The sequence below is a fragment of the Staurois parvus genome, unplaced genomic scaffold (genome assembly GCF_062004578.1).
Source record: "Staurois parvus isolate SC_StPar_1 unplaced genomic scaffold, SC_StPar_1.0 ptg000466l, whole genome shotgun sequence".
Taxonomy (NCBI): Eukaryota; Metazoa; Chordata; class Amphibia; order Anura; family Ranidae; genus Staurois; species Staurois parvus.
The window spans coordinates 503,755-618,069 of NW_028318262.1; the positions used below are offsets into that span (position 1 = coordinate 503,755).

At 41.3% G+C, this 114,315-nt stretch overlaps 1 protein-coding gene across 1 annotated transcript; it reads left to right on the forward strand.

Moving 5' to 3' along the window:
* The first annotated feature begins 2,479 nt into the window (after positions 1 to 2,479).
* Positions 2,480 to 105,769, forward strand: MCCC2 (methylcrotonyl-CoA carboxylase subunit 2). The gene is made up of 17 exons (XM_089689015.1): positions 2,480 to 2,698; positions 12,865 to 12,931; positions 18,668 to 18,752; positions 21,290 to 21,391; positions 26,928 to 27,055; positions 31,912 to 32,024; positions 37,144 to 37,257; positions 49,467 to 49,531; positions 57,211 to 57,310; positions 59,020 to 59,115; positions 64,283 to 64,355; positions 64,452 to 64,528; positions 81,999 to 82,065; positions 87,866 to 88,022; positions 90,913 to 91,027; positions 95,145 to 95,230; positions 105,565 to 105,769. Exons 1-17 carry the CDS (start codon positions 2,561 to 2,563, stop codon positions 105,680 to 105,682), a joined length of 1,701 nt encoding a protein of 566 aa, XP_089545141.1. The 5' UTR covers positions 2,480 to 2,560; the 3' UTR covers positions 105,683 to 105,769.
* Positions 105,770 to 114,315: the final 8,546 nt, after the last annotated feature.

A 114,315-nucleotide genomic window follows, 5' to 3' on the forward strand; every position in this document is an offset into this window, starting at 1 on the left:
CCAAATTTATTAGGTCCCAACTACAGTTTTACATTATATTAATAGCCTCCAATACATACAGGTGGTACTCTAGTAACTGGCAGATTAATATTCAGAATTATATTTCAAACCCAGAGATACCAAACACAGCATACCTTTGTCACACAGGAGAGAAGAAACTGCTTTCTTCCCTTTCCTATGTGCTAATATAGTCATGTATGACCTTGATTTGTTCGGTATGATATCCCCTATTCAAATACTGTATATAACTAATATTAATGTGCCCTGTTCCTGTTGAATTCTATGAATTGTATGTGGAATTGTTACCTGTGGAATAGATGTTTTATGGCATGCTCAGCATTCCTAGAGCTCTAATGGCCTTACAGGTCATGTGTGACTGCTTTAACAAGTTATTATTGTTTTATGATAGGGCAGAGGAAAGTGTTTTCCAAGGTTCCTGGAAAACAGACATCCTGCAAAGGCTAATTAGCCATTTACAGCCCTGGATGCTGGTGTCTGTTTGTGTTTTAAATATGATAAGAGGCTCTTTTGAAGTTCGTTGCAACTTACAGCTACAAATTACAGTTTTCAGGAGGAGGGAAGGAAGATTATTGTTCATGAAAAACAAAAATGGCTCAGACCTTAACAAGATGGCTGTCGCGTACAGACATCCTGCAACGTACAGCTTCCATGTCTCTATTGCGCCCAGTTGTTACAAGCATGTCTGTTTTGTTTCATTAACAGTAGTATTTTAGATGAAAATTTAATTTTCTGAGATTCATATGTATATGAATCTCTGAATATACATAGTAACAAAGGCCAATAAATTGGGAAAAAAGTTATAATGAAATTACCAAATGTATTTGTTTCATTCGGATAACATCACACGATCTGACTGTAGTTTGGACCCATGGGGAAATTAATTCAATTTTTGAATTTGTTCAATAATTCAGATAACAAATTGATCCAAATTTCATTCCATTTGTTAATGTGGATGCACATGACGCCAGCCAATATTGTCCAATCGGGTCATGCCACTTACCCTGGAGAGTTGGACAAGAGTCCTAAAATATTGAATCCTTCTGATTTGAATCCGTCCTATTTGATAATCTATTGAACATATAGCAATCCGGAAAAACTCCACAATTTTTCAAATCCACCCAGACCAAAAAATATATAAAACCAATGCCGAAAATACGAAATGAATTCCGAAAACAAATCGGGTCAACATAACGAATATGACAAAACAAAATTCTTCAATGAATGAATGCTTCCAAAACAAAAATGAAATGAAAATTTCCGGCATGCACGTCTAATGTATTGTGTGTTCTTTGCCTTCCACTGGCTAAAAATAATTTCAAAGATAAACATTTATGCCGCAGGTGCCTGCAAAACACTTTTTCTGCATTTATATTATAGTGTTTTGTGAGCATATGCAAAATTGCACTACGTCCATGATTATTCTGTGTGTGTGCGCACTAGGGTTGCACCAATATGGGATTTTTTTTACCAACGAATACAAGTACTGATACTTTCAGTGCCCACTGATACCGAGTACTGGTACCCTTGCGGTGCAATTTGAGCAGATACAAAATGAATGGGCTCAAATTAAACTGCAAAGAATTGTGTGCGATTTGAACAGAAATGCGGTGCAATTTCTTTCTGAATTGTATGCAGATTCCTGTACAGCTCCCGTGTTAACAGGTCTCACAGATTTAAAATCCCCACAGCTTTCTCGCAGTACTGACAGTGCGGGCTAGATGGCTTCTGATTGGTCAGCGCTGTCCATGTGATGGTGCTGACCAATTAGAATCCCTATAGTCTGTACTGTCAGTGCTGCAAGGAGAGAAGAGCAAGCATTTGCAGTAGTACAAGTACTCAGTATGAACCCTGACAAGGATTCTGGTATCGGTACAACCCTAGTATGCGTACATGAAGCGACCCATTCACTTCAATGGGCTGCCCTATACGGGGCCACGTAGCTCATACACCTTTCTGATCTTGCCTCATGCATTGCCACGTTTGGGGAGCCATTACCGATGAAGAGCACTGCAAGAACAACGTGCAAAATGACGCTTAGGCCATTTGGTGTGAGCTCATGAAATGCCTTTGTATTAGATTGTAAGCTCCCAGGGGCAGGGCCCTCCGTCCTAACCATCGTGTATTAGTGGATTGTACTGCGCTATACAAATCCTGTGTAATAATGAGTGCAGCCTGAAGCAGTTTCCAATTTTCCACATCTCAACTCAAACAGCTTATAATGTCCCAGGATCTGCTTCTGCAGGGGGAATGCTGAATGATGTGCTATATACACCGCCGATCATGGCTCGCCCGGACTCTGTACAATGCACACCTCTCACCCTAACACCCTCCACACGCCGCTCTATACAGCCAGGGTGGGCGACAGTAGGGGGCGGGGATCCCGGAACGAGCAACGTGATTGGTGCGGACAGTAGGTGTGCTGTAGCCTCTCCGACCAGTCACATGCCTAGGTGGGCGTGCCTCCAGTGTGTGTATTGTCCTGTACCCGGTAGCAGGTAGCTCGGTGCGGCCTCCGGCTCGGTCCGCTGTGTCCTCCCCAATGCTGATCACCATGTGGCCCCGGTGGGCTCTCCTGAGAGGCCGCTGCTCCTCCATAGGCTCTCTCCGGCGACTCTACCATGGAGACAAAGTGGCCACCATTGGATCCAGAGCCGACACCAACTCCCCGGTATACCAGGTAGGCCTGACTCTGACAGGGTCACACTGACTGCAATGCCGCCTGCCTGGCCTCCCTTCAGGGAACGAGCTGATTGGATGGTGGGATCAACCCTGCTGTCCCTGGAAAAGGGGGTTGGCCGTTATGATCACACACATGATTTATTACTATAAATATCACCATTGACCCAGGTCACCTCTGATCATCACTACACCTCCCACAATTATCACCCTGGAGTCCTACATCTGTATTACAGGATACATGTTCATCTATTACGGATAACAAAGTGTATCCAATATATTATTATCATCCAAAATATTATTGTCATCCAATAAACTGTTATCATTCAGTATAATATTATTACCCAACATTATTATCATCCAAAATATTATCGGCATCCAATAGAATAATATTAGCCAATCTATTATCATCATCCAATATAATATCATTACCCAACATTATTATTATCCATTATATTATTATTAAATATATTATCATCCAATATAATATTATCCAATAAATTATCATTCAATATAATATTATTACCCAACATTATTCTTATGATTATCCATTATATTATTATTAAATATATTATTCAATATAATATTATCCAATATATTATCATTATCCAATAAATTATTAAATATAATATTATTACCCAACATTATTATTATTATCCATTATATTATTATTAAATATATTATCCAATATAATATCCAATATATTATCATTATTCAATAAATTATCATTCAATATCATATTATTACCCAACATTATTATTATCCATTATATTAACCATATTCTCATCCAATATAATAATATTATCCAATATAATATCCAATATAATATTATTATCCAATATATTATCATCATCCAATAAATTATCATTCAATATAATATTATTACCCAACATTATTATTATCCATTATATTATTATTAAATATATTATCCAATATAATATCCAATATATTATTATCCAATATATTATCATTATCCAATAAATTATGATACAATATAATATTAATACCCAACATTATTATTATCCATTATATTATTATTAAATATATTATCCAATATAATATCCAATATATTATTATCCAATATATTATCATTATCCAATAAATTATGATACAATATAATATTAATACCCAACATTATTATTATCCATTATATTATTAACTATATTATCATCCAATATAATAATATTATCCAATATATTATTCAATATAATATCCAATATAATATTATTATCCAATATATTATCATCCAATAAATTATCATTCAATATAATATTATTACCCAACATTATTATTATCCATTGTATTATTATTAAATATATTATCCAATATAATACCCAATATATTATCATTATCCAATAAATTATCATTCAATATAATATTATTACCCAACATTATTATTATCCATTATATTATTATTAACTATATTATCATCCAATATAATAATATTATCCAATATATTATCATTCAATATAATATCCAATATAATATTATTATCCAATATATTATCATTATCCAATATATTATCATCCAATAAATTATCATTCAATATAATATTATTATCCAACATTATTATTATTATCTATTCTATTATTATTAAGTATATTATTGTCATTCAATATTATATTGTTTTCCAATATATTATCGTCATCCAATATAATATTATCATTCAATATAATATTATTACTCAACATTATTATCATCCAATATATTATAAATAAATATATTATCATCCAATGTAATCTAATATAATAATATTGTCCAATATATTATCCAATGTATTATTATTATTCAATATAATATTTTTGTTCAATATATTATCGTCATCCAATGTATTATTATTATTCAATATAATATTATTGTTCAATAAATTTTCGTCATCTAATATTGTAATAATGTAAAATATTGCAGCTTACCAATCATCATTTGTGGTGGCTACATCAGTTTTCTTGTTTTTTAGGCCTTTCCTTCTGTCTTCACCATGTGATCTATCACACGTCCTGTATTAGTGTCCCCAGTCTGGATGAAGAAGCATCTTTGGACAGTAGCATTGTTAATCAGGGGGGAGGGTAGTGTTATATGGACTAGCAGATTTATATACACTAACAAACTGAAGTCAAACTCCAGCTCACACTCTATAAGCAGTTACAGCAACAGTTTTTTTTCCCTTTTGGGATAAAGGTTTCACATAAATAAAAGCTGATAATTTTAAGCACACCTGTCAGTGTTAAATGGTTTGTCTCATCTCTGTAACGGATACATTCTTCTGGAGAGCTTGTTCTTTTGAAAACTGGCAGACTTTCTGGCAGGATCACCAGGAAAAACAAATGAAAGTCTATAAAACTGATGTAGCTATCACATCTAAGAACTGGAAGTTGGCAAATATAATAATTGTTTTCTCTTTGGTTTAATACCACTTTTGAGTTCTACTTTAACTCCTTGGCCCCGATTGTATGCAAATATGCGGCCTCTCGGTGGCTGTGCCTTGAGGCCAAGGAGTTAATTAACAAATTTTCATAGATGTGTATTCTGTTTTTTTTTTAGTGTAGTACATTTTCTGCAAGTACAGGAACATAATTGTCAACGCTTGTTTGCACTTGTCCCCCTGAAAAGTGATCTACTGTGGACTGCTTTTCCAAAGGTTTACAGGTATTTGGGAGGGTGGATATGTCACCTCCCTACTGCCTGTTCTAACTCTGCATCACTGCGTCACAACTGCTTGCTTTGCATGTGGATGTGACGTGGCCCTGTTTACTTGCATGGGTCACATTTGGCGGCAGTACTGTCTGCTGAACATGATGGGGTTTATCACTTTGCCACAGCATGTGTGCAATCCTCTATAGCCACTGTGTAAAGTTAGGGGGGGGGCGGTAAAATGGTGATTCTACCACCTATTGTTACCACTGCCGCGAGAGGTTTTCACAGCTGCCATTTTTGCATGTAGCTACATTTAAAGGAGACCGTTTGGAGGGCAATTTACTAAAACTAGGGCAGACAGAATCTGGAGCAGCTATGCATGGTAACCAATCAGCTTTTATCTTCAGCGAGTTTGGTTAAGCTTTGAGAATGAAAGCTAGAAGCTGATTGGATGCCACGAACAGATGCTCTAGTCTTAGTAATTTCCCTTCAAAGTTTCCTGCCCATGAAAGATTTTCTGTCCAACAATTCCACTGAAGTGTATGTATAGCCCGAACTTTTCCTGGTTTGTAATGGCGGTCGGAGGGGTAAGGCCTCTTGCACACTACAGCTTAAAAAAACTCAGTACAGTTTTTTTGTTTTTTTTTAATGAGGTAAAATGCAGCCCATTATTTATAATGTGCCTTTGAACACAGGCATGTAAATAAGCATTGCATATTCCTCAATGAAAAAAATAGATAGGAGAATCTGCATTTTTGGTTAGTAATTTATGCCACATACACGTGCATATGAGAACAATAATGCATTTTCCCTGAGAATATATAGTGTGCGCAAATACGCACATAAATACACTCAAAACAAGCGCCTGAAATTATGTTTTAAAAAAAGCAGATGCTCAAACATCAGTAGTGTGTGCAAGAGGCCTAAGAACCCCTGTCCGGTTTCCTGATATCCTGGCCTCCTTTAGGCCTCATTCATGGACACTTAGCAGCTCCTGTGTGCTGAGGCATGAAATCCCCGAAGGCATTTACCAACATAGTGCATATGACGCTTCTCCCCAAGCATTACACGTTCTCAAAACGTCTTCCAGGACAGCTCCCTTGAGACGTAGAGCTGCTCCCTCCGGGACAGGAAACACGAAAGCACAGCCCTTTAAAAGGCGGACCTCCAGGCCTCCGCCTTCAGTTTTCAGTGTTTCCTGCTGGAAGGATAGGTACACTTTCGAAGGAACCTGTATGGAAGCTCTGGCTCAATGGGCAGCCCGGAGTTGGTGCTGGTGGCTCCCGTTTTTTTTACACTACCTCCTCTTCTCCAGCACGATACCTCCATGGCAGAGCGGAGTGGGGCTGCGCTCCGGATGTCCTTTGGTCCTCAGAGGAGGAGACAGCCGGCAATTGTTGCCCTGATTAGCGACTCCTGTGGGAGCTTCGGGCTTTTGCATCCCTCCTCCCTTTCCCGGTGTGGGCGGGAACACAGTGTGTGCAGAGAGACCTTATGCCACAATTGTGTGGATAGCCTGGTTAAGGATGTCTTTTACAGCCTGCCATAGGGTTCTCACCTCCATTAATGATGACATGACAGCTACATTCCAATCCTTTAGATCCCTGCTGGATAAAATGCTGACACCTCTGGGGCCTTGGACCCAGTTGGTTGGTATGGCACTATCTGGAAGGGAGTAGGACCCGGAAGAGGACTTTAGGTCCCTTGCTTCCAGGCAAGTTCGAGCTCAGAGGAAGACGACGGTGAAGCTTGCTCCTCCAGAGGTTCCAGGTACAAATTGGCCCTTGATGATGTGGACGACCTCCTTAAGGCTATCTATGAAACCTTAGAGATTTAGGAGGAGGACGTATGTCTGTCTTAAGCATGACCTCATGTATCAGGGTCTACATGCAAAAAACGACTAGGGTTTTTCCGGTCCATATTTCTCTGGTTGCTACCATTAAGCTGGAATGGGAAAACACTGAAAGGAAGCCCTTTTTTTTTTTCAAAGTTGGACGCCCCCTTATCCAAAGTTTCTAAGAGGATGGGCTTGGCATTTGAAGATATGGGGGGCCTAAAGGATTCTATGGATAAAAGAGGGGAAATCTTGCTCTGCAGGGCCTGATAGTCCACCTCTATTAGCTTTAAGCCGGCTTTATTGGCCACCTGTGTTGCCAGAAATTTGGAATGCTGGTTTACCCAGTTACAGATGCACCTCGTGGCAGGGACCTCCAGAGAGCAAATTCTAAAATCCTTTCCTTTTCTGTTTAAAGTGGTAGATTTCCTAGCGGATGCCTAAGCTGAATCAGTTAAGCTAGCCGCAAGGCCCTGGTGAATTCAGCCAAGCAGGCATTATGGCTAAAAACCAGGGCAGGGGACTCCTTTGTGCCTTGCCCTTTACAGGCGATAACCTATTCGGTCCAGGTCTTGAGGAGGTTCTAGAACATACGGCCGATAAAAAGAGGGCATTTCCAGAGAATAAGAAGAAATCTTACTCCAGGAGGGTTTTTCGTCAAAAAACGCACGTCCAGCAGGTCAAAGATGTTCAGCCCAAGAAGCATTGGACGGGGCACAAGAACAGGAGTAAGGGGGGATTGTATTCAATCCTCCTCAGGGCCCAGCCAAGTCTCAATGACTCAAGCGTCCCAGTGGGAGGAAGACTGGGGACCTTTCTCCCTCAGTGGGTTTCAATCTCCTTGAACCCATACATTCTGGACTTGATAGAGGGTACGAGTTAGAGTTCGACTCCTGTCCCCCCGCCAGGTATATGGTAACCAACCTTCCCAAGGATCGGGACAAGGCACAGGCTTTGTGTGGCCTAATCGGAGACCTAGTGGATCAGCAGGTCCTTATTTGACCAACGGAACGAGCAGGGGAGGGGATGTTATTCCCATTTTTTTTTTTGTAGTAAGGCAGCCCTCAAGCAAGTTTTGCCTTATCTTAAACCTGCGCCCTCTCAATCAGTGTTTAAAGTACAAACACTTCAGCATGGAATCAATTTTCTCTGTAAAGAACATCCTTTACCCAGTTTGTTTCATGGCTATGCTGGATCTGAGGGATGCCTGTCTCCACATTCCCATTCAACGGGCATGTCAGAAATACCTAAGAATAGCAGTAAGGATGGGTTCAGAGATCCACCACTGGCAGTGTTGGGCTCTACTGTTTGGTCTGGCCTCATCACCAAGAATTTGTTATGAAGGTGCTTGTGGAGGCCTTAGTTCCCCTAAGAATGAGGTCTACTATGGTCGTTCTCTTTCTGGATGATCTCCTGTTCGTGGCCAGGTCTCGCCAACAGTTGACAGAAGATCTGCAGGTTGCTGAGGACTTCCTTCAGAGTCTGGGGTGGCTCATAAACAGGGACAAGTCATCCTTGACTCTCTCCCAGAGAGTTACCTATCTGGGGTACAAGATTTCCTCGGTAGACAGATCTTCCTCCCACGAGAAGTTTCTCAGGATAGATCAGGTGCTGGCAGGGTTGCAGAGCAATTTGACATGTCATGAGGGCAGTGGGTCTCATGACCTCCTTGTTTCTCAGCTGTCCCCTGGGCAAGATTCCACCAGCGGCCACTGCAGGCTTTTCTTCTGGGGGTTTGGAACGGGGACAGATCTACTTTGGATCTGGCAGTTCGAATCCCGACCAGGGTCCAGAGATCCCTTTTTTTTGGTGGCGCAAACAAGTCAATCTAGCCAAAGGTCTGGAATGGAACATGCCTTGTCCGGTTATAATTAGGACCGATGCCAGCAACTCTGGTTGGTGAACCCATCTAGGCGGCAGAGTGGCGCAGGGGTTGTGGTCCATGGTGGAAGCTCAGAAATCCTCAAATCAGAGAGAGCTTCTAGTAGTCCAGCGAGCATTGGACGCTTTCCTGGCAGATCTGTTAGGTTGTCACCTGCAGATCCGTTCGGACAGTATGGCTACAGTGGCATACATCAACAAGCAGGGGTGTACACGAAGCCCTCCTCTTCAAGCAATCGCGGATGACTTTCTATCTTGGGCCAAGCAAAACTTGCTTTCAATATCTGTTATCCATCTGAAGGGAGTGCAGAATTCCCTAGCAGACTTCCTAAGTCGACATCCAATCAAACACGACGAATGGTCTCTCAACCAAAAGTGTTTGCAACCATCCCTCTCAGGTGGGGCATGCCGGAGATCGATCTCTTTGCCTCCCAGAAAAACAGGAAAGTTAGCCGCTTCTTCTCCCTAAATCTGTGGGATTAGGCACTGGGTGTGGATGCTTTTGCGAGCACGTGGAAGTTCAATCTCTGTTATGTGTTTCCTCCAGTGAGGTTGATCCCAGCAGTCCTGCAGAAGTTTCTGTTAGAAAGGACAAACCTCATTCTGGTGGTGCCGTTTTGGCTGAAGAGGGCATGGTTTTCTCTGCTATGGAGCCTGGTCTCAGTTCCCCCTTCCAGAGAGGGAGGATCTCGTATCCCAGGGTCTTGTGCTACACTGTTAAGTCAGAACCTTGAGGTTGGCAGCGTGGCTACTGAAGAACAACTCCTGAAAGCTCAGGGGTTTTGTGACAGAGTAATAAGGACTTCACTGAACTGCCGCAAACCGGTTACCAGAGCTATTTATACTAAGGTCTGGAAGAGATTCAATTCCTGGATGCTAGAGAAGGATCAGAGCCCTCCGAACATCCCGGCGGTGTTGGATTTCTTCCAGGATGGGGCAGATCAGGGCCTTTCGGTTAACACTTTATAGATGCAGGCCTCGGCCCTCAGTGTTTTCCTTCAGGTCCCCCTCCCACAGGATCCCTTTATAACAGATTTTTTCAGGGCTCTTTCCAAATCCAGGCCGGCGGCGGTCAGGTCTTGCCCAGTTTGGGATCTGTCTCTGGTTCTAAGAACTTTGGTCCTTTGTCCCTTTGAACCTCTGGATAAATCTTCAATTAAGTTTTTAACTCTAATGGCTGTTTTTTTGGTAGCAATCACATCGGCTCGTAGGGTGAGTGAATTGCAGGTGCTTTCTATTAAGGAGCCCTTTTTGACAGTCTTCGAGGATAGATTTGTGCTCAAAACAGATCCTGGATTTGTTCCCAAGGTTTCCCACTCCTTTCATAGGTCTCAGGATACAATTTTGCCAACCTTCGGTCCTGCTTATGCAAGCAAGTAAGAAAAAAGATTACGTTTATTGGATGTTAAAAGAAGCCTTTTGGTTTATCTTAGGAGATCCAGAGAATTCAGAAATTCAGATTCTCTTTTTGTGGGACCACAGAAGGATTCCAAGGCTTCCAAGTCTACCATAGCTAGATGGATTAAGATGGCTATCACGGAAGCATATAATTTATTAAAAATTCCGCCCCCGTTTGTTAATGGGCACTCTACCAGATCCTTGTCAGTGTCCTGGGCAGAGAGAAACGGTGCCTCGCCAGAACAGATCTGTAAGGCGGCCACCTGGTCCAGCTTTTCTACCTTTGTGAAGCATTATCGCCTGGAACTTCTTTCTAGGATCAGGCATTTGGGCGTAAAGTCCTCTAGGCAGTAGTCCCGCCCTAATGGGTAGGTTCTTGATGATCGTCTCAAGGGGGCTGTCCTGGAAGACTTTTTGAGAAAACCAGAGTTAGACTTACTAGTAACTCCTTTTCTATGAGTCTTTCAGGACTGCTGGGATTTCCCACCCTAAGACTATACGGTAATGTATGTTTATGCATAAATGGTTATGTCTTCCAGGGTCTTCTGGTGGTTCTTGAGTAAATCTGAAAGGGTAAGCCTGGAGGTCCGCCTTTTTAAAGGGCTGTGCTTTCGTGTTTTCTGTCTCAGAGGGAAGAGCTCTACGTCTCAAGGGGGCTGTCCTGGAAGACTAGGGAGAAGTGTAATTTTCAGGTGATCACCAATGCACCAGAAAGCACCAGGGATTTGATGTTTCAGCACACGGGCTGCTAAGTGTCATGTACATGAGACCTTAGAGTACCCTTCACTTCTGTTCTGGTGATACAGTTTTTACCAGACAGGGAGTGAGGTGAAAAACAGACAATAAAAAGCTGACAGGGGTTTTAACCTTCCCCTACTTTCAGAAAGGGATTTTACTTCTGTTTGTGTTGCTTTTTGGAGGGTTTCCCCAACTTCCAGTTTGTTGAAATGTCACCAGAACAGGAAGTGAAGGAATCGCTGTAAAGGCGTTAAGGAGAGCAGTAGACCTGGCAGGGGTTCTAGTACTAAACTAGAAAACAATGGCTATAGATACTTAAAGGGATAGTTCACCTGTACCAAAAAACTACCCATGCAAAGGGCACCTGTAGATAAAGAAACTATGCAGCTTTGACTAAAGTTGGATAATGTCCTTGATAGAGGTGTAGGCCATGTACACTTGCCGGTCTCTTTATTAGGTACACCTGTTCAATTGCTTGGTAACGCAAATTGCTAATCAGCCAAGCACATGGCAGAGATCTAGATACGGTGAAGATTACTTTTTGAAGTTTAAACTGAGCATCAGAATGGGAAAGAAATGGGATTTAATGCTGGTGTTGTAGCATTGTTTCTTTTGTACCCAATGTGCCATTGACAGTACCTGTGTGGGCATGCCTTTTGCTTCAGTTCTTTCTTGTTTACAATGTTTAAAATTACTAAAAATCATTGAAATACAAAAATCCCACAACCACAAACCTAAATTAAATAAATATAAAACACCTGAAAAAAAACCTGCTGATCTACTGGGATTTTCACAATGATCCCAGTTTTACAGAGAATGGTCCTAAAAAGAGAAAATATCCAGTGAGCAATGCCTTGTTGAGGTCAGAGGAGAATGGGCAGACTGGTTCGAGATGATAGGCAACAGCAACTCAAATAACCACTCGTTACAACCAAGCTATGCAGAATACCATCTCTGAACGCACAACACATCGAACCTTGAAGCAGATGGGCTACAGCAATAGAAGACCACACTGGGTACCACTCTTGCCAGCTAAGAACAGGAAAACGGAGGCCACAATTCGTACAAGCTCACCAAAATTGGACAATAGAAGACTGGAAAAAAATTTCCTGGCCGGATGAGTTTCGTTCCTGCATTAAAAATGGCTGTGTATAAGTGGGTTCTGCAGCGACCGTTGGCTGGAACCGAACAGAATCAGTAAGGGAGAATGTCACCAGCACACAGAGGATCACCAATATGGGTCCAAACGTTTTAATGAATGATCACATAGTTACAGCAAGGCAACGTTTCGGAGTCTCAGAGAACCCCTTCATCAGTCATGTGACGGGGTCCTGCAAGACTCCGAAACGTTGCCTTGCTGTAACTATGTGATCGTTCATTAAAACGTTTGGACCCATATTGGTGATCCTCTGTGTGCTGGTAACATTCTCCCTGGGAGGGAAGAGATGTCCTAAACAGTCTGTGTTCTCCCCCAGAGTCCAATCAGGTTCTCCCTTTGCAGTACAGGACTATGAAATTGACTGTTTGCTGAGGGGCATCACCGACTCCTGGAGACACTTTTCTTAGTAGATATATCAGTCAGTGGACGTGTCTGTGTCCTGAGAAGGTAGTGCCTATATGCAGTACTGTATAAAGAGGATGGTCATGAATAAATCCTATGCTTTGTGTTTGATATCCACTAGGAGAGCTACGAGAGAATGAAAGCATTAGTAACTGAACTCAAGGACCGAGCAGAAAAGATACGTCTTGGTAAGTAGAAATTATGGGTCCACTATACATTGGGGTGACTTGTAAGGACATTACATCAGTATTTCAAGGGCCTATTCACACTATAAAGTGCTGTAATTATGCGTTACCATTGTTTGCACCCCAACACACATCTCTGTGCTGCAATATAGCACCCCACAATGCAGGGATGCCTTATGCTTGTTGCGTTGTGCAGTCACAGGGGATCTGTTCCATTGTGCATTGAGGTACATTGACAGCCCATTAAAATGAATGCAGTGGAATAGGCCTCAACACACTTAGTCTGATTTACTAGAGGAGAGGGGAATTTTCACTCTGAATATTCACTTCAGTTATCTAATGATGTGAAAAGCACCTGCACACAATTGGGCCTCATTCACACACACATAAGGGCATGAAGGTTACCTTTGGCAGAAAACGCACCTATTTGGACATGTTAGGACAAGGTTAGAGACGTTTATATATCCATAGCATTTAATGCCTTTTCACCCATCACAATTCCATGCATTTGCATATGTAAATGCAGTAAAAACACAGAATGTGTGGGGCCATGGAAGCACATGTCTGTACGCAGTGTTTTTCACATCCCATGTGAGTGAAGCTTTAAAATAGTAAGGACTTTGTTTTTCACATGATTTGAGAATTGAACTGAATAGTCCAATATTTTGTGAGTGAAGATTATTCACACATTTAGTAAATCAACCTCACCAGGTTATGGCTTTAATGAGCCCTTGTCTCTAGCATTTAAAAAAAGGCTTGTCACTGCACTGGGAAGCTGCACCTTAAAGTGGTTGTAAACCTCAGACATGAAATATGAACAAAGCATATCCCTCTATAGTGTGTACTTGTCTCTATCCACAGCGCTATGTGGTTGATTTTTCTAAAACTGGTGAGTACGACATCTGGTGCAGCTCTGGATAGAAATCGATCAGCTTCCAGGTTTTATTGTCAAAGCTTAATTCAACGAACTGAAATTAAAAGTTGATTGAGTGCCATGCACAACTGCACTAGATTTTGCACTCTCCAGTTTTTGTAAATCACCCCCTAAGTGTAATTTCTGTCTGCTGCATCCATTCTCTATCTGCATGAGTCAATCTTGACAAGTTTTCTTGACACCAAGAGAAAAAAAGGTGACACGGGAGGGATCCCCAGCACACAGTCTGTGATTGACAGCCTCAGCTCTGTTCCTGTGTGCTGCATAAAGGGGGAGGGGGTGTCCCTGCCCTCCAGTCAACTCTTACTGAGCTCAGACAAGCTGTATAAATTCTAGATTGTGAACAGCTGTAGTGAAGAGAAGGCTGCAGATAACAGGTACAACTTATGTAGGATTTCACCTCTGTATCACCTGTCACTTCACTGGGTATATGTAGGGACTGACAACCACTTTAAAGAGGATGTTTTATGAATGAAACTATGAGTTGCTATGTACATTAGTGTAGGGTGTAATTACAAGTGGTACATGAGATGTGGCCCATGAGGTCATCATACCTAATACCTTTTGTTAACTAGCATTATATTCACATTACATTCTGTACAGAATACTACTTCTTCAAGTCATGTTTTCTGCTGTTTCAACCTTTAATTGGTGCTCTGCATGAAATATAGCAGATTTTTATTGTTTGAATGGGAACGTTGTTTGGATGAGATATAACAGGGCCCTGAATAAGATTCTACACCAGGGCCTTGTGGATCTTAGTTACATCTTTGTTATCTAAAGAGGTAAAAACAAACCTATCACAGGGGGCTTGCTTACAAGTGTTTTATTATATATTTTCCAGTGTGATAAAATGTGTTGTTGATCATAATGTAGTGTCTGTTCTCATCTTAGCAGTGCAGTCTATTTTTTGAAAATACATGTCTGTCTTTTTTTCTGCATTTTGGCGCATTGGGAGACCCATAGAAATCAATAACAGTGCATTAAAACGCATAATATCAACAGGTGTTAACAAGTTTTGGTGAATGGCTGTTAATCTTATGCACTCCAAATTACAAATTTAAAAAGGCATGGCAATGCACATAAAAGGATGTTGATACATGATCATGCACAACAATACACACGCATAGAACAAAATGGGTTCTTATGTCCTTATTGTTTTAGTTGAAGTACTGTTTTACAGACTGGCAGGAATGGAGCTCTGTTGTATAGTAGGAAACACACACGTATGGAAGTCAATGCATGTTTATATATAATTTCATTTAGTAAGTTTAAAGATATTAGAGGGCTATTGCACACAGTCAAGATCCTACTGCCTTCTGTTCATTGTGTCTGCTGTTGGTCCACAACAATGCTTGGCTGAGAGTATACATTTAGACCTGGTTCACATATGTGTGGTCCGCGTTTTGCGTGGGAAAGAGAGCCCATTCATTTGAATGGACTCCCGCGCCTCGGGACACGCAGGGAAGAAGTCCCTGCACTTCTTCTGAAATCGCAGCCCACATGGGAACCTCGGTTCCCAGTTCGGGCGGCATGCCATTAGTATTAATGGCACCCGCCCGCGGTTCCGCATTCTTCTGTGCAGGTGGAGCAGCTGCACGGATTTTTGTGCGGATCCGCAGCAGCACCACCCGCACATAGGTGAACCTAGCCTTAGAGCTTTATATAATGATTAACCCATGCCTAGGACAACCAAATCATCAGCATACACCCAATACTGAATGCAATCGTGATAAACCTAATAATGTGCTGCTGCTTCTATTCAAGTGAAAAATTGCTACATTCAGACCACACACAAAGCGCTGCCCAGAAGTATAGAAGCATGGTGCAATTCAGCAAAAATACAACTCCATGAAAATAAAAAAAAAATAATATATATATATATTTATTTATTTCAGGTACTTATATAGCGCCATCAATTTACGCATCGCTTTACATATATATATTGTACATTCACATCAGTCCCTGACCCTCAAGGGGTGTACAATCTAAGGTCCCTAACTCACATTCATACATACACATACTAGAGCCAATTTAGACAGGATCCAATTCACCTACCAGCATGTCTTTGGAGTGTGGGAGGAAACCGGAGTACCCGGAAGAAACCCACGCAGGCACAGGGAGAACATGCAAACTCCAGGCAGGTGGTGCCGTGGTTGGGATTTGAACCGATGACCCTAGTACTGCCAGGCGGAAGTGCTAACCATTTAGCCACTGTGCTGCCCATATATATATTCACCAAGAAATGCAACTCAACAAAAATGCTAGACTAAGTGCTGATGTAAAGTGCAGATACTAGTGTTCACAATTTACACCCAGTGATGCGAAGATGAATAAACCTATTATTAGGCTGCTGCTTCCTTGCAGGTAAGACCTGCTACATAGAAACCAAATACAATAAAAGCGCTGCCTAAATTTGATACATCTACGCAAATACAACTCAGCAAAAAATTAAGAATAGAACTGCAAAGTGGAAAATAATGTCCTTAGTGGCGCTAATCAGTGCAGGTGCTTCTGTTCCAAAACCATGTGATTCATGCTCTGTGCTCCCCTTCTGTGTACCCACCGACTCACCAGATATATTGGACTCTTATGATGAAATAAGAGTCATGCATGCTTTGGTGGGGAATGTGGAGTTCCTGCTGGGTCTTGTAGTCCTCCTGATTAAATGAAGTTTATGGTCCTCAATCATTCCATCATGAAGTGGGATATATGCATGCAAGGAATGGGAAAGGCATCCGAATAGGGCGATTTCGTTTATTAAGTAAAATTGACATACACTGGTAATACATTCACATGTCTCCAAAATAAAACAAGCATGAACGCTGATAAGAAGGCGAAGCAGCCCCTTGTGCTCTACAAACACCTGTAGGGCGTGACCACGGTTCGCACTAATGCGTTTCGCCCCTCTCACTGGGCATCCTGGGATGCCTCTGAGGACGCCCAGTGGGAGTGGCGAAACGCGTTAGTTACGGACCAGTGTATGTCCGTTTTACTTAATAATAAATGGAATCGCCCTGTTCGGATGCCTTTTCCATTCCTTGAATGCATATATCCCGCTTCATGATGGAATGATTGAGGACCATAAACTTCATTTAATCAGGAGGACTACAAGACCCAGCAGGAACTCCACATTCCCCACCAAAGCGTACATGATTCTTATTTCATCATAAGAGTCCAATATATCTGGTGAGTTGTTGGGCACACAGAAGGGGAGCACAGAGCACGAATCACATATTGTTTGGAGCAGAAGCACCTGCACTGATTAGCGGTACTAAGGACATTATTTTTCACTTTGCAGTTCTATTCTTAATTTTTTGCTGAATTGTATTTGAGTATATGTATCACATTTAGGGCTTGTTTACATTTGCAGTGCCCTCTGATGAGCGATCTGCAGTAGATCAATCTTCAAAGGGCATTTGATAGGCGAGGAAGAGGCAATTTATTGCTTGCTCACCACCTGTCAAACAGCCTCTGAAAAGGGATCCACCACGGATCGCTTTACATTACCACAATGTGATGGTGTGGGATTTTTTGGTTAAAACAGGTGGAGAGGTAGCAACATATTGCCTCCTCACCATCTGTCAAAAGGACCCCGAAGAGGATCCAATGCAGATCATGTTGCATTACCGCAGTGTGATGATGCAGGGTTTTGGGGCAAAAATAGGAAGTGAGGAGGCAACATATCACCTCTTCAATACCTGTTTTAACCCCCAAAAACCTGCATTATGTCACAGGGCGTCAGCTTATCAAAGGGATCCCCTTATGGTCTGTCATCCGAATATATCTAATGCTATCCATAAATGTACATTAAGACGAGAGCCATTCATGTCTTGATTTTCCCTAGACTGACCTGTCCAACTCTCACAGTAACGTTTATAACACATCTTGTACTATATGAAATGAGTACTATAGATTTCCTATGCTTACTCCAGGATTGGAATGTAATAAGATACATTCAGACCAGGGACGGACTGACCATTCGAGCACTTGGGCACTGCCTGAGGGCCTGGGGTCAGTAGGGGGCCCCATGAGATGCCCCGGTACCTTTCTTCGGCTTTTTCATAGGCTTTTTTGAGTGTGGGCAAGGACACAGGGGCCCCATGATCCCCTATTGCCCGAGGGCCCCATGAGTTGTCAGTCCGCCCCTGATTCAGACCGTATCTATATACATTTAGATGTCTCCTCCACCTCCAGATATTTAGATGGTTAATTCTCTTTGTAAATTTTATAAAAATTCAAATAAAAGAAATTATTGAAACAAAGTTATTTAGACCACCTAAATTTCAAAGGTATTGTGTTTTGCTTAATTCTAAAATATTATTACAGGGTAATGTTATAGCTGACAGCTTGAGACTTTTTCTTTAGACTCCATTCACATTAGTGTGTCTCCAAAGTCGCACAATTTCCAGTGCGACTTTGGAGCAATTTTTTGTTGTGACTTCGATCTGACTTTACATTCTCGAGACCAAAGTCACATCAAAAGTCACACGAAGGTAGTGCAGGCACCCTTTCAAAATGATGCGACTTTAAGTCACACCAGTTTGAATGGGTGTCATTGAAAAGAATGGGCTGCGATTTGTCATGTGACTTTGATGTTCATAGTTGCATGACAAGTTGCACAAGTGTGAATGGAGCCTTACTTGCATAGTCCCTGTCCGAAGTGTCACTAACAGAATTTATTGCTGCCAATGATCATCATATTTCAGATTCATAGCTGCTCTCTAAATTGACATTATTTTTTATTAACTTCACGTTCTTCTACACAAACATAGATTGTTGTTAAACATATGACCTTGTTACAGGAGGAGGAGAGAAGGCCCGTTCACTCCATACCTCAAGAGGTAAACTGCTTCCGAGGGAGAGGATCGACAGGCTTATAGATCCTGGGTATGGACGATCTCTATATTCCATATTTTGTATTCATTCACTACAGGGTCTGATGCTTTTCATAGCCTTTTTTTTTTAACCTGCTTGTAAGTCAGCCTTAATGTAAGTAAAAGTAGTCTGCTAGGTTTATGTAGGCCCCCAACTTGTAGTCAGGTGAAAAAAAGAAATTTTTACATCTCTGCTATGGATCTGTTAATTCCGCAATAACAACATTATTACTAAAGGTAATAAGGTAATACATATATTGTTTTTTTTTAAGAACACACAAGGCTTTCTTTTCATGACATTGTCTTGCAACAATGATTATCTTTTTTGCAATCCTCAGACAATAAAATGCAACAAAAGTAAGCAAATGCACTTTTTTTTTCTTTTGACCAGTGTTAGTTTAAAAAGAAAAATGATGCTATAATTATGATTCTGGTCCAAAGCATTGCAGAGTTATTTACAAATGAAATAATGGGGGTGGGGTGTTTTTTTGTTTTTTTAATTTTGCACTTTTTTAAATGAGAAATGTGTCACTATATGTCAAATGTGTAAAAAAATTAACAAAAGAAAAGTTTCAATATTAATTGTTAAAAACAACCAAAAAAATCAACACTAAATAGTTGAGAGAAGGAGACTAAGGAACTAATTAAGGCTGAGTAGGGGTTAATAAAGGTTTAAACAGAGGAACATTTTATTGAAAAAAAACGTTTTTACTTGTCAGGGTGTTTTAACTGACATCATCTGCAGACATAAGTTCATCCTTTTGATCTCTAATGAATGAAAAGAGAGATACAAATTTAACAACATGTTACATTGTGTCTTTGTTTAATCTAGGTCTGAGGAAGTGCTGTTTATTGACACTGATAAAGCTAGAGCTGCCAACTTTTTTCTGAGTATGTTGTGTTAGTAGCATTAACGTGGCCCTTTACTTTACTTGCATTATGTCACAGGGCGTCAGCTTATCAAAGGGATCCCCTTATGGTCTGTCATCCGAATATATCTAATGCTATCCATAAATGTACATTAAGACGAGAGCCATTCATGTCTTGATTTTCCCTAGACTGACCTGTCCAACTCTCACAGTAACGTTTATAACACATCTTGTACTATATGAAATGAGTACTATAGATTTCCTAAGCTTACTCCAGGATTGGAATGTAATAAGATACATTCAGACCAGGGACAGACTGACCATTCGAGCACTTGGGCACTGCCTGAGGGCCTGGGGTCAGTAGGGGGCCCCATGAGATGCCCCGGTACCTTTCTTTCTTTTAACTGACATCATCTGCAGACATAAGTTCATCCTTTTGATCTCTAATGAATGAAAAGAGAGATACAAATTTAACAACATGTTACATTGTGTCTTTGTTTAATCTAGGTCTGAGGAAGTGCTGTTTATTGACACTGATAAAGCTAGAGCTGCCAACTTTTTTCTGAGTATGTTGTGTTAGTAGCATTAACGTGGCCCTTTACTTTGCCCATGTAGGGCAAAATACTAGGGTCACTTAATTTTCCATTTTCCCCTGCAGAACTTACAGTCATGGGAATTTTTTATGTTTCCAATGGAAACATTAGATTTTTATTCAAACCGTGCATACAGATAAAAACAATTTACTCGAATAAAAACACAAAGAAAATTTTCCTTTTCAATCATTTATTCAACAAAAATATCAACAGCTGGTAATGTTGTGCTGTGGAACATATAAGTACAGCTTTAGTAGTTAAGTCCCCCTGTTGCAAAAATGACTTTTTGTAGGTATTTTGTATAAATGCCCATCAGCCTGTGACATATTGAGCACTTCATGTGAAATTCCTTCAGTTGCAAGATGTTTGTGAGTTTCCTTGCATGAACTGTCCATTTCAAAATCAGGTCTTTGACTATGGCATTCCATTACCCTCTATATTTTCTTCTTTGGTTTTGGTGGATTTGCTAGTGTGCTTCAGATTAATATTGTGTTGACAGGTTTATTTTATTTAACTTTTGAACAAATGGCCTCACATTCTCATTAAACAAACCTTGTTTGATACAGAATGTATGGCTGACTTGATGACTGTGAGCTACCTAGAAAAGCAAAGCAGTTGGTACAAGGTTCTTCTCAAATATCGTCTTCAGTTGCTGTAAATATGTCTATTGTTACTGTGACAAAACAGCCCTATGTTTGACCAGTCTTCAGCACATTATTTCAGAAGACCTAACCTTCCATATACGTTCAATAGAAAACTCTATTCTTGCCCTAATGTTTTTTAGACAACAAAGGCTTTTTCTTTATGTTCCATGCCTTTTGTGTTTGCTGTACGAGATGTCTTAGATTAAGATCAGATCACATACAGGTAGCACTGATGCAGAAATCCAGATAAGTTGCCTTAGGGCTCACAAGCATTTTCTCACCATTATATTTCTTCGTATCATGCTTCCTTGAAGAACCAAGCCTTTTTATTTCAGGGTAGTAGAAAAGAACCATTTGATATAATTTTTTTTTTCGTTCTTCTCCCAGTGAAGTATTTTGCTTGAAACTGAAACTAAAACAATGTTTTTTGTTTTTTTTTTCCAGGTCCGCTTTTCTGGAATTCTCACAATTTGCTGGTTACGAGTTATATGGTAATGAGGAGGTTCCAGCTGGAGGTGTGATCACTGGAATCGGTCGCGTATCTGGGTAAGATGGTCTCGAGTCTGCATGACACATTGGGGTTGATTTAAATATTATTGATTAATAAAGGCAATCAGACAGTGTGCTTTGCAGTTGCACTAATTTGCCCTAGAGCTCAGTGAATGTGGTGGTGCTTTGCTGATTTCCATCAACTGATCATGTGCAAGCAAAAATGCTGTTTGGTTTTTTTTTCCCTTGCACCTGATTGGGTTTTCTGTCCACTGTGAAGCTTTCCCCCATTTACTTTCTCTGAGTGCATCTGCACTTGCAAAGCACACAGTCTATATTTGCCTTTAGTAAATCAACTCCCTTGTCATCTAATAAGAGTGGATGCTTTTTAGAGCATTTGCTGTTTTTGAACATGTTCTGTGATGGTTGGTTCATACTGGCATTATTTTAGGTGTCTTCACTATTTATTGTCCTTTTATGCCATGCAGATAGTGTTTTGTATTTTCCATTATCAAAAATGTTTCACCAGAAAAAGTACCCGATAGAACTCATCAAGAATGGTCTGATCAGATTATTGAATGTTGCTCAGAGTGCACAGTTCTAGGTAAATATATGTATTATTGGGCACACATGAGACCTATGTTTACTATGTGGCCACCTGGCCATCATGCCTATATGAGCTTGTAGGATGTCCCATTCTAAAACCATAGGCATTAATGTAGAATGGGTCCCCCTTTGTAGCTATAACAGCCTGCACTCTTCCATAAGTTAGATTTGTGCGTCTAGGGGGATTGTGTGCCCATTCAGCCAGAAGTGCATTGGGGAGTAGAAATTTAAACGGGAAGGCCTGGCCCCTAAAGGGTGTTTGTTTATCTCAAACAATGTTGGGTTGAGGTGCATACACTCAGGCTTCTATATATCAAACTCGTCAAACCACATCTTTATGGACTAGGATTTGTGCACAGGGGCCTAGTCATGCTAGAATAAACTAGCCCCCCCCCCCCCTCCAAGGTTGAAAGCACACAATTGTCTAAAATGTCTTTGTATGATGTAGCAAGAACAGTAACCTTTTACTTGAAATGCCTGAACTTCTTCATTTGATGGATGTGGATATACTTCTGAAAATACTGAGTGGTAAAAGCTTGACACACACAAGCAAATATTCTCTTTTTTTTTTTTTTTTTAAAGGCTAAGTTCACCTTTTTATAAAAAAAAACAAAAAAAACAATAATAATAAATGCACATCTTTTTTGTAGGTGAAAAAAATGCATTTTATTTTTTTTTACTCTGCACCCTGTAAGGCATACCCATGATCAGCAGATTGCTGGTGCAATGCCAGGCTCCTGCAGACTATTGGTTAGCTGTCTTGCCTGCACCTTCATGAATTGCAGGAAGAATCAATGAACTACAAGGGCATTCACCAGCGCCCTCATAGTTCATTGAGAACTACAAGCCGTCATTTGCAGTGGCTGACAGTAGTTGTAGTAAATTCATTCAAAGGACTCTGAATAAATGACACAGCCATGTAGGTGGAGCCTCACATGGCCATGCGGTTGTTGTTGATTTTAAATTCTGACAGTGGGTGTGGGGAGAGGATCCCCTGCTCACAGTCATTGGGGGGGGGGGGGGTGATTGGGTGGAGCAGAGGCAGGAGCTGGAACATGTTACTTGTTCAACCCTAAATACGAGTGGAACATGTACCATGTTCCAAAGGTGAACTTACCCTTTAAGCTTGTATCAGTATGTTGTATATGTGTGTATGTATATGTGTGTGTGTGTGTGTGTGTGTGTATGTGTGTGTATATATATATATATATATATATATATATATATAACATACATAGACACACTGCTCCAAAACATTGAAGGACTTTGAAAACACATCAGATCTCAATGGGGAAAAATATGATGCTGGATATCTATACTGATATGGACTGGGTAATTTTTTTTAGAAATGTAAGAATGACACATTGCTTGATGGAAATGAAAATTATCAACCTACAGAGGACTGAAATCAAAGTGAAAACATTATGCAGCAGGCTAGTCCATTTTGCTCACATTTCATTGCAGTAACTCAAAATAGTAGTTTGCATGGCCCCCACGTGCTTGTATGCATGCCTGACAATGTCGGGGCATGCTCCTGAGGAGATGATGGATGGTGTCCTGGGGTATTTCCTCCCAGATCTGGACCAGGCTATCACTGAGCTCCTGAACAGTCTGAGGTGCAACCTGGTGGCGTCAGATGGACCGAAACATGATATTCCAGAGGTGTTCTATTGGATTTATGTCAGACGAGCATGGGGCCCATTCAATGGTATCAATTCCTTCATCCTCCAGGAACTGCCTGCATACTCTAGCCACATGAGGCCATGCATTGTCATGCACCAGGAGGAACCCAGGACCCACTGCACCAGCGTAGGGTCTAACAATGGGTCCAAGGATTTCATTCTGATACCTAATGGCAGTCAGGGTACCTGTGTGTCTCTTCATGGATATGCCTCCCCAGACCATCACTGGCCCACCACCAAAACGATCATGCTGGACGATGTTACAGGTAGCATAATGTTCTCCACGGCTTCTCCAGACCCTTTCACGTCTGTCACATGTGCTCAGGGTGAACCTGCTCTCATCTGTGAAAAGCACAGGGTACCAGTGGCGGATCTGCCAATTCTGGTGTTCAATGGCAAATGCCAATCGAGCTCTATGGTGCAGGGCGGTGAGCACGTTGGGCCCTCAGGCCACCCTTATGAAGTCTGTTTCTGATTGTTTGGTCAGAGACATTCACATCAGTGGCCTGCTGGAGGTCATTTTGTAGGGTTCTGGCAGTGCTCATCCTGTTCGTCCTTGCACAAAGGAGCAGATACTGGTCCTGCTGATGGGTTAAGGACCTTCTATGGCCCTGTCCAGCTTTCCTAGAGTAACTGCCTGTCTCCTGGAATCTCCTCCATGCTCTTGAGACTGTACTGGGAGACACAGCAAACCTTCTAGCAATGGCACATATTAATGTGCCATCCTGGAGGAGTTGGACTGCCTGTGAAACCTCTGTAAAGTCCAGGTATCACCTTATGCTACCAGTAGTGACACTGATCCTAGCCAAATGCAACACTAATGAAAAACAGAAAAGATGAGTGAGGAAAAAAATGTCAGTGGTCTCCACCTGTAAAACCATTCCTGTTTTGGATATCGTCTCATTGTTGCCCATCTAGTGCACCTGTTAAATTCATTACCACCAAAGCAGCTGAAACTGATTAACAACCCCCTCTGCTACTTAACTGACCAGATCAATATCCCGGGAGTGTCATTGACTTGATGCTATACTCTGATTAAAAAGTGTTCCGTTAATTTTATGAGCAGTGTGTATATGTATATTTCTATGTGTTTTTATTACAGTCGTATAAGTATATATAGTCCTCTGTCTGCAGTTACTTAATTTTGGACAGCTCCTAGTTTATATCTGGTTGCACTTTGTAGTTGTGTGCTTGAATTATGTCTCCAAAGAGGAGAGTAGGACCTCTTCATGTTGAGAGGTGAGAACCAGAAGAGATATCTTTCGTTCAAGCTTGAGATTCCCTGAAACTAATCGGAAAATGCCAGTTTTGATGAAAAAAATTATACAGCAAAAATAATCACTACACAAACTTTTTTTTTTTTTTAAATTAGAATTCGTATATCTGCCATGAAATTCAAATAATACTTTTCTCCTTCTATAGGTTCACAGAGGATCCTCTGCAAACAGGGGTTTATTTACTAAAGCTGGAGAGTGCAAAATCAGGCTCACTTCTGCATAGAAACCAATCGGCTTCCAGGTTTTTTTTGCCAAAGCTCAATTGAACAAGCTGAGGATTGAAGCTGATTGGTTTCTCTGTAGAAGTGAGCCTGATATTGCACTCTCCAGCTTTAGTATATAAACCCCAGTATGTTTATAAGTTACCCCTTAAAAATCACCTTTCCTGATTATTTGATTGGCTCACTGCTTCCCAAGTAATAGAGTTTGCTTTTTTGGTTAAATATTTTTTAAGATTCTTGCAGATGTAAATGGATACAGATTCTGATTTGGGTCATGAGGTTTTTTATTTATGTAAAAGAGAAGTGTTGGTTTATTGTGAAGGTCAGTCTTCCAACAGAACAGTTTGATAACATTACTCTGAAGACCTTTATCAATAGTTACAAAACAAAAGCAGGCAAGAATCTGCAGTAAAGTTTACCTGGAGGTGGTGGTGTGTTTTTTTTTTTTTTTTTTTTTTTTTAATATCGCTGTACAGCAGGGACACCTGTGGGGCTGCCATGTCAAAAAATGTTTGCAATTGATAAAAGCCTCAACTGCATCCTTCTCATAATGACATGCTTTGGACAATGCCTAGACCTATGCCTATGACACTCAAGATCTTTACTACCTAAAACTGTCATCACTTGCCATGCACAGATTTTACGAATTATTCATTAGAGCTGATGATTGAGGCTACATGGTGTAGGACAACACAACCCTGGTTTTAGAGTCCAGAGGTGAAAAACTTTTGGTGTTAAATGACGTTTGTTGTAAATCTGAAAAAGATTCACAAGCTACATTCCAGGTCAGTCCCCTAACTGCTGTGTGACAGATGCAGGTTTTTGTGGATTCAGTATAAAGTTTTTTGTTTTTTTTGTGTGTGTGTGTGTGTGGGTGTTTTTATTTAATTTTTTTATTCCATAAAAGTTTATTTAGAAGTGACAACATGTTACAGGAAAATATAAAGAAATGCACATGCAGCATCAATCAGGTCATAGACACAGCTTAAACCAAAATACAGGAAGGAACAACATGGTAGAGTGCGACACTGTGGATAACATAAGCATGGCAAATTACGGCAGAGATATGCCTGTAGTACTCAAGGTTCAAAAATGTACAATATAGAAGGTAATAACAGCGTACTTCCACCAAGTGAGTATTGGCGTACTGGCCTAAGCATGGAGGAAATGAACCTTCAGAGCCTAAACCAAAAGCAGTACGCTATCATGAGGCTAAGTGAGCATCGCAGTATAAGAGAAGATGTCGTGAGTACCGTTGACTATCCTAGAGGAGATAAGCTAACCATATACCAAGTAATCCTGGATAAAATGAAGACTAAGCCTGATCGAAGACTAAGAGGTTGTCGAGAAAGAAAAGAAAAAAGGGGAATAGAAAGAAAGAAAAGGATAAGAAAAGGAAAAGAATGGGAGTCATAGTAGAGAGAGAGAAGAGAAAGAGGGGGAGAAAAAAAAAAAAAAAAGGGGGGGGGGGGAAGAGTAAGGGGAGAGGGAGAAGGGGGGATAAGAGGCAGAAAAAAAAAAAAAAAAAAGGGAAGCAAGGGAAGCGAAAGGTCCGGGCTGCGAAGTTTGTGTCAACAGTGTTATTGGAGATCATAAATGAGAGTGTCAAGAATTTAAACACTCACCAAAGCTAAGCAGGCAAATATAAATTACCAGAAAAGAGGTCATAACCACACAGATTATGAGAGAACCAAGGGCATAACCAGAGGTAGGGCTGAGCTCAGTCAGGTATGTTTTTATTTAATTAATTAAAAAAAAAAGAAAAAAAAAAAAGTTCACTTACTGAGCATCTTCCTTATCTCTGCAGGATAGAGTGCCTGATTGTAGCTAATGATGCTACTGTGAAAGGTGGAACCTACTACCCCATCACAGTAAAGAAGCACCTCCGAGCACAAGAGATTGCAATGCAGAATCATCTCCCATGTGTATACCTAGGTAAGCTCTATATTTATATATACAGTGAGGAACAGAAGTATTTGAACACCCTGCAATTTTGCACATTCTCCCACTTAGAAATCATATAGGGGTCTGAAATTCACATTGTAGGTGCATTTAGGTGCATTCCCACTCTGAGAGACAGAATTAAAAAAAAAAAAATTCAGGAAATCACATTGTATGATTTTTAAAGAATTTATTTGTCTTGCACTGCTGAACATAAGTATTTGAATTCTGGCTCTCAAAGACCTGTTACTGTGCCTTTTAAAAGTCCACCTCTACTCCGCTCATTAATCTAACTTAGTAGCACCTGTCTGAACTCTTTAAAGACACCTGTCCACCCCACAGTCAGTCAGACGCCAACTACTACCATGGGCAAGACCAAAGAGCTGTCAAAAGACACCAGAGACAAAATTGTGGACCTCCACAAGGCTGGAAAGGGCTACGGGGCAATTGCCAAGCAGCTTGGTGAAAATAGATCAACTGTTGGAGCAATTGTTAGAAAATGGAAGAGGCTAAAGACAACTGTCAGTCTCCCTTGGACTGGGGCTCCATGCAAGATCTCACCTCGTGGGGTATCACTGATGATAAGAAAGGTGAGGAATCAGCCCAGAACTACAAGGGAGGAGCTGGTCAATGACATAAAGAGAGCTGGGACCACAGTTTCAAAGGTCACTGTCGGTAGAACACTACGCCGTCATGATTTCAAATCGTGCATTGCACGGAAGGTTCCCCTGCTCAAGTCATCACATGTCCAGGCCCGTCTGAAGTTTGCCAATGACCATCTGGATGATCCAGAGGAGGCATGGGAGAAAGTCATGTGGTCAGATGAGACCAAAGTAGAACTTTTTGGTCTAAACTTCACTCGTCGTGTTTGGAGGAAAAAGGATGAGTTGCATCCCAAGAACACCATCCCTACTGTGAAGCATGAGGGTGATAACATCATGCTTTGGGGGTGCTTTTCTGCCAAGGGGACAGGGTGATTGCACTGTATTAAGGAGAGGATGAATGGGGCCATTTATTGTGCGCTTTTGAGCAACAACCTCCTTCCCTCAGTCAGAGCATTGAAGGTGGGTCGTGGTTGGGTCTTCCAACATGACAACGACCTGAAGCACACAGCCAGGATAACCAAGGAGTGGCTTCATAAGAACCATATCAAGGTTCTGGAGTGGCCTAGCCAGTCTCCAGACCTAAATCCAATAGAACATCTTTGGAGGGAGCTGAAACTCCGTGTTGCTCAGTGACAGCCCCGAAACCTGACAGATCTAGAGTAGAACTGTGTGGAGGAGTGGGCCAAAATCCCTGTTGCAGTGTGTGCAAACCTGGTCAAGAACTACAGGAAACGTTTGACCTCTGTAATTGCAAACAAAAGCTTCTGTACCAAATATTAACACTGATTTTCTCAGGTGTTCAAATACTTATGTTCACCAGTGCAAGACAAATTCTTTAAAAGTCATACAATGTGATTTCCTGAATTTTTTAAAAAAATTCTGTCTCTCAGAGTGGGAATGCACCTACAATGTGAATTTCAGACCCCTATATGATTTCTAAGTGGGAGAACTTGCAAAATCGCAGGGTGTTCAAATACTTCTATTCCTCACTATATATATATTTTATATATTTTTTTTTTTTTACTGAAACAGCTACAACTTTAACAATGAGTCAAAAGATTTTTAAAAACGTTATTTAACCATTCTGTCCCTCTAAATATTATGTTTTTGAGTTTGGACTTGTTAACAGTCAAGGTAGCATTTCTCTTGTACCATATGTCCTCTCAATAAAGTTAAGTAAAGTATTTGTGGTCTGATATTTTTTTACTGTTTAACCTGTTGGACCAGTTTTTTGGAAATAGGCAGACAAAGAAAAAGAAACCTAAAGGGGTCTAAAGCATCCTTTAAGGAAATGATAAAGAATCCAACTTATAACTGAAAGCAGTGTTTTATATAAAGTTTTTTTTTGCTTTTTTTAAAAACATCCCCTGGTATTGGTCATTTTATGCTGCCTTTTGACGCATTTACACTTATTGCCCTCAGCGTATATAAATGTTTTCAAAGCAATACTTTGTTTTAAAAATGTGAAATACGTACCTATCTCTGTAAAATTTACCATGTGATAAAACTGTAAACGGTTATGGTGTGTTTTCTTTAGCAAATCGAAATACCCCTGAAACTGAAGTGAAGTGACTAGCCTCAGGTGATACAGAAAGATGAAAAAAAAATCCTCCTTCATAAGTTGTACCTTTTCTGAGCTTTAGGAGGCAGGGGGTGGGAATCTGATGCCACACACCGCACAGCATAGAGCAGGGAGCAGAGTGTAATCTGAAACCTGAGTGGGGGAAATGGGCACACACCCCCTACACAGTCTCATAGCAAAACATGCACAGCTGAGGCTGTCAATCCCCTATTGTGTGCTTGAACTTCCCTCCGCATCCCCTGGATCTTTTGAAGTTGGTCTAACCCAGGGGTGGGCAAACTTTTTGACTTGAGGGCCGCAATGGGTTCATATATTGGACCCGGGGGCCGGACCAAGAGTAGATAAATTATGTGTATGTGTCATCCATAGTAAGTATAGTAATATTCCCCCATAGTAAGCATAGTAATTCATCCCCCCCATAGTAATTCATCCCCCCCATAGTAATTCATCCCCCCCATAGTAATTCATCCCCCCTATAGTAATTCATCCCCCATATAGTAATTCATCCCCCATATAGTAATTCATCCCCCATATAGTAATTCATCCCCCATATAGTAATGCATCCCCCATATAGTAATTCATCCCCTATAGTAATTCATCCCCCATAGTAATTCATCCCCCATATAGTAATTCATCCCCCATATAGTAATTCATCCCCCATATAGTAATTCATCCCCCATATAGTAATTCATCCCCCATAGTAATTCATCCCCCATAGTAATTCATCCCCCATATAGTAATTCATCCCCCATATAGTAATTCATCCCCCATATAGTAATTCATCCCCCATATAGTAATTCATCCCCCATATAGTAATTCATCCCCCATATAGTAATTCATCCCCCATATAGTAATTCATCCCCTATAGTAATTCATCCCCCATATAGTAATTCATCCCCCATATAGTAATTCATCCCCCATATAGTAATTCATCCCCCATAGTACTTCATCCCCCATAGTAATTCATCCCCCATATAGTAATTCATCCCCCATATAGTAATTCATCCCCCATAGTAATTCATCCCCCATAGTAATTCATCCCCCATATAGTAATTCATCCCCCATATAGTAATTCATCCCCCATAGTAATTCATCCCCCATATAGTAATTCATCCCCCATAGTAATTCATCCCCCATATAGTAATTCATCCCCCATATAGTAATTCATCCCCCATATAGTAATTCATCCCCCATATAGTAATTCATCCCCCCTATAGTAATTCATCCCCCATAGTAATTCATCCCCCCTATAGTAATTCACCCCCTATAGTAATTCACCCCATATAGTAATTCATCCCCCATATAGTAATTCATCCCCCATAGTAATTCATCCCCCATATAGTAATTCATCCCCCATAGTAATTCATCCCCCATATAGTAATTCATCCCCCATATTAGGTCCCCAAGTCCCCCCTGTGTCAATTCACTTACCTTTGCTCCGCGCGTTCCTCTTGCCGTGTCTCGCGCCGTTCCGGTGTAGCATGAAAATCTGTCTCCTATGAGGATCTGTCCCCCTCGACATATCTGCGCATGTGCCAGTTTCAGGCATTAGCAGCCGATCGGCGATCTCCGGCACATGCGCAGATACGTCGAGGGGGACAGATCCTCATAGGAGACAGATTTTCATGCTACACTGGTCTTCAGGGCGGACTGTGAGGGGAGCCTAGCTCCGCGGGCCGGATTAAAAGGTCCGCCGGGCCGTATACGGCCCGCGGGCCGTAGTTTGCCCATTGCTGGTCTAACCTGACAGAATTGAATCATGCAAATAGCAGAGGAAAAAGAGCAGCAGTAATCATATGAAGTGCTTTGGATTGAGGCAAGTACCCGCTATATGCTTCTTTTAATCTTTATTTTAGAGGGTTACAACCACATTATAGTGCCTGAAACCATAGCATAGAAATAACCTCCTTCTCATGTTTTGTCTGACATTGCATGGTTTCAGGCCAAGTAGCAGGTCATGCAGCCCTGCTAGATACTCTATATATTCCTGTGGACACCATTAGTTGAACAATCCAGCCGTTATTCTATTTTCCTAAGATGATGATCTTTTCTACACCAGACTTTTTCAACCAGGGTGCCTTTGAGGTTTCTTCAGGGGGGCCTTGGAAAAATGTCTACCAATTTCCTAAAATTTGAACACAAGCCAGTGGGTGGAACAAGTCTGCCTTTTAGTTCCACAAAGTCACAGGTTTTCATTGTGTACTATTACAAACTTCTAGCCGACATTCTGACAACCAATGACATCAGTTGATAAGGAGGATGTCGGTTGCCTGCACAGCATCCTAGTTTGACCCTCCCCTGCCCCTCTCCATCAGTGCTGGGATCACATTAGCTCAGCGATGGAGAAAAACTGAGGGAAAAGAGAAACACTGAAATACTAGTCCGTACCAGTGTCCAAAAATGTGTTTGCTTTCGAAGAGTAAATCACCTCTAAAGTTGGGTGTCCTACGTGTGTGTGGATGTTGCTGTGTTATACAAAACTATTAGAATATTTTTTTACATTTGGGGTGTCTCGGGACTGTCCATAATTTTAGAGGGTGCCTTGAAATTGTCCATAATTATAAAGGGTGCCTTGACTTAAAAAAGGTTGAGAAACACTGTTCTAGATCATTTATGTGCAACATATGTAGGTTATCTAACAAGGCTTTACAATTACATTGCAGTGGATTCTGGAGGAGCAAACCTACCTCGTCAAGCAGATGTATTTCCAGATAGGGATCATTTCGGTAGAATCTTCTACAATCAAGCAAAGATGTCTTCACAAGGGATCTCTCAGGTAACTGGATATGATCTTTGTTGCTAGTTTTGATCATGGAAGTAAGATGAGAGTCCTATAGTCCTATATAAAGGAAACTTTTCATGCGAAAACCTTAGAGGTTGCCATTGTTGTCTTTTCGTACTGAAAATACTGGTTGCTTTGTTGTCTTGCTGACCTACTGGGATACATATGTTGAGCCACTGACCCAGGACAAGTATGCAAGTAAGAATTTCGTGTATACGTACCCACTCTTGGTCAGTGACTCCAGAAGCACTGAAGCACGTTGTTTGACATCACAGCCAGGCAACTATTTTCAGAAGTAAATTGGCTCTTACAGCCCTCACACACAATTTTCACTGGTCAAAAATGTTAAACTGGTTCACTTAATTAGCCCCTTCACTGCTTATACTCCTCTTCCCTTTATTTTCATGCTCCTTGGCAAAGCCAGAGCTATGGGGTGCTAATGTGGGCTGTGGCCCCCCAGGTTGCTTTGTATGCTGTGTGGGTTGCTAGGTGCAACTAGTCATCTCTGTTCTGCAGATCACCTCACTGCAGAGCTGAGACTCGGGAGCGGGGGCATTGTTAGCAATGGCATCCAGGACACTTGTCCATCTCTTGACTGGTTCCCTGGGTGCCAATGCCACCCCCAGCAAAGATTCCTTGCACACTGCCGTTGTGCGAGAGTACTGGGTATGCTATTCGTGCAAAAAAGAAAAAATCCCATGCTGGCTGCTGCCTAATTGGGAGGAGTTTATGCTGCTTTATGGAGGAGGAACAGTGAGCTTTAGAAGAGAGAAGGGTTTTGGAGTGTGCAGCGCCAAACTTGAGAGCTATAGATAGGTGCTGGGAACAGGAGGGAGAGCTGTGGATGGGGGTGCTGAGCACAGGAAGGGGAGCAAAGATGGGGGAGTGGATACTGAACGCAGAAGGGTGGGAAGAACAGCTGTGGATAGGAGGGAAGGGGGACTGCTGAGTGCAGAGGTGAGAACTGTGGGTGAAAGGAGTGAGTGCTTGGTGCAGAGGTGAGAGCTGTGGATGGAGTCGGGTACAAAGGTGAGAGCTGTAGACTTAGTGTTGCCAAAGTGAAATGTGGCAGGGGGGCAGAGATGAGCTGTTGGGGGGTTCACAGGTGAATTGTGGGCAGGGACCGTGATGGTGAGCTGTGGGCAGGGACCGTGATGGTGAGCTGTGGGCAGGGACCGTGATGGTGAGCTGTGGGCAGGGACCGTGATGGTGAGCTGTGGGCAGGGACCGTGATGGTGAGCTGTGGGCAGGGACCGTGATGGTGAGCTGTGGGCAGGGACCGTGATGGTGAGCTGTGGGCAGGGACCGTGATGGTGAGCTGTGGGCAGGGACCGTGATGGTGAGCTGTGGGCAGGGACCGTGATGGTGAGCTGTGCTCGGGGTTCGTGATGGTGAGCTGTGCACGGGGTTCGTGATGGTGAGCTGTGGGCAGGGACCGTGATGGTGAGCTGTGCTCGAGGTTCGTGATGGTGAGCTGTGCACGGGGTTCGTGATGGTGAGCTGTGCACGGGGTCCGTGATGGTGAGCTGTGCACGGGTGTCCGTGATGGTGAGCTGTGCACGGGTGTCCGTGATGGTGAGCTGTGCACGGGTGTCCGTGATGGTGAGCTGTGCACGGGTGTCCGTGATGGTGAGCTGTGCACGGGTGTCCGTGATGGTGAGCTGTGCACGGGTGTCCGTGATGGTGAGCTGTGCACGGGTGTCAGTGATGGTGAGCTGTGCACGGGTGTCAGTGATGGTGAGCTGTGCACGGGTGTCAGTGATGGTGAGCTGTGCACGGGTGCCCGTGATGGTGAGCTGTGCACGGGTGCCCGTGATGGTGAGCTGTGCACGGGTGCCCGTGATGGTGAGCTGTGCACGGGTGTCCGTGATGATGAGCTGTTGACAGGGATGCAGGAATGAGATATGGAAGGGGGCAGAGATCAGAGGTGTTTTGTGGATATGGGGCACAGAGGTGAGCCGTAGACAGAGGATGCAGAAAAGATCTGTAGACGGGAGCGAATAGAGCAGCTGTGAATTCATGGAATGTGCACAGGTTAGCTGTGCTGGGAGGATGAGATGAGGTGTGAAAAGAAGGCATAGTGGTGAGCTCTGGAAGAGGTCTGCAGAGGTACTCTATATGTGTTTGTGAGACTCACAATGGCATATAAATGAAAGCATATGTTATAGTGGGTAAGGACTAAGGCATACGTGTGCTGCACATTCATTGAGTAGGTTCAAGTTTTATTTAAGTATATCCCTTTACATCTCTCCCAGTGTTATCTTAGTAAGGCCACACCCACCATTCGCCATGACATGCTATGGTCAATGCAACGCATTATCTTTGTCCAGGCCTGGGGGAGGCCTGAGAGACAGAAAAACAAGGATGGATGACCACCATAGATCTGTCGGCTTTATCTGTGGTGTGCTGTATAGTGCTGCAAAGTCAGTGTTGTGCAGTGTGCATCATTTGGCTAGCACTACCTAATTAGTTGTCTGTCAGATTATATTAGCAGTTCGGTATGTATCTCTTTTCTAGTTTGGAAAGCAGGCCTCTTTACTTTTATTCACTGCACCCCCAGATCACTCAGGCTAGATTCTGCCCTGCTTCTCAGTTTGCCCACTGCAGCTATGCACTTGTTATAACACCTTGCTGGCTGCAGAGCTGCCCAAATCACTTTTACTCAGCAGCCAATTGCTGGCTATAAAAAGTTTCACCAATCCCATGGCTGTAGGTTCAGCCATTAACTTCTCACTTGCTGACAGGATGTATATATACAGGATACAGTACACATACAGTGGTCAGCAATTGGGTAATCTGACCTTATCATGAGAAAAGTACAGAGACTGCCGTTACTGGCCACCTTAAAAATAAGTTTAAAAAAATTCTCTAGTTGCTTGACTGTGTCTGGCTTTAGCGTCAGAATTTATTATCCTTATACTTGTTCTGGGGCAGAGATTCAGAAACTGCAGCCAATACATCAGCATGAAATCCAGGCACCTAGCATTTTCAGAAGGAATGGTCAGCAGTAGCATCCTTTTATAATTCTCTTGTGACAGGTTTACTTTTAAGATGCAAACTCAGTGTTACCCTAATCCAGGTTGCACTGCATCTTGAGTCCCTGGTCTGAGAAATATGTACAAGACAGGAATTCAGACTTCACTGGCTGCCTACATTGACAGCCCCATATTTCTGCCATGTATGTATGTCTTGTACTTTTTCACCACATAGTCCTTTATCTAGAAAATTTTCAATAAATTGGAATATTATATATAAGCATATAACATATTTTTTTTTTAATCCGTTTGCTTATATTTGGAATGTATTTGGAATGTAAATTGCTAAAATGTATTTAACTAAACTCGAACTTAATGAACCAATACACAACTAATAATTGCATGATCTGAATTATATTAAGGAGAATTGGAAAGCTGATTTCCTAGCAGGAACCCAAAAATGTAATCATGTACCTTACGTAAAAGCAACCCCATCGCTGGCAACGATGCTCCTGTAAATAAATACAATTCATACCTACCTAGGCCAGCAGGTCAGATACCAGTGTCCCTATTTGGTTCCTCCTGTCAAGTGATGTAGGAGCCAGCGAAAAGAACCACAAAACACGGCAGGAGAAGATGTCAGATGTGAAGATCCTTTGGAAGGCTTTGAAAGGGAACAAAAATTTCTAATTTTTATAAATATTTTTGCATTTTTCTTTTAAACAATCAGGTCACTTTAAACTGACATCTGCAGTAATTTGGACCTGCTCCCCTAAACTGAATCTGTGAGGACAAGATTTGTGAACTGACTTGGATTTTAAAGGTGTAGTCTCAAGAAATGGCAACCTAAACCTAACTACTACCTAGTGATTTTCCTGATCTGGAACTATCATTTGATTATGAAATCTGAAAAATCTGGACCCCTGTTCTGCATGACTATTGCAAAGCAGTGACTAATGGTGACATAGTAAACTCAAATGACAATGAAAGTCCCAAAGCCTACTTTTTAAATTGCCATGCCAACAGTGCCATTGCTGATAGTACTATCCCCAGACATTCTCTGTAAATGCTAACAAAACCCAAGGATTAAAGCGTTCTACTGGCGCGCAGTCATGTTGGAACAGGAAGGGGCCATCCCCAAACTGTTCCCACAAAGTTGGGAGCATGAGATTGTCCAAAATGTCTTGGTGTGCTGACGCCTTAAGTGTTCCCTTCACTGGAACTAGGGGGCCAAGCCCAACCCCTGAAGAACAACCCCACACCATAATCCCCCCTCCACCAAACTTTACACTTGGCACAGTGCTGTCAGACAAGTACCGCTCTCCTGGCAACTGCCAAATCCAGACACGTCCATCGGGTTGCCAGACAGAGAAGCGTGATTCTTCACTTCAGGGAACATGTCTCCACTGCTCTAGAGTCCAGTGGCGGTGTGCTTTACACCACTGCATCCCACGCTTTGCAGTGCACTTCGTGATGTAAGGCTTGGATGCAGCTACTTTCCCATTGAAACCCATGCAATGAAGCTCTCTATGCACTGTTGTGCTAATCCGAAGGCCACATGAAGTTTGGAGGTCTTTAGCTATGGAGACTGCATACAGTTGGCGACTTCTGCGCACTGTGCGCTTCAGCATGCGCTGACCCCTCTCTATCATTTTACGTGGCCTACCACTTCGTGGCTGAGTTGTTGTTCCCAGTTGCTTCCACTTTGTTATAATACAACTACAAAATATTTTGTAGCAAGGGAATGTCACGGATGGACTTATTGCACAGGTTGCAACCCATCATGGTTCCACGCTTGAATTCACTGAGCTCCTGAGAGTGACCTATTCTTTCACAAATGTTTGTAGAAGCAGTCTGCATGCCTAGGTGCTTGCTTTTATACACCTGTGGCCATGGAGGTGATTGGAACATCTGAATCCAATGATTTGGAGGGGTGTTCCAATACTTTTGGCAATATAGTGTATAAAAATACTTTTCAAAGTGATGCGCTACATTGTATCATACAATTCACATTTAAAGGTGAAAGAGCAGTTTAACCATATGTATAGATTTGTGCAATAAACAATAATATTGTTTTTCATGCTGTGTCATTCCACCTGGCTGGTTTCTGTCTGACCTACTTTAAATATCATCCACAGATAGCAGTAGTGATGGGATCCTGTACAGCTGGAGGAGCATACGTTCCAGCCATGGCTGATGAAAGCATAATTGTTAAAAAGCAGGGAACTATTTTCTTAGGAGGACCTCCATTAGTAAGTATACATCTTGGTAAGACAAAGTCTTTGAATGCAAGTCTTCTACAGGCTGACAATTGTGTTGAAAGTGTGGAGTGGTAAAAAGTGTTGTATGAGTGTAGGTGGGTCTATTTACCTCTTTGACATGAAGATTGCGCTAAAAGTAAAATCCATAAACTAACAGCTAGCACACCATTAGATACAAAAAATGGTAAGATCAAATAAACCAAGCTAAAGTGCAGTGCTCATAAAACAAAACTAATATCAGTCCAGTATGTGTATCTATAATATGTCAATGCGAACAAAAGAACTGCAACATGAATTGTAGGTAAAATATCCTGCATATAGCTCTTCACATAATCGTATAGAAAACTCCCCCAGGTGAAATAGTGCTCCCCCACCAGTGCCCAAATCAGAGGCTTCATAGAACAGAATGACCCTCAGAATTGGCAACTTCAGTCACAGAGGCACTAGCTACGTGGGCACCAACAATTTGTTTTCTTTGAAGCTCAGTAAGCTCTGACATGACCAAGAATTGATAATTATATTTTTACTGTAATTTTTTTGACAGCCCACTAGGTAAGTAGTTGTAGGTATCCACGTCCTTTGAAATACAGTGATTTTAAGCCAGCAGAAATATGGGAAAGCCACCTGACTTCTGAGCTCACTGCTGTCTTGTATGCACACAACAGAGCAGAATAAGGACATTGCAAAGCACAGATGCTCTCTTGAACTAGGAGGATGCCTGTGCCTAGTTAGTTTGTATATTGTGTAATTAAGACATATACAGTCAGGTCCATAAATATTGGGACATCGACACAATTCTAACATTTTTGGCTCTATACACCACCACAATGGATTTGAAATGAAACGAACAAGATGTGCTTTAACTGCAGACTGTTAGCTTTCATTTGAGGGTATTTACATCCAAATCAGGTGAACGGTGTAGGAATTACAACAGTTTGCATATATGCCTCCCACTTGTTAAGGGACCAAAAGTAATGGAACAGAATAATAATCATAAATCAAACTTTCACTTTTTAATACTTGGTTGCAAATCCTTTGCAGTCAATTACAGCCTGAAGTCTGGAACGCATAGACATCACCAGACGCTGGGTTTCATCCCTGGTGATGCTCTGCCAGGCCTCTACTGCAACTGTATTCAGTTCCTTCTTGTTCTTGGGGCATTTTCCCTTCAGTTTTGTCTTCAGCAAGTGAAATGCATGCTCAATCGGATTCAGGTCAGGTGATTGACTTGGCCATTGCATAACATTCCACTTCTTTCCCTTAAAAAACTCTTTTGGTTGCTTTTGCAGTATGCGTTGGGTCATTGTCCATCTGCACTGTGAAGCAGTGTCCAATGAGTTCTGAAGCATTTGGCTGAATAAGAGCAGATAATATTGCCCGAAACACTTCAGAATTCATCCTGCTGCTTTTGTCAGCTGTCACATAATCAATAAATACAAGAGAACCAGTTCCATTGGCAGCCATACATGCCCACGCCATGACACTACCACCACCATGCTTCACTGATGAGGTGGTATGCTTAGGATCATGAGCAGTTCCTTTCCTTCTCCATACTCTTCTCTTCCCATCACTCTGGTACAAGTTGATCTTGGTCTCATCTGTCCATAGGATGTTGTTCCAGAACTGTGAAGGCTTTTTTAGATGTCGTTTGGCAAACTCTAATCTGGCCTCCCTGTTTTTGAGGCTCACCAATGGTTTACATCTTTTGGTGAACCCTCTGTATTCACTCTGGTGAAGTCTTCTCTTGATTGTTTACTTTGACACACATACACCTACCTCCTGGAGAGTGTTCTTGATCTGGCCAACTGTTGTGAAGGGTGTTTTCTTCACCAGGGAAAGAATTCTTCGGTCATCCACCACAGTTGTTTTCCGTGGTCTTCCGGGTCTTTTGGTGTTGCTGAGCTCACCGGTGCATTCCTTCTTTTTAAGAATGTTCCAAACAGTTGTTTTGGCCACGCCTAATGTTTTTGCTATCTCTCTGATGGGTTTGTTTTGTTTTTTAAGACTAATGATGGCTTGCTTCACTGATAGTGACAGCTCTTTGGATCTCATCTTGAGAGTTGACAGCAACAGATTCCAAATGCAAGTAACACACTTGAAATGAACTCTGGACCTTTTATCTGCTCATTGTAATTGGGATAATGAGGGAATAACACACACCTGGCCATGGAACAGCTGAGATTGTCCCATTACTTTTGGTCCCTTAACAAGTGGGAGGCACATATGCAAACTGTTGTAATTCCTACACCGTTCACCTGATTTGGATGTAAATACCCTCAAATTAAAGCTGACAGTCTGCAGTTAAAGCACATCTTGTTCGTTTCATTTCAAATCCATTGTGGTGGTGTATAGAGCCAAAAATGTTAGAATTGTGTCGATGTCCCAATATTTATGGACCTGACTGTATGTAAGCCACACAACTCATAACTGCATCTCAGTAAGCAGTGGAAAGTGGGGAATAATGTGGTCTGTAAAACACTGACATCCTTGTTCAGGTAGCAAGATCTATTGTGGACTTGGACTTCCACTCTGAAATTTGAAGGATCAACAAGGTGAGTAATATGCACACAATATAGTCTCCACTACTAGATCCACTCTATTGCTAAATTAAACCAAGAATAATCCATAACCAGGGGTAACCCATATTTGGAGGGTTACTAAACTCCTGTGAAAAGTGAGTTTTTGGTTGTGAAATGACAAATTTCCTTATGAATTTATTAGGAACAAATTATATGTTTGCAAAAAAATTAAATTTGGGGGGAAATAGAATGGATGGAGTTTTTGATAGAAATGAAGTCTGTTAAATTTTATATTCTTCCTGTTGCTGTGAGAATTGATGTTACAACATTTAAAACTGCAGGCAGTTTGCAGGTGATACAATATACTAGGTGAGCATCAAATAACAGACTTGGGCTACAGCTCAACTTTGTGGGAAAGACAGATTCAGAATAATGTTGCAGGTAGGCGCTGCTTTCATGCTCATCTAATCTGCTGCTTTTAACCCCAAAATGTTAGTATTTCTGTGGTGTGGGCAACCTGTGATGCCTCCCTCTAACACCTACAATTCTGCATTCAGTGCCTGATAAGCCCAAGCCCTGGTACACGAGCAGTGGGGAGGTTTAAAATGGCAGATTAGTAGGTTCTGATGCCTGCTACCTTCTTGTGACATTGGTTTATTTTGTTTCAGTAGTAATGAATAACACCTGCTTGTTGAACTGCACAACTGCAAATCTAATTAAAGCAGAACCCCAGCCATATCCTCGGTTTTGCACAGCTCTACAGAAGCCTCTCCTGTACTGATTTCACTGCACACTGTGAGCTTTAGAAGCTGTAATAGGTCATATAGAGGCCACCTAATTTTCTGGCGGCTGAAGGAATTCTAATGTCATCTAGCCCATTACTCCCTAGTTTTACTTTCTTTCCCTCACGTTTCCTCTAGGCAGAGTCTGATCAATAACCAGATTCTCTCCTCTATTCACAGTTCATTTTACAAGTCCCAGAATGCTTGTTTGTGTTGCTGTTTATCCACACGTGTGTCTGTTGGGCACACATGCATGGGTAAATGCCAGTGCAAAAAAGCATTGGCATTTACATGAGCACAGCCACGTAGAGCCATTTACTTGTATGACAGACTGGCCCACCCATTGCATTTATTGGGTTTTTGTTTCAATCATGGAGACTCAACATCACATGGGCATTACCTTGGCAGCATGCACCCTGCCTGGAAACTCCCATTCCTCTAGACTGGCATCCACCCATCAAGGCATTTTAATGTTTGCATAACTCCTCCAGCTGTGTGTGTTGGAAGGGAGGGTTATGGTAAATTTAGTGTAACAGTTGTGTGTCCAGTATGCAGGATTGAGGGTAAAAATAAATATTTTTTTGCACTGTATATGTATACATATAATTTACTTACAGCGTGAACATACTGTATATATTCTTTACTAACCGTAGGAATTAGACATGTCCATACTGCTTTAATAATACAGCACTGAAAGTGCCAGCCCTTTGCTTACATTGGGGTTGATGGCTCATGAGAGTAGTACTGAGGCATGGTGCTCTGATGTTTTCTGAAAGCTATGTACACCACCTTGCTAGCCTCACCCATCAGTTATGATCTGGCTGCATTTTTATAGAGAACCACCCAGTGATGACACTGGTGACATCAATGGGTCTAAAATAAGGTATGAAATGCTGGAGGTATGTAATGAGAACAGAAATGTTTTCATTTAAATAGGTAAATAGGCATTGTGATGCTGACCTCATTTAAATTGGTTGTAAAAGCTGAAGGTTTTTTCACCTTTTATGCATTTTATGCATGAAGGTAAAAAACTTGTGTGCAGCTCCCCCCACAGCCCCCCTAATACATCCCTCAGCACGATCTCAATACGGCGATGTTCACGAGAGCAGCAGCTCTTCTGGGTCTCTCTCTCTCCATTGGCTGGGACATGGCAGCAGGAGCCATTGGCTGCTGTCAATCACAGCCAGTGAGGAGGAAACGGGGGGCAGGACTGAGCCACACTGTGTATGTCCCAAAGACCCACACAGGCAGCTCGGGAGCAAGCATGCACGAGTGCCACTCTGAGCAAGCAGCTTGCCTGGGGGCACTCGGCAAGGGGGAGGGGCCAGATATGCCACCAGGGGACCCAAGAAGAGGAGGATCAGGACTGATCTGTGCAAAACCATTAGAGCATGTAAATATGATGTGTTTAATATTTTTAAAGGAAAAAAAAGAGCCTTTAGAACCACTTTAACTGTAGTCATCTCCTCTTTGTGGGCTCTTGATTGCTGGCCTGTACTCCTTTTTAAAGTAAATAGCACATTTTGGATTTAACTCTTGAATTATCTGACATGACTGGTGACAGAAGTGCTGTCAAAGCTTTAAAGGGCTATAATCTTTCAGGGACTTGAGAGAGTGTTACACAAAATCTCTCCAATCCCTGAGATGAAATGTTGGTGCAAACATTGAAGATTGCTGCAAATGAAGTATAAAATGTGAATAAAAATCCCATATGTACTTGGTCACATGGTACATACATCGGTTTGCCGTACTACACAACTTCTTGCTTATTGTATAATCTGAATTGAGGTTTATTTCTAAAATCTCGACGACAAGATTCGATTTTATAGAAAAAAAGTACAACTTGTAATTGTTTTTAAACCACACACACACACTTTTTTTTTTATTCAAACCCGAAATCATGTATTTGTTTTTTACAACTTCCTGTTAGCAATTCCTTCATTTTCTATATGCGATCTGTATGCATGGGCTAGGCTACCCAGATCTATACCTGTCTCCACAATGATAAATACGCAACAAACACATTGATTTCTCCTTCTTTCTTCTTAAATGTGTTTTCAAGTGATAATTAAGCTTTGTTTTTGTTGCCATACACCCTTGTGTATATTGCATAGTTCTTTGCTCTAGGGAATGGCTGGGTCAGTAGAGCCACCGGCTCATTGATTTTTACATTGACTTCAATTAAACTTGCGGAAAGAGGATCATAAATATGGAGCAGTAATGGGACCTGAAGGAATCCCTCTTCATGCACGTTCCTGTATGGGGGTGTATGCAAATAGAACTTGTTGCTTATTGAAGGATGGCTCTTTATTGGCATTGATTTAAAAAATATAAAAATGATGCACCTGTCATTACTAAATAATAAAAGCAGTAAAAGGGTAATATAAGCATCAAGGATAATATAACTTGTTTTACGAGAACCTATCATATCCTACCTAGCAGGAATATACCATACTCGGACAAACATCCAGTGGCTGGACACAATAATGTGAACACCAGTATTACAAGGCTTAAAGCGTATCAAAACCTTGACAAAAATGAATTTATTGTAAATTACCAGTCCTTTGATGTGTTGGCTGCTTTAGGTTTAGGTTGCTTTGATGTGTTGGCTGCTTTAGGTTTCTTTTTTTCTGGCAAGTACAGAAAATACCTGTTGATCTTGTCGGAGGTACATTGTCCCTGTCACTTCCTGTGAGCTGTAAAGAAAGCACATCTATCTTGTGTAAACTGCTAGTCCCATCTGTGTAATAGAGAGACACAAAGGCAGACATGTTTTCAGCCTGTGTGACAACTAAGGCTCCTTCCATGGATACAGTGGAGAAACGAACGTAGGCATGAAGGGACAGAGACCGTATTTATGTGCATCATTTCAAGGTGAAAATAAAAGGTGAAGAAGTCTGAAAAAAGAAAACTAATGTAGTCACCACATCTGGCGACTGTTAAGCACTTTCAGCACTGATTTATTCACTCACTGAGTATACAGCTTCTTTATCATTTAAACTGTGCATATGTTCCAGTTTAAAGGTTAGGTTTACCTTTTCTAAAAAAAATAATAAATGCACAATTTTTGCAGGTATAAAAAATGCATTTATTATTTTTTTTACTCTGCAGCCTGTAAGGCATTGCATCCATGATCTGCAGATCGTGGCTGCAATGCCGGGATCTTGCAGACAATCAGTACTACTGTCTACCCATACCTCGGTTGGGTGGAGAGGAGGCAAGAGCTGGAACATGTTATATGTTCCACTCTAAATATGGGTGGAACATGTAACATGCTCCATAGGGGAATCCTATAAGCTGGTGCCATGACTTCTGTTCCAGGTTTCTGGTTTCAGGCTGACTCCTTTCTCTTGCAGTTTTCTATGGAGCCACCCTTGTATGCAGGGAGTAGAGTTGTCTCCCTACACTGTTTGCATCAATAGAAACATCCCACCCCATAGCCTAAATGGCAAGGAACTCCTCCTCCAAGCTAACATACTGGTTGTAGACTGTACTGTCCACTGGTAAAGAAATAAAGGCAAAACATTTTTTTTTTCATTTTGCATATAGTAAGAGAGGGTTATAATCCCTTTCCAGTTTTTTTTTTTTTTTGTAGACAAACTGTAATACACTGGCATGCTTCCTAGAAAAAACAGAAAAGGAAATGTTAAACAAAAGATAATCACAACTTTTTTTGTCAGTTTAGCCCTGTAACACTGAAGCCTTCCTTATATATTGCTGTCCATAGTGCCTAGAGCACACATGACTGAGGTATCCAGCACCCATCCAGATTCATGTGTCACTGTGTACTTTGGTGTCAGATGCCTCACTCCTCTGGTATGCTTTGTCCAAATTGTATGAGCTTATTTAAAGTATAATTAAAGACACTTTTTTCATGTTTTAAGAGTAGAGGGGAATTATAATGCCTATTAGGATTTGATTGCTGTCTCTCCCTATTAGGGAGATTCGCTCTCTCTGTTTTTCCTGTGTATCATTCTCAGGTGAAAGTGAAAGAAAACCTTGAATTTTGGGTTTTCGCCAGAAGAGAAATATGACCCTCCCTTACTGTATACAGAATGAAAAATAAGTTCTACCTTTCGTTCACAAATGTTAACTTTTATGCTCCACCTGTATGTCCTGGAGTAGGTATCTCCTTCAGACTTTAGGGGGACCAGACTGTGGCTAGTGGGAGTAGAAAGCATCCTGGAGTCAGTGGACACGAACAATGCTCCATGTTTTGTATTTGAGGAATAGTGTCCCATCATTGGTGTCAGTGGGAGGAATTATGTCCCATTGTTAAAATGTCAGTGGAAGGAATAGTGCCCCATCATTGGTGTCAGTGGGAGGAATTATGTCCCATTGTTAATGTCAGTGGAAGGAACAGTGCTCCATCAGTGGCGTCAGTGGAAGGAATGGTGCCCCATCGTTGGCGTCAGTGGGAGGAATTGTGCCCCATTGTTAATGTCAATGGAAGGAATAGTGCCCCAAGGGCCAGATAAAGGTAAGCAAAGAGCCACATCTGGCCCTTAAGCCGCTGTTTGGAGATCATTGTCTTAGCTGTAGATTTCCTAACATTCCTCATCTTGTATGGCCTGCAGAAGTGTTTTATTCTTATGGGATTTGTTGCCTTTGTAGTCTTCATCTGCTGGGTACAAGTGATATATTTCAAATATTTTATTTTTCTTCAACACAAAGCAAATATATGTAGTCATGCTACAGCACAGAGTTGAAAGGCTGATAAAGCAGACTGCTTATGTTCCTTTGTATGCACTACTAAACAGACTTGTTACATGGCTACACACCCTGGTGTTTACAGTGCATTCATAAAGTATTCAGACCCCCTTCGTTTTTTTTCAGTTGCAGCCTATTACTACAGTTGTTTAAATTAATTTCTTCTCATTAATCTACACTCTGTACCCATATTGACAAAGTGAAAACATAATTTTAGAAATGTTTGCAAATGTCTAAAAAAGGATAAACTGAAATATCACATTGGCATAAGTATTCAGACCCTTTGCAACAATACTTGAAGTTTTGCTCAGGTGCCTCCTGTGTCTCTTGATCATTGCTGAGAGGTTTCTACACCTTGATTTAAGTCCACCTGTGGTAAAAAAAAATTGATTGGACATGATTTGGAAAGGCACACACCTCTCTATAAAAGGCCTAACAGCTGAAAATGCATACTGTAATTGAGTAAAAGCCATGAGGTCAAAGGAACTGTCTGCAGAGCTCAGAATCAGGATTATTGCAAGACACAGATCTGGGGAGGGGTAAAACAAAATAACAATTTCTGCTGCACTGAAGGTTCCCAAGAGCACAGTGACTTCCAAAATTCTCAAATTGAGGGAGAAGGGACTTTGTAAGAGCTTTATGGCAGAGTGGCTAGGCAGAAGTCTCTCTTCAGTGCAAATCACATGAAAGCCCACTTGGAGTTTGGAATTATGCACATAAATGACTCTCGGACTGTGAGGAACAAGATTCTCTGGTCTAATTAAACCAAGATTGAACTGTATGGCCTCCAATCTAAACTTTATTTCTAGAAGAAACCAGGCACCTGCCCAATACCATCCCAAGCATGGTGGAGGCAACATCATGCTCTGGGATGTTTTTCAGCAGCAGGGACTGGGAGATAGGTCAGGGTTGAGGGAAAGCTAAATGGAGAAAAGTACAGAGATATCCTCAATGAAAAGCTGTTCCACAGAGCTCAGGACCTCAGATTGGGCCGAAGGTTCACTTTCCAACGTGAAAATCCTAAGCACACAGCAAAGACAACACAAGACTGGCTTAGGAACAACTCTGTGAATGTCCTAGAGTGGCCCAGTCAGAGCCCCGAACCCTATTGAACATCTCTGGAGAGACCTGAAAATGACTGTCCACAGACGGTTCCCATCCAACCTTACTAAGCTTTGCAAAGAAGAATGGCAGAAAATCCCCAGCTCCAGGTGTGCAAAGCTTCAAATCATACTCAAAAAGACTGAGGCTGTAATTGCTGCCAAAGCACTTCAACAAAGAACTGAGTAAAAGGGCTGCATACTTGGGTTCATGTAATATTCAGTTTGATATTTTAAGAAATCCACAGACATTTCTAATATTCTGTTTTCACTTTGTCATTATGGGGCACTGAGTGTAGATTAATTAGAAATAATGAATGTAAACAACTGTAGTGTCAGGCTTCAACATTACCAAATTAAGAAAAGTGAGTCGTGAATGCAATGTATCTAGCAAACATTGCATTGCAAACGGGTTCATGGCTTTCAGGTATTGAAAGATTCCATTTTCATTGCAAAGTTTTTTGTTAGGAATATACCAGTGTACATATGGTATACTGAGAATCTTCTGCCTGTGCCATGTGATTATTCATCATATTTGTCATTTCATCTACAATGTCCCACTAGTGCACCTGGTTTCTCAGCACAGAAGCAGTTGACAAGTTCAGCTTCGTTGAAGGTCACAGTACTTATCTCAGTTAATAAAAGCACTTATTTGTGTTCTATGTATATCTCCAGGGTATTTCCTTTGTGCACTTTATTGGTGTGTATGAATGAGGTCAGGGGTTCTCAGCCTTTCTCATATTAAGTATTGCCTGCTATCGGGTTAAATTATTAATGTAATGTACTAAATGTTCAGCATAGAAAATAAATCTTTAGGCTACTGTCCTGCGTTTTGAGTGTGGCATTCTAGTCAAAACTGCATTTCAGTGGGGAAGAGTTAGAAGCTATATAATGTTTTTATTGCCATCCTATTTGGTCAGAGAGGCAGCAGAGAAGGATTCTTCCCTACATGGATAAGTTCCCTGCTCTCTAAATTATAAAAAGGTTTTGCTTGTGTAGTACCCTCTAGTGTGCTACTAGAGTAGTGTAGGTAAATCTATTGTATAGGACTCATGGTAACTATGTGAGTCTGTAAGTCAGGTCGGGTTACTGCAGGACAGGCTGGATGGCTTACCAGGTAGGGACTCTATCGCCTGCACCTGGTTCTGGAGGACCATGGATCCTTCCATAAGCCAGTGGACAGAAGGGGTGGAGACCCAATCTGCATGTTTATGGGAGTCTAACCAATACCAGGTTTGGAGGCCCTGGTATAATGGTGGGACCAACCCAAAAATATGGAGGAGTCAGGTGGAAGATGGAGTGCTGAGGAGGTTGTCGGTGACATGGGAGGAGTCCCTTAGGTCTAGGGGGGTTGGCCTTCAGGCTTTGGATGGCTCAGTATGGTCCATTCAACATCACAGCATGAACAGGATCAAGGCCTGGGAGTGGTGGGAGCAAAGCAGACAGAGTGAGTACATCAGCACACCCAGGGATCTACAAGGGGAAAGACTGCCACATGTAGTAAGCTTTGAAAGCACAGTGATGTGAATAATCCTTTATCCTTGCCCTGGGAGATCTTCAGAGCAACCAGGAGGGCTGGTAGTGTCTGCAAGCTGTGGAGCTGGGAGCAGTTCTACGGGGAAGAGGAGACATCTCTGCATGTAATTTGCAACAAGCTAAGCTAACTTTCAGAGGGGCTACGAGTCTCTAGACCATAAAGGGCTGTTGCTACTGATCCCCAAAGACTGACTGCTTTCAAGGAAAAAGAACAGTCCAGGATCTGTTTCTGTAAATAGGAAAAAAGTTGTCCCTGTTAATTGATCCAGTCATGTTGGGCATCCCATAATCCCTATTACCCCATCCAGGTTACATCCCCTAATAAAATAACAAAAAAAACAAGCTCATGGCATGTTCACTGACTGTGGATGCAAGTGTGGAAACTGCATGGCTGCGCGAAGTTTAGGGGGTTCTAGAAACACACTGGCCCTCAAGAGGGTAGGCTGCACTTGAGTTCAACTTGTAAAAATGAATAATGAATTTGTGTGCCTTGTTCAATTATGGCTAGGACTAAAAATGTAGGTATTCGATATTACATATGAATTTACTGCATTTTTTTTCCTGCCAGCAAGTGGAGCTTCAGGGCTCGTTCATACTTTGTTCAGTGACTTGTGCACTGGATAACCAGGTCACTGCTAGGTCTGTGACCCATTCATATCACAATGCGGTGCAATGTGGAAAAATGCTATATGCCTGCGTTTTTCCACACTGCTCTGGATGGCACTACATGTCCATGCACAGCAACACAATGCACCATGCTGCTGTGCAATGACCTGAATGGAGTGTTACTACGTGACTCTTCAAATAAAGTCAAGAAAAAAATAAAGTAAGCAGTGCTGTGCACTGAAACGTGCATCACACTGCTCTCATAGGCTTGGCTAAGAGTAGCAGGCGCTATTGGTTCCCGCTGTTGTCAATCAAATTCTGTGACGGAATGGGGACAATGGACACAATGCATGTCAAGATCGAGCACGCAGGTGTGCCATGATAGGAAACGGCTTCCTATGGTGGCCCACCAAGAAGTGGAGGAATGCCTGTGGGGTACCCGAGAAGAGGAGGCTCAGAGCCATACCATTGTGCAGGGCAGGTAAGTATAAACCTGTTTATTTTTTCTCTTTAAATAAAATGTTTAACTTTACAGCCACTTTAATTTCCCCTTAACTGTTGTAAAAATCCAGTTGTTTACAGACCTTAATAGTTGAATCTGAAATTTACCAACACAAGTGGATGGGTCAGAACAAAGACTCCTCTCCCTCTCTCCACCTTCCTTTTTGTTTTGGAAAACTTTTAGTACTTTGAGAATTTTAGTCATAGCTGCAATCTGTTTTATATGTTTAAAAGTAACAAAGACCTATATATATATTTTCATCAGCTGTTTAAAGACTTAAAAATTCAATGTAAACCTATGATAATTTACCTTTTAAACTATTTCACATTTATTAGAAGAAAATATATTTCTCCACCCTCGATTTCTGTTTGAGATTGGAACAAGGCAATGTGATGTTAAATCGCACAGTACTTTTGCCTTCACTTGGTGATGTTTGTTCATTTAGGTAAAGGCTGCTACTGGAGAGCAAGTGTCTGCTGAAGATTTAGGAGGGGCTGATCTGCACTGTAGGTAAGACTGTGAATAAATGCATAAATCCTAGCTTGGTCATTTTTCTTGCTTGTGTAAATTTCTTACAAAATGCAAATAATGATTCACGAAGATAAAAACTAATGACATTTTGTTTGTCATCAATTGAAGAAAAAAAAAATTTGTGATGGGGTTGGCGTGAAGGCATCTTGGTATAATGAAAATCTAATCTAGTATTTTCATCTGTGACATTTAGTGTGCCATTTCATCTATGACATTAATGAGCATTTTTCTGTCATTTTCTATGTGGCATTTATGAAATCTTGTGTGCCATTTCTGCTCTGACAATGATGTCCACTATATAAATACAGTATTTGCGCTGTGCTTTGATGTTTGTTTTGTTCTTTGCCATAATGTGGCCATATTGGGATTATTTGCAGTTGTCTTAAAGGATGAGTTTTATCATCTTCTTGTAAGTCATACATGGTTAATTATTTCCTTTCTACTGAAATGACATCTGAGTATTAAGCAGTGGGCAGGATTTGAATGTATAAGTAAGCTGGGCTTAAAGTAGTTGTTTACCCAGTGAAGTGACTAGCCTCAGGTGATACACAGAGATGAAACAAATCCTCCTACATACTGTATTTTGTACTTGTTTTTCTACAGCCAACTTTCCCCTACATCCATTCAAAGTACATAATTTACACAGGATCTCGCAGCTCTGAAAAGCAGAGGGCAGAGAGATGGAAGTTACATCAGTAAGGAGAGCTCTGAGAGCTGACTGGAGGGAAGAGACACCCCCCCCCTTCACACAGCATACAGGAACAGAGCTGAGGCTGTCAGTCACAGGCTGTGCCCTCCCCATCACCATTTTTCTCTTGGTGTCAAAAAAACGCATCGGTAGTGACTCATGCTGATAATGAAGAACAAGGCAGCAGACAGAAATTACACTTAGTGCTCTGGATTGAGACAAGTACACACTATAGAGGGATATGCTTTGTTCATATTTCATGTCTGAGGTTTACAACCTCTTTATTCCACAATTTTAGGGTTAGCAAAATAAATTGTTAAAATATAGGCAGGGCTAAAGAAGCATTTTGGGTTCCCATTGATTATATAAAAGCTGCTTGTATATTCTGACATATGCTCATGCATACGGTGTATATATCATATCTCAAACTATATAAGATAATGCACTCTAGCTGTAGTATATAGGATTTTTTAAAGTTCATGATGGGCTTCCATGATCATATTATTATTATTATTATTATACAGGATTTATATAGCGCGAACAGTTTGCTCAGCGCTTTACAATATAACGGGAGACAATACAGTTCGATACAAGAGGGATCGGAGGGCTCTGCTCCTTGGAGCTTACAATCTAGGAGGGAGGGGCTAATGGTACAAAAGGTAGTAACTGTGGGGGATGGACTGGTTGGAAGAGTAGAAGATTCCATTATTAGCTGAGGGCAGGATAGGCTTCCCTGAAGAGAGAGGTTTTCAGAGATCGCCTAAAAGTGAGCAGAGTAGGCGATAGTCTGATAAATTGGGGTAGAGAGTTCCAGAGGATGGGGGAAGCTCTGGAGAAGTCCCGGAGACGAGCATGGGAAGAGGAGACAAGGGAGCTAGAGAGTAGGAGGTCTTGCGAGGAGCGGAGTGTACAGTTTGGGTGATATTTAGAGACAAGATCGGTGATGTAATTTGGGGCAGAGTCATAAATGGCTTTATACGTTATTGTTAATGTTTTGAATTTTATCCGTTGGGCAATGGGAAGCCAGTGGAGGGATTGGCAGAGAGGGGTGGCAGATACAGAACGGTTAGTAAGGTAGAGTCTGGCAGCAGCATTCATGATAGACTGAATAGGGGATAGCCTGCGATGAGGTATGCCAATGAGGAGGGAGTTACCATAGTCAAGGCGAGATATAACAAGGGAGTGAATAAGTTGCTTAGTGGTTTCCGAGGTTAGGAACGGGCGTATCTTAGAGATGTTGCGGAGGTGAAGTCTACAAGATTTGGACAGTGATTGGATTTGGGGCTGAAAGGACAGATGGGAGTCTAGGATTACACCTAGTACCCTGGCATGAGGGGAGGGACTGATGATTGTGTTATTGATCTTGATGGAGAAGTCAGGGGAGGGGGACGGGCTGGGGGGAATACTAAGAGCTCAGTTTTGGAAAGATGGAGTTTGAGGAAGTGGAGTGACATCCATGCCGATATGTCATTTAGTAGGTTGGTAAGGTGAGGGGTAGAAAGATAGATTTGTGTGTCATCAGCATAGAGATGGTACTTAAAGCCATGGGAGTTTATCAAGTGACCAAGGGAGGAGATGTAGATGGAGAAGAGAAGGGGTCCAAGTACAGAACCTTGAGGGACCCCTACAGAAAGAGGGAGTGAAGAGGAGGAGGCAACATTATAGGTAATGCTGAAGGAGCGCTGCGATAGGTAGGAGGAGAACCAGGAGAGAGCAGAGTCTCTGAGACCAAGAGAGTGGAGTTTTTTGAGGAGGAGGGGACAACCGTATCAAAAGCTGCAGAGAGGTCAAGTAGTAAGAGTATGGGGTAGTGGCCATTGATTTTAGCAGTTAGTAGATCATTAGTGAGTTTTAGTAGGGCAGTTTCAGTGGAGAGTAGTGAGCGAAAGCCAGACTGTAAAGGGTCAAGAAGGTTGTCGGTGAGGTGGGAGCTCAGGCGAATGTAGACTAAGCGTTCTAGGAGTTTAGAGGTAAATGGCAGCAGGGAGATGGGTCTTAAGTTATTCAGGTTGGTGGGGTCCAGGGAGGGCTTTTTAAGTATGGGAGTGATGTGCGCATGCTTTAGGGTGGAGGGGAAGGCACCAGTAGAGAGGGAAAGATTGAAGATGTGAGTGAGGGAGCATAGGATGGAAGAAGATGGTGACCGTAGTAGTTGTGAGGGAACAGGATCCAGGGGGCAGGTAGTGAGACGGGCTTCTGAGAAAACCTTAGTGACCTCTTCGGTAGTAGCAAGGTCAAAAGAGGAAAGTGTTGAGGGAGGTTTAGTATAAGGTATGCTAAGCGGGATGGATGTCTGTGCAGTGGAGATGCCCCTACGAATTGCATCAATCTTGTTTTTGAAATGATTTGCAATCTCGTGAGCAGTGAGTGAGATACTGGGTGGAGGTGGAGAAAGTAGAGAGTTAAAAGTAGAGAAGAGACGACGAGGACTGGATGACAAAGTATTAATAAGAGTGACAAAGTAGGCTTGTTTGGCAGCAGGAAGGGAGGAATTGTATGTTAAGAAAGCAGATTTATATAGGGTGAATGCTTGTTGAGATTTTGTTTTACGACACAATCGCTCCAGCGCACGACTATGTCGTTTATGATTTCTGGTGTCGTAGGTCTGCCAAGGTTGAAACGGTCGGGGCCTGATGCTTCGTGTAGTTTAGAGGAGCAAGTGAGTTTAATGTGGATGAAAGTGAACTGTTGTAGACAGCAGTGGCCAGGTCAGAGCAGGACAGGGGAGAGATTCTGTCATAGAGTTGGTCAGTTGCAGAGTTGAAAGAAGCAGGGTTCAAGTTGTGAAGGTTTCTGCAGGTAATTGTTTGCTGCTTGGAGGGATAGGTGTTTGAAGATGAGGAGACTGTGAAGGTGATGAGATTTTGATCAGAGAGAGGAAAGGGGGTGTTTGTGAGGTTGTAGGGAGTGCAAAGACGGGAGAAAACAAGGTCTAATGTATTCCCATCAGAGTGAGTGGAGAACTGTATACACTGTGCTAATGCAAAAGATGAGGTTAGGTTGAAGAGTTGGGATGTAGCCAGGTTGTTGACATTATTAGGGATGTTAAAATCTCCGAGAATGATAGTGGGTAGTTCAGAGGAGAGAAAGTAGGGTAGCCAGGTGGAGAAATCATCAAGAAAGCGGGACACCAGTCCAGGAGGCCGATAGATCACTGCAATCCTCAGAGAAATGGGAGAAAACAGCCGGATGCAGTGAGTCTCGAAAGAAGAGAAGGATAGAGAGGGAGGGTTAGGGAGCACTTGAAAGTTGCTCAGGGGGGATAGAAGCAAACCAACTCCACCTCCTTTCCGACCACTGGTTCTAGGTGAGTGGGTCCAGAGAAGGCCTCCATAGGAAAGTGCTGTGGGAAAAGAAGAATCTGCTGCTTGAAGCCAGGTTTCTGTAATTGCTAGTAGGTTAAGGGAGTGGGAGACAAAAAGGTCATGGACAGAGGTGAGCTTATTACAGACAGAGCGGGCATTCCAGAGTGCACATGAAAAGGGGAGGGTGGTTTTTGGGAGCACGGGGACTGATGTTAAATTGAGGGGATTGCGGCTATTCCCGGAAGCTTGTGGTCAGAGTGCACAGAACTTTGAGTTGACTTCCTATCATTAGTGATTACAGTAGGGAGTGTAATACCTAAAATTGCTAGTAACCTGTCATTCCCTGGCATCAATACCTTTATCGCTGGCCACAAAAAAGTATTTGGTTCAAGAGTTCTGATGTAACATACTGCATACTTATGTCAGTCTAATGAAGGTATTGAGGGCAAGCATGACAACAAGACAACTAGCATTTTTAAAAAAGATGTCAGCAATTTTTTTGTGCTTATATTTATTCACTGATTGAATAGATACAGTTGTGTCCAAAATTATTCAACCCCCACTGAAATTGAGTGTTTTGGCCAGTTTGACATTGCTTTGATCATTCAGTCATCTTGCTTACATTTACATTAAAGAGGCACTTGTAGGTCAGACAAATATAACATAACAGTTATAATGAAATAACCACAAATGTCTTTTCTGTGCTCACAGCATTATCAGTTTTATTCAACCCCCAAGTGACATTCAATCTTAGTACTTAGTACAGCATCCTTTTACAGTTATAACAGCTTTTAAACGTGAAGCATAGCTTGACACAAGTGTCTTGCAGCGATCTACGGGTATCTTCGCCCATTCTTCATGGGCAAAAGCCTCCAGTTCAGTCACATTCTTAGGCTTGCGCACTGCAACTGCTTTCTTTAAGTCCCACCAGAGGTTCTCAATCGGATTTAAGTCTGGTGACTGCGATGGCCACTCCAAAATGTTCCAGCCTTTCCTCTGCAACCATGCTCTAGTGGACTTGGAGGTATGCTTGGGATCATTGTCCTGTTGAAAGGTCCAACGTCTCCCAAGCCTCAGGTGTGTGACGGACTGCATCACGTTTCCATCCAATATCTCCTGGTACTGAAGAGAATTCATGGTACCTTGCACACGCTGAAGCTTCCCTGTACCTGCAGAAGCAAAACAGCCCCAAAGCATGATTGACCCTCCACCATGCTTCACAGTAGGCAAGGTGTTCTTTTCATCATAGGCCTTGTTCTTCCTCCTCCAAACATAGCGTTGATCCATGGGCCCAAACAGTTCTAATTTTGTTTCATCAGTCCACAGAACACTATCCCACAACTTTTGTGGTTTGTCCACATGGCTTTTGGCATACTGCAGTCGACTCTTCTTATTCTTTGGAGACAGCAAGGGGGTACGCCTGGGAGTTCTGGCACGGAGGCCTTCATTACGCAGTGTGCGTCTTATTGTCTGGGCTGAAACTTCTGTACCCACATCTGACAAATCTTTTCTCAGTTCCTCAGCAGTCACACGGGGACTTCTCTCCACTCTACGCTTCAGGTAGCGCACAGCAGTCGAAGTCAGCATCTTCTTTCTGCCACGACCAGGTAGCGTTTCAACAGTGCCCTTTGCCTTGAATTTGCGAATGATGCTTCCTAAGGTGTCTCTTGGTATGTTTAACATCTTTGCAATCTTCTTATAGCCATTGCCCTTCCTGTGAAGAGAAATCACCTCTTCTCTTGTCTTCCTGGACCATTCTCTTGCCTTCACCATGTTTGTAACCACACCAGTAAATGTCTAGAAGGAGCTGAGTATCACAGTCATTTTAAAGCTGCCTAATTGGTGCTTATTATGCTTGATTGCTGCTCGGTGACATCCACAGGTGTTTTCAATACCTGATGGAAAGCACCTGTATGAACCTCTGTTCTTCAGAGTGGTAGTCTTTAAGGGGTTGAATAATTGTGGCAATGAAGAAACCACATAAGAACCATTTACTACTGTATTACATAAACAATTGATGTCATTTTAGTTGCATTTGGGTAGTTACAACGTCCTTGTAGGATTTGATTCTGAATACAATTCCAAATGTACACTATAGTCCCTAAACCCCTTTACAGCATTGGGGGTTGAATAATTTTGGACACAACTGTATGTATTGCTCTGGTTAGCCAATATTAAAGTTAGGATATAGGGATTATAGGGCACTGCACAAGTTGTTAAAATGACAGCTTTAGTATTTATCTCTGCAAAGGTTTCCTTGAATTCTTTTTTTTTTTTTTATATTGCTGCAATTGGCAGCAGATAGTTTAGTAGGATTCAAAATAAAACACTAAAGAATAGAAAAAGTACAGATATATCTGTAGACAGACCTGGGTGATTTCCTCAGGTTATGTTAAGACAGGCACATTTGACTTCCATTTTTGAGTTATCAACCACACAGATAGTGAATCTGGCGTGTGGTTTCAGAAGGTGCAATATTTTTTAACGATGCTGTAATAATTCTTTTTCAAAGGTACATTTCTTATACGTTGGGACTGTTGACTCACTGCGTCTCTACTCTAAAGCTCGTAAGTCAGCTGTCGTCACCAGTAAATTCAATTATAAATTTCCCCAGAGCAAATTTGTTGTCCATCATGCAGTGCTCTGTGACGGAATCACAGAGGAAATGGCTAGCTGCTTGGAATTAATGTGTAACGCAAAAAAACAAAACAAAACACAGGCAGTTTTTTTTTCCTGTCACTGGTCAGAGTTAAATCATTCAGTGATTGAAGTTGTGTACATGAAGACCACATTACAATTATGGCAAGAATAATTTTAAAAATAATGTTTAAGGGCCCGTTCACACTGCGTGCAGTGCTGTGCTTTTTCTTCTGCATCAAAAACGCACAGAAACTAGGTTATATGGGTTCCAGTGGTATAGTTCATACCAGTGCAGTGCGTTGCAGTGCTTTTCAGTTCCAGAAAAAAAGTATGGAAAAAAACACAGGAAAACAGAATTAAAAAAGCCATCTGGAATGCATCTGGAAACATATAAAAGAGAACATTAAAAACGTGTACGCAGAAACGTGTCCGGAACGGATCTGGAGGATGTTTCTGTGGTGTGAACAGGCACAAAGAGCCTATGAACTAACGGAAGCTCTAAAAACAGAAGATTTAATTATTTCATAAAAGTATAACTAAGTGGACCCAACTCTGCTTATGTTTTATGTATAGCCATATATATATTTTTTTTAGTTTTGGAAAGAGTGGGGAGTAATAATCCTCTATCCTCTATTTTGCTGCATCCTGCTGGGGAGATTTTCCCTTCCTTACTTGTTTTGGAGACACATTAGAAAATGGAAAGAAAAACTCCACTAAAGTCAGCGAAACTTATAAAATTGTCACTGGAATAAGTGTTCTCGTTGGAAGATTTCCCCTCATCTCCTGGCTTGATAACAAGTTTGGATTTCTCATCACTTTCTGTCTTGGTGACAAATGGTCATTAAGACTAATAAAAGGGTCACTTTCCCTACCAGGGACACAAAAAGCAATAAAACTAAAAGAAAAAAAAACAAACAAAAAAAAACCTCCTTATTGTCTAACCGAAGTTTGTTTGTTTTTTTACCCAAAACATATTATTATAGAATGGTCGCAGTGTTTTGATTTTACCTTCTTTCTTCTTTCAGAAAATCTGGTGTTACCGATCATTACGCTTTAGATGACCGCCATGCTCTTCATCTTGCTCGGAAAGCAGTGCGTGCCTTAAACTATAAAAAGACGCTAGATGTAAGTAACAATTTATTCTTGTGTGTTGTGAACGTCTCTGTATGACTTGTAAAGCATCATGAGTAAATATTTGTTTATTCTACTAACAGTCACGCTGGTCATAAGCTGTGTAAAAATTACAAATTGTGTGACAGGTGCAGTAAAGCATGACTGATAACATGTAACTCAGACAAATAACACCTGTCCCATACTGCATGGTATCATAGTGATTGAATAATAAAATTAAACTGGGCGTGTTCACAAGTCTTCACATCACCCTTCATATTCTTGGACAATCATCATCTCCCTTGACGCATTTCATGACACCATGGTAACTGGATTAGGGAGACTGTTGCCCTTTATATGTATTAATACTGGGATATTTTTTGACCACTTATTTGAACTGAAGAAGCCACTTGGCTGGATTGCCTTCAACAGTTCAAAACTCCTTCAACTATGACTAGCTGTACCATGACCTTCAGGGCAAATTCACACTATAGTGCAGAGACGCAGGAACAATTAACCGTTCCAACAGCTCCACATTATGGCTGCGGTAGGAAGCAGTGTGATGCGTGATTCAGCACATTACACGACTCCCTTTTTTTTTTTTTTTTAAATTAAAAAAACTTTGTCAAGTGTACAAAACATACACTGCATTCACTGCAATGTTGAGCAGTGAAACGAGCTGCTCTGTATGAACTCCAACACCAAGGTAGACCCCAGATAACAATATTAAACACAAAAAATTAATAATATATGTCAAACTATGAACTCATCCATATGGCACACAATCCCCAGTCGCTATTACTTCCTCCCCAGGAAGCCAAGAAATAAATTGTTGCTCAGCTTCCAAATTTGATCAAAAGTCTTTAAATTATCAATAAATCTGATAAGTTCTTATTTCCTTGATTTTCACCATGGATCGCTAAATGCTCAGTTCCTATATCTTCAATGCGATGTCATCCTCTTCCTCTTTACCCCTCAAAAAATATCAAATAAACCGCACATAGTGCATTATCTCTTTCACATATAATAAATAAAACTAAATTACACTCACTTGCAAGTGCTCAAAAAGTGCTAAGATTTCACCACGTGCCACCGTATCCGTAATTCTTATTCTTACTCTCTTGTCAGAAATGATTTGCTTTGTTTGTAAAGGGAGATCAATCCCGTGGATTCCTCCTTAGATGTTCCTCCTCATATGTGATAAATGACCCTCTGGAGAACCGATTGAGCTGTGCTGCCTTACGTTTCAGTGCGATGTGGCAGCGTGCAGCATGTCTGCATTTTACAGCAACACTAGGCTGTGTTGCAGTGTAAATGGGACACATCGGAAGCAACTGTTTTCTGTGTGTCCCTGCGGTGACAGGCATTTTACACTGCATTATAACGTCTGTCACCGCAAATAGTGTGAATTGAAGACAACCTATCCAAAGCAGGATGATGAAATAAGCTCTCTAGTAAACAGTGTTCAGTTGTTCTCTGTGTCATGTTATATAGAGATGGAGAGCAGTGCTTGGTGAGCTCTTTTAGAATGGGTATATCTTGTAGTTTCTTATCAAATTGGCCCGGTTATGAGCAAATATAGTTTTGAGTCAGTTGAAAAGTAGGCTTACGTCTTCAAAAGGCTTATCTTAGTTTGTGATGATTTGATACATAAACGTTGATGGGTAATACTTTTAAAACAAAAATGTCTTTTTTTTTTTTTTTTTTTTTTTTTTTTTTTTTAGGTTACTGTAGAAAATCCTGAAGACCCTCTTTTCCCAACAGATGAGCTGTATGGAATTGTTGGTGACAATCTAAAAAAGAATTTTGATATCCGAGAGGTATACCTTTTAAGAATATTCAAAATAAGAACACCACTCAGCAACAGCTTCAAGTTTTTTTTTTTAAATGGTTGTAAACCCTTACAAATACTCAGTGAAGTGACTGGCCTCAGGTGATACACAGAGAGAAAACACATCCTCGTACATAAGTTGTACCTGTTTATCTGCAGTCTTCTCTTCTCTATATCCATTCGGATATAAAGTTTGACTTATCTCTGAGAGCTGATTGGAGGGAGGAGACACACCCCCTTCACAGAGCACACAAGAACAGAGCTGAGGTTGTCAATCACAGGCTGTGTGCTTGAGTCAGTTACCTGCCTCAGGAAAACTTGTCAGAAATGATTCATGCTGATAGCAGAGGAACAAAGCAGAAGACAGAAATTAAGCTTTGTGCTCTTAATTGAGACAAGTACACACTATAGAGGGATATGCTTTGTTCATATTTCATGTCACAGAGCACACAGGAACAGAGCTGAGGCTGTCAATCACAGGCTGTGTGCTGGAGTCAGTTTCCTGAGTCAGGAAAACTTGTCAGAAGTGAACCATGCAGATCCAACACAACAAACACTTTACTCCTGCGCTAGGAAAGGACTCAGTAGACCCAATAGGAATGTTCTGGAATTTTCTGGAATATGCACTGCTTGCTGCCCTCAACAGACCGGGGTGGTCCGAATACACTGGATACAAATGGAGAAACAGAAAAAGGGCGCACCAACCTAGTGCATTATCATTTAAAATTATTTATTAAAGAAACGCGTTTTGAGGACACAACCTCTTCCTCAGAGCCAAGAAACAAAAATAGGTATCATACTCACAATGGACATAATAACACAGGCATGTCAAACTGAACAAGATGTATGATCCAAACAACATCTGAGTCCATACGATGGAACCCTGGATGACCAACTGGCCAACCTGGTTGGCTCTGAGGAAGAGGTTGTGTCCTCGAAACGCATTAGCCAGTTGGTCATCCAGGGTTCCATCGTATGGACTCAGATGTTGTTTGGATCATACATATTGTTCAGTTTGACATGCCTGTGTTATGTCCATTGTGAGTATGATACCTATTTTTGTTTCTTTAATAAATTATTTTAAACGATAATGCACTAGGTCAGTGTGCCCTTTTTCTGTTTCTCCATTTGAACCATGCAGATAGCAGAGGAACAAAGCAGAAGACAGAAATTAAGGTTAGTGCTCTTAATTGAGACAGGTACACACTATAGAGGGATATGCTTTGTTCATATCTCATTTCTGAGGTTTACAGCCACTTTAAGCAGCTGTAATAGTACACTGTGGGGAATAAGTCATGCAGTTTTGGTAGTACCTTGTGTTTTATCATGTCTAGGGGCAGGTAATAAAGGACAGATTTCAATACTCTCCAGTCTTCCACCTCCCTAGTCCTGCTTGGCTATGCTATTCCTCAGCCAGTCCAGTGGCCTATAATCATGCTATGGCTAGAAAGGATTGCAAGACTACTTTAAATGTACCTGAACTTAGAAAATGAAGATTTGCTATGTTATAGATATATGAGAGAAACTAGAGTGATTAATTGCATCTAAGAAGTACCTAAATGATTTATCATGAATTCATTCTGAAACATAGTAGCATGCTTCTTGGTGTTTAGGTGTACCTAAGCAGTTCTTGGCCTACAGCCTTATAGCTGCATGTCTGCTGTGGAAGGGACACCACTGCCTGTGACTGCTAGACTTTTGAGTTTTGGATATGTTATTACTGTGCTGCTTTCTGGAGAGAAAGCTGTACTGGAAGAACTGCATCCCCCTGCTCCATTCTGTTGTTCTGTGGCTCCTATACTTCTCCTTCTGTTTCTTGAATTTTCCCCCATCAGTCATCAGAGAAGCAGCTTTAATATGAGCACATATAATTCTACCATGATGGCCACCTCCACTCAGGGACAAAGTGCAGAACAAGGCAGGAGTGAGAACAGCTGCAGGGAGCCTACAGGCAAGATTGGGGACTATGTCTTTGTCCTCTGCTTGCATTTTTGGGCACAGCTTCTACAATTCAGGGCCTTGCCTAATCATGATGGACAACTTTATTGAAGGGAAAAAAAAAATTAATTTTTCACGTACATTTTAAAATACCATCTTTCTGCTGATTACCTATAACCTCCAAACATTAGCTATTTCCTGGAAGCAGAGGTCCTGTAGAATTAGGGTAGAATAAGGTGGTGGATGCTGCAATTTTGTGTCACATGATGTTAGCACAGCTGTTTATCTAATGCCCGTTTTCAGGAAAAATACACTTAAATGCATTTTAGTGCACACAAACACAATATAATACCCATTTTTTGTAAGATTTAAAAGATGTTGTGCCAAGTAAATAGATACTTACATTTAAAATTTTGCATGCCTTTGAAATGGCGACTAACTGTGGTACCTAGAAAATCTCTGTATGCGGTGCTTTAAAAGCCTTTACAGGTTACCAGTTTAGAGTTGAAAATGAGCTCTGGTGCTAGAATTATTGCTCTCTCAGGCGATCACTGCAATGCCGCATGTGTGGTGCAATCACCATTTACATATGTATGCGGGACATGCGTGCACATTTGCATTTGCACGGGGCAGTAGGGATCCTTTAACATTTTAAAAAATGTATTTAAATGTATTCTTTTACATATTTTTTTTTCATAAAAATTTATAGCTATAACAAGGGATGAACAACATCCCTTGTGATAACTTGGGCAATGACAGGTACTCTTTATGGAGAGATCAGAGGTCTATTAGACCCTTTATTCCCCCTCTGCCCTCCAAGTCAGCCAATTAAACTGAGATAGGTTTGATCAGCTGCTTTGCTGACCAGTAACATCATAGTGGAAAGGGAGGAACAGATCACTTTTGACGGAAGGCTGATTGCTGGCACTAAAAAAAAAATATATATGGCTGCAGCCATTATCAATGTATAACCACTTGCTCCTTAGGCCATGTATCTTTGGCCAAAGGATGGCAAGTGGTTAATCAACTAAAGGCATTGGCTGAGACTCTTTTTAACATGCTTTGTATCCAGGGAAGAAAATGCAAATGGAGTAAACAATCAATTGTTATACAGGGTTAGGGTTGGTTCTATAGGTTTTGCTTGCATATGTCTGCTTGCATTCCATTTATCCATGCACATGGCCACTTGGATGATAGGATTCAATCCCTGTGTCTACATGACAGTCAAAGAAGTGGTTATTGGTTATATTAGACATAACACTTGGGCCATGCCACTGAAAGTGGGTGCTATCTCAATATCTACACAGCAAAACCATGTAAAGGTCTGACCAGGAGGGAGATGTTATTTTTTTTTATTGATGATGTGGTAAGCTCCAAGGAGCAGGGCCCTTGAACCCCCCCGTGTATTGTTTTGTATTGTTACTGTACTGTCTCGTGTACTGTCTCCCATTATATTGTACAGAGCTGCGAAAACTGTTAGCGCTATATAAATACTGTATAATAACAATAATAATAATGATCAGCTTTTTATTACCACTAATTTGATTTGACTGGGTATTCTATTATGATAATTTCATCTTGTTTAATTAACATGACTGTGTACCATCTGTACAAAAAAAACAAACAAACATGTATATCAAATAACTAAATAGCCATTTATACACCTTATGCATACTATACACCTTATGCAGACTATTAAAATCCTGCGGTTGGCTGCTTTGCCATCAGTAAAAGGCTAGCATGAGCATATTGAAAGTAAAGATGAACTGTACTGATGGCATGGCATCATTCAGAATTGATCTGAAGCACTGCTTTCCTCTCTCTAACATGAAGATTTTTCTCCAAGTGCTTGTGCTACAAGATTTATAGACATCTTATCTGATTATATTGTTTGCCCCATGGTGGGCCTCTGTAGAAGTCATTCTGTATTCGATTCCTAGATTGTCTCTTGTGTAATTGCCTGGAAGGCTTAAAGGTGAAAATTTCTATTAGTGTCCATGAACGTATTTCTTAGCTCCTGCTGATGCTCAAAGGTATGCTCTTTTAGATTGAGCAGGCATCTGTCCTTCCATACCCATGATTTGGTTTTGTAGAATGTCAGCTTTTTTCCCCCCATGTATTTAGAGCCATCCTTATTAAAGTGACCCTATTGCTACAGGGTCAGAGCAGCAAGTAGAAATAATAGCAGAAAAAGAGACAATATACTACCTTTCTAGAGGCTTGTGTCTTAAAACACCACCACAATGCTGCTTACCAGCCACCACAAGTATTCAGATTTTTTTGCTACCCCTGCAAATACTGTGGTTCCACCTGCTAGCTCACGTGTCAACACAGGATGAACAAGCGGCCGGGGAGCAGCATATATGGCATTTCAGGCACAGGCCACCAGAAACGTAAGTATATTGCCTCTTCCTTCTACAGGCATTTGTTATTTTGACTCTAGTGACAGTCATTTTAAAGGTACATTTTAGCCATTAAAAAATATAAAACTGAAAAATTTAACCAGCAAAATAAGTGGACAAAAAAATCTGAATATTCATGGCAAAATAACAGACACAAAATCATATCTAAGGGGATAAATAAATTGATTAGTCCTGATTAGGGAAAACTAAGGGTTAACTCATTTAAAAACATTTTTTTAATTGTAGGGTTGCTTTATTGATGTCCTGTGCAGATCATAGGTCGCTCCTTTTATATGCATATGAATGAGCAAATGCAATGTAACAATAAGCTGTCACATTGTATTTCTCAATGAACTTTTGGACAGTGGACACTGAGTGAGCCCAAGATGGCTGCCTCACTATCTGCCCCAAAATCAGGTCAAGCACTATAGAAATAAACGGAAAAAAAAAAAATTGCTGGGGTATGCGGCAACTTTGTAAAAGTGTTTGGTGTACATCTCTTACACCCAAGATCCAGAACTGGTTAATCACTAAATTCTGCAGTATGACAAAAGCCAGCCTTAGATGGATTGAATCTCAGCTGGTTTAGTAGGAACTGGCTGAGATTTGATTCACCTATGGACATCCAGCTTGTCTGATTTTTTGTGATTACTGCCAGCAGCCATCAACCTTTACTTATGCAATTAGAACTACATTGTTTTCAATCTCCTAAATCAATTGAAGGCGACTCACTGGTAATTTACAGTTTTCTGGTTCTAGCACAAAAAACATTTTTTATACACATACTTGGTTTTTTTTTTTTTTTGCTTTTAATAGGTCATTGCCAGGGTTGTTGATGGAAGCAAATTTGACGAGTTCAAGGCACTTTATGGAGATACACTAGTTACAGGTAAAAGTTGCTGCATTATTATATTTTACTATAGCCTGCCTACATTTTTTTTAAGACTGTGTCTTTCACTAAAATGTTAAAATTTCCATTTTAAAGGATTTGCCAGAATATTTGGTTATCCTGTTGGAATTATTGGAAATAATGGTGTCCTTTTCTCTGAATCTGCAAAAAAGGCAAGTACTAAACACAAGGCCCTTCTGTTGTCTAAGGCTGTGGGTAGAGCTTGGTAGGTTTAACCGGCTGCCAGGTTAATTGTGTGTAAATTTAATGGATATTTTATTTTTTTATAGCTGTTATGTTTATGATAATTTTATGTAAATTCTTAAATCACATGAACAGGAACCAGTTATATTAGATTATCGGGTGTAGTTATAAACATTTGGCACAACTGTTTGTACTTTGAAACTGTATGTAAGTACAACATTATGGCCACTAGGTAGCACTGACTATCATAGAAAATAAGTATTCTCATCAGCTCCATCTAGTGACCATAATGCAGTATTTTCTCCATGAACGCATTCTTTTTGCAGTGAATATAGCCAGAGATCATTTGATTTTGCCTGATTTGCACATTTTAGATGCAGTTTTGATGGCTGAACATGTATGCATTTTTTTTTTTCAAAAATACCCCTCATATACATGTGTTCGCCGGTGACAGAAAAGTGAAAGGTGTAGGTAAAGTACACAGAGTTCTGGTGAACACAAGCTGTCCATGTACAGGATTATTTAATACATTAGACCAAAGTGCAGTAATCCTTAGCAACCAAACAGATCTGTGTTTACTCAGATCAAGGGGTTGTGTTACATCAAGTGAATTTGAAAAGAAAGGATAAAAATAGTCTGGTCAAAACATTCCCAAATCCACAGAACTGCTTAAAACCCGCTCCTCTGCACCGATAATCTGGGTGCTGACTTCTGTAGCCCATCTCTGCTCACTATCCAAAAATCAAAAGGATAAGAGCTGCACCCCAATGTCAGCTCCTCCTAGTGTATTTATCAAACAATCAACGTGTAAGCTGTATACACGCTGCCTCCTCAAAAAAAAAAAACTTTCTTGACTCGTTTCACTGTTCCTGGCTTGCTAACCAGGACCATTGTGAGCAAGCCGAGAGTGGTGAAATGCAACAAGAAGTTTGTTTTTTTAGGTGGAGATAGCGTGTATACAGCATACTTGGTTGATTAATAAATACAGCAAGAGGAGCTAACGATGGAGTGCAACTCTTCTTTCTTTTATTTCTGGATAGTTTGGTCATAACTGAAGATCAAAGCTTGAAATGTATACAGAACGTGGTGTACCTGCTGTGTGTACATTTTTTTACTTTCTGTAATGCTGCATGTCATTCCAGATCAGTTATGTGATCTGGGAACCCCTTTTGCTTACCTCCGTAAGATGCAAGGGTGCTCTTTCTAAATTGAAAACATTGCAAGCTCTCATAGTCATTCACATACAGAACACCTGATGTATTAAATCAAAAAGGTTTTCACAGCCTACAGTTAGGTTCAAAACTACCAGAGGGGTTTGACTCTAGGGAGATAATAAGCAGGGGATCAGGAAGTTACATAGCACATTTCAGGTAGAACTCCCCAATCCCCCTTAAATTGTTTGTTTGTCAAGCTAAAAACCTTTTCTTATATTTTAATAGAGTGGGAAGGAATGAGAACTCTTTGGTTTTTACTGCTATATGATGCTCTCTTATCAAAATGTACCCTCACTTTGTCTGCAGATGGGGGGAAAATTCAGTAACTGGGATACAGAAATAAAAGTATAATGGGGTTTCTAGTCCTCATGTAAGGTTTGTGTTACTGTTGGAATGTTCCCCTCATTTCCTGCCTGGTAAAATGTCAGTAGGACCGGAAGTGAGGGTCTCTCTCTCTCTCTCTCTCTCTCCCCCCTGCTGCTAGAGCTTTTAACCCTTTCCCGATCTATATAAAACCTAAAAAAAAAAAAAAGTTGAGATAAATGAAGTGCTGTGAATGCCTTGATTATATGGAAGTCCAGTTGGGTACATTGAATGATCTTTAATTCAAGTCAGAATAAGATTTCTCCAAGTAATCTTCATATTGTGTACCATGATACACACTTTTAATGAAAGCTTTTATGTTATGTGATTTAATGTTTTTGCCATAAGAGTTACATTGTATAATATCAGTAGGTTATAGCTCTTTTGAGGAGCACTGCACTATTTAAATTTGAGTTCCTATTGGTAAGTATTCTTACTTTGTGATGGTGGCTAAATAGCTTTTGGATCACTACAAAATGCACAGAAATTCACAGAATTACTTTATATATAATAGGAGAAGAATTTTCTCTTTACAGTGATGTGGTTGGTGGGGTATAACTTTAGCATTTTTTTTCAGAGGCTACTGAAACACATACTTTTTCAATAATAATTATTGAACATTTTTAAAAAAAGAGAAAGATACAATAAAGCATATGAAAACAACGCCTAAAAATACGCCCGGCATGGCTTATCAATATTCAACATTGGTGCAAATCCGCTACACAGGTGGTGTAGAATGCCAACACAGGAATAAAAGTAACAAACTTCAGTAGCAGACGGATGATCATTGAAGCATCAGGAAAAATTTTCAATGTTACAAACATGCTAATAAAATCCCTGCTGATATGTGGGATACCAGCTATGCTATGAATGAGAGTAATTTTCCCCCAGTTGTATATTTTATTTACTGAAACTACACTTGTGCAGTACTTTATTACCATTGCAGGGTTTTCTAGATAAGCAGATACAATTTAAACTGAGGTTAGAAAATCCAAAGTATTATTTTCCTGATAGCCCATGCCATACTTCATCGGAGATTCTGGCCACTGATGATGTGGATCAACAAACATTAAGTCACCTGACATTAATATTTCACATCAGAGCACACTAAACATGGCAAAATTGGAAACATCTGTTAATGTGTAATTAGACACACAGACACACACAGACACACACACACACACACACACACACACACACACACACACACACCCTTGCATTCAAAGGCTTTGTCTTACCAAGATGTATACTTACTAATGGAGGTCCTCCTAAGAAAATAGTTCCCTGCTTTTTAACAATTATGCTTTCATCGGCCATGGCTGGAACGTATGCTCCTCCAGCTGTAGAGGATCCCATCACTACTGCTATCTGTGGATGATATTTAAAGTAAGTCAGACAGACAGAAACCAGCAAGATGGAATGACACAGCATGAAAACCATATTATTGTTTATTGCCTAAATGTATACATATGGTTGAACTGCTTTTATCTTTTAATGTGAAATTTATGATTCAATGTAGTGCAGCACTTTGAAAAGTATTTATATACACTATATTTCCAAAAGTATTGGGACATCCCTCCAAATCATTGGGTTCAGGTGTTCCAATCACCTCCATGGCAACAGGTGTATAAAATCAAGCACCTAGGCATGCAGTCTGCTTCTACAAACATTTGTGAAAGAATGGGTCGCTCTCAGGAGCTCAGAGAATTCAAGCATGGTACCGTGATAGGTTGCCACCTGTGCAATAAGTCCATCCGTGAAATTTCCTTGCTATTAAATATTTCAAAGTCAACTGTTAGTGGTATGATAAAGTGGATGCAACTGGGAACAACAACTCGGCCACGAAGTGATAGGCCACGCAAAATGACAGAACGGGGTCAGCGTATGCTGAAGCGCACAGTGCATAGAAGTCAGCAACTGTCTGCAGAGTCAATAGCTAAAGACCTCCAAACTTTGTGTGGCCTTCAGATTAGCACAACAATGCGTAGAGAGCTTCATGGAATGGGTTTCCATGGTCGACCAGCTGCATCTGAGCGGAGACATGCTCTCTGGAGTGACAAATCATGCTTCTTTGTCTGGCAATCCGATGGACGTGTCTGTGTTTGGCGGTTGCCAAGAGAACAGTACTTGCCTGACTGCATTGTGCCGGAGACTGCAAGCCAGGCGTTCTCGTCTGACATCAGTGCCTGACCTCACAAATGTGCTTCTGGAAGAATGGTCAAACATTCCCATAGACACACTCCTAAACCTTGTTCCCAGAAGAGTTGAAGCTGTTATGGCTGCAAAGGGTGGGCCAACTCAATATTGAACCTATGGACTAAGACTGGGATGCCATCAAAGTTCATGTGTGTGTAAAGGCAGGCATCCCAATACTTTTGGCAATATAGTGTGTGTGTGTATATGTTTATATATATATATATATATATATATATATATGTGTGTGTGTGTGTGTGTATATATATATATATATATATATGTATGTATGTGTGTGTATATATATATATATATATATATATCAAAAAATGGAAAAAAAAATAAAATATATCTATTAAAAATTTTTATTTTTTTTTCCTTCACTAAAATTAGTACATTTTAGAAGATTAAACCGTAATTTAATATAAAAAAATATATATTTTTGAGGAATGTTGTGCTTCAAGTATTTATGTGCTGACTTGGAATAAGTAACGGACATTTTTCAGGTATACGATTTGCATGCTATTTTATTTAATACTTTTGGGCACTGTTTATTATTCCACAATCTGATATTTGAGAACATCAGTTCAAAAGGTGAAATATGATCTTTCTTGAGTTTTTTGAGATGTCTTCGTTCCTTATACTTAATTGAGTAGCAGTTGCCATAGCATAAGCCTCAAGGTCCGCTGGATGGGGCCACAAGATAATTAATCAGGGCTAACCCTTAGAAGAGAAATAGCATGTCACAAAGCAGCAGAAGGAATGTGCTTTTCACAAGAGCACAATGTCACCCCACTTATTGTGCTGCCTCAATGAACAGCTGTGCCATGCGCCTACTGAACCTTCATACCAGACATGTATGTGTGCTATTACTGAGAATTCAATTTTCGACTAGCTAATTTAACTGTCAGGTCTATCAGGGAACCAGTTTTTAATTTGAAATACTGTAAAGTCTCTACCCTTCCCAGCTTTTCAAGTGACAATAGCGCCACTGAGCTTTGAAAACTTATTTCAGCTCTGCTCAAAGATACTTTCAAATTGTCTTACAGTTATTTACATAGGCACAATTATGCAATAGGAGTAATTAAAAATATTAAAGGTCCAGTCCATTTAAAACCATTTTAAGGCCTGAGGTTTAAAAACCACCTTAAATCCCTTATATTTCCAGGGGACTTAATTGGTGACAAATCTCTGCTAGAGTTCCTGGGTCTGAACACTTGCTGTGGTCATTAAGAGGGAACCACACCAAATATGCAACAAACAGGATTGTTCTTTAACCCCAACTGAAGTGCAACAGACCAGTGTGAAGCGCTAGATAGGATTTAAAGGGATGCAGTTTTATACCACTTTTTTTTTAACTTGAAAAAAACGGATCAGTGTGAAAGCAGCCTTATTTAAATACATCCCAGGTGTATCAAAACAAAAGGTTTGCAAAGTCTCACAGTTCATTTTCATTATAAAGCAACCACAGTCTGAGTAGGAAAACCTGTCCACATTCCAGAGTGGTTGAACATTTGTGTCCCCTCAGCACTTTTCCATTCTCCACTGGGAGCTCCCCTGGACTCTTGAACCAAGGAGTCATCGTCAAGTTCTTGCTGTGGAATGCTTTTGGGTTTTTTTTTTTGCAAACTTGTTCATTGTTCTTGGACCTTAAGCTTCTGAACACTTACACTCAATTTTAAAAAAAATCTAGATTTAATCAAGAACGGTTTTTGTCTCTCATCACCAGGGAGACTTTCTGGTCTCCGTAAATATCAAAAATGTCTACGTATATGTTCCCATCTTTTCAGCACATCAATGCTTTCTACACTTTGTGATGGGGCCTTTACCAGTTTGTAGGTCTTCAACTCAACCTGCCCTCTGCACCTCATGTGTTCATCAAGATGCTGAACCTAGTATTGGTAGCTCTTATGCTCTCAGGGTATGTCAATAGTGGGCTACTTGGGTGATCTCCTTTTGAAGGAACAGTCGCTGCGGGTCTTAGAGGATAATGTGTCTGTCTAGATGTTACAAAGGTTCAGATGGATCCTGTACCTCTGGATGTCATTATAGGGTCAAGCCCATAACTTGAAGTATTTGGGGCTCGCCCTGGACAGTTATCAGACCAGGATGTTCTTTCTCCAGTAAAAAGTCAGACTTTCCAGTCTCAGGTTCATGCACTCCAGTTCAGGAACTGTCCATTTCTCTGTTTCTGCATGAGAGTTATGGAACTGATGGTAGCTTTCTCTAGGAGGCCCATTTCCTTTCCAGAAACTCATTCCTAGACCAGAATGTCATCTTTCCACCTATTACAGAACATTCTGGTGATGAATAGTAGGTGGGACCTGGAAGGTGGGGGGTGGGGAGTGGTGCTGGGATTCCTGAGCAGTCTGTCAATACATGGGATACAGGTCATCGGTGGAATCTCATCTCCCGATCAGCATCTTGGAGCTGCATATATTTTGGCTATTTTTTCAGTATTGGACTGACCTTCTGAGAGTCCATCTGAACCGCATCCAGTTGGACAATGTCACGGTGGTAGCAGTCATCACTGGAACAAGAAGCCTCGCTGTGGATTTAGAAGAACGGGGGTGGAAGAACGGGGTTACAGCTTATATGAGATTCCCTGAGGACTTGAGAGACTTCTGTGAAAGACTTGATTTGCAAAGAATAAAGATTCCTGGTTGGGAAGAAGATGGGGGAAATAGGAGTTATGGGGAAGGAGGACTGGCAGTTTGTTAGAGAGGGGAGGTAGAGGGGAGAGGGTTACATTTTTATTTTTTTTTTCTTCCCCCTTTCTCTCACTTCCTCCTCCTTATGGTATCTCTTCTAGAGATTTGTGTTTAAGAGTTCAGTGGAAATCTATCGAGCCAATTAGATAGGAGGGTAATTGGGGAGGTTGGAAGGAGGGAGAGCTGTTCATGGGCAGAGTTTAGCCCCAAGGGTGAATCAAAAGTGGGAATAGGCCCACAAATGATTTGTAGGCATTTCACAAACCTAAAAATGGGAGGGGGAAAAACGGGAGGGGGATAGGTGGGAGGGAGGTGATAGATGGGAAGAGAGGTGGGATGGGGTGCTGGAAGGGAGGTGGTGTGGGAGGGGCTTTAGGGACAACACTCTGCATGATAGAAGGAGGTATAAAAGCAGTGATACAAGAAGTATGGAAGAATTACGGTGTATAGCATATAATGTAAATGGGTTGAATTGTCCTGGGAAGAGATTTAAGTTATTCAAAGAGCTGTGACATAGAGAAGCTTCGGTGGTTTTTTTGCAGGAGACACATCTTGAGATTAAGGCAAATATTAAGTTGAATTCTAGAAATTACCCAACATAGTTTTATGCATATTCCCCAATTAAAAGAGCTAAGGGAGTAGCAATAGGGTTTGCAAAAAACATAAGGTTGGAGATAGAGGAGAGAGAAATAGATCCTGAGGGGAGATTTTTGTTTTTGAAAGGTAGATTGCAAGAGATTAGAATGTACAATTGCGAATATTTATTGCCCAAATAAGAGACCGGAGTTATATCTGAAAGGTGTTTTGAGAGAACTAATGGCCTTCAAAAAGGGACGCTTGATAGTGGCAGGGGACTTGACTTTCTGTGTGGATCCACAAATGGATACGACCTCTTCTGTGCAGTGAGAGGGAGGTAGGTCTCTGAAAACTTTAAAGAAGGTGATGCATGAGTGCCAACTGGTGGATATTTGGAGAATAATACATGGAAAAGAGAGAGATTATACCTTCTACTCTAATGCACATGAGATGTATTCAAGATGGACTATATATTGGTTGATCATCAATTTATAGAGATGGTGGCTAAAGTAGAAATAGAGGCAATGTCTCTCTCAGACCATGCCCCTGTTATATTGAAATTAGAATGGGGGAGGCGGTTGACAGGTGGTATAGGATGGAAGTTGAATGAGGCTCTTCTCCTGGATCAGGAGATTGATCAGAAGATTAGAGAAGAGATTGAAAGATTTTTTCAGAAGAATGAGACAGAGGACGTGTCAGTGACTACAGTATGGGAGTCCCATAAAGCCTAAATAAGAGGTATATTGATCGCGTCCAGGGCAAAAAAGAAAAGGGAAAGAAGTGAGAAACTTACTGGGCTGTTAAAAGAAATATTTGACCTGGAGCAGATACATAAAAATAGAATAACAAAAGAGACATGATAGAAGGTAATAAAAAAGAAAGAAGAACTAGAGATATTGATGGAGGGGGAGAAGAGAAGAGTTTTTAATAGAGTGGCAAGTGAGAGGTATAGATGGGGAGATAGACCAGGAAAATATTTAATGAGAGCCTTGAGGAAAAAGAAAAACAGGAATTATATAGAAAAAATAAGAAACCCCAAGGGAGAAATGGTTTATTCTACTAAAGAGATCGTCAAGGTGTTTAAGAAATATTATAGTAAATTGTATAATATTACTTCCCAGGATTCAGTAAATAAAAGGGGAAATGAGAGCAGAGAAAAAAGAAGGGTATATTTAAAAAATGCAGGACTATCGAAGTTAATTGAAGAGCAACTGAATTCCCTTGATTTAGAAATTACGCAGGAGGAAATAAAACTAACATTAAAGAGTACTGTCAGAGCTCCAGGGTATGACCAGAGGTATGTGAACTGACGCAGGGAAACGCAGGCTTCAGATATGTTATAAACAATATAATTTATTAACACTAACAATACATAAACGCAGTGCAATACTAAAACATAACACAGTGCAAACGAACCAAACCACCCACAGATAACAATACATACAATGCAAGCGTCGTCAGGCAGGCCGGGTCAATAACAATTGGGCAGGTAGGAGCAGGAGGAGCAGGCAGAGAGTAGTCAGGTCACGAGCCGGGTACAGCAACTAACGGGCAGGCAGGTACAGGGGGTCAGGCAGAGAATGGTCGGGGTCACAAGCCAGGGATCAAACAGGGGAAGTCAGCAGAGGTCCGGATCAGGCAGGGTCAGCAACGAATCAGTCAGACAGGGACAGGAACAGGAACAGGGATGCAGGTAACAAGATACAGGGGCCCAGGAAAAACACACACCAAGGCCCAGACTGCAGGTCTGGCCATCCCTTAAATACACCTGCATAATCAGCTTCAGGTGTTTGGCTGGCTGCAGGGTTGAGTCTCTGATTACTGCGAGCACCCGCTGGCCAGCCCTGGTACTGCAGCCCACAAGGCAGGTGAGTCCCACCATTACTGGCAAGTCCATTCCTGACAGTACCCCCCCCTCAAGGAGCGGCCTCAGGACGCTCCAAACAGTCCTAGCTGGGCAAAATGTTCCACCGCCCGGGTCTGGTAACTGGCGGGATATCAAAGACTGGCACATCGGGCTGGACTCCGGGCAGCGGCACATCGGGCAGGACTCTGGGCAGCGGCACATCGGGCTGGACTCTGGGCAGCGGCACATCGGGCTGGACTCCGGGCAGCGGCACATCGGGCAGGACTCCGGGCAGCGGCACATCGGGCAGGACTCCGGGCAGCGGCACATCGGGCAGGACTCCGGGCAGCGGCACATCGGGCAGGACTCCGGGCAGCGGCACATCGGGCAGGACTCCGGGCAGCGGCACATCGGGCAGGACTCCGGGCAGCGGCACATCGGGCAGGACTCCGGGCAGAGGCACATCGAGCTGGACTCCGGGCAGAGGCACATCGAGCTGGACTCCGGGCAGAGGCACATCGAGCTGGACTCCGGGCAGAGGCACATCGAGCTGGACTCCGGGCAGAGGCACATCGAGCTGGACTCCGGGCAGAGGCACATCGAGCTGGACTCCGGGCAGAGGCAAATCGAGCTGGACTCCGGGCAGAGGCACATCGAGCTGGACTCCGGATCACCAGGCGGAGCAGCAGGCACCGGGCCACCAGGCGGAGCGGCGGGCGCCGGGCCACCAGGCGGAGCGGCGGGCGCCGGGCCACCAGGCGGAGCGGCGGGCGCCGGGCTCCCCGGCGGAGCAGCAGGCACCGGGCCACCAGGCGGAGCAGCAGGCACCGGGACCCTAAGCGGGGCGCCGGGCGCCCGGGCGGGGCGGCAGGCACCGGGTCATCAGGCACGACAACGGGCATCGGGTCACTAGGCATCAGGTCATTTGGCTCGACAGCGAGCACCGCGTCATCTGGCAAGGCAGTGGGCACCGAGTCACCAGGCACGACAGTGGGCTCTGAGTCAATTGGCACGACAGCGGGCACCGGGTCATCAGGTACCGGATCGTCTGGATCGACAGCGGGCACCGGGTCATCTGGCGTTATATCGTCTGGCTCGACAGCGGGCATCGGGTCACAAGGCATGACAGCGGGCACTGGGTCACCAGGCATCAGGTTATTTGGCTCGCCAGCGGGCACCGCGTCATCTGGCAAGGCAGTGGGCACCGAGTCACCAGGCACGACAGTGGGCTCCGAGTCAACTGGCATAACCGCGGGCACTGGGTCAGACATTGGATCGTCTGGCCCGACAGCGGGCATCGTGTCACCAGGCATGACAGCGGGCACTGGGTCATCAGGCATGGGATTGTCTGGCTCGACAGCGGGCATCGGGTCACCAGGTATGACAGCGGGCACTGGATCACCAGGCATCAGGTCATTTGGCTCGCCAGCGGGCACCGCGTCATCTGGCATTGGATCGTCTGGCTTGACAGCGGGCATCGGGTCACCAGGCATGACAGCGGGCACTGGGTCATCAGGTACCGGATCGTCTGGATCGACAACGGGCATCGAGTCAACTGGTCTAATAGGATCATTAGGCTGGATCAGTTCATCAGGCTGGGTAGAAACATCATGCTGGGTAGAGACATCAGGCTGAATGGAGGCACCAGGCTGGGTAGAGGCACCAGGCTGGGTAGAGGCACCAGGCTGGGTAGAGGCACCAGGCTGGGTAGAGGCACCAGGCTGGGTAGAGGCACCAGGCTGGGTAGAGGCACCAGGCTGCACCACGGAAGGCAGGTTCTCAGATGGGAGGCTGACCGGTTTGGATACTGGCAGGATGGTATTGGTTGGAAAGAACTTTCGCCTTTTCCTGGTTTTAGTTACCGGAGCACTGTAAGTAAGCGCAGGTTTGTAAACGGATGGAGCAGCTGGAGACAGAGAAGAGCTGGAGGATGGAACAGGGGAGGGAACAGCTGCTACAGAGGGCTTCTTTACAGGGTTAAAGGCAGGATAGGTGCAGCGAGTGGGAACAGGGTAATGACATGCGGTAGATAGCAGGGTATACTGGGCTGTAACTGGAGGTGCTGTTGGGAATGCAGGAATAGAGCTTTGAAGAAATAGCTTAGAAGCAGGACTGGGTTTTTGTAAGCTGACTGAGGCTGGGTGCAACAAGTCTGACCATGTCTGCAGTATGGGTTGAACAAAGCTCAGCTTACACAAAGCCTCTCTGACCAAAGACTGCACTGCGTTTATACAATCCCTTAATACCTGTGGTGAACATGCAGCATAATGCTCCAAGAAGCAATCCACATCATCCTCCAATAACCATACCAGGGACTCTACCTGGTCTGCACTAAATGGAGGCAAAAAGTCATTCCTGCTTTCAGGGGTACCAGATGAAGCCAACTCTACACAAACCTGAATCAAAGGTCGCACCTCAGAGAACTCTGTGCCCTGATCTACTAGAACATGAGCGATCCGTATACATTCTAGCAGTTGATCCCGGGTATACTCCCTCAGAGCCTGATAAGCATATTCTCTGTCATCAAAAACCAGCAGCGACAAATACACAACCTCATCAAGATCCATCCTTCCCAGCAACAAGCCAAGATGGCTTCCCTGTGCAGCCACTTCTGGTCAGGATTGGCCTTGGTGTAATGTCAGAGCTCCAGGGTATGACCAGAGGTATGTGAACTGACGCTGGGAAACGCAGGCTTCAGATATGTTATAAACAATATAATTTATTAACACTAACAATACATAAACGCAGTGCAATACTAAAACATAACACAGTGCAAACGAACCAAACCAAACCACCCACAGATAACAATACATACAATGCAAGCGTCGTCAGGCAGGCCGGGTCAATAACAATTGGGCAGGTAGGAGCAGGAGGAGCAGGCAGAGAGTAGTCAGGTCACGAGCCGGGTACAGCAACTAACGGGCAGGTAGGTACAGGGGGTCAGGCAGAGAATGGTCGGGGTCACAAGCCAGGGATCAAACAGGGGACTTCAGCAGAGGTCCGGATCAGGCAGGGTCAGCAACGAATCAGTCAGACAGGGACAGGAACAGGGATGCAGGTAACAAGATACAGGGGCCCAGGAAAAACACACACCAAGGCCCAGACTGCAGGTCTGGCCATCCCTTAAATACACCTGCATAATCAGCTTCAGGTGTTTGGCTGGCTGCAGGGTTGAGTCTCTGATTGCTGCGAGCACCCGCTGGCCAGCCCTGGTACTGCAGCCCACAAGGCAGGTGAGTCCCAACATTACTGGCAAGTCCATTCCTGACAAGTACCATGACGGGGAAAAGTCCAGGCCCAGATGGATATACTGTGAGGTACTATAAAAAATATAGTGAATTGTTAATACCTATATTTAAGAAATATATGAACGCTCTGGGTGGGGAGATGGAGATGAGGCGGGAATCTTTACAGGCCCATGTGGTGCTTATTCAAAAGGAAGGGAAGGATACTTCTCAGTGCTCTAGCTATAGACCAATCTCACTTTTGAACATAGACACTAAGTTATATGCAAAGGTTTTGCCAGAATGGATTTGCCATGCCAGAATGGATTCAGGGGGACCAGGTGGGATTTGTGCCAGGGAGGCAGGGTAGAGACAATGGGTTGAGAACTTTGTTGCTTATCCAGAAGCCTAGGAAGGGGAAAACTCCAGTAGTGGTGCTTTCGATTGATGCTGAAAAGGCATTTGATAGAGTAGATTGGAGCTTTATGATGGACACTCTGGAGACCCTAGGATTGGGAGTTAGAATGAGAGAATGGATAGGAAAATTGTATAGAGAGCCCTCAGCGGTTATTGTGGTTAACGGAGAGAGGTCTGAACCGATTGGGATGTCAAATGGAACAAGACAGGGATGCCCACTGTTGCCATTGTTGTATGTATTATCATTGGAACCTTTGCTGGCAACAATTAGGAAAAATATGGACATAAAAGGAATACAGATAGGAGGAATTGAGCATAAAGTGGCAGCCTTTGCGGATGACCTGTTGTTCTATGTGGGAAATCCTAGGATAACACTCCCAAATTTAACGAAGAGCTTAAAGGATTATGGGGAGTTATCAAATTTGAAAATCAACCCAACAAAAACTGAGATCTTAAATGTAAATCTTCCGAATAGTGAAAAAGAAAAGATACAAAAAGAATTCCCTTTTATATGAAAAGATAGAGAGATAAAATATCTAGGGGTTAAACTCACTGCTTCGCATACGAACTTGTATAAATCAAATTATATCCCACTTTTAAATGAGATTAAGGAGGAATTAAAGAAATTGGGAGGAAGTAATCCGTCTTGGATAGGGCGCATAAATCTGATAAAAATGGTAATTGTACCTAAAATCCTGTATACATTTCAGATGATCCCAGTTAAACTTCTGGAGGTTTTTTTCAAGATAATTAAAAAGATGTTAACAAGATACATATGGAAAAATAAAAAATACCTAGAATATCTTATGATTTGTTGAGTAGAAATAAAGAGAGGGGAAGATTGGGAGTGCCAGATTTTAAGAGGTATTATAGAGCAGCAAGAATTTATGACTGGACACACAATCCAGAGGGGAAAAGGTGGGTTAAGATTGAAAATGAATTAAGTGGAGTTGACTTGAGTAAAATCATATGGTTACCAGCACAATACAGAGGATTAAAAAATACTACGAGTGTTTATACATTAAATATTTTAAAGGTTTGGGACAAATTGCACAAGCTTATGAAATGGGATTTTAATTCACAATTAAGGAACACGGAGTATTTTCCTCCAGGTAGGGAGGAGAGCACAGGAAAATGGTTTAAAAAGGAGGATATTCAACTGAGGGATATTATGGAAGGGCAGGAATTGAGAACACGTAAGGATTTGAAAAAGGACAAAAGGGAACTTTTTATTAAGATAAATGAGTGGAGATATCACCAATTAAAACACTTTGTCGGGAATCTTCTGAAACCTTTGAGATTGAGAAAGGATTGGAATCTGTTTGAGAGGCTGTTGGAATCACGTGGAGATGGGAAACAGGGCACGGCAAAAGTTTATAAGATTCTCACTGAGTTAGACACACACACAAGTCAATGCACATAGTAAAATGGGAAAGGGATTTGGGAATAGATAAAGGCAAACAAACGAAAATATATAGACTAACACACAAGAATATAAGCACGAGAGAGGTGGAGGTAAACTATAAGTGTTTAACAAGATGGCACATTGCACCGAATGTTGAATACAAGATGAGTGGGGAGAATACACCAGAGTGTTGGCGGGGGTGTGAAAGATAGGTACGTTATATATGGTGGGAGTGCCCAAAGATTCAAGGTTTTTGGGGGACAATGGTTCATTTATTTGGGATAATCTCTGGGACAAAGATAGGTTTGGACCCAGAGTTGTGTCTACTACATAGTTCAGAGCTATCAGTGAATAAATACAAGGATTCGGGTACATGGTACTATCTGAACGCGGCAAAGAGTCTGATACCTATGTTTTGGCATAGCTCAGAGGTGCTGAGAGAAGAGGATTGGGTGGAAAGATTGAACCAGATATGTAGGATGGAGAAACTGTAATATATGCAAGAAGACAAGATGGGGTTATATTACAGGAGGAGGGGAAAATGGGAAGATTTTGTATCCAAGGTGAAATATATGAAGTAGTAGAATGGGATAGGTGAAAGTACATATTACTTAGGAAAAGATGTAATGAGAAATGCAGAGTGGGTGGTTTTACTTGGGGGGGGGGGGGTTTCGGGGCAGGTGGGGGTATTAGTTGGGGGGGGGGGGGGGGAGGGAATAAAGATAGAAAGAGATATAATTAATGGTTTGGATACAGCTGAAAGTTTTGTATGTTATATGAGAGTAATGATGAAATTTGTATTTTATATGGAAAATGAATAAATATTTAAAAAAAAAAGAAGTCTCGCTGTGGCAAACCATGTAAAGCAAATCCTGTCTTGGGCAAACATTATGTTCAGCTCTGTCAGCCATGTACATGACCAGCATGGACACTTGGAAGGCAGATTTTCTTGGCCAACAGCGTCTGGACCTAGGAGAGTGGTCTCTGCACCAGAGGTATTCCAAGACCTGTGTTGCAGGTGGGGGATTCCATATGTGAACCTTCTGACCTTTATTTTCAACAACACACTGGACAGGTTTGGGTCCAGGTCTTGGAATCCGCTTACATAGGTAATGGTTCTGTGGAATCAGGGCTATCTGATGTATGCCTTTCCTTCCCTGAAGCTTCTTCCTTACCTGATTCGCAGGACCGAGGGCATCTTTCTCATAGCCCCTGATAGGGCCAGGAAAGTGTGGTACATGATGTGACCTGTTAAGACTTCTCGCAGACTTGCCGTGGGCTCTGCCAGTCTGGATCTGCTGACTTTCACCCCAAAACTTTCTATGTGGGACAGATTAATTCTTTCATGTAGTGGGTCTAGTTCAACATTTTGTCCCTTAGTGCCATCAAAGGTCAGATCTCTGTTCTTACTTTTGCAGAGACCTTTTGACTTTCCACTCTCTAATCAAGACTTTGGTGTAAAGGGTATCCGTTGTGGCTTCCCCAGTCAAATCTCTTCTGTCACTGTAGGATTAAAATCTGGTCTTCTCAGTACTGAGGAAACCCCTTTTGATCCTATCAGAGACATTTTTCTGCCGCTCTGACTTCCAAGGTTATTTTCAATGTATCCATTACCTCAACTATTATTATTATACAGTATTTATAAAGTGCCAATAGTTCGCTCAGCGCTGTACATTACAATGGGGGACAGAACAATAACAATACAATGCAAAACATGAGGGTATCGAGGGCCCTGCTCTTTCGAGCTTACAATCTAGGAGGGAGGGGATGTGGCACAGGAGGAGAAAGCTGTGGGGGATGGAGTGGTAGGAAGAGTGGAGGAGGTCGGCAAGTTAGCAGGGGGGTAGGCAAGTGTTAGAACTAGTGGCCTTATCTACATAAGGACAAGATGGTGATGAGGCCTAGGCTTTCCTAAGGTAATAACGTCCTTCTCCTAAACCAGAACCATGTCCTTCCATCCTTGGGTCCAGTTTACCAGAAATAATGGTTTGGATGTGGTTCAAGCTGTCTGAGTTTTTCCTTTGGTGAAAGCTTCTTTTAAGAACACCGATTCCCTTTTTCTATTCTGACTGGGCTCAGGAAGGATGTGCCACTTCTTTTTTTGTTTTTACCATTTCTAGGCTTGTGGTCTCAAGGATCAGGTTCTTCCCTTTCCAGTTAAAGCTTACTTCACTAAGGCTGCGTGCGCTTCTTGGGCATTTTAGCATCAGGTCTCTGTTTCCAGGTTTGTAAGACTGCCACCTAGTCTTCTGTTCTGTTCTTATGTTTTACCAGGTGGACGTTTCTGCCTAATCTGATGCCAGTTGCAGATGCAGGGCCATTAGGACAGCTCTTTCACCTGTAGGCAGTCCCTTGCTCTTGTTTGTTATTGAACCTGTTAGCTGTATTCTTTTATTTTGTTACCCTCCACTCATTTGAACTGCTTTTGGACACCCCAAAGGTTTCATAATTCTTGTGTCCTGCACTGCATAAGAGAAAATAAGAATTTTGTACTCCCTGTAAATGTAATTTTCTCTGAGTCCATTGAGGGACACAGGTCTCACACCTCTCTCTATATGCATGCCCTTGATACTGCTTTGCTACTAAACTGAGGCATGCTGGTAGTGAAGGGGTTAAACCCAGGGCTGGCCTACATTTTTTTATGTTAGTGTTCAGTTCTCCTGTAGATAGCAGTATACAGTCCTCCTGTAGGCAGAATTCCCATGGCTATTTATGGCCTCAAAGAAAAGGGTTTTATGGTAAGGGTTTTTATTTTTAGTACAAAAATTCTATTTTTGTGCCCTGGATGTGGCTACCTTTTACAGAAAAGATATTGTAAGACTTTGCACAGCTTGCATTTTGTTGCCCCAGGAATATTTTGCTTCAGGGGTGTCAAACTCAATTACTTTGCAGGCCGCATCAGCAATATGGCCGGTTCTATCTGTAAGACTATATAAATGTATCTACTCTTTATCATATTAATTGCCTCTATGTTCTTTTATTACTGGTTTTAGTAATAACATAAGCCTTAAGTTGTGAAGGCCAGACCAGCACAGAGCCCACTCACACTTCTGTAGCAGATGATGCAAGTCTGAAAAGGAGGGTCGCACACCACTGGTATCATCCACAAGAAACATTTTGGAGACTGCTCAGACTGAACATGGTTCTGCTATGGTTTCTATCTGAGGAGTCTCCAATAAAATTTCTTGTGGATGATGCCAGCAGTGTGCGACCCTCCTTTTCAACTCGCATAAAATTGTATTGTACTCATAATAATTATAAGCAGATGTCCAGAGCACCCCATCCCCCTTACATCAGATGTCAAGAGCTCCTCCACCATCAGAAGTCAAGCATCCCCTACCCTCCCTTTCATCACAGTGCAGTGCCCTTACCTTGTGCTGCTATCGAAAAGAAGCTGAGAGTGGAGATGGGAAGCAGTGCAAAATGTTAACCAAAATAAGTTGTATGTTGTGTGACAGTGCGATCATATTGTATATTTTCCATTTTACAGGGCACACACTTCATTCAGCTGTGTTGCCAAAGAAACATTCCCCTCCTTTTCTTGCAGAACATTACAGGTGAGTGTTGCAAATAGTGCTGCTACATTGTGTTACTCTGTTACACCTGATTCTGGTTTAGGCAATTTATAACAAAACTAAAAGTCTTGGCTATCTACCTACAAACATGTCTATACTTACCTGCTCTTTGCAGTGGTTTTGCACAGAGCAGCCCTGATCCTCTTCTTTTCGGGTCCCCACCAGCGCTCCTGGCTTGCCCTGGGGGCACCACTATGTGCTCGTTCCTGAGCCACTGCTCTATGCATCCATAAGACACATATAGCTGTGGCTTGACCCCCCACCCTCTTCCACCCCCTCAACTCTCTCCTCATTGGTTCACTGGCTGTGATTGACTGCCAATGGTCTCCTGTTGCTGTCTCTGCCAATGAGGAGGAAGAGTCCCCAGACAGCAGAGGCTGTCGAGAACGTTGCTGGATCGGAGGGGGCTCAGGTAAGGATTGGGGGGGCTGAAGGAGGGCACTGCACACAGTTTTTTTTTACCGTCGTGTATAGAATACATGAAGGTAAAAAAAACCTTAAGTCTTTAGGACCACTTTAAGTTCTGTTCTCTCAGAAGCTCACACTTTTTTCCTCCTTCTCAGCACAGTGGCTCAGCAGTCTTCTATCTGGCTAATCTCTAATGTAAACTCAGAGCAGAGGTTCTGGGGTGGGGGGCTGGAGGGAGCATGGAGTGCTGACCTGCTGAGAGAAGGATTTATTTATTTCAGGTACTTATATATATTGAACATTCACATCAGTCCCTAACCCTCAAGGGGTATACAATCTAAGGTCCCGAACTTACATTCATACGTATACATATTAGGGCCAATTTAGACAGGATCCAATTAACCTACCAGCATGTCTGTCAGGAATCTAGGAATGACCAGAAAGGTGTGGACTGACACAGGGAAACGCAGGTCTCAGGTACAGTATAATAATACAGTTTATTATTAGCCACCCCGATATATATATATATATATAAACGCACAGTGAACAAACCAACCTTCCACTAATCTTAGTAGGTGCAGGAACACAGGCGTAGTCAGGGCTGGAGAGGTGGAACGGTCAGGCCGGCCGTAGGGTTCTGTAATGACCGTTTGGTGATACCTCTAGTGGTCCCCAGGACAGGATTCCCCAGGGCGCGGAGTCTAAGTCCCAGTCTGCTTATTCACAAGGGCCCCTGATGGTGGGGATGGACTTGGAGCAGACAGGAACCAGGTCGCGGCCCCTGAGTACACCTGCTAGTGGTAGAGGGACCCGCCAGAGGTATGTGCAGGTACGGCTGGATCCGTGCAGGATGGATGGATGGCAGAGTAGTTAGCGTGGTCAGACGGGCCAAGTCAGCAACGTGCGGGCAGCAAGGTACCAAAGGAGCAGACAGAGAATGGTCAAGGTCACAAGCCGGGTTCAGTAACTCACAGACAGCGCGGTACAGGGGATCAGGCAGAAAGATGGTCAGGCAAGCCAGGGGTTCAACAGGAGACGGTCAGCAGAGATCAGGATCAAGCCGGGTCAGCAACGAAGCAGGAACACAAGATACCAGGTACAGAGGCTCATGGGAAAACATACACCAAGGCCCAGAGCACAGGCCTGGTCATGCCTTATATACACCTTTCTGCAATCAGCCCCAGGTTTGGCTGATTGTGAGCTTCTGGCTGCTAAGAGCACCCGCTGGTCAGCTCTGGTACTGCAGCCCACACGGCAGGTGAGTCCCACCACCAGTGCTGAGAGCACCCGCTGGTCAGCTCTGGTACTGCAGCCCACACAGCAGGCGAGTCCCACCACCAGTGCTGAGTCCATTCCTGACAATGTCTTTGGAGTGTGGAGGGAAACTGGAGCACCCGGAGGAAACCCATGCAAGCACAGGGAGAACATGCAAACTCTATGCAGGAGGCGCCATAGTCGGGAATCGAACCCATGACCCTTTTACTGCAAGGCAGACTTGCTAACCACTAAGCCACTGTGCCGCCCCATTTGGAAGACTTCAGCATATCTTTTGAGGATACATTTCTCCACAGTTACTTCTTGTTAAATAATTATCTAAATACATGATACATGATGTAAATACAGCCTGGCCACAGTTAAAAGAGAAGTATGGCCAAAGCTTTTTAGCCATACTTCTCTTCTGAGTTACAGGACTGCACTTACAGTAGTTATACACTTTTGTGACCCAGCTAAAGCCTTCTGTCGGCTGACATCATGGAGCTGGTCCAGGCTCTAGAAGGATGTTATTCTGATTTCCCACACTTTTCCTTTAAGTTTACTCTTTAATACTTTTACAGCTTACCTATTAGGACGTGTGTGGATGTGAAATTCTAAATAGTTTTTGCAGATACAATCGTGATGATTGACAGCCAGCAGAGGGATCTGTGGCCCATCCTTGACTTGCATATCTCCTTTTACTTTGTTACTGTGTTCAACAGGATACCCAAAATAACTGTAATACCTATATGAAGTTAGATATATCTTCAACTAGTCCACATGCTGGTAGAAATATTCCTCCTTTTGTACAATTTACTTTTTTGATTTATAATAAGGACTAGGAAAGTCACTTCAACTCAAGTGTTGTCAGCTGTGGTTAATATTGGAGAAATTTGTAAATCATGTCCTGCGACCCTCATGTTGCTTGATAGCAATAAAAACTATTCCTATTGTTTCCTCCTTACTGCTCAGAGGGACCGGTAAATTGCTGCTAATCATGTGACAAAGCAGTTCAATACTGCATAGAATCGCACTGAAAAGCTTGTTCAGTTTGGCTGCATAAAACTCGGGAATGAATACTGTAAAAACAAAGCAAGGAGCTATTACTAGCCTGCACAGTAAGCCTCTGCGTTTTTCTGTGCCGGCTAGTAACTTTCTGCTTGTGTGATGTCTGGCATCACATTTCAGTGCATCTCACTATTCACTTTTTTTTTTCTAACTTTGTTCAAAGTGGATCTGCAGAGTGATCACAGAGGTGATTGTCAGTGGCCCAAATTTTGAGGGATTCCATGGTGCACTGAAGATAATCTGTGTATGCTTAAAGGATCCATGGCCACTTTAGAAGGGAAGATGTGCTCACATTTTTACTTTAAAGCAAACTGTACTTTGTGCTGACTAGGAAACGTCACAAGCCCCACAGGGCATTAATACAGATCTACCAAGCAATCCTGATTTACACTGCTTCAGCCACCAGACGTTCAAGTTTAAACTTGCTCAGAGCTATGCACACTTTTCTGCCAAGTATCAGTTTCTCAGCAGACCTGGGGGGGGGATAATTCACTTTGAACAAGTGGCATGGGCAGGGAGACAGGAAGGTGAGCATTTACATTCTCCTTTTGAAAATTATTTTGTCCGTTTTGATATTCTTGACAGGGTTGCTTTAAATTACATTAGAACTTTAGTCTTTATTATGCAATTAAAAAAAAATTGCAATTTAACATATACGTAATAAATAACACTAATTAGAATAATTAACTTTACATAATCTACAATAACTGAGTAAGCAGCATGGCCTATTTATTGTATAGATTTCACATGATGGGTCTCAGCTTTTTGAAAGCATAAGAGTGGATTTCATTGACTAGAAGCTCATTTAGATACAGCCTCTCAAGGACACTTCAGTTACTAGAAGCTCTCATCAGAATGTCATGCAAGTAGAGTCTATAGAGGTCTGCTTTTATTTTTAAAGTAGATGGAAAGAGAATTTGCATCAAATGTCCCTATTCACCCTGAAGAACTGCCTTAAAACCATTTTAAGTGGAAATCCTCAAAAATTGCTACAGAAATGTCTTGGTGGTCATGTGACCACATACTTCCAGGTTATATGCCTCCTTCTGTGGGCAGTGCATGGAGACTATTAGCGAGCCGGACCTAATGCATGTGCGTCAGAGAAAGCATCCAATGTACACAGTCACTTTCCACACATAAATTAGGAAGCTTCCGGGTGCCAACAACACTAGAGATTATAGATATGGCAGGAAAAGTAATGATAAGCGTATAACAAAGAATACAAAAATAAAAATCCTTTATTCCAGATACAAATTAAATGTAAATCCTCCTCCAACAATATCCCACAATGGTTGCCGGCCCCTGTCCTGTACCGCCAAAGACTACAAGGCTGCCTTGCAGTGCCACAATTAAAGCACTATTACACTGGAGCTCAGATCACCCCCCTAGTTTTTCTCCATGCTACCTCTGAAATTCCAATCTGGGTCCATTTTGCAATCACAAAATGCTCCCCCTTTCTGGTCTATAAATCTTCTCTGAATGTCTCCCAGTTATAGGCCCCAGATTCATGACCCTATTCTGTTTCATTCCCTATGGGATTTTGTGGATACCCCCGTTGACTGCTCTCCTCTTACCTACTTCTTTCTGGTGTCCTAGACAACCCACAGTGCTGCCCCGTATATGTAAATCAGCTTTCGGTTGGTGGCGCAAGAGAGGAATTAGATATGTCTATGAACTCCTTGCCCTGGATGGGGTCAAGTGTTTTCAATACTTGCAGGAGGATTGGCAATGCCGGCCAATGAGTACTATCGGTATATCCAACTTAACTATCATGTTCGTAACCAACTCCATTGCCACGAGGGACCACTTAAACCTCTGACTCCATTTAAAAATCTTTGTAGAAAAAGGACCCCTACTTGAAAGGCCTCATCTCAGACTTCCTATGTTTCTCCCGCCCACTTTTTTACACGGTGAAGTGAGTGACCGACCTAGGCAAAACCACAGACCAAGCCACATGGACTAAGATCTGGTTAGCCGCCTACAAATGCTCCCGGAATATCTTTGCCCAGGAAAACACCTACACACTATTTTCTCGATGGTACACGACCCAGAACCATGTGTATAAATTTATTGCAACGGTATCCCTCAAGTGTTTCTGCGGCTGTAAAAAATTAGGCACTTTATTCCATGATTTTTTTTTAGCACACTGTTGAGTAGTAACTTATGCATTTAGCCTCACTGTCAAGAGTTATCATGACCTTGAAACAATTGATGCAGTGTGCTTTTGTTTGTCATACTGCATGTATCACTTCCCTGAGCTTTTGACTGGTGTTTGCACCTTTTTTCTAATGTAAAACTTGAAAATTAATAACTTTTGTTTTTGTAAATCGAAAAATATCCCACAGTGTAATATTAAAAGGCAAAAATGAAACCATTGTCAAGCATTTTAATCGACCCCCAACACTCTTCTGCCGGTATAGCTGAATATACAAAGACCGAATAAACATCCTATGTGTAATGTGATACTCTTGCCTCCCTGTCCGCATTCTATTTTGGCTCCTAATGGGGGTCTAAAAATTCCTAAATGCCCAAAATGCAGCTGGTCCTATAATATGAGAATGTGCACATCTGCAGTGCATCAGCATGAGCTAGCCTCATAGTAATGAATGGGTTTCTGGTTGAATTGCATTTTCATGCAGTAAAATGCATGAGTTTCAATACAGGAAAAAGGATGATTATGCATGGTGGGAAGGACCCTCCAGTCCCATTAGCACCTCCTTTGCCACTTCTTCTAACCATAGAAGTTGTTTTGCAGTATATTACCTCCCTGTGTCATACCTATCTCCAGCTCAAATCTCCCTTCATTATGGTGTGACTACACCATGTGTTACCGACTTGGGCCTCTTAGGCTGCATGTTTTAAAATACAAAGCAAAACAGTTGTATCATGTAACATGAAATCTGAGGTACAATTTATTTTGTATAGAAGATCCTAATTAATGTACTGGGGTTTTTCTACTGATCTCTTTGGTATCCTGACTTCTGCTTTACATTACACAAATTGAAAATAAATAATGTTATTATAACATCAGCAATCAATCTACCTCTTTCAGGTTTCATGGTTGGACGTGATTATGAAGCTGGTGGAATAGCTAAAGACGGAGCCAAAATGGTTACAGCTGTAGCCTGTGCCAGCGTGCCCAAAATTACTGTTATTATTGGAGGCTCTTATGGTGCAGGAAATTATGGAATGTGTGGCAGAGCTTACAGGTCGGTGTTTATCTGTCTGGAATACTTTCACTGTATAGAATGGTATATATCAAAGTAATCACACATTATATTATGAGGTAAGCAGTGTCATAAATTGCAAACTGCTGGCTTTTGTTTGGTGTCTTTGTCCACCCACTGGCAAGGAGATATAAATGGATTTTTTGTGCAAAACATGCACAGTTTACTAAATTGTATGGAAAATGTATTCTGTATAGTTGACATTTCAAATTGTTCATAAATGTGTAGAAAGTGAGGGATGAAACTGTAAAACTGATAAAGGAGAGGCTCATTCTTAACCACTTGCCTGCTGGCTCAACTTTTTTAAAATTTTCACATACATGTCCAAATCTGCAATTTTTTTTCCTATAATATCATTTAGAACCCCCAAGCATTATATTTTTTTGAAAGACTTCCTGGAAAATAAATTGGTCGCTGTTGCAGTTTTCTATGTCGCACAATATTTGTACAGGGTACAAGTCGGTTTATCAAATTTTCAAGAAAAAAAACATTTGAATTTTGATGAATTTTAGTGCACATAAGCATAATATCATACCCAATTTTTTGGGTAAAATATAATGTTGAGTCAAGTAAATAGATACCAAACAAGTCAAGATTTAAAATTGCTCACATCTGTGATATGGCGATAAACTATGGTACCTAAAATTGTCCATAGGGCCAAAGGACCTCTGTATATACTGTGGTTCTAACTCTAAACTTCCAGAGTCTCCATAGTAGGAGTATATACAAGAAGGTATAGATTAGGGACAGGTGTGCCTGGAGGTTGCCCACTTTTCCTTAAAAGCACAGGGACACACGTGTCGCCCAGCAAGAGAACAATAGCACCCAAATCGTCCAACTGTGCAAGAAAATGGCAACCACCCCAATCTATAACTGGCCTATACAGCAAGGTGCATATGGAAGGGCAAAGCACAGCATAAACAAGCAAACAAAAGATTTCCCTGCACACTTACTGACCATTCTGCAAAACAATCGAATTGGCCCTGTCAGTTTGTGTTAAAAAACATTCTCCTTTATCCTTCAAAGCATCTGATCAAACACAGATCGGTTTGGTCAGATTTTTCCCTGGCTGTACCAGGCAGGCAAATACAGCTCTGAAACTGGAAGTGATGAAATCCTCTTTTTTTCCAGCTTCCTACTTCATAGTGGAGATAGGGCAAACCTCCATATCTTCTGTGCATACACTCTGCAGCCATGATCCTGGTATAACTGCTTACTGCTGAGGCCGTGTATATAGCAAGCAGTTAAATCACTGACCTGTTTGACCTCAATGCCTTGTATGGTTGTTTGGGGTCAGTTCTTCAGAAGGTACTGAAGCCAGAGACCGCCAGGCAACTTGGATTTCTCTCAGTACAGGTTTTCTGTAATGGTCTGAACTGATAAGGTTTCGGGCTGTGTGTGTGGGCATTTAAAACAAATATTTTACGATTAGATTTGAAGGATACAGTCATTTGTTACAAACAACTGTAACATTCAAGTGGAATTTTGGGCCTTTAGAGCCCCATTTGGGGATTTCTTTTTATATGATTCTCCAGGCTATATCAGGGCCAGTGCTAGACTATTTTGCACCATAGGCAAGAGCAGTTACTTACCACCCTCCTCAACAGTAGAAAATATTAAATCATCACAAAACGTGAAAATTATAAATTTCTTTTAATTTGAAAAAATAAGTGCCATAAGATACCACCAGCACCAATATTAAAGACAAAATCAGTGTCTCGGATGGACTGTATCTGTGGCTCGCAGTGGCAGGGTGACAGTTGTAGTGAGTGGAGGATGATGGATCCACTCCAACAGATCCCAGGCTGGAATTCCCCAGGCAATGGGGGGAGAAAAACACTGTGACAGCAGGCAGCTGAACTGAGCGATCCCACACAGTGACAGATCCAACAAAACACACCACCACCAACACTGACACAGATCAGCAGGCACTAGAAGAGCAGGCTGTGGGATTGTGATGATGTCATCACTCACTGACACATTGCACATGAGGTAGATGACTGGCCGAGTCACACTCACACAGCCACAAGACATCAGAGGCAGACATTACCTTCCTCTGCAGGCGCAGCTCTGCCTCCACTGATGAATTGGAAGAGAAGGGCTGGAACTCCAAAGTGATCAGCACCCCCCAGCTGGCTTGCAGTAAGGGACTGCGTCTGAGAGGAACACTGGATGGAGATGCTACACTGGCCCCAGACACCCAGCATCTTCATCTGTCCTTTTTTCCTTCTCTCTGCCACCCCTCCTCTCAGCTGAAGGATCATTCATGGCATGGCGGCATGCCACACAGAGGCAGTGCTGGCCTGTGCTACGTCCAGGCATCCCTAGGTGGCAGAGCGGCTGCCTAGTTTGCCTAGTGGAAGAATTGTCCCTGCCCGTAATACCCCATCTCCACCACATGATGCCATCAGTCTTCATGGATAAATGATGTCCTGTGACTCAGAAGATTGAGGACATACTGTGAGTGGAGGGCATCATGGGCTCATTCTAATGGGAGTTTTAGCAGCACCTTTTATTCGTAGTGTACTGATGCAGAGTGTCACTGATATTATCATATCACCACTGCTCTCTGCATCAGTGGCATCATATGACTGGCCTGAAAATATCTGGAAAAGGTAAGTATATAAAAAAATATATAGCAATATATATAAGAGGTGGCACAAAAGGGGGAGGTGAGGGGTCAGTCATGGAGCCTGGATTTGGGCTTTAAAAAAACGGTAAAAATTGAAAATGTATTTAAATAAATAGGTTATTTTTTGTGTGCATCAAATGTTTAATACACTTAGCTTTTGATTGCTATAAATCTAGTACATAAGTATCAAACAGAATAAAATAGAACTTTATGTATTAGTAACAACTGTTCTTTTTACAGCCCCCGTTTTCTATACATGTGGCCCAATGCTCGCATTTCAGTGATGGGTGGTGAACAAGCTGCTACAGTGTTGGCTACAATTGCTAAAGATCAGAAAGCTAGAGAAGGAAAGACAGTAAGTATTGGAAAGCACACCATATATTTAGTAAATACGGACCATTCCTTGCAAAGATAATTACTATAGCATAACCAGGAAAGACATGAGCGCACTCTGTTACTACAGGAAACTGGGATTAACTGCAACAGTTGGACAAGGTTTTCTATGGTAAGAGCTGTGAAAATGTGCAGACGTTTTCCACAAGGTAGAATTAGTTGACTAAATAGATTGAAGTGTATCCACACCCAAAACAAGTCACTGTGGAAGAGATGAATGCTGTATGAAAGTGTATACAGGAGCTAGATCTGGCTGTCCAACAAAGACCAGGGCATACAGTGTAGGTACTTTGAACCTTTTGAGGCGTACGCTGTATGCCCAAAGTCTGGAACTGGTTAGGCAGACAGATGAAAGCGCTAATTCTACTGTGCTAGTTTGGGTAATTGGTAAGCACTGTTTGTACCGTATTATCAAATCCATCAGACATGTTTCATCACACAAGGTATTACAAGCTGTCTGCTACGTTACAGAAGTGTTCCTCAAAGTGGCCTCTACATCATTGCAGCTGTTTTTAATATAAGCATGAAACTAAAATAAAAACTTAAAAAATAACAACTCTTCAAATGCTGAGCAACCAACTTGAAATTGCATAAACCTATATTAGCTGTTAAAAACTATTGAATTTTATTTTGCCATCTGCCTGCTAATTACCCTTTCCTACGATTGCTTTACAAGATGTACAACACATTGTCTTCCCAGTGATTACTCAGCTCCGTCTGCTGCTATGGTTTGAGCGGTGGTAATAGGAGATAGATACCTATTTATGGAGTAAAAGTGGTTTTACGTGTTTATTTGATGTTGTTCCAATAAAACAAACTTCATTAAGAGATAAGTTCACCTTTCTTAACATGTTCCATGTTACACACACATTTATGGTGTAACATGTTACTGATGCAAATGACCCCGCACCCCCCATTTTGACAGCGAGTGGGGGATCTTCTTTTTTCACCTAAAAAAAAAAAACGCAGCCATGCTAGTCAGTTATCTGATTTTATTGTTAACTATATTAATTCAGAGATCCTCCTGACTATCCTTCCCCCAGAACTGGCGCAACAGCTTTCCCTTTGTGTATGAAAAATACCTTAAACTATTATATACTACAAACTGTCATAACCTTCTCTCCATCCTTGAAGGAGATCACCATGTATTGTAGAATACCTCTCACTTGACTAGGGAGAAAAAATGTGATTTAAAATGAATTTTTTACCTCTTGTCATGTATCTACTACATACTGTCTTGATAGGATTGCCATAAACGTTCTTCATCTGAATGTGTAAACTGATTAGTGATGCTATACTTTGAATGCCTACATTTTTAAAATAATTAATTGGTGCTGTAATATCAAAGACAACAATTAGTTACTCTAGAGAAGTCCATGACAGCTCATAAAGCCAATGCACCATGGCTCCATGCCAACCACAGAGGCCTTTCTACTGGGACATCTGACCTCTCTACCACCTTAAAAACTTGGGAAATGTTTAACAAAATTGGTGATCTAGCCTCCTCCATATCTGCTCTGTCCACTTTAGGAGGCCATCATATAGTTCACACCAGGTAAATATTTCTCTTTGTTTAGGAAATGGAAATCGGATAACTCAAAATTTGGGACCGTGTCCCTTGGATAAGTGGATGGTACACAAAGTTGATGATGAATTTCTTCCAAAATTATTGTCTACACTTAGATACCTAGATACCCTTATTACTTGTAGTATTGGGAAAAGGAATGTGCATTTGCCCCTATCCAAAAAAACACAAAAGCTCCAAATTTGAAAATTTTGAAATGACTTTAAAGTGTAACTAAAACCAGGATGCTGCATTCACTATATCTGGTCTCCCACAGTACACACAGCATGGAAATACAATTATTTTAGTAAATATACACTGCTAAATACCTTTTCTCATCAGAGGTTAAAGCAGTCTTGTGGCTTCTATCAGTGTTCAGCTAAGCACTAGCTAAAGCTTGTAGGAGGAGTTTTCTTTTTGCTCTAGGAGGATGCAAAATCCCTGACCTCTGTGTGGGCAGCGCTGATTGGCCCTGTGCTGATCACATGCACTTTCCCAAGAAAAAAAAAAAACATCTCTAACAATACACACCAAACTGTGCAAAATGCCTATGGTTCAGTCTGTCTTATCAGGAGATAAGACGTGGTCCCTTAAACAAGGGGAGGAACAGAGCAATCAGGATCAAATGGCCTTTTTACACAATGCAGATGATTAACCCCTTAGGTTCCATGGTGAGTATAACCAGCATGATTTACTGCATATACAGGCTTTTACTGTTTTGGGTTTAGTAACACTTTATGATTTTAAGGTTTATGATTTTACCAGATTTTAGTGTTTGGATTTAGATTTACTTTAAGGGGTGCACCTTTCAGGTTTTAGCAGTGGACCCAGTATATAGTGTGTCACAAATTATGGCTTTAAGTAGTTTTATCCTGTTTACATGCTTGGTTGTTTTGTTACCAAATGTACATCGTTAGCAACATAATGTGGAGTAGTGCTATTGTCTGAGAACTCATTTTTCTGCTGCCGAATATTTTTAGCTCTCTACTCTATTCCTGCTCAAGTGTGTGAGGTCATGCTATATATACAGTACTTGATATAACATACTTGATGCTGGGAGATTACGAACATCACTAAAATCTCCAATAAACATAAAAATGTTATAAATTAAACATAAGTTTCACAAGTTTTAAATCTGCAGCTTTCATTAAGATATGTAATACTTGGTGATCCTGCCATTAAGGTTCTTGTTTGGGCACTTCCTGTTATTACAGTGGCAATGCTCAGTCCCTGTCCCCCAATTGAGCTCCTGCATTGTCACCATGTCATGCAGGCTTCCCATGGAGACTGCAAATGGCCATTACAACACAGATTACATAGGCATGGCCTACTGTTGTCACCATCAGAAAACCAGACCTGAGAAATGCCCTATGGCCATCACTGGAGTGTATGTATGTAGAAAAAGGCTGCAGAATATCAGTAGACCTGAGATGTAACAAAGGATGAAAAAAAGATGAAACAAATTTTGTTTTATTAAAAGAATCCAGGCAGTTGTTTGATGTGCAGTGTTTTAGCAAACTAAATATCATTCAGTTTTCATGTGGTTTAAGAAAGCAATGCAATAACCCACAGCAACTAATTATGATGCGTCTTTTTTTTTTTACTGATCTGACTACAGTAGAATGAAATCTGGTTGCTGTGGGTAATTACATATCGAGCATAGTCATTGCTGTTTGCCTATAACTGCTATGTACAGAAAGTTTTGTTTTTTTAAAGTGACTGATTTTGTTTAGCAGGCAGCTTTTCCTAATATAAATATCCATTTTGACTGTCTACTACATTGAGCTGGTATTCTTCCATCTATTTTTCTTTGTACATCAAAAGCACCAGTTTGTGACGCCGTTAATGAAACATGCAATAAAACCAGCCGTTTGTCAGACTTTGAAGGGAATGCATTTTATTAATTTCGATAAATTCATTTAGGCCCCATGCCAGTTTCATTACTTAAGATTTTATATTAGGTCAGAAAGTGTCTGCCTGTTTGCATTCATATTACAAATGTAATTGTTTGCCCTGTGGCCATGTTCTATGATACACTGAACAGGCTTTCTGTTTCCTTGGTTTTCAGTGGTAGTCACAAGCTAGCGATGTGTTTATGTCCAATTACATCACCAAGAATTATTTAAAATAATTTCTTTGTGAGCTACACAGTATTTGAAACATTATTTACTAGTGCTGTGAATGAGAGAAAGTAACATTAATGGTGAAAGATCCATTTTAAGGCAGATTGGGGCACTTGGGGGAGCTAACAACTTTTGCCCCCATCCTCTTGCCTATTGGCATGGCCCTCCCCTACAGACACCAGCGGCCCACAACTAAATCCTCTATTGTGAAGTGACACAAATTTGCACAATTGTACCCAATTGTGTTATCCCCTGATTTACTGCTGGAGAATGGATTGTAGCTTTTGTTGTTTGTTCCAAGAACTAGCATGCTCTGTGGTGCAGCCTGCACAGGCTGGTTATTAAAATATATAAAGATTGCTTCATTTAATATCTATGCATTACTTTATTAGTTTTCCGAAAAAGAAGAAGCTGCTCTGAAGGAACCAATAATCAAACGATTTGAGGAGGAAGGAAATCCATATTACTCAAGTGCAAGGTGAGATATCAAGAGTGCAATATAGACCTGTCCATGTTTGGATTCTATACTACAGTGTATTGTAGTGTTTTTGTTTAATGTGCTAAGATCTTCTCGGCCATCTACCATATTTCTGAATCTAAAAGAATATATAATCACATTTTTTTTCTTATATTTTTATATCGGCCAAGTTGATGCTTTATTACATTTATGATTTTAAAAAATGTGAATTTGTTTTTGTGGTCATGTCCCAAAATAGTGTTTAGAAGGTTCCCGAATCCCTACCCAGCCATGTGTTTGTAGGAAAGGAAGTATGGAAGACCGGGAGGACAGCAAGGTTTTATATTTTCTAACTTCATTAAGCATGAGAGTTTCGGAAAAAGCATTGTGGGAAAAAGACAGAACAGAGGACAGCCAATTCTGTAATGTATGGAATATGAGCATCCAGGTGGAAAATCCGAGTCCTTTCCATGGTTTAAAAGTGGCATATATTCAAATGACGGGATGGTCCCTGGAACACAGAACTGCCTAAATTAAAACCACATAGAGGGAATAAATAAAAGCCACAGTATCACCCAGGTAGGAGGTGTGTACTAGAGATGAAAGGATAACACACAGAGGGAGATTTACTAAAACCTGAGAAGTCAGAATTAGGTGGAGATGTATATAGTAGCCAATCAGCTTCTAACAGCTTGTTCAATTAAGCTTTGACTAAAAAAAAAATGGAAGCTGATTGGTTTCTATGCAGAGCTGCAACCTGTTTTGCACTCTCCAGTTTTAGTAAATCTCTCCCACATTGTCTAATAAAAGTGCTCCTCTTTGTAGTTCTAGAAATCCAGCAAAACATGATAGAAATTGTTGCACATTATTACATTTTCAAGGCAGTGCAAGAACTGAGCCAGAGTGGGTTTTTTTTTCAATATTAGTATATGTGAAATAATTTCCTTTCCCCTATGTAGGACAAAATAACAAGTTTTCTCAACTTCCCTCTTCCCATCTGCAAATACTTACCTTTCTGTAGTTCCCCCTGCAGAGAAGACAAAGATTTGATCATAAATGCCATGTGGACCGCGCATAAGTTGTGTAAACAATAAAAAATTGACACTCAAAAATAATCAATAATTGTAAGTAATAAACAATAAACATCAAATTAAACTGGTTGTATTAGGTATGCAGTCCCAATATGTGAAAATAAGGTGCAAGTGTGCTACGTTCTTGGTTGTGAGCTCCGTATTAAAGTGACAAGTGCTCCACTGTGCTCAGACTGGTGCCCCACATGGATTTGCACTCACCGTCATTCTGTGACCATTTATTTCTAGGATGATCACTAGTGCTTTTATTGGGACTATCCCAATGCACAACGTGATGTTGATGACCGATGTTCTTCCACAGCGTTGCTCATAATAACCAATATATCTTCCCATGGAAGCATTGTGAAAGGTAACCAGTAATCCTCAGATGCTAAATTAATCCCAGAAATCCTCCTCTCCTCCACAGGCAATTTAGCAAATTGTCAGCATAGAAATAGAAACAAAAAAGGACATCCCATAGTGTAAAACTATAAAACCTTTAATAGCGGGGACAAATAGTAAAGATGCAACTCACAAAAAAGTGCCTATGACTTGGCACTGAGTGTATTCAGCTTTTTTGCTTGTGAATGGAATCAAAGACGGCCATCGTGTTCCAGCGTGCGTTCCAAAGGGCAGAAGCGACGTCGGCGGAAGTTGTGTCATCAAACCTCGACGCGTTTCGACCAATAGCTCGTCATCAGGAAGTGCCTTATTTGATAAAGATTTGATAGGTTCCAGTATGGAGTAACGTGACTTGCTCCACTTCCTTCCACATGACAGTGCTGATGTTTAGTGATTGGCCCGCTGGCACATGGGAGCACAGGGTTTGCTCTCAGCAGCTGGCAGAACAGTGGGGCAGTAAAGGGAATGGAAAGTGTGCTTCAAGGCAGAAGGGAAGTTGGGTAAACGTATTTCTTGGCCATACACTTTTAACCCTGGATAGTACATGTACAAAGATGCCCCTGTACTTCTGAAGAGGAAAGCAGACGAAAGCATAGTCAGGGGGAATGCTGGGATCCCTGTGGCTGGTAACGCAATACACTTATACATTACATGGCACATATTCACTTACAATGAAACATTACATTTTATGCTAGGTCAACTGTAAGCCAAACTAAATTCTTCTCCAGAAGGCAGGTTCTTTATTGCAGAAGAGAAATGGGAAGTCTCTTCTGCAATATACCTACCAGCCTGCTCTCACAGTATTCTTTAATGTAAGTGCAGCTCAGTTTCAGGCTCAGCATGCGCAGGAGTGGAGTCATCCCGCACTGACCCATGCATATGGCCATAGCCTGGTACCTGGAAGAAGCATGGTAGAAGAGGCCAGCAATGGACATTGGACCATTGAAGGAGAGGAAAGCATTGACTTAAATTCTGCTTTAAGGATAACACTTGATTGGTCAACATGGATTGCTACTGCATGTTTGTTCCCAGTGTCTTTTCAAATAGGTAGACACTTTTTCAGTGATATTGTTCCAACCCTTGAAGTTTTTCCTGTCTCATCTGACCCATCAATATCTGTCCTCTGAGTGTTTTCATGGGTTTTAATTATAAATCAAATTAAAGGCTAACATTCATTGAACAGCCTGTATTTATGAGGGTCGTTAGTAAGCTGTTAACCTGTTAGTATTTACCAGGCTGTCTACATCTCTTTACATGTGGTGATCAATTTCACTAAATTACAGAGTCCCTCTTCAGACTGTTTCCAGAAAGACTTGTATGATAATATTTTATAGCATGTGTAAATCATGATCTCTAGGTTGGATGAAGTTAAACATTTCACCACTTCACCGGGCACTTTCACCCCCTTCCTGGCCAGGCCAATTTTCAGCTTTCAAAGATGTTGCACTTTGAATGACATTTGTGTGGACATGCAACACTGTACCCATATGAATTTATTATAATTTTTTTACACAAATAGAGATTTATTTTGGTGGTAATCACCACTGTTTTTTAATTTTTTTCTAGATAAAAAAAAAAAGACTGAAAATGTTTAAAAGAATGTTTTTCTTCATTTCTGTTATAAAATTATGCACATAAATAATATTTCTTCAAAAAAACTAGGCCATTTCTTGAGGCTCATAAACATCGGGACGGTATGAATATCCCCCAATTGACCCCCATTTTAAAAAGTAGACAGTCCAATGTAATTGGTAAGATGCCTGTTGAGTTTTTTTGAAGTTGTGATTTTTTGGAAAATGAAGCTGTCATAATTTTTTTTTTCCATACTGTCACCAGTGCAGTACAGTATCATATAACTGATGTGGCAGTGATTAGGGACACGGACTGGTGACAGTATGTAAAAATAAAATTAAAAATTTTCTTTCAGTTTTTAAACATTTTTTTTTCTTTTTTTTTACGATTTTTGTTCTCACCATAGTAACATAGTATTACTCTGGGAAAGTGTTCAAGATTTTTTTTTATACATTATGATTGCTTATACCAGTGAATTTCAGGACACACCCACATATGTAAATGATGTTCAAACCAAACATATGAGGTATCACCGCGAACGTCAGAGCAAGAGCAATAATTCTCACACTAGACCTTCTCTGTACTTTAAACTGGTAACCTGTAGAAATTTTTAAATACACCCATGGAGATTTTTAAGTACCATAGTTTGGTGCCATTCCACAAGCATGCGCAATTTTGAAGCGTGATATGTTGGGTATCTATTTACTCGGCGTAACATCATCTTTCATATTTTACAAAACAATTGCGGTATATATGGATGGTTTTTTATTCATTAAAGTGTATTAAAATAAATATATTCATTTTTAAAAACTGTCCATTTCGCGTTCGGTTTTCGGCAAAGCGCATCCTGAATTTTCGGTTTTGGCACCAGAATTTTCATTTTGGTGCACCACTAGTGATTTGGCATAGCTAATCACATGGTACACATGGGTTGTGATTGGCCTTGTCTGTACCATGTGATCACTGTGACCAAATCACAGAGCTCAACACAATGGATGGCATGAATGAAAGCCAGCCATTGTGTACAACTGTCATTTGATCTGCTGTTGGTCACAGCGATCACATGGTACCGGCAGCTGGTGACAGATCATACCACCTCACGGCCCGTTGGGAGTTCTGGGAGGACGTCATATAGAGAAATAACAGCCGGACAGTAACTGGTTAAGTATGCGAGCCCATAAGATGGTGTTTCAGAAAGGCTTCAACTAATGCTGTTTGTGTTCTGAAAAAACATGCCAAAATACATCTGACCATTTCAGAAAAAGTTTGAAAAAAAAGGTATTGAACAAGGCGTGCCATAACAATCTGAACTGTGCATACAAAGTTGAACAGCGCTAGAACATTAATCATTTTAGCCCCCTTTCCCAGAATAGCAGTAGAAACATAGATCAGAACGAGGATCCTGTATATGTTGCCCATGCAAATGAATCCTTAAGGTTGCACTATATCATACAATCTGATTGTACAATCCCCTTTCAATCTATCATCAACTACGTAGGACCTGCCTGATTTGATACAAGTTGAATGCATTGTTCAGATATGTCGTCCTATTGCATAGTTTCAAAGAAGATTGTACAGAGATTGTGCAATCATTTTGTATAGTGTATGGCCAGATTTAGTGTTCTTCAAAGCAATATGTATGTGAAATGTTTAAACCGAAGTGCTATGACATGGTAAATATTAATATAGACATTTAGTGATGTTTAGTAAACTATGGCAACCATATATGAGCTGTTTATTGTAACTGATTATATTCTGATTAGTTGCTTTGGAGAACTGGCCTGTGCAGCATGTTTTTCAAGTTTTGACTAAAAAAACTATTGTGCTTGTACATTTGCATAAGTAGTTCACAAAACACATCCTCCCCAATAATATTATATATATTAAGGGGTTCTTAACATTTTTTCCTTAATTATAGACCCCAGTAGATTGCCCAAAACATCCCCATAACCTCCTAACCAGACTTTCAAAATCCTCATTGACCATCCTGTTAGATATTCGAATGGCATCAAAAGATGTCAATAGTCATAAGGCTGCAGTATTAACCATTCTTCTTCTAAGCTCTGGGTCCTATTGACCTCTGTGCCCTCCCCTGGACCTCGCATATTGGTCATTGAGGGCCTTCAATCTCCAATGGTCTTACCCGACAGACTATTCATCTTTGGGATCATACGAACTCTGCTGTTAATTTGGTAAACATGTGGGCCCTATGACTCCCTGTTTTGTAACCTCTGCTTTTCCACCGCCTCTCCATATAGCGAGGTTTGGGCCTTGGAATCAATGTGAACATAGGAGACTTGCCCAGGTACTTTCTTGCAGACCCATCTTTAACTGCGGATACTTCTTCCGTGGCACCCTTACACAACCAAACACAGTGGCTACAGAGGTAACAGGCTTTATCATACATACATTCTGTCCCCTCGCTAGCGGGCGTACTTGTCAAGCCGACAGGCTTTGAATCTATGCTTTTGCAAGATAACCCCCTAATGCATATAGTTTCTTAATTGCACAATTTACTTTTAAACGCATTATCCCCCAGTCTCCCACCCTATGCACAGACCTGGGAAGCAGAGCTTCGTCATACTATCTCTCCCTCTGATTGGCAAAAGTTTTTTTACCATGAACCATAAACTCTCCTTAGCCACCAAGAAACCGGGTTTAAATTAGTCACCTGATGGTACAGGTGCAAGGCCATTATTCACCACTTCAACCTGTCAGTACCTGATAATTGTTGTTGATGATACCACTCCCCCAGAGGGCACCATGCTCCATATCTGGTGGCAATGCACCCCCATCAGAAGATTTTGGCAACAAATTTTTGATTGGTACTGCAGACTGATGGGGACATCAACTCAAGCCTCATCTGAAATAGCCCTTTTGTCCATGCTCCCTGGACCCTTTAAATCCGCAAAGAGAGATATCCTTCAACATTTCTTGGCTGATGCCGCTACCGCGGTCATCCCCTTTACTGGTAGTCAACCAACATATCTTCCGTGGGGGAATGGGCTACTGCGGTAGACTCTTTAAGCAATATAGAAAATCTGTTGGCGCAGGAAAGGCAGAGCAGTACTCTCATACCTGGACATCTTGGACCGTGTTCTGCTACTCATCTGAGTTACTCATCTCTACCATGGGCCAAGAGCATCTCGGAACCCATCGCTTCACAGCCATGATGGAGTTGTACTAGCCCTCTGCTTCTGTCTATTTGCTCTTTTCCCCTCTCTTCTACCCTCTTTATATTCCAAGTCATTTTGTACTTGATCCGCATTCTTCTGCAAAAATGTACCACTTATGTGACCCCTAATTTAGGGATCCTTTGAGCATATACATAGTTTTTCTAACTATGGATGTCCGAAGACTTGCCTTGTCTGAAATTATATTTTCTTAATGAGACCAAATAGGATTCTTTAAATGGTGCTCTGCACCCTTTGTCTGTTGTTGATCTTCTGATGTGACTTGAACTTGTATGTCTGCAGTCTTTTATACAAAGCCATTCTCTTTTACTTATCATACTTTGTACTTGGTGCGCATATGTATACACATCTTTGATTCAATAAAAATAAGATTGAAAGCAGGTTTGTTCAGCACTTTTATTTAGCAAGGCAGGAAACATAGTTTTAATGCAGGAGGGCTTTTGTACAGAAAGTCTGTAGCGAAACAAAATATCTAATCATCTGAACCACTATCTAAGCAAACACCGTTTGCACCTTTTTTGTATGCTGTCAATGGTCAACCTTATCATTCAGCAACATGATCCTACACCAGAGTGAGAGAACTCCGAGCGTCATTCAGCTCACATATAAAATGTCTAGTCAACAGCTGAGACTAATTAGGTCTCGCCACCAGGTAAGATGTGGACATAGAAATAGAAGCTTTCTGCTACCCAAAGCTCCACAAAGCCTTAAGGCTCCAGGACCCAGAAGAGAACTTATTAAGATTCTGAGAAAGCAAAAAGTGTTTTTTTTTTTTTCACCACATCAATCACAAACCCTGGAGCCCTTCAACACGTGTACGGGAGAAACATAAGTCCACAGTCCAGCAAGCCAATGCTTCAGAGTATGAACAGAATAACTGAAAGAAAATTGGACGTTTCTTATATTTAGATAAAAGCCAGGAATCCCACATACTATTTTTGAAAACATAGAATTGTGGTACAGCTACTCACAATGATAACATGCAGGTCATTTGAAACATCAAAACAATCTTTCCACAAATGGACTTGATATCTAACTAATGCACTAGGTATCATTTTACTTCTCCCCCCACTCCTGGTTGCCTTTCTGCAACAGGCCAGAATGACATTTTTCTTTTGTTCTGAAGCCTCCCGGTATATGTACATCACATATCCCAGAATGCTTTAGGCTTCATTCATGGATAACCCTGTGGCACATCATCAGGGAGCTGGGCTGTCTGAACCAGGAAGTGGCTTCTGGTGACATCAGCAACCAAGATTGTAGTGCGGGAACCCAGTGTGTGACAGTGGCACATCAGATCACAGGAGGATTTCACTGGCTGGGTGAGTGTGAATTCTGTAGTATACCAGTGAAAAGAGATGAGAGAGAAAAACAAATCACGGGTGGGGGAGGACTGAGTTCCCCTTTAAAGAGATTTAAACAAATATCCTTTTCCCCTTACTCCCCTAAGAAGATGTAACCCACCTCCTCAACGTTCTAATTCCTAATCCGCTTCTTCACCTGATGTCATTCTTGCGCACTTTGGTCCCCAATGACCCCTGTGTGGCTGGGAGATGGATTGGTTCCTGTATGTTTACCATCCCCAACTGTCTATGAGGCGGACTTGTGCATGTGTGGACATCCCTTATAGAAGTTTGTGAGGAATATAAGTATTTCCGCAGGATTCCACAACAAGATCAAGGGAAAGCATACCATTTTTGGGGGAGGGGTGAAACTTAAATGTTTTCTTACCCTGTAAAGTGGATTTTTGAAAACTTTTGCCTAAGCCAATCGCCATCTTTCTGTCCAGTGATAGTGCCCATACTGACCTCTGCGGCACTCTTATTAGACACAAGGGGCTTTTGGCAGGGCTTGGCTCAAAGTCAGTCCCTTAGCAAACAGTGTCAGTGGAACACACAGATGAGGCTTTTCTTTCTAGCATAATTTATAGCAAGCATCCTTTGGTGCTTGCTCCTAGACAGGACTTTTACTTTTAAAAGTTTAAAAATCACTTTTCAGACTAATTTCTTTGAAAACAGATTTTTACTTTTGAATGGCTGCTGGCACGTTAGATCAAATGCTACCTATGCTTTATAAAGACTTAGGAAATAATATGTTCTCCAGAATTTTGAGGCTCAACCACATTTTGTAGCCTTTATGAAGCCAAATGGTGAAGTCCTAGTCCCCTTTGGATTCTGTTCAATAAATAAGTGATGTCTTTGTTTTGAGCTTGTACATTTGGGCAAAGCCACAAAGTATTGTGGCTAAATCTTTGCTATTGAGGTTTGTAGAAGATAAATAAATAGGTTCCCTGAAACACACGTGCACACCTACAAAAAAGGTAAAGTTAGGCTTATTGTATAGCTATGACATCTGCACCCAGCTTTTGGCCAGATAAGTACTGTATGGTCAGGTTTGCAGATATTTACTACCTACCCTGTCCTTGGAGAGGCACCTTTCCATGGCAAGCATATGTATGAAACAGAGCGCTCTTGGGCTGCCTTCTTTTTTTGCTTTCAATAGAGTAGAGAAGGGCTAGGGTGATGGTGTTCAGGAAGGGAACTGTAGTGGAGAATGTGTCATGATAATTTATTTCTAGCTGATACTGGGCCAAAAATTGGTGGAAATCAACTCTTCCTTTAGATCCCTCCTGGAAGGACAGAAGGGCACCCTCTTTAGCCTCAAACTAGTGCAGTATATAAGACATTTGTGTATTTTTATTTCCTCTAAAATGAAGGAATTCATTGATCTTATTCTACTTCCAGCTTAGGCAATTTAGTAAATAGAGTAAATTAACATGATCTGTTATTGGTAGATAATCAGAATAATCTGGTTGATCCAGCTGTTATATATTCTTCATAATTCACCCACCTGGATTCTGTTAACATTTTGAAACATTAATGCTCTATTTCCAGACTTCATGTGGAAAAATAGACTCCATAGGATACGCTAATTGACCCTGCAGTATCCCAAGGATCTAGGAGGCCTGTCTGTCCCAAATGCCCAGATGTATTTCACATAATCTCAGATGCAACATTTTAATGGATGTGAGATAGTGGAAGTTCCACATTCTTCCTTTAAATTTCTTAAATGGATCCTTTCCCCTCCATCTGGCAAGATCAAATGTCAGTCTGGTATGAATGGACAGGCAGTACGTTTACATCTGACTGCCCATAGAGGAGAGCAGGCTGTTCATCTGCATAAGAGGAGTGCAAGCAAAACTGTCATCCACCTGCTAAGCAAACGGTTTCCCTGCTGAGCAAGCAGATTGTAGGCAGAGTCTGCCCTATGTGAGAGGGGCCTTACTCTTCCTCACTTTGCTAAAATGTGCTTTTGGCTGTGCCCCCATACCTTCTTGAAGGGCAGTCTTCCCAATAGGGGAAAATAGACAAAAAAAAAACTGACAAATTCTACCTGTTCCTGTTTTCCCAAAAATTAGATAAAACATTTTGTATGGGCTTGGTGTCACTCTTACAATTATAAATATACACAGAATCTGTTACCTACTCTTTATGTATAATTATTTTATGCAGTCTGTCTCACTTTTATGTATGCTTAATTTTTGTTTTCTTTCTTTTTTATTTTCTTTTTCCATATTATGTATTTGTTGAAAAAACAATATAAACATTTGTAAATGAAAAAATTATTTTCATTTTAATAAAAAATTGTAAAAAAAAATGTATAATTTAATAGGCAGCATCCATCCATTTGCCTCTCTTCTGTATTGTTTTTACCATATATTTACTACTACTCTAAAGAACAGCCGGAACATGACACTACATTAAAGGCCCCATGTACACAGGTGTATGTTCCAGCCTTGCTGCCTGCAGCCTTTCATAGTCTGACAGGCTGCAGCTGGATGGGGCTGATCGCTGTACAGAGTGGTTCAGGGATGAATGCCTGGAATGCAGGTCTTCTGCAGTTCGGACATTTGTCCCTAGGGATATCAACACTCCAGTTCCACTCAGTACAGCATCAACAGTAGGGCTGGATGCTGCACCTTTCCTCCTTGGCAATACTAAAATGCTGAAAAGAACACACAGCAGCTGGACAAGGGGCCTTAGAATATTGCACAGTGTACACTACATTCATCGCCTGTACAAGAATATAATTTGGCTATTCTCTGTTATATTTGCAGGTTATGGGATGATGGGATAATTGATCCGGCTGATACCAGATTAGTTCTGGGACTGAGCCTCAGTGCTGCTTTGAACGCACCAACACAGAAGACTGAGTTTGGCGTTTTCAGAATGTGATTCACTCCAGAACCCAAGCCACTACTGTAATCTATCAGACTTCTCCTAAGAGCTTTCCATCTTGTAAAATAAAAGTTTTTATATAAACACACTTTGTAATTTATTATATAGTATAAAAATCATAAGAACAACCTAATAAGTGAAAGGTTAGTTATCCCTGCCTCTTATGTTGAGCATACACTTTTTTTTTTTTTGTTATATTTGCCATGTTTTAGAATTAAACTTTGCAGTGATTTCAAAAGCAATTCAAATCACAGTCCGGGTAAAAACAAAACTATGGGCCCTTTCACACTGCTGCGCTTAAAATGTATGTGTAACATGCTTTTATCATGCTTTTAATGCTTTTTTTTGTGCTTTCTGGTTTCCTGACTCCCAGCATTCACCTGTGAAATGTGGACATGTGACCCAAAAAATACTGATGCAGTGCATTTTTCAATGTGCCTTTTGATGCACTTTTTTAATGTAATTTTTAAAAAATTGTATTTATTCGAAAATGCTTTTCTAAAGATTTTGATGCGTTTCCATTGAGCAACAATGAAAGGTGCTTTTTTGTGTGCACTTTTTGAAAATTTGCACCAAAGATGCAGCATACTGGACTTTTCAAAATGCTACGCACCTGCATCTGTGAATGGATACAAAGGGTGAACTTTTTCATGCGCTTTTGTCACACTGGAAAAGTGTGTATTAGCGTAGCAAAAGTGTGAAAGGAGTCTAAGACGACCTTTCAGGCAGCTCTCCTTGAAAAGCAGGCAACCTTGTAAACAGAGTCCCTCACTGATGACAGTTAAATAAGCAATTGGAACTTGGTTTCCCGTTTAGAAATCTGGAAGGTGATCTTTGATGCACCTTTTATCCAGAATGCATAATGCAAAAATATTCTAATCATTAATTGAGTGTTTAGTATAAGGGTGGATTCCTTAGAAAATAGGTCATTTCAGTGCGTATGAAACTCAAAAACAGTTGAGTATTGTAGGTAATATTTGCACTACTAGTATAGTATTCATGACAAGCTTTTGGGGGATCTACCCCCTTTGAACTCTGTACTGCTTAGACTGGATCAAGTGAAGTTTTTCCAAACTTTGTGGAAAAAAAATATAATATACAGTACTCAACTGTGTACCTACAAGAGCTCTAATACATCTACAATCACCTTACACCTGTCACGCAGCATTTACTTTACAGGCAGGTCCAATGTGATCTACAGAAAGTCAAAAAGAGTCGACGTTGGATATAAAGGAAGATAGCTGCGCAGATTAATCAGCTAAATTTCTGAGCTATTTTCACATTTTAGCTACAGGTTCTATTAAACAATAACTTAATAAAGCCCATTGCCAGGCAAGTTAATTTTTTTTATGTAAAGTTTCCCCCATGCCTTTTATAGACCCTTTTTTTCTTTATTTTTGACTGCCCCCATTGCTAATAAAAAAATATTCAATATTGTCCTGAAGATGTCATCACCCAACGTCCTAATCTTTGACTTATAGCAGCTAAAGAAGGAGGAGACGTCGACAGGATCCACCTATGACACATTACAGTGTTCGTTGGTGGAACCAGTCACTCAGTAAACCGCCAGCTGATGTGACCAGCTGCCTCAAGAAGAAATGCTGCCTCACGATCTGGAAGAGGTACTTTTTGATTTGGAAAGAACAAGTGAGCCAAGGGCACATGTCAGAGGACGTTTCATCATTTTTATTGGATTTTTATTTCTTTGTGGTACGGTTTTCCAAGAATTTTAATTTTCTATTTATTATACAGGCAAAAATAAGTAAGCAGAAATACAAGAATTTTTTTCCCTGCATGGCATTAATATAGCAAGGGGTTGCATTAAATTGTACCCTGCACAGGTCCACATTATGTACTAGTTTTACGGCTGCTTATAGCAGGAAGCTTTATTGTGAAGGTTGTGTAGGAAAAACTGCAATTACCTAATGTAGATTTCAGTATATAATGCTGGAACCATTAAGAGAAAGTAATCTCTATATCCCCATTCAAGAAGAGTATAAAACACTTTGCCATAAAAGCAAGCTGAATGCCTTTTCAGTATGTAATAAAAGAGCATCAAACACATCATCTGTAACTAAATGTAAGTGTATTAAGAGAAATGCTTTATAATAATGTAAAAACGTGATTTTTTTTTTTTAATTTTTGTACCCAACCTGATCGCCATAGACTGCTTTTCCTATGTATGGACTGAGGTGAAAAGCCAATATTGTTACTAGCAGTTTGCTAGGTGTCCATCATTTCACAATGATTTATCCTATTTTGAATACTCTCTGGTGTGGTCACTGAAGTACATCACTGGAAAAGCAGAAACTGTACCCCTTTAAAAAAGCTGTCATTAGAAAGTTCAAAATCGATGACATCCAGCAATTAAGTACCAGGGGTGTATACCCTTTGTACTGGGGTATACACTAAAAATCAATGGCATCCAGCAATTAAGTACTGGGGGAATACAATTTGTGTGGTGATAACTGAAAGGTCAATAACTGCTTTAGGTATTGCAAATGTCCTTTGAGACCCCCAGGCTTCCAATGCACAGCTATATTGACTTACATTAGAAAAGTGATCTCAGTCAAGAATAAGCATGGAAATTCCTGATTTCACTCCAGGGACCACATCTGTTCTGTCCCCTGCAAAATGGTAGCTGATGCATATTGAATTAATCCTCTAAAACGCATGTTCTCACTGTCTGTAAATAGAAGATATTTAATACCAATGATTATAATCTCTGTGTTAGGCATCCCGTAATTGTCTGTAAAAGGCTGTAAAGTTTCACTTTATATCCATAAAATTTTATCCACCAACATGAAATATGCCTTTGTAATGGGAACATTTTATCCTTTGAGAATTCCATTTATGTTCTGATAACACATTGTTCTGTACCATAACACAAATCTATTCTCAATTTCCGTTGTATAACCATCTACTTCTCAGTTCTGCTGATTCTTAGAGCTTCTAAAGCACCTGAGGTCTTGCTCATGGTTTGGACTGGCCAGCCAAAAAATTGTTTTAGAAATAAATACTGAAGCCATAGCAGCTGTTGGTTTTTAAACAGCAAACAATTGGAACTGCAGAAATACTTTTATTTTTAAGGTTTTTTTTAAACAAATCCAAAGAAATTCATTATTGTTGTAGTTTACTCAAAAAAGGGAAGATTTCTTGTGTTATTGGGAAAATGTAGAAATGTTAATTACACCCAAGCTGCATCCTTAAATTCCTTCCAAAAATAGCAGTGAATTTCCTGATATGTGAATGTGCATAGGCCCTCATGTGCCTACAGGCTCATAGCTGTAGATCTGCAGTGAGATCCAAGATCAGGAGTATTGGAACGAGATTTGATTATGTCACTACTGTGCTGCTCATTGTTCTCCTTGCTGGAGGCTTTGACATGAGAAAGCAAAGCCCTGCCTCCACTAAGATAGCCATCAGAACAAGGCATGGAAAGTCAGTAATGGGGAAAAGATCAGCTGCAAGGAGACCACAGCCAACATTGGTGATTAATGCTTTTCCATCTACTAGCCATTTTGAGCACAGCTTCCAGAGTTTAATTCCTCTTTAAGATGCAAAGAGGAATGACACTGCGAACTGTGTAATAAACCATAAAAAGCAAACTTTCAGGTATATCTAGTTCTGTCACAATAATTTTGTGCAAGGCCATCCTTAACCACTGGCAGCCAGTCTGGCCACAATCTAGTAGAGAAGGAACTTAATTGGAAGTTGCATTCAGGAAAAAGGCAAGCAGAAGTATAGGGACTAGTCAGCAGTATTTTCTGTGGTCTACCTGCATCTGATCATTTTCCTACCCCTGACTTAGTATGCCTTGTTCTTTGTGATGTAGGGAAATGGCTTTCACATTGTTGGGGCTTTCCCTTGATGACTGGTGATTTATTGACCAGTGGGGAATATTCGGGAAGAAGCAGGAGAGATGAACGAAACACATGGAAATGTATAGGTTCCCATGGGACTTTATAGTCAATGTATACAATCTTACACAAAAATATATAAAAAAGCACAATTGAATGTTATCCCTAAAGCACATATTAGCTGGCATGATACAAATATACATGATACCTATATAACCGTCCATAGCTGGAGAACCTATAGAAGTATATCCAGTGTCAGAAGACATCCCCAGACAATGGACCAACCTGACATGTTTCGGTCAAATTTCTTCAGGATTACAATGGGTATCACTGTATGTGAAACATAATTCAATAATAGTTATTGTTCAAATGTATGATATACATACCAATGATCCTGCCATGATGGTTCTTGTTCACTTCCTGTAGGGTGACTGCTGTCTGTCACAGGGCTTGTAATGGAGACTACAAATGGCCAATCTGACACACACTGTAGAAGTGGTTCACAATTTCACTAATGGGAAGCCCATCAGGTAGAATGAAGTGCACCCAAATCTGCAGTAAATGTGGAGAGAAGTCACTGAGAAAGTGGAGATGAGCTCATGCGTCCTCCAAACTTGTATCTATCCGAACTCTCAAATCGTGCTTTTTTTTTTAACCCAGTCAGCTACAGACCTGGCCATTCCCTGAGATGCAACACTGGTAAACAAAGGGGTGGGATGCTGATGACACCAGTGCCCTTATATGAACACATGCCTATATTTATCCAATGACACTGACTGAATTTGTAAACGTGTCTAAGGGCACGGACGTCATCAGCATTCCTTTTTTACTTGTGCTACAGAATGATAGTTCAGATAGAGGTGAATTTGCAGGATGCCCAAGCCCATCTGTACTGCTGATCTCTTCTAACCTTTCTCCGTGCCTTCCTGGATTTCATCATGTTATCACTTTAAATTCACATTAACTCATATTTTTTGTGTAACCATTCCCCCGTAGGAGCTAATGGCTAGGATGGTTCCTCTGTTCAACCTTTTCAAGAACCTCAGCCCCTCTGACATACCAGGTTGAGTGTATAAACATACAATATCACAGGAATTCACTGAAAGTAATACTTAGTACTCAATAGTAAGGCTATATCAAAGAAAACAGGCACTGAACCAAGCAGTAAAGGCAATTATATTACATTGTCACCCAATATGGCTTGTAATAGTTTGTAATGGTAATAACACAATTTAGCATACAAAGTGATTAATAGTAGGGTCTAGGAATAAGATGACATTTGGTGTCCAGATCAGTATAAACAGTAGCAAGACCACTTCAAGTGCAGCAGTGAGCAATAGTGAAGTTTAAGCCTCTGAGTGCTGGAACTATACTGCTAGAGCGCATTTATGGTGTCAATGCTAGTCCTAGACTGAATGGGTACACACTGTCCAAAAAAAAAGGAGGATGGTAGTGGAGGGGGCAGGGGGGGCTTACAGAATAACTATTACAGGAGAGACAGTCCTTTGGGATGTTTTTATGCCAGCTATCGTTGGGGCCCTTTAAGAGCATTAGTGCACGTAATGACAGTCCCAGTTAACCTGCATGCAGTATAGGTACAATATAGTCTCGGCACATGTGCAAGACAGAGGTGGTTCAGATGCAGTAAAGGTTTTGTATAATGTGAAACAGGGTAGTTATAGGTGCAGTTGAGGTTTCACGTAAGTGCGGTATAGGGTGCAATATGGTGCCGTATGGATTGGGAACACTTGGTGTCCTGCTCTCAGTGGCTCAGTCCCTGCTAGCATTATCAGCAATGGGCAAATAGCCCTCTCACCGTTCCTCAGCGTGCTGTGGTGACCTCTCACTGGCCCTTGCCATCTCCCTGAAAGTCTCCAGGGATCATCAGTAGGAAGCAAAGAGTGAGTGGTTGCTCTAGTCTCTCTGCGGCAATGGTGCAGGTGTTGTGATGTGGGCGGTGTTGCACTGCCCCTGGATGTCCTCACTCCCAGTCTCATACTTGGATCTCCACAGGTTTGGTCTCCCACTAGCAGGCAAATATCAAAACAGAGGTGCTCTAACTCCCTCAGTGCCAAGAAGAAGTTTCCTGCGTAAGTTAAAAAAAATCTCTCCACTCCTTCTACTGCACGGTGCCCAATGGGATCTGTAGTGTAAGGAGTTTATTTGTTCTATTATATGGCTGCCATCTCAAACTACAACTCCCAGGATTCTCAGCGCTCTGCAAAGCAGTTTATGGGCTTGCTTCGTCACCTTCTCACAAAGCTGCTTGACGATAGTTTTGTAGCCCAGTCCAGCCTTGTGTAGGTCTACAATCTTGTCCCTGACATCCTTGGATAGCTCTTTGCCATGGTGGAGAGTTTGGAATCTGATTGTTTGATTGCTCTTGTGGACAGGTGTCTTTTATACAGGTAACAAAATGAGATTAGCAGCACTCCCTTTAAGAGACTGCTTCTAATCTCAGCTTGTTACCTGTATGAAAGACCCCTGGTAGCCAGAAATCCTGCTGAATGATAGGGGATCAAATACTTATTTCCCTCATGAACATGCAAATCAGTGCATCATTTGTTAGACATGCATTTCTTTTGAATTTGTTGTTGCTATTCTGTCTCTCAGTGTTATAATACACCAAACATTCTATTTTTAGACTGATCATTTCCTTGTGAGTGGGCAAACATTCAAAATCAACAGGGGATCAAATACTTATTTCCTTCACTGTAGCTATCTAGCCCCAAAACACTATATAATTTTTCTTCCACTTCTTGTATGTGGGAACATATTCGGGTACTGGCAGCAGCTCCGGTTGTTTAGTGAGGATTTTTGGCAGCGCATGAGAATTTTTCTTTTTGGTTGTTTAACTTTGGGATTTTATTTTTTACATTTGCTGTACTGACTGACATCTTTCATTTCAAACCCTTAAAATGCAAAAACTATTATTTGGCACATGTAAAAAGAAGGTTTCAGTGTGCCAAATATTTGGCATGCTGACAATAGTTTTTTCCATATTCATTATGCATCAGTACAAGAACATGGGAAATTCACCAAACACACATACAACCATCCTCATGATACTTTGTGATAGAAGCTATACACATCACCACTGTCCTCCAGATGACATGTACAAATCTAAGTGGGCGTTCAGTGTTGTGTAGGTTTAAATTGCCCCCCACCACTTCCATCTCCTAGGAATTACCCATTAAGAGGTTGTATATTTGTTGTGTAAGTTGCCTTAGCTGTGATTCCTAATGAGCTCATATATTGTTAGGGTTTCCAATTATTCGTTGTAAGTATTTCCCATTAGCCACCATCTTGATTAATGACAATCAATATGAGATGTAAAGATAAAATACAACTTGTTACTTTGCAATGTACAAGATTATTTCTCATTTTCTGGGACCCTAGAAGCAGTAAAACTGTCTCAGAAATGGTTCTGATTTCCTAGTATAATTTTGAGTTTTAGGTCTAAAGTCATAGTTCTGTGTGAAATGTTACACACCAACAGCATGTACAGTCTTCAGTTATTAAATGTTTTAAACATAAAGGGGGAAAAAAAATAAAAGCACATATTTTTTGCAGACCATGGGTGCAATGTCAGGCTCCTCCCGTACCTCTATGTGGGATTTCAGTTACAAAGCTGTAGGAAGAGTAAATGAAGTACAAGCAAGCTGATCAGCATGTTCTTATTCCAGTGAGAACTACAAACCCATCTGCCGTGGTGGTAGATGGGACTTGTAGTTCATTTATTTACAGATCCCTGTAATGAATAATTTGTCTGTGCGGGCTGAGCTCCGCACAGCTGCACCAATGTAAAAATATAACAGCAGCTACTGGGGAACAATCTCCGCTTGCTGTTACAATGGGGGGGAGGTTCATGGGATGAGGGGGCAGGAGCTAGAATATAATAAGTGAGGTCTTGTGTGCTACTATGGTGACAAAATAGATATTTTACCAAATAATTAATGTGAAGTTTAGTATAGTGGATTGCTTACACATCACACATAGCCATACTAATGTGTCATAATAAATCAAACATAAATATAATAGTGTCGCGCTCCACTGACAAATGAACAAAATATTGCCAAAAAACAATAACAATATTCCAATAATTAAGTGTCCATATGCAATATCACTGTTCCCAAAATTTGGTGTCCATATAATCCATGAAAAAACTCTTTCCTGTATTGTGGACAAAATGATTCGTGTTCAATTCACCACTGGTTGCGTAGTAATGACAACCATGCGTGCACTTTCACCAGTTGTGCTCTCACCTGGTAAATATGACCAAACTGTTAAGTGAGGTCATACATAGCTTGAGTCCCTTTTGTTTGGACTTAGACTGGGATTAGCAATCTTCAAAGTTAGGGATCCCCTCACTTCCTTAGGACTCTTCCTCCATTGGTGTATATGCAGGTATATCAGGTGGTGGAGATTGTACACAACTGGAAGACTTCAGTGGAGGTCTACCTTAGATGGCTGCTGGTCACAGAAGCGGTGGCGTGATGTCGCTCCTTCGAATGCATTTCATGCACGTTTCATGCACATGTACAGTTGTGTTCAAAATAATAGCAGTGTGTTGAAAAAAGTGAATAAAGCTCAAAATCCTTCGAATAGCTTTTATTTCCATACACACAAATACATTGGAAACACTACACAATCTATTCCAAATCAAAACATGAAGAAAAATATATCAAATTTGTGTTGTTCCTCTAAAAAAATTTAAGAATAGTGAATATTAGACTTCAAAAAAATAGCAGTGTTTGTATTCTTCTTTAC

Coding starts and splice junctions, on each gene's coding strand:
- MCCC2 (XM_089689015.1), top strand. CDS start 2,561: ATGCTGATCACCATGTGGCCCCGGTGGGCTCTCCTGAGAGGCCGCTGC. Junction 49,532..57,210: donor GGGGCTGATCTGCACTGTAG/GTAAGACTGTGA, acceptor TTCTTCTTTCAG/AAAATCTGGTGTTACCGATC. Junction 59,116..64,282: donor AGAATTTTGATATCCGAGAG/GTATACCTTTTA, acceptor TGCTTTTAATAG/GTCATTGCCAGGGTTGTTGA.